This window comes from Pagrus major, chromosome 1, assembly GCF_040436345.1.
Source record: "Pagrus major chromosome 1, Pma_NU_1.0".
Lineage (NCBI taxonomy): Eukaryota > Metazoa > Chordata > Actinopteri > Spariformes > Sparidae > Pagrus > Pagrus major.
The window spans coordinates 23,221,013-23,324,170 of NC_133215.1; the positions used below are offsets into that span (position 1 = coordinate 23,221,013).

Here is a 103,158-nt window from a genome sequence, read left to right on the forward strand (position 1 = left end):
TACTTGAGCTCTGGTGTCTAAATTGAGCTCACTGCATTGCATAGTTAGTCATGGGCTTTTCTTCGTCTTCTTCTTCTTCTTCTTCTTCTTCTTCTTCTTCTTCTTCTTCTTCTTCTTCTTCTTCTTCTTCTTCTCCTTCCTCTTCTGCTTTTGTTGACTACATGCATCAAACAGTAACATCCCTACTGTGACGTCCATATCATGACAGTTTAGGACAAATACATGCATCATTACACTGCTAATAAATAATAATACACGGTGGATGAATGAATAAACTATAACTAATAGTGTGAATACTGTAACTACTACAGTACAACTGTATTAACATTAATGACACTATTTCTAATACTTTTTCTTGTGTATTTCAAGTGATCTATGTCTTCAGTGTTGTCAAGAAGAATTTACACTCTCTATCTCATACGAACAGGTATAGTGCGAGCATCGAGCCTGTTCCCCATTCTCAGCACCATTCTGTTGATGTTGGGTGGCCTGTGTGTCGGGATTGGACGCATCTATAGAAACAAGAACAACATCCTGCTCAGTGCTGGCATCCTGTTTGTGGCTGCAGGTAGGACGAGACTGACAGCGCACTGCAGATCAACGCACAAACTGGCAGGACAACAAATAGATTCTGTGCATACCCACACACAGCAACAGAAGACAGACTCCCTTTGGTGTCTGCTTTAAGTTGCCTCGTTCTTTTTTCTATAATTCAACAAAAGATACAATGTGTGTGCCTTTTCCCTTGTTGTTTTCACATAACAGCAAATGAAGTGCTGATGTCTTATACGCTTATGGCACTTTCTAACAGACCATAATCACACAGCAGCCATTTTCCTCGGACATTACGCTCAGGGTGGGAAGCTTAAATATCATACTACTGTGTTACTGGATTTGATCAAACTGTAATGTTAGCTATGAAGTGGTTGAATGCTAACGTTAGCTAATGAGTTGTCGTATAAACAAGGATATCTGACAAATCGTTATGATTTCACCTCTTCCTGTCTGATCAGCAACTGAAAAGATGATGGATAGTGAAAGTTTGGAGGGACATCCATATTTCAAGGTAAAACAACATATTTGATAACCCATTAGCTAAGGTTAGCATTCAACCACTTCATAGCTAACGCTGACTCGTACACCCACCAGTGTGTCTCACTTCCAGGCTTAAATAAATGTGTTCTATCCATCATCTTCTCAGTTGCTGATCAATTGGGAAGTGGTGAAATGACAACATTTTGTCAGATTACCTGCATTTGTACAACTTGAGATGATGCATGTTCACTGTGCGCACATGTAGTGCAATCTTTGGGCTTTATCATCCACTTATGGTCTTCATCTTTAGGCATTTTACACCCATATGCTTTCCTCTCATCTCTCTCTTCATCTCTCCTCTCTTCAGGCCTGAGCAACATCATCGGCATCATCGTCTACATCTCCAGCAACGCCGGTGATCCCAGTGACAAGAAGGACGAGGATAAGAAGAACCATTACAACTACGGCTGGTCCTTTTACTTTGGCGCGCTCTCCTTCATTGTGGCTGAATCGGTGGGTGTTCTGGTGGTCAACATATACATAGAGAAAAACAAAGAGACACGCTTCAGAGCCCGTCGCGACTTCATCAAAACCACCTCCTCTTCTTCACCATACTCTCGCATCCCAAGCTACCGCTACCGACGAAGGCGCTCACGCTCCAGCTCGAGGTCGACTGACCCGTCCCGCGAGCCCTCCCCAGTGAGGATGAAGATCGGTGGAGGAAGTGGAGGTGGAGGAGGAGGAGGAGGAGGAGGAGGAGGAGGGTTAGGGATGGGTTTGCCAATGGGAGATATATCCCTGTACGCCCTCAGTAGGGACCCTCTGAAGGGTGGAAGTGGGACTATAGGGCCCTACAGCCCAGACAGGGACTCTGGGTTTTTACAAGTCCACAACTGTTTTCAGAAAGAAATGAAAGACGGAGTGAACAGGAGGACGACGCCAGTATGAGGTCAGGAGTTTATTGCTGTGTGAAACAATAAGCCTGATGGAGCACATTAGATATTTTAGAGCTGATGAGAAAGGACAAATCCTCCCCAAGGCTGTTCAGACAGCAGTGGTGTTGAAAGGTCAGAGCTCAAAATTGTTTTCCTTGTGTCCCTCTGAGACAGACATTGTGCCAGTGTGTGTTTCAGTCGAAGGAAGAGGAAATGTGATGTCGAAACAACTTTTTGTGATATGACTCAGTATTTTCTTTTAAAAGTGGTTGTAGCAATATTTGAAGAGTTGAATTCTAAAATGTGACCCCCAGTATTTGTCAGTGACTTCTTCTCCTACAGAAAGGCTAAAAATGCTAAAAAAGACTTTGCCTGATAAAACAAATTAAGATTCAAGATTTATCCTTGATGCTCAGTATAATAAAGATTGTGAATAATGACCTTCAGGTGGGGGAGAACGGGGTTGGATGTCACTTTATTAGATCTTGCACCATAGGGGCGCTGTTAAAACTATTTTGCTTCTGAAATTTTGACAGTTGGGGTCAGAGGTCACCTGCTAAGTCACTTCAAGAGTAAAGGGCCATCCACACTAAGAACTAGTCCACACCAAAACTACACTTACATCAACAGTGGTCAACGATATCATTGGGATCACTTTAAGAGAAATTTGATGAACAATAGAAACACTGACAGCCAATGAAGTAAATAGGCCGTTCAAGTAGCCAGATTTTGGGGACATTATTCTACAAAATACTGTCGCAGGAGGAGTGTTTGTAATATTGATTTCTAACTGCAGCCTACCTGTCTAATGTTAGCTAATTGATGGCATTTAGGAAACACTTTTTAGATGGAGTAGAGGGACCATGTACAAAATTAAACATAAATGTTTCCATTTGATGCATTGTACCAGAGTTAGCTTAGAGCTAATTTACACTCTAATAACTCACTGTTGGTTAGTTATACAACTTCTTAAACACGTATATAATGTGATATTACATCGCAAATTATCAATAAAAACATTTTACCTGAGACATACTGCCAAACAGTCTCTGGCGTTGATGGGAAAGTGATTACCTCAGAGTTACCAAGTTAAGTAGACTATTACATTTAACTTGTACGAGCTAAATAGTTTTAACAACTCAAAATGATTGTGTCTACTTTACTTGGTCATTTTAAGGTAATCGTTTCCTGGAAGTAAAGTCACTCTGTCAGATTTTACAGTGTAAGCTGCGGACACAGCTGGAGCACGCAGAGTGTGCTCGGTGCCACTATTTACAAAACAGTATCGTTCATCACTGTGGATGCTGACATTATTATATTGCCCGTTATCATTATAGTTAGCGTTCTTGGTGTGGACTGCCTTGAAGACACTGGGATGCGAGGGCAAAGTCAAAATGTAAATATCAGGCTCTTCTGTACTTTTACACAATATGGGTTTGAAATTAAACTGTTATTACCATTAAAGTATGAAGGGAGAGCTAAAGATTAGTATTTTAACTGGACTATAAAATGTGATTGTTAGCTTAGTTGCTAGCAAATAATAATCCCACTCCCACATACATTCTCTTCGGGGTCGGCTGTCATGTGACGAAATGTGTCACAGACCCCAGTGAAGGGGTTGGTTGTCGCAAATGCCCAAGATGTATTTGAAAATCCGTGTCTTTTGAACAGAAAGCTCAAGGAGGGTAAAGTCACTTCAGACCTTTCTGACTGTAAGAAAATCTATTAATTATATCTATTTTTTAGGGATTCTAATGTAAGTAAAACGTGTGCCCCAGCCCCACCCTATACAGCTGTATAGTGTTTTGAAAATGGAAGTATTTCTTTTATTCTGAGACAGAAGGGTGATTGTCTCCAAAATTGTTTGCTAAAATGAAGTGATTTATGTGACTGAGTATTATTGTGTTGTATTTGTATGTAACATAACACAACTGGTGCTAACTTAATCTGTACAACTTTGATAGTCTTAAGCCTTCTCAACTGCCATTTAAATACTTTCACTGTATCTCAATAACCTCTCTCGAGCTTGTATGTGAGTCACGTGGTAAATATGTGTGTTACGGTGTGTGAAACGTGTGTTACGGCTCTGAAACACTGCCACACTGTATGACATGTTCATACAATGAATATGGATCTCTGTAGATAAATGTATATCAAAAACAGTGAAAGGGCACACAGTAATGTCAGATCATTCCAGTACAGTATGCTGTGCGATGTATCAGTGTAAACATTATTTGTACCGACTGTCTAGTTTACTCTCCATTTGCTCAGGGACGATGTGTGGAACAAGTGAATCTACTTTTAGAGATTTAGAGCATGAGAGAGAAAATCGTTTCAGTTGTGTTGGTTCTCCTTACTGAAGCCAGACAGATGACTGTTGCAGTTGCTGTGTGTAAAAACAGAGGTGAGAGCGTTTTGTATGTGTTGCTGTTAATTAACATGACTCCTATTCCTTCATTTATCACCTTTGCGTTCAGAGGGTTTGTGTCGGGTGCAGATTTCTCAACTCAACTTGAGTGATACTGTTGTTATCTTGAGTGGTTAATCCAAAACCCCTTAAACGGGGCTTTTTGTTTAGTATTCAAACAAGATACAATACAGTACACAGAACAACATCGTCGACAACGTGAAACTGAAAATGTACTGAGCCACATTACAAGAACTGCAACGATTAGTCAATTTGTTGATGGGAAGAAAATTAATTTCCAACTAGTCTGATAATTGATTAATTGTTTTTTAAACAAAAATGTCAAACATTTACAGGTTCCAGCTTTCTAAATGTAAGGATATGCTGCTTTTCTCTCGGATTCATGAGGCTAGATGAAGAGTCTTTGACGTTGGACTGATAATTGGACAAAATAAGACATTTGCTTTGGTCACTTTGTATTGTGAGAAATGTTTCAGAATTTAGTATTTTGTAGACTAAACTGTTAATCAATTAGTCCTGTAAATAATCAACAGATTGATCGACAATAAAAAATACCCTAAATATAACCCAATTAAACAGAAAGGGGAGAAACAAACAACAAGCACAGTGTGTTGTAGCGATGGACTGGCAAGTATGTCACATGAAGAGTTCAAAGCTGACATAACCAGCAGGAAAATAACTCAAGTCAAGTTTAGGCTTTGCTTAGAGACAAGTTAATTTCTACATCAAAGTAAAATTTTATAAATAATTTCTATTTAAGTTATATTTGAAGCTGTCGTTTGAGCTAACTTCCTTTCTGTTTAGCAGTTAGCAATCCCCTCCCTCCTCTCTACGTCACAACGCTTGCACAACTATTTTCTTCTCTGTCCTGATTGGATAAAGTGGGCAAGGATACCAGAAGATTTCTTTTCTCTTTTACTGCATGAGCAGGGGGAGGAGAGACATGGCTTACTGACCAAATACTCTATAACAGTGATTACTATTGGAATATAGAGCACTTATTTTAATAAGAAAATAAGTCATTAGATCAGATTAGATTAATACTCAGCTTACAGGTAACTCCACTTTGAGACTTTCTTGTGGTTTAATGTAAGATATGAAGAATACGAGAATGAGAATTAATCCATGGCATTTGCCTTTCTTCATAGAGGAAGTATTTAGCTGATGACACGGGGTTGATCATGCTCTGCTATGAAACTGTGGCAAACCGTCGGGCAACCACAGGGTGTTAAAGGAAATCGGCATCAGCCAACTTGATGCTTCACTGAACTAACAGGCTCCCAAATGCTCATCCAGACTTCTGAAAAAGCTTATCTCCATGTCTCCAAACAATAGTGGAGCAAAGTGGGTGTATGTTGTATGTGTGTGGAGGGAGGTCTAGCAGAAGTTCACATTACTCATTCTTGGTAAAGCGCCCGCTTGACTGGGTTCCATGTCAGCTTCATGGTTTGTTCCCCAGTGGAATATTTTTAGCAGCAGCTGGAATTGGTTTAATTTGGTTGTTGGTTTGTGAATCAGAGTCACAGCGGTTGCCATTATTAAACATACAGTGTCGTGAGAGGGCATGTAGTCTCTGCTATCCCAGCTGAAGTTGTCATTCAAGTCACTGAGGGGGAGAAGGGAAGACTTGAATTGGAATGGACTTATTTTCATTCTGTATGTGTGTGATGAATCCTTGTTATGCCAAACTGGTCTGATGACCTTGTTTCCTGTTCCAGCCCTGAATATGAGAGAGTCTTTTTCACCCCTCCCTTCTGTCCATTGCCCAGGCTGCTAAGCCCTGTGAATTTGAATGCCATGGACCCTCACTGGTATTTTCACCCACAATAAAGCCGCACCGCACCACACCATACCCCCTCCCTCCCTCCTGTTGTGTGCCAGTGAAATATCTCCTCCAGTAATTGAGAGGAAAATGGCAGGGTCACCTCTCCATGCAGTCACAGACCTGCCGACATCCTTGTTAGCATCGGTACCTCGCTGTGAAGGACGGATAAAATAACGCTAACGTGCCTCAACTCTGGTCCTGTTTTTGTAACCTGATTTGCAGGCACGACAAATGGTTCAGCAGCAGGTCACACTTCAGCTGTCTTTATACCAATACTGACACACACAATGCCATCACAAAATCATTAACAGCCAGCAAATGATTTATTGAAAAAACACAACTAATCCTCATGCTTAAACACCATGACCATTGCAGCTGATCAGCTACAGGCACACTGGACCTTCATTGTACGGCCACAGTTTGGTTAGGTTAAGGCAACAAAACTTCTTGGTTAAGTTCATGAAAAGATCATAGTTTGGGTGGGTTAAAATAAGTATATTACTTAAGTGACTTAAAGCAGAAATAGTTAGCATTTCAACCTGTTATTTAACTGTGTCATGTCCTGGTAGTAAGAGGAAACACATGTCAGTGGGCAAACAGACTTTAACACAACACTCGAGCTCTGCATTGAGTGAAAGCCCGTCCGTTCATTCTTGTTTTACCTCGGTGTCTATCACTCTCCCTTTTCACCTCCTTCAGTGGGGTTCTTTTGCAGTCTAGAGTTTCCACAGTTATTCCACCGTTTCCTTGGGATAGCAACCAAGGTAAACAATGCCTGTTCCTGCTTTGGTAGCACAATGGCACAAGGGTGGTCCTTGGTGTCGTAATTTTACCTTCATTTTTCTTGACAAAGTCCAGCCCAGTAGCAGACCGAATAGCACGGTGAAAGTGAGGTTTACAGTATTTACTTCAGAATGATAAGTAGAAGCAAAAAAGTTGTCTATTGACACTTTAACTTGCGTAATGTACGTCCACCCCAACCTCCTTCTTATTTGGACTTTAACACTTTTTATCCTATGTCACCCGACTTCTTTCTTTGCTATCATAACAATTACTACAGCCACTAGGGGTCTCCGCCTAGCGTCGTAATATACTATGGTCGTTGATAGCAGGCTGCCTCTTGTAACACTTGGAAGGATGAAGACAGCTCAGTGTTGGTTTAACTATAAACAATTACCTTTATAATTGGTAAATTATATTAAAAAAAATACAAATTGAGGATATATATTCTGTATAAATGGGGTAAAGTTGACACTAGATTCCATTTTCTTCCATCAAATAATGACGTAACCTGTTTAAGGAATCGTTTTCGGACCATTTGTGTCATCATAAACAAGGAAAAATACATCACATTTGAGGGTATTTTTCTTTTCTAAAACCAAAAGTTGCAAGTAAACACATTACCTAGCAAAAATGCATTTATTTGCAACGTTTCGCGTTGTACTAGACCTCCTTCAGGCAAATCCTTTCTTAACTAAAACCATCAACATCGTTCTGTCCAGTATAATGTCATGAATTGGTTTAAGTCACCAGTGAGAGTAACACCATTTACCACGTGGATGCTTGGAGATCATTCACTCGGGTAGGAATCACTGTTTCATCAGCAGTAAATGTTAGTTTAATATCATGTGAACCTCACACTGTTCATTAGCACAACATGTACTTAGAAGTTACAGGATGAATGAGATATCCCATCTCCACAGGCTTTCTCTCTCCTCCAGAGTTCTGTTTGAAAATGTAAAATGGCTGGGGTTTCTCCCAGTACGGGGCCTTGATTCCTCGCTCCCTGTTGATATCGGTGCCTGTTAATCCAGGAACCACAGGCATCCATTAGCACGACATCTGTCATTGCGCTAAGACTGGATTTAGTCAGCAGCAGTTGGAGCCAGACCTTTTTCATCTGCTATGACAAAATGAAATGAAAAACAACAGATCATGGTGTAGTTTAATATAAACCTGTGACTATAAAGTAATTAGTTTGATCAGATGGATACAATAAAAGATATAAAATGGTAAATTGGTTTAAAAAAGAGAGCGAGAGAATCAGGGCAGATTTTTTCGTTTTAAGTGAGAATCTCATAAAAGAAAGTCTGAATTTCATTATAATTAAATCATGAATGTGAGATTGGTGCAGACAAATTTATTTTGTGTTATTTTAAGTTTTTGTCCATGATTGTGCTCCATAAAATTCTTGTGCACAACCTTCAACCCTCTATGGTCATATTTCACATTGTTTCAGCTGAGGACTTGTATTTTGGGTGAAATAATAACATAGTTTATCAATAATGTAAAATATATGGTACTACCTGATAGGCCTGTAAATACAAAGTGTCTTTAATTATTTCCATGAAAAGTTTGTAATGTATCATTTTGCTGATAAATTACTCTGAAATAAAAAAAAGAGTGAATGGAAAATGAAGATATGTTTGATTTGCTTAAAGGGCACACAGTTTGCTCAACATGATAAATGAAGTTTTTAACATGATTCACTGACAACATTATACGCACATACACAAATGTGCACGGTGGAACTTTGTACCTTTCTTTACTGAGCTTACTAGCTGAGCTAAATACAAATGCATTGAAAATTTTCAAATTGGTCGAAATATTACAGGAACCTCTATTTCCCAAGTGTGCTTTTGTTTTTGTTTTCTTGAAAAATGATAAAAATGAGTAAGCCCATGTGGTTAAGGACTAAATATAGTATGGCACAGAAATAGCTGTATCTAAAAAACTACAAAAGCTTGGTGCCACTGAAGTAAGAACAACTTCAATTTCAATTACATATGCTTTGATCCAGTGTAAATCTGATATTTAGCCTGTAAAATGATTGTTAAACTTACTTTTGTGATTTTCTGCATTTTGAAAAAGAAATCTGTCAATGAAGACATGATAAACATTTGAAGTCCATGTTTTTGTCATGTGTAGCCACAGCAGTCATTAGTCATTAATGGGTTAATCAAGTGAGTCCTACTTTGATGATTGATGTGTTTGTCTTGACAGCTGGTCATGCAAGTCAAGTATATTTGCATTGCTCAATGTCACCTACAACAACTCAATGGACTTCATGGAGCCACAACAGCAATGAGTCTAAACCCAGCAACATGTCGCTAAGAAGAAAAAGGAAACACTTCATTGTTTGTCAAGAGGAAGAGGCAAACAGTTTCAACAGGATCCATGTGAAGAATGGCCATAGTGGTGGTTGACCACACAATGTTGGAGGACCTTGCTGTGCACATAATGTACATCACAAAATCTTGCAAAGAATGTTAATCATTTCAGGAACCACAGTTAAATCTAATTGTAATTCAATAAAAGTCAGTTCACCAATAAGCACAATAATCTTAATTGTCTTGTAGTGTTAAACGTTATATATTGATTATGCAAAGGTTGATTAATTAGCTTTTTCATTCGCACACAAATCATTGTACACATCTAACAATCTTGTGTTTTATGTGTAGATTATGTAATACACGTTTGTGACCATTTATCTCCATACTTTCAAACCTTTTAAAAAACAAAACAAAGCTGGTTTATGTCAACCAAGACCAAAGACTGAACCACTCAGTGATTTAAAATACACATTAACTTTTCCAGAAAACGATCGCTTACTCTTCTGACAGTAACATGAGGGTGTTATCCCAGTAATTGAGAAGCAGTCAGGATGAGCCATAACCAATGTAGCCTTGTGTCCTCTGTGGTTATAATCACTGGTACGGCTCCAGTGTGGCTGTCTCAATGCAACAAGGGTCAGAGGTCGAACCAGCCAATGTGTGTGAGGTCAGGGGTTGTTGCCTCTTTGGATGTCATTGTGTCAGTGCCATCAATCAAAAAGATGGTGAGTGTGTGTGAAGAACCAGATTGATTAAGAGTTCAATGGGGATTGTTTGTCTGGTAAATGATCCCGACCACCACACAGTGAGTCCCTCAACTGCCACTGTGGCAGCTCACTGAACATGTCTGCCAGACAATCAAATTTTTTTCTGCCACTTCTGAAATCTATGGAGAACAATTAAGAATTTGTAAACACTGAGTCAGTGATACCTGACAGTAGTAAAAAAATATGGCAGCCCAGTCGCCAGAATAAATTGGTGGCAGTCAATATTTCTGCAAACCACTGATCACCACTGCTTCCAAGTTCGTACGTGCCATAGCCTACGTACCATACTGACTACTGACTATAAAATGTGTCATATCACATTTGCATCAGAGTGTTTATGACCTGACTTTCAGATCAAGAGGTAGAGGGGATGGTTTTGGAGTTACTAGGCAAGAAGGCTGCCAAGCCAGACCACAGTTCAAGCCTGAGTGTCGACATTGGTATAAGTGAAATCACAGGATACTTTGCAGGAGACCAGGGACATCTCTGTCTGAGTGTGTGGCCACTAAAACAGGTATTTTAAACCAAAACATGATCTTTTCCCAAGCCGGACAATAAACACAGACATGTCACAACATGAAATTGAACGTTGAACCAAAGGAAGTTCCAACATATACATGGTTTGCAGAAATGTGAATTGCCAACATTTATAGTGGCGATTGAATTGAATACAGAATATATCACGTAACATTTATCCATGACTATTCTGAATTTTTTTTTTTTTGTAAATTATATTTTTTAATATAAGAAAAACCTGACATGGTGGCAGATGAGCTGAAAATTATATCTGTCACAGCCAACATTTACCCCATATTTGTCAGATGGGAGGTGCTAATTGCATTCCCTGTGTGTGATACATACAAGTATAAACACACAAAAACACACACACATGCACACACTGGGTCTGGCACACTGAAGGCCTGTTAAATCCAAACCTGTGATTTTCCTGCTGACTGGTCACAAACTCAACTCTCTGTAATGCAGGTTATCAAACAGCTACTAACAATAAAAGGCTGATCAATAAAATATGGATAAAAGTATTCTCATTATTGATTAATCTATAAATAACTTGGTCTAAACATATGAGAGAATAGTAAAAAACTATTTTGTCCAACTTATAACCCCAGACACAAAAGATTTTTCAGTTGAATACCTTTGAGCTGTCCCTGGTTGACCCTCACCTTACATGAGCTTGAACTCATCAAACTCTCTGGAATACGAAGCATGTAGGAGGCATGGGTCCTAACACCCAAAAAGATTAACATGGGTGTAGTAAATATATTTTGAAAGCACAGGTGCAAAGCCAAGACGTTGGTATTTCATAGTATACTACTACTTATATCCTAATAATAGTTCAGAAGAAGTGAGGAGTATTTTGAGTCTATCCCAGTTTACACAGGGTGACAGAGAGCGAGGATCCACCCTGGACTATAGATAGAGTTAATATTCCGATGGACTGTTTACACTCACTGGTCCAACAAACCTATATGGTTGGTGCAGATACACTGTAGTCTGATTATAAGCCTTCATAAATCAAATACATCAAAGATCCAGAGGCTAATACAGATGTGGAACTCTTTCTGTGAGGTGGCAATGCTAACCACTGCAACACTGTGCCACAATACATACAGTCATAGGTTCAGACTGTTCATAAAAGTACTTTTCAAAATAAGAGACATATTCTATGGTACTATTTGCAATTTTTCTATTACTACACACTGATATTCACATGGCAAAGCATCTGGAAAGTGATAAACTTTTGATGTAGATGTCTACTCGACGGCATCATAGTTTTCGACCTAACTCTAATATCTTATTAAGGATTCTCTGTGCATTAGCTAAATTGCTTTGTTATAATACAATCAGCTCAAGGCATCAAACAAACTGAACATTTTCACTTCCATCCAATTATCCGTTATTATCTAACTACCTGTTTGAAAGTGAAAAATTGCTGAGATTATTACACAAATATCCATTAGATTAGGAGCCTTTGTGCGAGGTGCCTGTTTGGATAGATGGATGATTATAATGGACACTTTGGATGCAAACACTTTCAATTTCACATCCAAATACTGTTGGTGCGTTCCATAATTCAGACAAACTGGACTTGTTTTAAACCTGATGGATCCTGTTTGCAATATGCTGTGAAATTTATTGTAAAGCTGCTGCAAGTGGAGTTCTCCTGTTGCCATATCTCAGCGTGTGAAATAGTGAGCGAAATGGTATAATTACCCAAGCTACATAAATCAGGGACAGGTTGTTGTCTTAAACAGTCTCTCTAAGGGTTACTACAGCAACAGTGCTGTCTGGGACATAAGTGGGTGGGTATAGTTGGTGGTAATGTCTGACAGATCCCTCAGCTGGAGACTACACTCAGACATATGTTAGCCTTTTATGTGTGCAGGTTTGCAGTGATTTCCTAAATTCTGCTTTGTTGTCGTGAGAACTTTTTGACTTTGAATGGTGCCTGTGCTCTCGCTGGGGGGGGAAGTGGGTCACAATTCTTCTAAAGAGACAGAGAAAGTGGGCCAAGGCTTAAAAAAGATAAACAGAGACTCACCACTACGATTTACTGTAGGGGAGGGATTAGCACACCTTTATGGTTGCTTAGAGTTTGAGGGATGTTTTCTGTCTCTATTTCCCCTCCACTTATTGTACAGCCCTTTTTAGTGAGATATACTGTATATTAAAGGGATTTATTTTTTCTAACTTTTACTGTATAATGACAGTCTACAGATTACATTTTCACGTATTACAGGAAAAATCCAAGTCCTTTAAATCTGTGTGTGTACAACTTTTGACCACGTTGCTTGGTGAACTTTGGTACGTTTTGCGCTTAACTGGCTACATTTTAGAGTAGAGGAGAGGTGTCCAGTACTCTACAATTTCGTAGCTAGATTTTAGAAACATTTTCACCTGTCCAACACATCTCGGGCAGTGTAAGTGCCCTTAAAATCAAGGGGCAAGGGCATTTTTCTTACTGTGGCATTGTGCTCTGCTCTGGCCATTGCAGTTCAGGTTGTTATCTGTTGTATAAAATAGAGCAGGAGCAGGCTCAAACACTTTCTCTTGGCAACTGCTGAAGCAGAGGTCGACGAGGTAGGCAGGCATTGAATCTTAAAGGAGACATATTATGCTTATTTTTAGGATTATCATTTTATTTTGGACTAGAATAGGTTCACATGCTTTAATGCTCAAAAAACACATCAGTTTTACTTTCCAGTACAGCAGCACTGTATTTCCCCTCTGTCTGAAACGCTCTGTTTTAGTTCCTGTCTCTTTCAGGGCCCCCCTCCTGAATACTCAATCTCCTCTGATTGGTCAGCTCACACAAGCCTGAGCCAGCACTGCTAACAACAAAATAGCAGCTGTGCTAAATCAATTCTTACCTGCCAAATTAGCCGCTAGTCTAATATATATCTGACCTTGCATGATGTCACATGTCACAGAATTAAAAGCGAGACTACTGACGAGGCATTTCAGGAGCAGTGTTTTCTGTGGGAGAGAGGAGCTTCTGTCTGTGCGGACTTTGACTTTTAAAACTTTCAGAAAAACCTTTATAACTCACTTCCTCCGTGCAGTGGTGATCTTTACATAGCATTATGAAAGCTTGTGGGTTTTTTTTATTGTTATTGAGGGATAGGTATTCTTACTTATTGGAACTTATCCACTCATATTACTACAAAATAAGCTGTTGCATAAAAATATTCTAAACAGGACAGTACTCAGGATGTGAATGCCCTTGCTGAAAACCCACTTTTGGGAAGTTCACACAAGCGACGAAAAATGTTTTTATCTTCACATCGTAGAGATCTTACAGTGAGCATTTCAATAAAGGAACAGTTCAGATCATTTTAAACTTCATCTGGACTATAAGACACAGTGTCAGATGGTCATTCTGGCAGGAATTACTAAAGTCAGTATTGTTCCATCAGGGAAACTCTACTGTTGTGTGACAGCTGGAGCCTGGCTGCTGCTCTTTATAAACACATCCACTTCTCCTTATAAATAGTTTACAGAAACAAATCCACACCAAGGCGGTCTTATGGTGAGGCAGATGCTGAAAACACAGCCACCGTAGATGGATGGAAACTAGAAACACCAGAAAACTATTCTCACAAGGCTGAAACTTTCAAAGTTTGCATGTAAATTAGGATGAGAGAGCCTGTTTGTGTCCACCTATTATGGCACGTTACACCATCTCCATCCACTGGTGCTGTAACCAGATAAGCCAACAGCCTGACAGCTTGACTCACTGGCCACATTTATAGCATCCGACCCCCTCCCCTCACACCCCAGCACCTACCAATACATGCAGCAGCCCCCACGCCCATTGCCGACCATGGCAGACAGTTGGTTTGGTCATCAACTTTCCTGATCTACCTCAACAGCTGTAAGTCTAAACTTGCAGCCCTTCAGTTGTACAGCAACTCATACTGAGTGGGGAAAAGGGGACTTGAAACTAGGACAGAGCAGTCTGGCCCCTTTCCCTTCGAACCACAGGCGCAGAGAGAAGACACTAGTCTTAGGCGGAGAGAGAATAAGAGAAGACACTTTGTGGGAAGCTTGCTGCAGTCACTGAGGAAAGAAGCCCCTGGGACACAGACCAGTCCAGCCTGCAGAACAACCAATTTTATAGATTTTTTTTTCATATTATATCAGGGGAAGAATATTTACTGAACAGAAATCTCATCACCTGGAAACATGCACAGGCGCACAAAGATAAAGATTGCCATCTTCGTGCTGCTGGTGGGTATGGCTTGCATGTTCACGGCGGTGGTAACGGACCACTGGGCAGTTCTCAGCCCGCCGGTTCATAAAGTCAATGAGACCTGCGAGGCGGCCCATTTCGGCCTGTGGAGGCTGTGCAAGAAGCAAATCTACATCAGCTCAGAACACTACATGGAGGGGCACGGCTGCGGACCCATCAGCCTGCCTGGAGGTAAGAGGAAATCTGAGCAAAGATGTTCTGTAGCAAGCTGAAAGGCAAATCTCACTTTATGTCTCATGCTTTAACATTTTGTCCAAAGGCGTAGTTCCATATTGTATGAATAGTGTTTATCTGTGACTGTGAGGTGCTTCTGTGCAATCCGGCCCAGAGCTCAGAGGTATGAAGCTTCTAAGAATAGAGGTCCTGATGCAGGATCAGTAGACATGTTATATCATGTTATAAACTTCCTTGTGAAATAGAAGAAAGGGTCTATTCTGAGTTGCACGCACATGGCCTTAAGCAACATAGTAAACTTTATTTGACTGTGACAACATAGTTTGTTTTTTTTTAAACATACGATTTTAATACGTATTACGTATTATACTTTTTTTCCCCATGTCAGTCATCAGTGATGTTGAAATTATTCACACATGCATTAGTCTATGAGCTTGGGCAATGTTTAGGCTATCTTGTGGTGCCCACAATAGAGCCAGAGCCAGCTGGGTGATAATCCCCACCCCCATACTTTGAATAAACCCGAGGTTTAGGGTGGGGACAGCATCCATGCAGACCAGACCAAATGACAAGGCCTTGAAAGGATGCTTGACCAGACCACAGACGATAACTGAAATTGTCCAGACATGACCAGGCATGAGCTTTCACAAAGCAAACAGCACAACAGCTGATTTCAGTGCTTGGTGCCTGCTTTCTGTTTAAAGATGTGCTTTTTACCAACAGGGTATTCCGTTTAAAATAGCCCTCAATCATTGATAGAAAGTAACTAAGAACATACTTGTACTTTATTCCCATTGGTAACACTGTATTTCAAAGATCCAAGAGTTTCCAGATTATTATTAAATACTGCTACTATTTATTAAATAAACCGAAATATCTGTATAGTTTATACAGAATATTCATTATCTGCAATGTAGTTGTAGTTAGTTAGTTAAGTAGTAAGTTAGTTGTAGTTAATTTCCAAAAGTTTCCCAAAAGTAACCATCTTAAACCATCTCAGTTCACCAAAGTTCAGCTGAATTCATATGTAAAATGTATCTTTCTTTCTGGCTGTAAATGAAAGGCAGCGCATAATTCAATAGATATGAAGAATAAAATGATTCAGTGTTTATTTTGGTGTAAATGAGTCACAGTTTCTCCAGTCACTCAACAACTGTTTATAAACTCTATCCAGCTATTACTCATAAAACGCTGATTAGTGAAAGGGTTCTGTCTCGGAATATTGTCTCTACTTCCTTCATAATTAGTCCCGAATTACATCAAGTAACTCTTTCCAGGACACTTTCAAGGAAATGGGTCCCAGGATCTATGAAATAAAGCATTACAATTTCATTTCCTGATGCTTTATCCCTGTACTCCACTTTAGAGGGAAACTTTTAGAAGTATATTCCTCCATTAACTTCACCACATATTAAAGGTACTTGATTTTTGCTCTATTTTTATTTAGATAGTTTAAAGTTACAGGGACTTTGCACATTAATAACATCTCTGTAAATGTGGCAGTTTAGCCATCATGGCACAAATAGACACTGAGGATATTTACTTGTTACTTTGCAGATTACGATTTTATATTTCAAGCACATCAGTAGTCAGAAGTCCAATAATATATTGTAGCATGCTGTACAGTCTAAACACCCAGTCTAAAAGGGACTGCTAATAATAGTCCGAATAAAGAATAAGACTAAGAATTGTACTCATAATGTGTTTACACTGTGGTCTTAATACTTGCACTTAAGCAAAGGATCTATTTACCTCTTCCACCACAGCCCTACTGCTGAGATAATGTGGTCAGCTGATCAGTTGTGTGTATCCAAATGTCCTCACAAGAACTTTGCGATGAATGTCTTAGAATAAACTTTCTTTGATACCAGACGCTCTTAAAGCTGCTTGAATAAAAAGCAGACTGTAAAAGAATAAAATGGATATAAACCGTGTTGTTAAGCAGTTGCAGTGACTCACGTCTCAATGACTTGGTGAGAGTCACTTATCTCTTAAATGCCAGCAACTCTGCTGGCCCATTGACTGCTATCTGAGAAACCATCATTTGACTGGTATATGTTAATTAGCCTGGAACTTCCCACCAAAATTATCCAGGTGAAAGAATCACCTGAAAATATGTCCTAACTGATGTTGGCTGTTAGACATTTGGGATTCCTAAACACTGCCTGCACTACAGGGCCATTCCAGGAGCAAATGAAATGCCTAAGCCCGGTTCATTGGTGCTGGCATGTGCTGAATATATTAAATCAGCTCAGCCCACCCAGACATGAAGGGAATTCATCAGACTGCAACGACAGGTGGCAAATGCTTCTGGAGGATTCATTTGCAAGTTTGAGTTAGCACAAACAGCAACAATGATGACCTATAAACATTTGTTTATAAAAGTGAGTTTGTATATTATATTACCGTATAATATTTTTGATGACCACCTTGGTAGACTTTATTCAAGTAAGCAAATCATGTAGATGTTCCATCAGTCTTCAGGGGTTTCTCCCAGCCCAGTAGCTGTATTTGGACAGGAACATTATTGTTTACATAGCCACGTGTCAGCGCGGTATCAACCTCTGATCCAAAGCAGGACTTAAACAGTGTGTGAGGTGAGACACTCATCTGGAAAATATGAGCTGAGCTGCTGTTTAGATCACTGCTGACAAAGTGTGGATTGTGAGATGATCGCAGAAGAACTTTATGTACGATATATGTTGCTTAAGCTCAAATGAGGAAAGTGTCATACAATTTCAAAATGTATCAGCGGTCTATTTTAGTTGTACGTGTTATAATCTAGTCTGAGTTGTCCTGCTTTTATATGGAATCTCTTTTTATACCGCCGTTCTCAGCAGCTGTGAGCTGTAAATCAGATACAAAGCTCCTTCTTGCTGCTCTTCCTCTTTAATTAATAAAGGAATTGCAAACACTTGGTATTTTGTTCTCTGATGACATGTTGGCAGTTTCAATCGACACTGCTTAAAAAGACACGCAATAACTATAACGTATTCGCTGTGGTTTCCAGGTACAGAAAAGGTGTGATTTTTAAAATAATATTGTGTAAACTGCTCAGCAAGCAGTTGTTGTGGTTATAAATATAAGCCACGTAAATACTCAGCTGTCTTTGGTGGAAGCCAATAGGGTCAAGTGTTCACTCTGAGTGACGGGGCCGCCTGGAAGAGTCAGGCATAGCTCTGTGGCTGTCCCACCAACCTGTTCCCACGAGACTTTCCTGCAGCTTCACGTTTCTTTGCAGCCCACACAGCAACTCAGATTACTTTTACATCCCTTGGGATGGGCTGCATGGTCTAAAAGGCGTGTGGAACCACTTTATTGGCACTCAAATGACATACCAACCCAAGGATAGGCACCATATATGTGGATGGGAAATTGCTAGTGATGTCTTTAACACCTAAATTGTCACAACAGCGAGGCAGAGTGGCAACAGAGGAGGGACCCAAGGGCATACTGTGGACACAGCTTACCAAGAAGCACAAAGACAGAGCAGGAGACCTCAGGTAGATGACCCAGAGGAAGGGCAAAGCGGGCCAGGGCGAAGCAGGAGTCTTCAGGCAGATGGCCTTAGGGCAGGGTAGAGACAATTTAGGACTCAGGGTAGCCTATGAAAAGCAAAGTGAGTCTCTTCAAAAGGTGACCACCTTGGTGGCTCAACTTCCTCAACCTCAACTTGTCCGTAGAATACCCATAGAGTTTAAGGGATAGAGGATGAGGACAGGCAGGTGTTGGCTAGCCAGCTCAGGACAGGCAGGCCTCAGGCTAATGAACCCAAGGCCAATTGACTGGACTGCAGGCTGGTAGCTAGCAGGGTTGATGGCTGGAGGCTAGCAGGCCGGATGCTAGCTAACTGGGAAAACAGAAATGACAGGATGTGCAGCAGAGGTAGAGTGGCAATGGGGGAAGGATGCAAGCAGATGGTCGAGGAGGCAGCAGAATGGCTTCAGTATATTATTGAGGTAATACAGTATCTTAAGTAGGAAGCCAAGTAGGAAGCAGGCAGGCATGTACTAGTCCAGATAAATATAAAGGTAACAGACACCAGAGCACAAAAGCACAGAGCCAGAAATCAACAAAACAACGAGGGTAAACTGGGCCGGTTACATGGCTGGAGAACTGACGAGGAAATTGTAGACAGGTGATCAGGTAAAATTTTAAGAACCTGACCGGCATCACAAGTAAAATGTAGAGTGAATATAAATGTAATCCCCTTGAATTAATAGATTTTGCCACAAGCATCAAAACCTACCGGGCTGTGCAGTAAAAGACACAAATTTACCTACGTGAATTAAATTTCCGTGGCACGTACACTTGTGTTAATAATTTAAGTTGTTGTCACCTGTAATAGCTGAAAATGTGGAAGGTTGGTACAGCCAAATAGAGCAGACACAATAAAATCACAGGTTTAGAGGTCTGGGCCAATCTCAGCTCCCGCTGTAACTAATCTGATGTCCTCACCTGATCTTTGAAACGTTGACTGTCTGCCCTATTAGGAACAACAGAGGCTTTACAGAGCTTGTCAGCAGAGCCTAGCAGGATGAGGACCAGCAAGTGGTGCAGCGATGTGTGTGTGAGTGTGTGTGTGTGTGTGTGTGTGTGTGTGTGTGTGTGTGTGTGTGTGTGTGTGTGTGTGTGTGTGTTTGCCTTTCTAAAGTTGAATACATATTAATGTAAGACCGTGAGTTTGCCCTCTCATCGTTGTTGAAGTTTGCACACTAAAGATGATACAAAAAGGTGTAATTAGGCAACACACACAGTCCCATGTGGAAATAAAGCTGCTTGATACAAATAATGAGCTCAAAACATCCACTTTAAGGCCTAATACATGCTGAGAGGCTCCACTTAGACATACAGAACAAACCAGATATGCATTTTAGTGAATGAGGAGTCAGTGCAGTTCTTAAGCTTAAAAATAAGAGATGAGACCATGTTTCCTGCTATTGAAAGAGTTGATGTTACAGTGAGAGGGTAAAAACATAAATATTCACAGTTTTGGAAAATGAGTGAAGTTCAAAAATAGTTTTTCAGCCTCCCTTTTAATTGCAAGGTTTGGCTCTGACGTACGACTAACTGACGAGCCTCTATCACACTGCTCATATGTGCCTTCTGCAGTGAAAACAGTGGAGCTTGTTGCTTAGTAACAACCTATGTTTTACTTTTTTTTTTTATGACCAGTCCCTGTCCTCATTCATAAAAACATCTTTTTTTGTGTGTGTGGGTAAACACAATATGACACACAGCAGTAAAAGCTTGCAATTAGAAAGGACATTTATGTAAACATCGCAATGTTGACTCGGAAAAAATATGATTCAGCGATGTTCAACATGTTATTTCCTTTTAGAGCCACCTGACATCCCCTTAAGCTTTTTGCATGGTTTCCAGGGTACATAGGAAAATGATCTACCATCCCAGCATGGGTCATCAAGCTCTACCCGTGATATGACACCATGCAGCACTACATGTTTTCACATGAAAGCACTTCACTGATGTCCCATGGTGAGACTGTATGGAAAAGGGGATTAGGAACATGCGTGTGTGGAGGCCGCGCAGCATAACCAAGATGGTTGATGTGCTCGACTTGACTTTGCATTACACAAAGTGACATAGTTGTCTGGTGTTACATACATTTACATTCTCACTCTCTCAGCAAACATTCCTCTGCTTTCAGAAACACATGTTTAGTATGAACAGCCTCGTCTGCACTTGATCAACTACTTTTAACCATGTATACATTTTTAAGCCCCATCTGGAAGTCTGTGATACGTGACAAGTCAACTTTAATGAAGATTAAACAGGAAATCCAGCCTGTTTCTAAACTCAATTCAACTCTTCTTGTTTCTTTGTTGTTGTTCTGTTTTTTTTTTTTACTTTTGGCATTACATCAGAGAATATTTACTCTGAAAAACCACCCTGTGATCACATAAAGCGTCCTGGCTTTATTTGTGCAAATCCCTAAGGTTTAACACCTCGTCTGCTCGTCTGAGAAAATTGAATGGGATGTCTGCTGTTCCATTTTTACTTTGACAGTCAAAGCACACAAAGCAGACCAGGGCCTGCACGGCATCATGCAAGCTTTTTAGTGGTAATATTATTCTGACGGTGTCAGTCTGTGAGATGCTTTTGTCAGATAGATCTGAGACAGAGTTAAGTGCTCAGTAGAAGTATCATATTCACATGATATATCACAGCTGTTGGGGTGCAGCCAATGGTGAAAAGTATGTGGGGCAAAGCTTTAATAGAACTGTGACAAAGTTCAGTGGACCTTGACATGACTTCATATTATTTGTGGGATGGAAAATTATATTATATTATAAAACAAAGGTTAAGTTTTCAGCAAAAAGATTTAAAAAAAAAAAAAAAAAAGAAAACCTCTAAAAACCCAGATCTTTCTGCTCAGCACCGAATTATAAAGCAGCCTAAGAGTTGGTGGAGACCAAAAACAGGAGCTAAAATAGGGTGAATGATAATCTTAAATTTACCAGGTGGCCGCAAATAAACCCAAAATGAATGCTAATGTTCCTCCTGTGTCTGCTGGATGGATGTGTAAATAAGCAGCTGTTTGCAAACACGTAACACCTTTTTAAGTTGATGTATAATATGTCAAGCGGTAAAAAAGTAAACAAATGCAAATTTAATTCTGAACTAAATCCCATTGTCTTTCTTTTCACAGAGGAAAACTGCACTTACTTCAGACACTTCACTCCAGGACAGGATGCTGAGATCTTTGAATATAAAACACAAAAAGGTAGGTTTCTATTATTGGTAATTGAATTCATCAAACTGGCTGGCTAACAGCTGACCTCTCCTGCTGCTCTGCTGTCTGCAGGTTTAGACTTTTTCAATTCCGACTGCAGTACTGTCATCAGTGTCACAGCAGGTGAAACTCTTAATAACAGGACATGAAGAGGTTCTGGGTAAAAGTGAAATAGATTTTCCTTTATATTTCCTCACCCTTTGTCCAACTGGCTAAATTCTATATGCCTACATAGGTTATAATTACCATGCCTTTGGAAAACTTTCTGCATGTGTTGGAAGCATAAATACACATTTTCAGCTCAAGTTACAGATGCTTTGTGGCTGTATTTGAATATTACAACCTTTTGTTCCTGCTAACATTCTGTTATAACTTTTATACATCAATATAGCTGATCTCACAGCACAGCTGGTGACAGCTGTTCAGCATTTTATGAGCCGTGATCAAATTTCATACTTGTTCAGTAATCTTACGTTACAAAACAGATGTTAAAATTTTTGTTTTTTTAAAAAACCCTGACCCCAAATCACTGTGATTTGAGACGAGTTAGGCAACATACGTTTAGTAATTTGCAGTGCAATTTCTACTTTACAAATTACGGTCAAGGCAAATATGCACAGAACTAAGACCACAGATGACCTCCAGGTCCACAGGTTATAACAGTCCCGTTGAAATTCGGCTTGCGACATTCTGGAAGATACATTTTAATGTAAATACTAATGCTTTTTTAAAATGCAACTGTTCATTTGAGTTTGCTTCCTCTATGATGGTTGCCAGCTGGGGGTCATAGTTCACTCACCAAGTCGCAGAACTAACAGTGCGTACTGATACAAGGCTGACAGTGTATTACATACGGTGAATTACAGTAGGAACAGTGCAACACATACAGTATACTGTACACACATTTAACTGCATTTGTCCCAGCCCCCATTCCCTCCATCTTCCATTCCTTACATCCTTTCTTCAGTGACCCTGTTACAGCTGTGACCATACCGAGCCCAGTCAGCACATGTTGTATGACAGCCCTCCCATGTAATGTGCGTTAGGGGGCCCGAGCACATGTGGAGCACTGTCAGAATCAATGTGGGGTGTAAATGTGAAGAGCCTTGTACATGAAGTCATACACACCCCCACACCCTAAACACGGCTAATGCAAGCATTCATGGGTACCCCTCCCCCAACCTCTACCACACACACACACACACACACACACACACACACACACACACACACACACATATAGCGTCCCACTGCTGATGGCTAGCCCTCGAGAGCAAGTTTGCTGGAATGATCACAATGTTGACCCCAGTTCCATATAGCATTATTCACTCTAGACTGAGCCATTTGGCTATACCATAATGGTGCATAAGGTTGAATGAACACAGTAGATGTTTGTCACCACAGGCGCCCCCATACATACAGTAAGTAGCTTTAACAAACATAAGTAAACTATGCAAAATGTTTTTTGGAGTAACCCATTCACTAGAATACATGTTGGCAATGTACATTTATGCAAACAGATATGACGAAACATTTCTTAATGTTGCAACTTCACCTTTCTTTATGTCCAATGTTTAATCTTATGTTGTGATAACACCGTGCTTATGATCTGGATAGGTTTAGGCACAAGAACCCCTCGGTAAAGGTTAGGAAAGGGTTATATTTTGGCCCAAAATACCGCAAACACGGCTGGAGATGTCACAAAGGTCTCTTTAAATATATCCACAGCTTTCACACTTTTAAATGTTGGAGAACGTCATTGGCTTGGCACGTTCTTGCCTGTTCACCACCATACCGTCCAACTCCTGATATGGAAGTCAGGCTATAAACATGTAATGTGAAATTTGATATGACACGAATTGTACGAATGTCAATACATACATAGCCTATGACACGTACAAATTAGAACTGCGGTTTGCAGAGACGTGAACTGCTGACATGGTGTTAGCAACCGGGGTGTAAGGAGTCATCTGACTTTGGAGAACTGTCTTTATCCACACTGTAAAATCTGACAAGGTGCTCTTACTTAAAAAAAATACTTAGATTAAATAGTGTGCTTTACTTGGTACTTCTGAGGTAATCAGTTTCCAAAGCTTTTTAGAGGTAAAGTCAACTTTTAAAATTTACAGTGCAATCATTCATCCTAGGGTGGCCCAATGAGAGCAGGCGCACTTTTTTTATGGGCCCTCTGTGTACATACTTGAATCTTTACAATATGAGCAGACCACACCACAAACAGACAATGAAAACACACACACTTTTTAAGGCCAAGAGGGCCCTAAAAGGTCTTAAAAGGACACGTAAAATATGCAACAGACCTGCACATGAACGCTACATACATACAAATAAAGAGCAAAGCTACAGTACATAATATTATAATATACTTTCTAACAGATACACTGATGTATCAGACAAAAACCAACAAAAATTCACTACTGACTTCATACTCATTTTTTATATGTCAATCTCATGTTTCTCAGAACTGAACAGATCCTTCATCAGTCCAATGAAGTAAGCCCTGTAACATTGGCATCTTTGATGTCTACTTTACTCTTGCTGTTGAGAAACTTCAGCCAGCGAGCTCCACACACACGCAGTATCTCAGAGAACACAGAGTTTTCAGGATGCAGTCCATCCTCCCCTGCCAGCAGGAGATGAAGGCTCTCTTTCCCCAAAGGAGTGCCTCTCCTCTGGGCACAGTTCACAGGCGAACAGGCGGCAGATCAAAGGCCCCTCGTCCCATCCACCTCTCTGCTCAGAAAAACAAGCCAGCTGCCGTTCCTGTTACAAAGACACAGTGTATCTGTCAACACAAGGACAAAATGACTTTCATACAGTATATTTGCATGTTGAATGTAAAGATTATAGCCTTTAGAGCACAGAGGGCGAAAGGGTAACTCTGGTGATATTCTGTATTATTCTTATTGTCTACAAAAGCACCGAAGCACATTCATGCCAACACTCATGTCTCTTTCTTTCCAGAGTACAACATTTCTGCGGCTGCCATCTCCATCTTCAGTCTGGCCTTCATGATCCTGGGCTCTCTGTGTTTGGTGGGATCATGTACTGGTAAAGGCAAAGGAAGAGACTACCTTCTCAAACCTGCTGGCATGTTTTTTGCATTTGCAGGTGGGTTCATTTAACAAAAAAATGTAAAATTCCCATATTGAAGAGAGGGAGATTTTCTGTCTTTTTAAAAAATATATATTTATTATAAAGCAAGCTTTAGTGCTCCATAAACACTGTGAAAGCATCAAAATCCACGGAGAAATGCACACAGCCATGTTCAGAAACTACCTTCAAATGAGCCGTCAGAACTTCTGTAAAGTTGTGATGTCAGTGGGCGGTGCCGGCTCAGGCCTGTGAGAACTGACTAATCAGAGCAGACTGGGCTTTTCAAAAGGGGGGGCTTAGAGGGACAGGCACTACAACTGAGCTTTCAGACAGAGGGTACAGTATATAGGGGTGCTGTAGTAAGGGGCAGTATGAGAAAAATACTTTTTTTTTTTTTGAACATTCAAGCATGTAAACACTCTCTAAATTTCCCTGAAGCTTTCAAATTATGGAATGCAAAAACCTCACTTTTACTTTATTGTCACATCCCGTTTACACATCTCTCCCAGGTCTCTGTGCCTTCATCTCACTGGAAGTGATGCGACAGTCAGTGAAACGCATGATCGAGAGCGAGGAAACAATCTGGATCGAATACTATTACGCCTGGTCCTTCGCTTGCGCCTGCACCGCCTTTGTCCTCCTCTTCCTCACCGGCATTGCCCTCCTGGTCCTCTCCATGCCCCAGATGCCGAGGAATCCGTGGGAGACTTGCATGGATGCCGAGCCTGATCAAGTGGAGTGAGAAGCTAGACAGATGGATGAATACAGGATGAGAGTTGACTACGTCTTTTGTTTTGAGTACAGATGTTAGATTCATTTCAAGAACAAGAGCTGGCCAGAAAAGGTTAAGGTCATGATGAAAGAAGCACATTTGGGTGTGGTTGGACCATAGCCATGATGGGAAATTAACCTAACTACAACTTGAAACTGGGCCTTTTTGTCAGAGTTTTGAATGTTCCCTTATCATGGAAGGCAAAATATAGCGGTCCCGTCCAACACCTGCTCAGACATGCTTCATGTTGGAGACCTCAGCTCAAATCTGACCTGAGGCCTAAAAACCACCACACTTCTCAGTAAGAGCCAACCTCGGCCAAACACAATTTGCAAATATCAGTAAGCACTTGTACACTAGTGTGATCAGCACAAATATAAAAAAATATTAAACATTACTTATTTCCCAAATGGCATCTTTAGCTTAACTTTAGCTTAACCTTAGCTAAACAGACAAAACATATTTAGATGAATTTAGATTTTGAGAATATATTGCATACAGTTATGGTCTGACATCTACTATAAGAGGTTTTATGTACTGCATTATGTATGATATCTTGTACATATCTAATGTTCGTCTGTTGATTTTTCTATGGCATCACTCAAGGAATCACTTACCTACAAGAAATATTAGTCAAGTAGGAGAAGTGTAAACATGTGTATTCTCACGTTAAGTTGTACATTTCCAAGATTTATAAAGAACCTTTACATGTGAAGAATGTCCCATTAAAGTAAGAACTTTTCTGAACAAATGCCTGACTTCAAGCAGCAGTACAGAGCAGGTTTGTGTGTCTGCGCGTGTGCGCGTGTGTGGCAGGCTGAATGCTAAACACCCACACAGTCTGCAGCACTGATCATGTTGGAAAAGGTTCAGTTCTAGCAGGTGCACATACAAGGCCTTTTACTTTTTGTTGACAGCTTCCAAAGCAAACCGATACAAACAATTCTCTGTTCATTTTCATGCGTCGCCACGACCCATCTGAAACAGCAGTGCGCATTTGGCATTTTCTCTGAGTAGAACAGAGATCATACAACCTCATGTGGGTTCATGATCTATACTTGTCAACCTTCAACACAATGTGCAGACATGTGAAGTAAAAAAGTATTAGCATCAAAATATACTATAAAGTACCTTAAGTAAAAGTACTCATTCTGTACGATTGTCTGGTATCAGACAGAATGAATGAATGCAGTTCATCAGATATTTCAGTTTTTTGTGCAAAACCTGCTGCTGTTCTGCAGCCCTTCTTATGTTCAAGGCAAAAGTCCACTGAGTTCATATTTCTTCTGACTTGACTTGTTTTTGATATGTTTGACTAAGAACCAAGTAAAATAAAAAAAATCAGACAGGAATACTACTAGTATTGTTAACTGCTGACATGAATTTATATATCCTTAGTCTTATGTTTTTGTCTTTTTCATTGAATATGGCATGCAATTAAACAACGTTTTGAATGCGGTAAATTGTGTGTGTGTATGTGTGTGTCTGTGTGTGTGTGTGTGTGTGTGTTATGTCCTATAACTTTGTAATGAAAATTAAACCCTGATAAGCATTGGAACAAACTTTGTCTGTGATCACTTTGTGTTTTTTGCCTGTTTTGTGGACAAATGGATGTAAATGAAAGGTCTGACGGACTTCTGGCTCTGCGTCTTGTGTTTTGCATTTCAGTTGGAGAATGTATTAATCCACCTGGGTGCACCTGGTCAGACCATCCAGAATGATCAGCTGTCCCCATTCCTTCTCACTCCCACCTGTTCCACGATTGCTTTTGTTGGTTTCATTTACCTGTATTTTACATTTCATACATTCACCCGCTCACATCATGTCACATCAACAGTATCATACGTACGTAAGAGCCGGCTCCTGACAAAGGAGAAGCTGCTGCTGACACTTTGACCATCTTCTAGGTAGATGGTGGAAAGTTTTTGGGGTTGAACAAAGCCTTTAACTGGCTCTACGAAGCTTTTTTCATTGTCCCTCTGTTATATGTGGTTAATTTAGAGGAGATTTATTATAGATTCTTGCTTTTTTCCTTTCCTTCAGTGTTTTTTATAGGTTCTTGTGCATGTAAAAGTTTTTGAAAGTCAAAAAGGTCATAATCCGCACCAACAGAAGCTCCTCTCTCCCACAGAAAACATACATTTACAAATAAAAGAGCAACATGTCACACATTTGCATGATTGATGCCTAGTGGCTAGTTTGACATATAAGAATTAATTTAGCAGAGCTGCTCTGCTGTTGCTAGTGTTGCTGAGTCAGGCATGTGTGAGCTGACCATCAGAGGAGACTGGGTATTCGGGAGGGAGGCCATAAAGAGACGGGAGCTAAATTCCCAGAGTATTGTTTGAAGGTTAGCCATATCATCAAGGAGAAGTCTGTTCTTTCACATGCACGGCGGTTTTCCATTTTTCCCTAGTCATATCATGAACCCCTTACAAATATCACATAACTCTGAAAAGACGTTTTACAGACAGGGTCAGGGAGCTCCAAAGTTAAGCTGCTAACATCATGGCCGCTCTCCTCTTGACCTTTTTAACACTCGTCCTTTACCACTTTTGATGCGTGTTTGGGATTGTTGTCCTGCTGCACCCATGACCCAATCTTCTGACTGATGATTTTAGGTTTTCCTGAAGAATTTGGAGATAATCCTCCTTTTTCATTATTCCATTTACTTTCTTTAGAGCATTATATCCACTTGCAGCAAAACAGCCCCACAGCACAATACTACTGCCACCATGCTTGACAGTAGGTATGGTGTTCTTGGAGTTCAAGGCCTCACCTTCTCTCCTCCAAACATTGCTGGTCATTGTGGCCAAACAACTCAATTTTAATTTCATCTGACCTCAGAGTTTTCCTCCAGTAGGCTCCAGTAGTAGCAGCAAACTTCCGTCGAGCTTTAAGGTGCCGTGTCTGGAGCAAGAGCTTGTTTCTTGCACAGCAGCCTCTCAGCCTATGTTGATGTAAAACAAACTTGACTGTGGACAGACACCTGTCTTCCAACAGCTTCTAATTCATCACAGACTTGCTTTTTGGTGCTTTTTGGTTGACTCTTGATCATTCTGACCAGTTTCTCTCAGCAGCAGGTGATAGTTTGTGTTTTCCTCCTCATCGTGGCAGTGACACAACTGTGCCGTGCACTTTATACTTACAGTTGTTTGCACAGTTGATCTTGGGACCTGTGACTGCTTTGAAATGGCTCCAAGTGACTTATCTGACTTGTTTAAATCAATAATGGGCTCTTTCAGATCAATGTAGACATCACCAAAATTGGTCAATTTCTTTTCAGAAGACCCATAATAAATTCAGATTTGAAGCAAACTTCATGAATTTTTTTTTGTGTTCCACTCATTCCATCACAGAAAAACGAGAGCTGTAGAAATAATTGGAACTGAAGACGGCCATGATATACTTTACATGTTCTTTACAAGTGTATGTAAACTTTTGACCGCGACTGTATGTGTCAACTCTGTGGACTCGTAAGCACTGTTGAAATGTTTCCCAAGATTCTGTTTTTACAACAGCAGGTAAGCTGCTTGTCGAGGAGGTTTGTTTTGTTTTTTGAGCATAATATGTCACCTTTAACATATTCTTCCCTGCTCAGATGTTGGCTCTCACAATTACCACTTAAAACTAAAGCCAAACCCTGCCCCTAATAATTCCTGTAGACGGAGACTCAGCTTGACCGAATGGCTTCTCCAGAGTACTTCTGGCAATGTAGAGGATGAAAAATAAAACCAAAAAAATAAAAATAAAAAACAGAACTCCAGCAGTTTCAATAAAAACACTTTAATAGAGAAACAAATAAAAAAAGAAAATAAACCTTTGAAACACAGTCTAAATCCTTTATTATAACCACCACCAATTGAAATGAAGAAGAGTAAAACAGATCTATTCATTATTTTTGTACCCACGAGGGAGGAACCAATGGGACTGGGAGGCTGGGAGAACAGGTGTGCCATTGATTCACTGCAGCGAGGGAAGAACAGAGGAGAGCAAACAGAGAACAGGAAGAGATGTGGCGTTTATAGAAGGCTGAACACAGTGCTCTCTACTGGCTGGGCAAAAGGTTGCTCCCTTTCCATGTGCCACACACACACACAAGATGGTTTCGCTTTGTTTTCCTTTAAAGGCAACACAGAATGTTCTCAAGAAAAGGATTCATGGGGGGATTTTATGGTGAAATATTGGGTCGAGAAAACTTGATCATGACCAAAGATCTTATTAAACTGATTTTGGAGGGAAAAAAAGCCTTAAAAACAAATTGGTAATGAAAATTTGTGAATAAAATCACTTTAAAATGTCTTTGGCTCAATCTCTTCTGCTTCAAAAATAAATAAAAGTGTAGGTGAAGAAGCGGTGAAATATTAGTATTGCACAGCTTCAGAGATTAGCCATTAGACTGCTTTGTGGAAGAATGATTCCCCAAAACAAAATATGTCCAAAGCTTCGTCAATACGTCGCACACCAGGGAGCAACCTCAGCTTTAGCCCTGCTAAGTAACTGCAGAAAAAAACAAAAAAAAAACAAAAAAAAACTTACATGACCATTACATATTTGATTGACATGTTAGTAAAGTATTATAATAGTTTTGTTGATAATGTCACAAGTTATTGTACACATCAAATAATATACCAAAATTTGACTCTGTAGGTTGAACAAAAGCTTTTTTTTTTCTCCTTTGTTTTGTTTTTTTTCTTCAACCACAAATCAATACAAACTGATAAAAACAGGGATAAAAACCAGCCAGGTCATCTCAACATGCATGAAAAGAAAACAGTCTTCACAGAAAAAAAAAAAAAAAAAAAAATCAAAGTTGATTGTTGTACAGCTGTGAGGTGGTGAGAAAACAGAACAGGACACATCCAGCAACATTTACTTAAAAATATGTATTGTACAGTGGGAGAAGTCATCTTATAACAGCTGCAACAGAAAATCTCCTCTTTGTCAAATCAGCCAGATACCATTTAAAAAAAAAAAAAAATCTAAAAAGTTACAACAAGGTGTTGTAACTACCAACAGGTGTGTTGTCGTCCATGTCTAGAATTATTATCATTATTATTATTATTATTATTAGTGAATTTGCATAATTAAAAAGGGCAAACCTCTTCTTTGAACAGCTTCTACAAAATTGAGGCGCTCCCAAAGTTCTTGTTTGTAAATACCTAGAAAATGCATATTTACAAGTATGTGTTGTTCTCCGCTAAGTCAAAAAATCTGGACCTTGGAAATAACAATGTGAAAACTTGAAAATAAAACCAAAGCTTCATAAAGCGCTCCGCTGACTGTTCAAAACACATCTAAGTTATTAGCAGTAGGGTAGTAACTTTCTGAGGAAGTGACGTTTTAAGAGACTTAACAGTGACTAAAAGCCATGAAACAGATGATTTCATTACAATTTTACCAATTTGCAAATGGGGCAGTGGTGATTTAACAATTAATGAATTACATATAACAGGACAGAGCACTGGATTGCTTTTATCATAAAAGAAAAAACCTCAGCAGAGTGTATCTAGTGTATCAGCATCTTTTTATATTTTACCTGCAATTGAATTTAATCATCAGGATATAAGCAGTGAAACCTGTGCATGTAGCTGTGTGGCCTCAGTGACTGAACCCGAATGTTCCTTTGTTATGTTCATCACCTGTTTTAGGTTGTAAGAGGGGAAAAAAAGTCATGTGGCTACAGCAAATGTTAAGCGTGGTCAGAGATGCTTCTATTAAATTAAAGGGATATTCATCTACTGCTTTAATGTTAATATGCCAGATCAGATCAGACTGAAAACGTTAATAATGTTACTCCTTAAAAGAGCAGGATCAACTTCCACGACATTACCCATTCATTCTTATTATGCACAGTCTACAAACAGATACATTAAGAGTCATGTCTTTGAACAGCTTATTGTGTAGTTACTTTTTTGGTTAAATCTCAAGCAGAGTGTTGAAAGATGTAGAGATAGGGAAATTCTGTTGACTTTTCTATGGTTAAAAATATCAGCTTACGAGAGATTTAAGTGATTATTGTTTATTATTTTCATATTACGCAGGGATTAAAAGATTGTCTTACAGAGAAAATGACAGAATCTTTAGGCAGTCTGGCTTACACTATGAAAATGTATCTAGAAACTGACTGACTGCAAAATATCTCTGAGACCAACAGAATATTAAAAGCAGTGATAATACACAGTGTGCTGTTTGCTACAGTGATCACCATTTCAGGCATTTCCGATAAAATAAAAAAAAGTCACAAATGTTAGTATATTATGTGTATTTTCAAAATTTCAGGGCATTTACTATAAATTGACAGTGTTAGCTAGTTCAGATTTAACCAAAAGAGGCTAACAAACATTTAGCTTGTTCAAAAACATCTGACTGGCAGTGTGGTTCACACCCTCAGCTTCAACCTACCCATCATGACACACCACTCTGACCTCACCACTCTCTCTTCACTTTCACAAACCCTCAGAGTACTGCAACCTTTTCAAAAAAAGCTCAAAGTCCATTAGTGACAAAAAAACAACACATTTCATATCCACCAGCAGTTACTGAAAAAATTTCCCTGGTGAAGATTCTGACGAGGAAAGAAATTAAAATAAAACGAGTGAGCATCTGCCACTAGAGAAGCAGTTTGGGAGAATCTTATCACAGAAAGTGATGTCTGGTGTTCTCTGATCCTTAACACAAACAAAGGAGGAAGGACATGGCTGCTCTGACATTTTCACACCGTAACGACCTGTTGCCGATGAGACATTGGTGGGAAAAAAAAAAGCGCACTCAATATCTGTATTGGTATTTTTCAGTAAATAATCACATGTACGACTAAATCACTGAGGATGATTTCCCAGTGTTAGGATGTCTAAGAATTAAGGATCAGAAGCCAACAAACAAAAAAATAAAAATAATTCATAATGCAAATGCTAGCATGATACAGGAATTTAAGGACATGTCTGTGGCATACAATTCAGTCTTTTATTTTCTTTATATGTACAGATTAGAGGAAAATTTTATCTACTTCTATACACTGTTCCATGTAGTTTCTGTGTCGGTTGACCACTTAGCTTTTGTCCGTTACCACGACTACAGTAGTATGAAAATCAAGACATAACGTCCACTCAAAACTGAGGAATACAAAATGATAAAAACTTCAACATACGTATTTAGTAAGCAACAAAATCAACTTCAATAAGGAAAAGTATGCAGGTAGCTAAGTGGTCAACCAAATCTCACCTTTTTTTATTTTATTTTTTTCTGACTTTTTTTTAGCATTACGTACATATACAAGTGTAGATAATATAAGTATATATTCATATATACATAATGAGTATGTATATATACCAGTAATGCATTCATTATATATACTTATTTTCTTCACAGATATGTGAAACAGGAGAAAAGAGGACTGTTACAAATAAAAAGTTAAAATGAAACAAAATGCAGAAAACAAACCTACTGATAGAAACAATTTGTAAATGCACTTTGCACTATTTTTTGTGTTTTTAGAAACCGTTTTGCTTTTTTTTTTTGTTTTGTTTTATATTTTATCACTTATTTGTTATGTGGGAGGGGTGACACTCATTTAAAATAGGAATAGTACCCATTGCTACCATTTGAACTTCCTATACTCAGCTCTTGTAGGAGTGAGAGAGGGTCGCTGTTCTTTTTGACCTGCTCCGGGCGAACAGCTCGGGGTTTGGGTGGAGCGCGGAGGGCGCTGGCATAGGACATGGTGGGTGGTTTGCTTAAATTTGGAGCCCCCTGGCTGGCCTCTGTGGGAGCCTGTGGCCGCGGCTGCTGCTTGTTTTTGGGCATGAGAGGAGGAAACTGTCCAAGGTGCTGAAGGGAGTTGAGGGCGTGTGGGTGCGTCTGCTGTGCCGCTGTGGCCTCGGCCTTCACCTGCTCCTCTGTCTGACGAAGGGCCTTGGAAGCTGCCAGAGGATCGAAAAAGTAGGAGAGGTAAATTAAACTTGGATAGAGCATTGTAAATAGTATTCCTTCAAACATCGTGGTTGGCGATACCTACCCATAAGGTCCCGATGCTGAGCGAGTGTGCCGGCTCCGTTACATGGAATGTTCTGGAACGGACCGGGACCCCCACCGTTACTGGGCCAGAGGTCATGCGGGGGATAACCGTAGGGGGCATGTGGGTGCTGATGATGCTGTATGTGTGGATGAGGGTGGTCCTGGGGGTCTGACGTACAGGGCTGGGGCTGCTGGGACAGGGCATTGTGGGCGTTGGCTGGAGACGATTCTTCTGGGTAGCTGGAGGAGATCCGGCGCTGATAGAGAGGCCGGCCCGGACCTCTGGGTTCATACTGTACAGGCAGTTAAGATGGATAAGAAGGTTGAGAATGAGATATTGAGCCAGACAGAATAAATGACCTTAAAAATAAAGCCTTGGAGCCCTCAAGTAGCTGCAGTGCTCAGAGCAGAGTCAAGTCTAAAGTCCTCCTAGAGCAGGTCTCACAAATAATCACATCATACTTGCCACTAGGACTGCAACCAACAATTAACTAATGGTTTTCATTATGGATTAATCTGCAGATTATTTTCAGGATTAATCGTTTGATCTTACTAAAGTTTTTGCACCTTCATCCTGGTGTGAGTTACAGGGACACCTTAAACTTGATTATAAGTATAGAAGATAATAAAAATAGGATTAAGGATAATTTGACTATTTAACACTGGTATATTCATTGTATTGATGTAATTTGCTGCTTGTTTCTTTCATGTAATTTTTTTGTTGTTGTTTGTTCTTTTATGGGAAACTTTTTTGCTGCTGTCTTGGCCAGGAATCCCTTGTGTAAGAGATTCTGATTCTCAATGGGAATATTCCTGGTAAAATAAAGGTTAAATAAAAATAAAATCATTTAGTCTATAAAATGTCAATATACAGTGAAAAATTGCTTCTTTTGTCCAACTGGCAGCCCAAAACCCCAAGACGCTTCATTTACAATCACAAATGACAAAGCATACATTTTAGAAGGTGGAACTATGTTTGACATTTTTGCTTGAAAATAACTAAAACAATTACACAGTTATCAAAATGGTAATTAATTTTCTTCTCAACTGACTTCTCAATTTATTGACTAATTGTTGCAGCCCTATTTGCACCTAATAAAGATAAGGTCTTTATAAAGATAAGGGTAAGAAGATAAAACCAGCTCACAAGTGTTTATCTCATAGTAAGCATTAAAAAAAAGGCATGCATGTAACCAATCTTCTGCTTGTAATACGTCATTTGAGTTATCTTAATATTCATTTTGCATCTCTGTCAAATTTGGGTAATTTAGGCCCCTAATTGTCCACATTTGCCTGCCAGCATAGATCATGTAAATGGAGCTTGGAAATCTTTACACCATGCAACATTTACAGCTGAATATGTAAGAAAAGCCTCACAAGTCTCGTCACAATATAATGCTTAAGACTGTACTGGTTGTAGAGACAAGTTAAACCATTTGCGTTGTTTAAAATCAGGTGATGGTCAATTTCCCCCGTATATAGAAATCAATAGCCAGGTAGAAAGTGAGGAAGAGTGATAAAATAAGATCTTTTTCTCTGATGAGTTCTGTAGCAGACGTGTGCATATGAACACACTGTGAAATAGAACAATTCACACTCAATTTTACAGCAAATTTAAAAGAGGCTACTGGATTAGAGGCTCACAGCTAATTGAATGATTAAATCACTGATAATATTCAAAGAAATAAATAACCCTTACCTCATCTACATTGTGAAGGGCTGTGGCTGCTGATGTTCTGGGGGACAGTGGGTGGTAGGACTCCTGGTCTGGACCTTGACTTTGTTGTTGGTGTTGTTGTTGTTGTTGTTGCTGCTGTTGCTGTTGTTGTTGTTGTTGTTGTTGTTGTTGCTGCTGCTGCTGCTGCTGCTGCTGTTGCTGCTGCTGCTGCTGCTGCTGCTGCTGGTGCTGATGGTGAAGTTGCATCAGATGGACTTGCTCCTGCCTGCTGGGGTGAGCCATGATGGGCAGTCCATAAGGAAGGCTGTGGCCCTGGTTCCCCATCAGGTGGTTCTGCTGTGGTGGGCTCACTGAGGCAGCTCCACCATGAGACCACTGGGCAGCCTCTTGCAGAAGGTATTTGACCTGGGAGGGAGGTGGGCTGGCGGAGTGGGCTGGTGGCTGATGTGGGAAGCTACCAGTATTATACATCGGGTTCCCCGGGTGCTGCTGCTGCTGCTGCAGAGCTGGGTTGTTGAGAAGGTTGTCATTAAGGAGATCGCGGCCGGTGTCGTGGGAGTAAGGTCCTGATGGGAAGGGGCCAGCATGATTGGAGGAGGCGGCTAAAGAGGATGAAGGGTCGCCGGAGGCACGGGGCTGGGACTGGCGGTATTGGAGCAGGCGAGATTGAGGTGGAGGCTGCATCTCCGCAGCTTCCCTGGGCTCAGGCTGCTCCTGTGGGGGCATCTCTCTCAAGAGGCCCGGGTACCTGGGTATTAAAACATTTATTATTTTACATTTGAAGGTGTATCATGTTGGAAGCAGCAGCAAGGAAAAGAAAACTATTTGGGAAGGACAATAGTTGCTCTACTTTACACAAAAATGTTTTAAACGTACAATATTTTCATGTTCAGTAGTAAATCTTTACCATTTCTTCAGCATGACAAAGAATACATACTAACCTGGTAAAAGGTGGCCCAGAGGAGGCAGAATTGACTGCCTCATCTTCCATATTGGCACTAAGGCCCCAACTAGCTGCCCGGAGCAGCTGGTGGGGGAAGCGAGCCATGCCGGGCTGAGCAAGGTGGGCGAGCTGTTGGGGCAGAGGGAAGGCGACGCTGCCCTGGAGGAAAGGGCCTGCTGCTTCCCCCCACTGGCCCAGCCTGGCTGCCTGCTGCTGCTGCTGCTGCTGCTGACTCAGGGCCTCAAGAGCCAAGGGACCCTGGAGGTCTGAAAGGGCAACCATGTGGTTAGCTGGTGTTGTCCTTATCACTCTGCAGGCTAAGGTACTGTACACTGTCACACTTTGCCATTGTAATTGGTGCAGATTGCAGTTCGTCAAGACCCCTCTTTCAATGATAAAGCTTCAAACAGATTTGGAACGAAAGAGGATGCAGAGCAGGCTCTTTTCTGAGTTGAGCCTAAGGTGCCAGCAAGTGGCAATGCAGAGGTGTCGAGGGTCACTGAGTCAGACTCAATGAGTAACAGTAACTCTCCTGGTGGGACCAAACCACACAGCATCAAATTCCCCATCCTGCTGAGCTTGCCAAACCTTGATATTTAGAGAAGGACAGTTGTCCCTGAATGAATGCAAGCATGTTCATGAATGTTGAAGCACATCGAAAACAGCTGCACAGAGCCACTCTGGAAAGGTGTGGGGCGCTATGGCCCTCAGTTTAGCCAACTGCTCTCATTAGCGCAGGAAAACAACCCAGGCATCAAAAATGGACAATCTAAAGCAATACATAACAACAATGATAAGAAAATAAACCTCTGCTGTTTGGTAATTTGTCTTATGAAATCTGACAAATATGCATACTTCAAACTACTATAAATTAGTCACCTGTGTTAATTTTAGGTTTTAGTTATATGTTGTTTGTTTGTGTTCTCAAGGCTGCCCAATATTGTTCAATGCTCAGTCAATCAGAACTCGAGATGCACAAAAAGATTTTTTTCAATATGATGATGACACACACCTTCTCATTAATTTGATTCAGTTTTCAGGTAAACAGCATTTATTTGTAAATGTATTTAATTATGACCAGCATGTCTCCTTTTCTGAGATCATTAAAAACAAATCAAAGAAAAATTTTAAAATGCAATCATAAGAAGGGTGAAGGCAGCTTCCTGTGGCACAGGATCTTGCAAAATAAGTCTTTAATTTTGTTTTAATCATTGACCAAAGGGTATGTCATTACTTTGGCTGACTAAACATCAATGAGCGAGTCTAGAAAAAGTTGGTATAAATAGCTTCTGCATTTCCTCCACTTTGATTTTCTTTGGTAAAACTAAATTGATTTGATAAATTTCAATTAATTAGAAGAGACTTTGTAAAAGTAGCAAAAAAAACACAAACAAAAACAAAAACACTTGTCCATTTACTGTTTTAAGGATGTTTTGACTACTTCCGTTTCCCTTAAAAAGGAAAAAAAAAATATGCTCCACTCACCCATGCTGTCTCCCAGACTTCCATCCTGTCCGTCCTCCCCAAAGCTGTTGACCCTGTTATGCTGTGACAGGCCTGGGTGGTGGCCGCCTGGGTGGCCCATTGGAGTCCTAATAGAGCTACTCATATCCTCCACCCCTCCAGACTCTGGCCCATCCAAAGTGGGAGACTGGACAGCCCTGTGAGGGGGTATGGGGCCACTGAAGAAGGAAGCGCTGTGGCTACCACCAGTGTAGGCAGGGCTGAGCTGTTGCTGCTGCTGTTGACTCTGTTGGGCCATCCCTGGGTGTTGAGGCTGGTTGACCCGGTAAGGAAGCCTGGAGACTGGATACTGTGGGGGGAAGGCTCTTCCACTGGCAGGATGTGGAGGGAAAGCCGGGTTGGGTGGTGCCAGGTGGTAGTTGAGGGGTCTTTGGGTGGCCGAGGGATCTTTTCGATGGAGCAGTGCATTAGGAAATCCAACAAGCCCATCTGACTGCGAGTCTAGACTTCGACTTTGGCCTGTGTCTAAATCTCCCTGGATCAAAAAATTAAAACCAATCCAAACACAGTAAGTAAAGGCTTACCAGACTCAGTAATGTGCCTCTAGATTAGATGAATGAGTTACATCTTCTCAAAAACTGAAACACATTAAAAGTCAACAACTTGCCTGTTTTTCCTTCATGTCTGAGGTTTTCCTCTCTGGTGTCTGAAGACGGCTCTGTTCTGACTTTGGACATCCTTCTAATTTACCTAAGAAGGAAAATAAAAACAAAACCGTTCAAAAACATGAGCTGGCTTTTCTTTTTACCATGAGCTAGCTTTTCCATCTTTCTATTTAATGCCATAAAATGACAGTGAAATTATGATTTTTGCCTGATATGATAACTAAAACCAAGGCACACCGTTTCTGATGGGGTCAGCCTGTAGCTCCTTGTCAGGGCTGGGCTGGCCCATTCCTAGTGGAGAGGGGTGGGCTACCCCACTGTAAGGGATGGGGGAGCCTCGATTCTGGGCCTGAAGCAGATTAAAGTTGTAGGCCATGGCTGCTGGGTGGCTCATGATGCGAGGGTCCACAGCAAAGCGATTCTGGTAACCTGGCCAAGGCAACTGAGGAAAATAAAAACACAGATTGATAGATCAATACACCATGCCGAAGGACAGGGAGGTACACACATACTGTGGATTATGGATATGCACATAATCAATAACAGTGATTAACACCAGTGAAATATGAAAACAAATGACTTATTTCCTAAGAAGCAATATTATAAATCAGTTCTGTGAGAGCAAATCAAAGAGATGTTATTTTGTGTACTGCCACTCGTCTTAGAAGTAGGGAGTGTTACGATTCTGAAACTGATACCAAAGCCAGAATACAAACATCCTCAGTCAGCTGACCCTAAAAGGATAAAAACTGTGAAAAAAGGGACATTTTCTCCTCAAACAGAACTCCCATCTCATCTCTAAAACTTGTTATGCAGTAAACATCTACCTGCTTTTTTTTATACATGGTGCGTTTTGGCGCTGCTCTTAACTTACAAGCATTTTGTTGGACTTACTTAATATGTAGACTGGACTAGAAGTATTTTATTCATCTTTGTTTAATATGTTATTTTATGTGAAATCAATTTCTAAAATTATTAAAATATCATAGTGTTCTTTAATGTTCCCAGTATTCCAAATTATAGTTAATTTATTAAAAAACAGATTTCTTTTTTGTCTTTTTCTCCCCCAAACTCCCATCTCCCCAAAAAAAACCCCCAAAAAACAAAATAAACAAACAAGCAAAAAAAGGAAGAAAAGAAAAGGTATGAATAGAACTGTAGATTTGGTGAATCATTACACCCCTACTTACAGTACACAGTACACTAGCTGGCTTTTGTTCCCAAAGATAATAGTGCAGTACATCAACCAACAATAAATTCGAAGGAAGTACAGTACAAGCCTGATCTGATGTTAATTAACCTGGGCTGGCAACTTTGTATAAAAAACAACTGATACAATCACATTATGAAATAACTGTGATTCTTGACTTAATACGCATATTGTTTTTACACATTCCTGCGACATATTTTCTGAGTAGATGAAGTATGTCACACATTGGCTGACATTACCTAAGTACAGAGACTTACATATGTCAGTTTATTACCAGAGGCAGAGAACTTACAGGCAGGGGCATGGACATGACCATGTTTCCACCGTACACGGCTGGAACATAGAGGATACTGGCGCCTGTGTGCGGATCTATCCTCTGAACAGGACTGGGTGACTTGCCCATGCCAGCTGGTGTTCCACCCAAGGGTGGTGTGAAGGCCCGAATAGGGTTTCCCATCAGCATGGCTGGGTTGGGTTGAACTGCAATGAGAGAATGTGGCAAAGTAATTCAAGTGGATCTTAATCCTAATGCGATGACAACTGATATCTGCCAACAGCGATCTAAGGCATATCTAATTATCCATAGCTTTAGAAATGTTAGATCATACAGTGTATGATTCTATAAGATACAGGGGGGCAACATATAAATAGCTGGAGGCCAACTTGTTTTAATCTTACGTTAATTAGCTCTGTGTGGGCTCCTGCTAACATAACATACCTGAGGAATATGGGGACATGGAAGAGGAACTACGAGCTAGGCTGTCGAAAACTGTGCATTTCCCTGTCTGTATGTGATGTACTTTCACTAGATGTTTTGAAAGATTGCTCATGTCCCCACCCTTACATGTAAAAGACTTGTTACACTACGGCAAAGAGCATTGTCTGCATGGATCCTCCTGAAATATAACCACATGTTTGAACATTTGGCTCTCTCCGTCACTGCCACTCAGAGCAGGGTGTCTGTGTGTCTGTCTGTGCATCATGCATTTTAAATGTCCGACAGCCCATCACTAACATTTTAGTCCGGTCCTTTCTCGTCATTGAAAGCAAATAATGCATTTCTTCTTATTATTTCTTTATTATGAAAGATCTATTTTTAGCCCGTCATCGTCATGGAAATAAGGTTGTTGACGAACATTTTTCGTTATAGTTTTAGTGATCAAAATTATCACTGAGGGGCAGAGAGGATCGATCTGTACAGATTTCATTTGATTCTTATAAGTTTAGACTCATGTAGTTGGCTGACAATCTGTAAGCGGCTGAACCAACTGATTGTCTTGTCCCAGAAGACGGCGTATTAACAACTCCTTGCTGTGTTGTTCAAGGCCGCATCGTTCTGATGGCTTCAATAGCCTCAGGCCTTCATGCATCCATCTGGGTTGCTGTATAAGACTGGCTCATATCAAGCTGTCAATATGTATGCTTGCTTGTGTGAAGGCAGAAACAATGTAAACTCCTCCACTGTTGCCTTGTTGTAAAGCCTTACCATAACACACAGTGACAAGGCTAGGAACGCTGCGTGGAAGTGGATGGATTTTATTTTCAATATACTGTATATCTTTATCTTCATAGATTTCAACTGTGTTAGAATACAAGGACATTGACTTTTATAAGCAGAGTTTATCAATGGTGGATTAAACCTTAGAAATATATACCTTTCTGGTCTTAAAAAAGTCTGAACATCCTAGAGTTGGGATACTGTATACGGTTTCTGATTTTCTTCAAGACATCCGTGAAAATTGAATGCGCTTTAAGGTATAAACCTAAATACTCAAGAAATTACTATAGATTATAATTTTCTAGGTTTATGCCCCAGAGTGGAGAATGGTAGCAAAAACAGGCATTTTTCATTACACCATGCACAGGGGTAAACACAGGCAGTAGGGTACACTCACCATATCCTTCAGGTGGAAGGTGCTCTGTGTGGTTTGCATGTTTCCCCTGCGAGACAAAAGCACATTACAAACTTTAGTCAGTGGTCAAGTTTGGTTAAATATGGGGTAAATACAAATGTCTTTCAACTGTAAAGCAACATAGGAACAGTTGCAGCATGGTTCTGACTGTCCTACATCTGTCACAACAGCTATAGGAGCAACACTTGACCAATGATGGGGGGAGGTAGGAATTCATCTGGCCAGCAGAGCACAGCTAAATGAATCCATAACATTAATATGTGATGCAAACATCTTCTGCTCTTATAGAAGAAGCTACAGTAACGCTTATGGTTTGGTTGCAGAGAAGAAAAAATCTAAAATATCAATTTTATGAGAATCAAACTTCTTTAACTGGCTGATGTTTTCAATGTATGACGTGGTAACTGTGTTTCGTCAGCAATCAATGGTCTTGATAGTTGCCTGTTTGTGGGAAAACGTGAAAAAAAAAATGTAAAAAAATGGCTGAGTTCTACACTGTTAGCGACATTAACATGTCTTACAATCCCTTTAATGTCAGCCATGGGAGTTCACAGAGAATGCAGATCCAGCCAACAATCTGACTAATCAAAAGTGCTTTAAACCCCAAGTCATGCCAACTCTGGTGCAAAAAGAGATAGATTTAGAAATCCCCCGTCTCATCATGTCTGAAACCTACTTATTTAACACTCACAAAGACATGCTGACACCTAATATAGTATAACAAGTTAATGTGTATCCACTACACTCCTTTTCACACAGTGATAGTTTCACTCATAAACCGCAGATATTTTTAATAACATTAATAACAACACTTAAATTGAAGAGCCACTATTCGTTATCAATGAATCACCTTTAGGGACCAAACTATGGATCAATTTTCGCTATCAGTCTGATAGAATTGCCTGTTTTCATATGCACTAATCTTATGTTGTTTAGAAAAAAAAATGTACATGTTCAAAATAAAGATTTCAATCAATCAATACAGCTTACAGGGAACCTCTGTACTAGAGAAAATCTATAAAAACACATTAGAGCCATACCACTGCATGAGGAGACATTCCTTCATAACAAACACGGTCAGTGTAGTTTATTCTAGATGAGCCCATTTTTGTTTTATCATTCTGTACTGAGTCCAGGGCTGTGTCTGAAATCACTCACAACCCACTATACAGTGGACTATATAGTGAGTTTGCCATTTTGTAGAGCTGTCCGCAGGTATAGTGAGATTTAATATACCCTATATAGTTGACTAAAAGTATCCCACAATGCATCGTGAAAAGTAGTGTCCAACCAATGGTCACTAACCATTTACTGGATAAGCTAACTATATAGTCCACTACATAAAACTCCCTATGTCATGAGTAGGGTGTAGTGAATGTTTGAATGATTGATTTCAGACACAACCCAGGTGTCTGCCAAGAAAAATCTTTTCTTTCTACTGTGAGATGACATTAACTGAACTCCTTCACTAATCTCTCTCCATCAGACAGAATCTTTATCTCCAGGTTGCTTCTCCATCTACTGTTCTGAGTGCACAGAGAGTTTGAACTTAATCCTGATCAATGTTGACACACATGAATTAATATAGGTACACGAGCACAACTACTCATGTAGTTGTTGCTGTGTGTGCACATGTGAACCTATACATATATGCGTACGCAAACACAGATACACAAAACACACTGGGCTCACGAGATCTCCCTGTACCTGAGGTTAGATGGACTGTATCTGGTGCATTATTAATCATTAGAGGCAAACATACACAACAATCTACTTTGAGCTCTCTCAGTGGCTGGTTTTGAAGCACGCAGTCTCTCCCAAGTGTATGTGGTGTTAACAGATAGTCTTTGACAGTGGGTAAGCTTTACGTGGAGGAGGCGGAAATTAACGACATCCTCTCTTCCATATGATCCACTATGTTGCTATGAAAATAAAGCTGGTATTTTTTTTTATCTTTCAGGTATGAAGACACATATTTCATATCACTAGGAAAACAATTATTTTAATTTAATTATATAAAGTTCACAAACTACACCTGTTTTTTCATTATATAGGTTACAAAGGTCATTTGTTGAGTAAAATGAGACTAATTCTGCTAATGAGACACTAAGAGATAGGGCTCAGGATTGAGTAATATCATTAAATAACTGCAAATTCTGAAAGACAGCCTGACTATGTTGATATAACTTTGCGAGACCGAGCCCAGGCACCAACTACAAGGTTAGTCTGGCAGGGCCTTCTTTCCTGATAGCCTCTCACACAGCAAAGCCAATGTTTGCTGCTCTTTAAAATATGGTTGTGCTTGTGTGGCAGCGTGTCCTCCAGCCTGAGCTGAAGAGCAGCCAAACTACAATGTCATAAACAACAAGAGAGATGTTGAGTATATTGTTTCCATGTGTTAAAAGGTTACGGCACCTGTAGCATTGACGTGACATCGCAACCAAGCACAAAACTGCCTGATGAGATTGTATTATTATATTGTATTAAATAAACGTGCAATTATGTAACAGTTAGTATGAACAGGATCCCCTTCTTGGAACTGACTGACATCTGAGATATTGTCGTCGCAGAGGCAGCTTCGCCTTGCTGCTATTTTAAGGTGTAACATTAACTGAGTGAGGCCAGACACACCAGATTGAAAATGGTGCCCATGGTCTAGTGCTATGGTTATTTGATCTAGTCATAGATGAGCTGCTGCAAAATTTCCTCTGAAAAGTATGAGTTGAATAGTGGCGAACACTGACAAGCATGTTCCTTTTAGTCTCTTATGATCAATTTTTGCAAACAGCAGGGGTGTGCTGAGAATGAAAAGCACCACTAACTGGATCTTAAAAATACAAGCTGACTGTATAGTGACTGTCAATAGGGGCATTGGTTTCTTGTAATGTTATACTTTTTTGACCCTAACAGTTATACTCCTCACCAATCTGTGCTAGACATGGTCTGACCCACTGCAAAATCCTGCATCGTACACATGCACTAAGGACAGGCTCTCTAAAATTTATACTGATGTTGACCCCACGTGTGAAAGATGTCACCAGGCCCCAGCCACTCATATTCATATGATTTGGTCATGCCCTTCGTTACCCATTGGGTGCAGATATTTAATTAAATCTCAAAATTCTTTTCCTGCTACATGAATTTTATATTTGATCTTAACCAGCATAAGGTAACCAATGTGTGTTTTTTGTTTACTTTTGTTTAGCTTTTTTCTTCTTTTGATGTTGTGCATTTTCTTTTATTAATGCTCAATAAACAAATATGAGAGATAAAAGAGAGTGTGCCAAGTGCATGTGCTTAGAGAAAGTCTGACTTAATACCAAGTAGATACCACCTCAAATATAATTTCTGATTTACACATAATTACACAATAAGAAAAGAAGTAATAACTGTTTTTTGAAAAAAGAACTTCCCTCTTTCCTCAATTAAAAATGATAGTAATTGTTTTCAGCTAAAACTACAAAAAGCTTTTTAATGTGAGACATATTTTACCACATTGTGTGTCACAGCCTTGCATACTAAGCCAAAACACCATCTGTGTCAGTGGAAAGCACTTAACAATATGAAGTCAACTGAAGCGCACTGTGTAGTTCTTATAAATGGCAGCCGAACAATGAACATGTTGCATGCTTTGTGTTGATAAACACATTTTTTGCTTGAACATATCATCATGAAGTGAATGTTAATTGCACAACAGTTATAGAATAATCGCACCATCACCATTTGAATTGGTTCCCTATGAACCTCCCTTTCACTATGCAGTTTTGTCTGCCACCAGGCATGAAACTTCCTTGGAAAATGAGGCTGATCCAGTCAGGCTGGCATCCTGGCACAGCTTTCACGTCTCCATTATAGACTAAAAGAATAAATAAACTCATGTTTTGTCCTGTGTTGTTGGTAGTTGTTATACTTAAGAAAATGGAAACAATCCAGTTGCCTGAAGCAGCGGCACCAAAAATACCACTTGAAAACGGAAAGTTGGTTTAAATGTTTTACAAGAAATTACAACTACAAATTGTGTTTAGTGTTTTCTGCCTTAAGACGCATTCATGTTTTAGTTGTTCATCACTGAATCATTGAGGATTTAATAAGGATTTTTAAACCAACAGTCAACTGGGGAAAAACATCTCCAATTGATTCTTCTGTGCTCATAGTAATGCAAGGAAACACTACAATAACATGGCCCATCAGCGGCAGATGTCAAAAAAGTTACACTTAAACAACCACATGCAACCGAACAACAATGTTTTTTGTATCAGAAGCTATAGTGAAAAACTTTTTAAAGTTCAGGAAATAATCTTTTATCAAATGACATTTGTGTGGATTATTTTGGCTTTATACCACAACAACCATGTACAGCGAAACCATGAATGGTCTGACCTTTAAATTAACAACATGTTGTATATGCTGAGGGAAACAATAAAATACATAGTGTACATTGGTCGCACTGTCTCTGTGTGTGCTGTGTACGCTAAATAGTGTCACTATGGAGAGAGAGATAGGGGAAGTGTGTGTGTGCGTCTCTAAAGCCTGCTGCTGCTGCGGAGCTGTGGCTCATTAGGCCCAGTGGGTGATGGCAGCAGGTTGGCAGCTGTGGTGATTTCGTTAACCTTTACCTCAGGGCAGGCAGGCAGGCAGGGAGGACAGACACACAAACACATTTCAACCCAAGCTGAAAAATTAAACAACGTATCCTTCCGCCAAACCTGTAATAAATTTTTTTTAAAAATGACCGACCATAAACTAATTTCCTGTTGTGAAAATTGAACTGAGTCATTTTAATAGATATGTGCTTTGTGGCCGCATGTGTAAAGCTTTTATCACTGTTCCTGCTATAAAAACAGGAAGCACTCAATTTATTCCTGATTATTTGTTACTATTCCCACAAACTAGTAAGTGGTTATCTAACGTGTTACCATTGGAAACCCTACAACATTTGAGCTTTTCAAAGCATCCTCTACTCTACTGCTTCTATTTTCTATTTTCTTTGTCTTCTCTCTCTTCTCTAGAAGGAAAAAAAGTGTACACATATCCAGTGATGTCATTCTTTGACAGAATCTATTTATATCAGCCTTTCTTGCATCTTTTTTTCCCTAATTTTTACAGTATAGTGTCAGGTTTTTGTTAATGCCCATATTGAAAATGCCACTGTGCCCTCCCTTATCAAGAACACCTTACTTTAGGGGGTGACTGCTGCTGCTGTTGCTGCTGCTGTGGACCCTGCTTGTTGGAGGCGGGCTGTGCATGCTGAGGGTGTGGATGATGGTGGGGATGGAGGGCCTGCGAAGAAGAGTGGTGGCCTTGCATGGGTCGGAGGGCACGGGGGATGAACTCTGGGGCCAGAGGATTGAGAACGTAGGTCTTCTTGAGCTCCAGAGCCTCCAGCTGAGCCTTGATCTGCTCAAAGGTGATGCCGTGTAGGCTCGAGTTTTCGTGGCAGATGGAAACAAAGTGCTCCCAGAATTTTCTGCAAAGGGGCAAAAAGAGGAAAACAACAAATGGTGAGAAGGTTTACTTCTGTTCCCCATTATCTCTCCGTGTTTAGATTGACTGTTTCATCTTGCTGATTTTGTCTCGCTGGCAGGGTAAAAAATTACGCATTGGGGGTCATTTGAGAAGTCTGTTAAAAAAAATGCGGAAAAAAATAGGCATAAAGGAGGTGTTAAGGGGGAGGGAAAATGAGGAAATCGAAAATCAGCAAAAAGATGAAGCACACTGAAGGGAAAGAAAATTACAGCTAGGAGACAAAATAGGAGTAGCAGGAATGTAAGAATGAAAAGAGGAAAGAGCGTAATAATAGAAGAATAATCTCTCATCAGACAGTCTACAAACGAGCCGTCAAACAATTATGACAACAGCCAAGTAATTCACAAACACGGAGGTTTTAAACTATGGAAACTCATACATGAAAAGTTATACAAGAGTGGGCGGAGAAGTATTGTACCTTATCATCAGCATTATAAATAACTGCATGTTAATCATTCAAATGTGGAGTAGTAACCACAGCTCATCACAAAACCAGTTCACTTTGTAAAACTGATCCACAACATAGAAATAGGCAGAAACAGACTTTGCCATTAGCCTTTTATACAACATAACTCATCCAAGCTACACTCTATTGACTGTCTCCTAACACTTCCTGCAGCTGCTTCACTGACCAAGATCTTTCATTCCAGGGAGGAGGCACAGCACTGGCCAAACATTGCATCCATTTTTGACACATCCATTTAATTGCTCTGTCTCTACAGGCTTACATTGGCAAACAACCACAACAGGAAACAAGCTGACATGATACAGCAACTTGTGGAGACAAAACAGACAGTTGCTATGGAGATGGGAGGTGGTATAAGAGTGAATGAGTTAAAGAGATTCATATAGAGCCAGTAGCGTTTGAAGGTTTATGTTTGGTATTCCTTTTGGGTGATCCTGTACGATTGACCGCTTCAGAAGAAGAGTCAGTCACAATAACTGAACTATCACTTTACAGCTACGGCTTTATTTACCTGCAGCGCCCAACAGAGCACAGTGCTATGGGGTCTCCCACAACTGCAACCAGGGACTGGGCTCTGGTGATGGCCGTGTTGAGTAGCTTGTAGTTAGAGAGGAATCCATAGTCAAGGTCCTCTGTCGAGTCCTCGACCAGCTGCTCTTTTCTTTTGATGGCCGTCTGCTTGTGCTTGCAGGTGTGCCGCGTCCGCACTGTGCTGAGGAACAGCACCCGGAACTGTTTGCCTGCAAACATTTTTTTTTATTATGAGATTTTATAAGCACTCTATGGAGAGACATGCAAGTAAAACATATCATACAAAGATGGTCTTCAAAACTTTCTGTGTCACCCTTTTATTTTACTAAAACACATGGAGGATAAAGGTTGCTTATGGTTTGAAGAACTTGGCTCCCTTACTAGAAATAAGCAACAAGTAAACAGTAATATCTTAACTATTGGACAAATGTATTTTTCCATTAGCTTCCATGACATTTGACACCAGTGGAAACTGAAAGCATTTACATGCTGTTTTTTAAGACTAATTTGTGTTGCTACAAATAAAGAGGGGGAGCTAAATCACCAGAACCTTCTTATAGAGAAGAATAAGTCCAGTAATAATTGAATCTTCTTATGACTCAAGAGGCTGTTGATAGGACACATAAACAAACATAATCTACATGTTTGTTAAATTCTAAGCACTAAACTGAGTCCATTTCCCTGTGTGTCCACATGTCTAATGTGTGATTAATGAGGAAGTTAATGACTTGTGGAAAGCAGCTGGTTGCAATACAAGTGGGAACTGCATGAGACTGAAGCAGAGGAGAAATTGGAAGAAGAAACTCTCTTAATATTGGAACTGGAGCTGATCTGAACGCTGATAACTACAGTGGAAGATAGTAGAAATTTGTCTTTAGGGTAATGTAGTTCTCATTTTAAGCATCACTTGGACTGGAAGTAGACACTAATTATAATTTCACACACAGAAATGGATGAGACAGGCTTTATGGAGAAATGCTGCTGCAACACTTGGGGATTGAATGTTTCTGATTTGTTTGTCTGCAACTACTGCTTTTGATTTCTTGACGATAACTTTTCAATTTCCCATTATTACCCACGTTGTTAAATATTAAATTATGAAAATACTGGTAGATTAATGTAGCAATTCTGTCAGCGTTTCAGCCAGTAACTTTATATATGGAATTCCTATTCCTATTCCTATTCCATTGATACAACAAATGAGCATGTTGGTGAATACTTTTTCTCACCTTGGACATTGAGCACCCTCTCCACGCTGACCTCATGCATTCTCTTCTTTCGGAGCTCAGCACGAATGCGGAACACCTGGTCGGCGTACGGTGACACCACTCCAATGCTGCCCTCATCCAGCTTGCCCCAGGCCACTGGCCACTTCTTTCGCAACTCTTCCACCCGCTCCACAATCTCAAATACCTGAGGAGGAGAAAGGTGAGAAAAGGAGGTGACAAAGTGGCCCAAATCCATAATTCATTACACCATCTCACACACAGAAAGACTTGAAAAGAACCGTGGGACATTGAGGACTAAGGGACACTTTCCTTCCAGGTAAAAGGCAACAGTGGAGGACAAAACATTTGAAGAACAAAGGGGGATTTATGTGCTTCATTTACTTGAACACATCACAAGGAATACAGCCACATGTCGCAAAAACTTGGACCACACTGACTGACGGCTCCGACATTGACCGACAGCAGATTGTCGGCCTGGTGTGTAGGGGCCCTATGGCACTGAATCATCAACTTCAACACATAAAATAGGAATCTATGGCCTGATGAAATGGATGTGTTGTGAAACCTCTGACAAAAGCAAAGTATTCCACACCAGCACTTTACCATCAGGCAATGCTAAATGAAAACTAACAGATTTTTTGGTTTGGTGACCAACAGACTTAATATCACACCGGAGTCTCATGTTAGCACTTTAAAGTATTTAACAGATTAGAGATATTAGTTATCACAGCAAGAGTTGGTATTTTTAATCCTTTTGTGTAAATGAGCAGTCTTCCAGCATACTGCCAGAGGCTTTGAACTGTCAGGTTAATACTGTCTTCTACTTGAAGCTAAGTCTATCAAAGACACATGCATGAGACAAACAAATGGACACGCTTTTTCTTTTCCACATATTTTGATTCGGGAAGATTATGATAATGGTGTTCATGGTTTGACATGGGGGCTGTGTCAAAGAGACGGGGGGTAATTCATTTGGCATTGCTGACAGTTTGGGAGCAAAATCAAGAAACATCCGTGGTTTAATTGGCTGGAACATGTCAGCAAAAGGTCAGTGGTCAGACTCGGCCAATGGCCACAACCAAGTGAGTCTACAGAGGAACCAATCAAATGCTGGGACTGTCAGTTAATCATACATCATGGGTGTCAACTGTAGCTCCTGAGGGTCTCCTAATTAAGTTTATGGGTCTCATCTTCAATTAGCGTAATTAAAACACTGAGTGTTCCAATTTATAGTGACGAGGCAAAATAAACTGTGCAGATCAGTTTCGGATAATAATTGTGCTTCTGACATTAGTCAACCAATTTCAACTAAATCATCAAAAATATCAGAAACAAATCCCTGAAATATTAATCTGGGGTCTGCAACCATGCATAACTTTAAAGTTGAAATGCTCAGGAAAATAATCTATTCTGGAGTATTTTTAGATTTAAACATCAAATTGATCGGCCAAGGTATAATTGTTGAATGAGTCCTTGAGTGTTCACTTGTGTGCTCTGAACATTTCTAATTGCATTAAAATGTAACAGGCAAGAGCAATGGAGAACGACTTAAATGCAGTGCGAAGATGACAGTGTGTCTTCAGGTGGATTAAACTGAAGAAAATCCAACATGAACTTCTCAATGTGTGAGAAACATGAGGTGTAACTGGGGTATGTGGCAGAGCTGACAGGCCCAGTCTGATGATGAAGTGTGAGTTTTAATATTTTATTATCAGGATTTAAGCATGTTTATAAAGTTCATTTCCCTCACCATCCAAGAATGGGGCTTTTGTTCATTTAAGTTTTCATATTGTGCACGTGTCACCATCAATTAATTAAACCAAACTGTATCAACATGCGGGCGTAGCTCATGCTGATTAACTTCACATTAATCATGTCTTCAAGTTTTGATAAGCGTCCCCTTCCCAGAGGGAGGGAGCATTTTGTAGTTCAGTTAAGTCCTAAATGTCAAAGATGTATTTAGGAAAATAGTAGTAAATGATCACAGTGGACTGATTGGAATTTTCTTTTTACATATAAAATTCATAAATACATGAATGGAAAATGCTGTATTAAAACAGAGCAGGTGCTTAACTAATTTAAGATATTGGCATTATCGAGTCACAGCAATTTTACACGATGTTTGATACTTGTTATTGTATTTCTTATATTTCTTATTTAATATGAATTTGCTACTCATGTATTCATTGATTTAAAAATGGGGCCGAGGGGGCCAAGGTCAGGCGACTGTGGGGGGCCCCCCTCTGTCCCCCAAGCACCTACCACAAAGCTCCTTTCCCTTTTTATTTTAGATTTAAAAAATATTATTTGTTCTCACAAGATATGCATGTTTGTTTAACTGAGGAGAGGAGGGTAAACATCTTAACTCCTCTTTGTACAAATTTGTAATGTTCTTCTAACCCATACCTCAGCGTTGTTGTAGTAGGCAGTGCTATTCTTCTCCTGCACGTCTTCTCCTCTGGCTGTGAAGAAGGTCAGAGGGTAGAAGTCCTTATGGGAGGGCTGCTTCCCACTTGCCATTAACTTCCCATCATAAAATAATTCTGATGTGTAGCTGTAGGAAGAGGAGGAAGAAGAAGGGGTAAGAGAAAGAGAAGTAGAAAAAGAAAATCAAAAATAAGAATGGAGTGTGTTTGTGCAAGATGTTTATCATAAACTACTGATAATTTTGAAAAAACTTGGCATCATTGAGATTTTGGGAAAATTTTGAATATTGACCTAAAGTTCAAGTTCACAAAGCATGAGTTTGTATGACAGAGCTCTCAAAAGATTTGTGGGTTAGAAGAGATTATGCTGTGTCTAATGAAAACACAAAGGCATGATTACATAAAACCCAAATACAAATGGATCTTCCTCAAATATAAAACCCGAAAACTTTTGCCTGTGTGTGTTTTCTTTTGCGCTACTACAGTGCAATTAGGCCCATTAACCTTCTGCATTGACTAATCAAACACAGTGGGTGCAACACCCACTTGAAAAGGTAAAATAAATTGAAGCGTGCACCATGGTGATTCGTGCTCAAGTAAGCTCACAAGTATCAAGAGGAAGGAGAAAGTTTTTGCTGCTGTGAAAAGTATAAAGAGTACAGTCCTTCCTTTGTGTCTGCTAAGCATTCATAGCGGAGTTCCTCGCTCATACTTAACCTTCTCACCTGTACATGCAGGATCACACCTAAACCCACGCAGCCCCTCGTGCTGTTTTGTCACAGAGCTATTGTCTGCCCGAACATTGCTTTAATGACCCCACTTTCCTCTATGGACAAGCCAAGTCTGGCAGTTTACCACCTCTTCCCCTTTTCCTCCTGACCCCGTCCTCCCACCCCATCTTATCTCATCTCATCTTTCCTCCACCTTTTCAGCCTCTCCTCCTACAGGTTCGACTCGAGGCAGTGTTGAGGGCTCACACCTACTTGATGATAGCTTCGTGGGAGCGGTAGTTCTCGCACAGGAGGATGCGACACGGGTATTCAGGGGGGTAGTGCTCATACAGCCGGTCCAGCAGTGACACGTGCAGGTTACGCTCCCGCGCAAACTCGCTGTACACAAACGGACTGAGCTGCAAATCGAGAGACAAGGAATCGAAAGAGAGAAAGAGGCAGGGAGGAGGGAGAGATGGAACGTTAGTTTAAAATCATAGCAAAGGCTTCATCTTACTTTCTATTCAACTATGAATTTCAATTTGGTGTACTCAATCTGTTCAGAATCTGACAAAACAATGTCTAATCATGGGCCACAAATGCTTTAGGCACATGAGAATGAAGGGCACATTTTCTACCAATCACCACACCAGGTGATTTCCTTTGTTTATGTTTTTCACCTCTAGTCGGAGCTACGTTAAATCACATGTAGTGCTTGGCAAGTCAGGTCCACAAGAATGTGTTTGCAATCTCATAAACTCCTCCAAAATAATTCGAACAAAATTTCTCGGGAATGTCAGCTGCTTTGACAGGACGGTAAAAAAATGCTTCTTTGACATTCAATTTGGCTAATCATTACAGTTCTTCAGATGAAGTGGACAGGCTAACAGGAAAGCACAGAAGGGACTTTCTAGTTTCCAGTTAGTTTCAGAGTTTGGTTTCCCTGGTACATTAGCTGGACTTTTCTGATTTTGAAAAGGTTTATTAGTTAGATAAGATAGTCTGGTTGCATTTTTTCTGTATCTGCTTTGAGAACTTTTCTTGTTCTGAAGAATTTCAGATGAGAGTTGTTTCTCCCATTGTGACTTGCAAGCTCTTCCATCTGGTATGTATGGCATTAAACAAACAGATCTAGAGCCACAGTGATTAAAGCGGAATTTACTCATAGTTATCCAACAGCAATTTCAGAATATGACAAATTCAATTCTGAGTAGTCTGCTCTAATATTGGACTACCTGTAGCCAAGGGAAAGTAACATTTGATACCAAACCATTTCATAACTTTTATATTGTAAGCAATAATATCAGTAACTCTTTCAAGACCTGAGAGTCTAAACAATTTAAATTTGTATTATTCTCTGGTCCTGCAGTCATGAGCAAGATCATCACAAGGTGCTTTGACTAAAAAAGGGGGCTACAAATTTGCAAAACTGCACAAAGCCGCATACACTCATTTATTTTTTCCCTTTTGGCCACTGCCATGTACAAGACAGCAATTTATCTTCAGTTTGTATCTTAATTTAAGTCTGACAGTGACAGAGGGTCAACCAGCTTTAATGAGGAACCACACAGTCAATAAGAGAGCAAACAATCAATAGAGGCCTTAGCCTTCATTGACTATCTGGCTCTTCCTGGTGGGAGAAAGAGAGGAGTAATATGAAAGGGCAACATCCTTTCTTGTACCGCTTTCTGTACTTGCAGTGACTAAGTTGTTGTAAAGGATAGAAGGGTGGAAGGAGAAAAGCGTGAGACAAAGTGATTGAGAAAGAGACAGATGGATACACGGGTGGACACCAGAGTTTTAAATCCGTTTTTTCTTTGCTCCAAGAAATAGCAAAGAGAGTGATCAAATAATAAAAGCAACTATAGCATGGCAGACTCCAGCCACGTCTTCATCCGCTGCCTACTGGTAATCCTGTGCCTGGGTCTAAAACCAGGAGGGGTTGAAATAAGATTTGAATTCCTTGTCGTGGCTTAGAAAGCTTGGCTGATTTGAGTTTATATTTGTGTTATCTGTGACTGAAGTGGTCTCTAGTACCACAGCTCCAACGTGGCTGCTGTCTGTTCTTTTGTATTTGAAGTAGGGAAGAGTAGAGTGTAATCCATAGCAAAGTGCAAATGGAGTTATAATTTCTACTTGATGCCAAAGTGTTGCATCCAAATTATTCTTTTGACTCATTTTAGAATACAAGGAAAAGTCTGAGAGCAAATCCTTGACGCTATCTAAAGAAGCATTTACATTATCAAGTAAAAAACTTGCAGCTTCAAAATAAGTCTAAATTGAGTCTAAACTACACATCTTATGACTGCCCTTGTTGACTCTTTGTACTTACCTGCATATGGTCTCCAGCCAGCACGATGCGGGTGGTCTTGCTAGCTAGAGCAAAAGGCATGATGGTTTCACACTCCATGGCCTGGGCTGCTTCATCCAACAGGATATGAGTGAACAACCCTGACAAAGCAGATAGGAAACCAACATCAGTTTATTAAATAGTTTTAAGCTCAGTATAAGCTCAATTTATACAGTTGTACTACCCCAAAAATGCGCTCACACTTGAGTAGAGATGGGACAAAATATCAATATGGGAATACAATGTATTTGATTTACCAGTCACTACTTCATGACTCTTCATGGTAGAGGTTATCAAATGAATGAGGGAAAGTAAACAGAAGTTTATGTGTGAGGCTCTAAGCGAAGACGCCATGCACTTTTTTGTACATTGTTTCATTCATCTCAGTTGTCTGATTCTGTGAAACAGACACCACAATGCTGTCAATTAATACATCATTCTTTTCGCTTTAAAAGGGGTATTATTATCTTCTTCACTGTCTTGAAATGTATCACTGCAGAATCGTTGCATCATGATACCATCTTTATCTTGAGTTATTCTGTGATTCCCACCTACACTGGAGTATCCTATTGATAACAACAAAATAGGAACTCTTATTGTTTCTTATCAAATTTTTTTGAAGAATATTCCAAAATATACCAAAAATCAGCCAAATAGTCCAAAAACCTATGTGAACCAGCACACACAGCTGGAACATATAGCTCTCCTCAGATCATCTCAATTAGAATACAGAGCGCAACACTTGACTACATAAAAAGGGAAAATATTGGCACTCTGAAGGGTCTATAAAGATCCTTCAGTTTTGATATTGACGCTTGAGACCAGTGTCTCTGTTTGACTACATTAGCTATTAATCATTGACCCATTTGGTAAGTATCTCACTTCATCATAGCTTTTAGTGTCAGATACTCCAGAGCCTCCCATTTGTCTAAACTATACCTTCTCAGCAACATTAGTGCTTCTGTGTTCTTTATGGGGAAATGTTAAGGGCATTTTGGCTTCAAAGCAGGGCAAAGTGCCTGAATACAGCCTGTAACCTGTGTCACTCCATGTGAAAATACTGTAGTAGCACAACCCCTAGAAATCATTTGACAAAACTGCTTTGATGTAACCTATGCAGTGCATATTATGGTTGTGATTTAGAAAGAAATGGAAAATCATAAATCACTATGTTCAGTATTTGTGTCAAAATAAATCAAAATCAAATCAAAGCCCAGTCAGTCTAGATGATTCTTACCAATACCCAGAGCTAGTCACTATTTTTTTTTATTTTTTTCCATTGTTACTTTGTCACATTCATGAACACAAATTGTATTCACCAGGAGCATTTAAACCCTGTAACTGTCATTAGTCTACCATCCTCTCAGTCACTTTTTCCTTTCCTTCTTTCAACCAGCCCTGCAAACCAAAGGCAGGGTTTTGTGGACGTTTTGAAAGGGATTGAACAGTAGCCTAACCCTTATTTAAAAAGCTCAAACGGTGCTCAGCAGTATGAGGGGAGGGGATGAAACGGCATGGCAAATGAGTGCTGGAGCAGCGAGCGGGGAGCGAGAGAGAGAGAGGCTGAATAACAACCAGCAAACAGCCTCTGAAGCCCCAACACCATTTCCACGGGAAAGCGTATGCAGATATGAAATGTGACGGTTGAGAAATAACAAAATAAACTTGGGGACTGTCAAAAAGTAAACAAACAGAAACATGGGCTGGCAAGAAAAGAGGAGGAGTGCTTTGAATTGAGGCAAAATCCACTCCTTCGTATCTGACTTTGAACAAATGCCTGCAGAACATATTGATCCCCCCCTCCAACTATAAAGCCTCAAACCAGTTCTTTCTGAACCGTGTGTGCACCTCAGCTCTGTTCCCCCACTGTGGTGCTGATAAAAGGGCATGCACTTTGTTACAATGGCCCTCGTTTCTGCATACATCGTTGCAGGATGTGTATAATTGGGTTCATCTATTAGAGCTTACTGAGTGAGAAATGTCCCTACAGAGTGCCGTATCAAACAAAAACATACTCAAAGGACACATTAACAGGTGAAAGAAAAATGTCTTTTGAAACTCCCATACTAAAATTTGTGCAGTTTTTGTCGTCCTCATTCTAAGCTCTATGTCTATTTCTGTGTAGTCAACTTCCTTTTATGTGTACATATACTTGACCAGTTATGCAGTTCTGATTCTAAAACCAGACTAAATGCAGAATAAAACATAGTCAGATTTCCTTTCTATAGTTTACCCTCTAATAACCATTTGATTTGTTCGACTGTAAAGAAAGATTGCTGGATGCCACAGGGGTCATGTTAACTCCAAAGACAGTCTCAGACAATCACTGAATAGTTTATATACAGGATGAATGAACATCCAAGCTGTAAAGCTGCTTAACACCTTCTTTTTTTCCCGTTTTATCACCACTGCATGCACTATGTCTTGCTTAACAATGTGGCCGAAGGGACTTGAATCATGCAGATGGGCTACCCCGTATATCACATAGTTAATTATTGAGGCCAAGCACTTTTGTTGACCCCTCCCATCAAATGCAGTCAACAGGAGGCCCTCTGCATCCCGTCTCCCTGCTCTTTTACATCGATCTGCATGAATATGTAACGGCAAAATAATGCTCACAAATGATATACACGGGTCATTACAAATGGGAATGTCTCCCCAGGCAGGAAAGTAGAGATAAGGTGGGGGGCAGGAGGCAGGCAGAGATGGTCTTTATGAGCACAGAGTAGACAGAGTGGCAGACATGGAGGAACACGGTGCTTAATGGTTCACCTGGGACATAGCCGCCCGCCTTGGGGAACCGATCTCTAAACCAGAAGTCCAAATTACATTTCTGTAGCGGCTATCCGTCACTGGGCCAATAATGGTGTTTGAATTTGGACATAACATTGGTAAAAGAAAGCAGGAGGGAGGGATAATAAGCAGAGGTGAAAGAGATCAGGGGCACGTTGTTGCACAGTGATTTGGGGGAAAGATGACTGTGTGTGAGGAGAAGGAGCTGCCATTTATTATTTAACAGTCTCTCACATTCTTCCTTTCACCGTCTCTTTCTACCCCTTTCACACTGTAAGAATGACTTTTAAAATCTGTAATCTGAGTGCAAAATGGTCAGTGTAGATAAATCTACAACACAAAACAAGCTATGTAAAATCAGGTTTGAAAGCTTTGCCTGTCAAATTCTCACAAAATCATCTCTCAACCCTGCTCTGAGCACTATCAGAATTTTGACCTTGTTGTTAGACGTGTTCTGTCCCCTGCCACACAATGTGGTCAACGTAATTACAGATAACACTGTTCTCTTATTGACAAGATAAATCAATATTCACCTGAGCCTCAGCACATATCTGCTAAAAAGGGAAAATAGGGCATCATTTTTAAAGTGCACACGTCTCTCACATACCTTCAAACTGGCTCATTTACAGTATTTCTTTTACAGTTTAGTTTATTTAACAAATGTCCTTCTGGTCAAGAAATAATAATTAAATGTGACATTTATTACAGGTAACAATATTACAGTCCTATGACTGCCTAATTACAGGGATGTAGTTGATCCTGACAAGCAGCTGGCAGTATGTCAGACAAACACAAAGCGCTACACTGCCTGTCAGCTCAGGGAAACTTCATCTTTAAGACTCGTGTCTCGCCGACAGCTCAAGTTCATTCAAGAATATAGAGTTTGCCTCACATGTGCTCTCGCCAGATCAGAAAAAAGGCTGAGAATCAAGACTACGCCCAGAAAAAACATTGAATTTATGACATTTTTGGGGTTGATGTGTAAACAACATGGACTGAATGTGAGGCTATATTTCTTTCTAAATTGTGACATTTTTCAGAAGAAATGGCTGATGTGGTGTGGGTGCAAACTCTCTATTAGATGGACTAAATTCACAAGCAAACAATTTTCTACATGAATGGATGTAGATCGAAGTTAATGCTTGAAGTTATTCTTTTACTCTTAATCAAAACAAAACAGACATGTCTTCATTAATAAACAACCGCTATCGCTGATGAAAATCAATGACATGGCATGTCATGTACAGCACAAGGTTGTTTATACACTTTTTTTCATGTTATGTTTAGTCACGATCACAGACTTCCTTCCTTACTCTCTGAGCCATCATCTGATCAAATGAATTTGAGACATTTCAATGCAGGAATGTTACATATCATAACTTTAAATATAGGAGGACACAACTCCAAACACATACATGAGCAGACCATAACATTTGTGGATCCTGCCTCTCGAGATGGTGTTAAGTTTGTTTTTGTGTAAATCACAAATGTACAGCTACAACATGCCAGATCCCATATGGAAGGAAAAAAAAAGGAAGAGAAAAATCAAAGAACCCAACATATCATATATAACAAGTTAACTATGTTTTTTGGGGGAATGTATGCGTTTTGAGTGGGAGATTAGTTATTGCCACTTAGTTGACTTGCTGGCTCCCAATTGCCTCATTTCCTGGCGATTTTCATCACCGTCGAAACACCGGGAGAGCAGGAGAGATGAAACGTGGGGAGAAGGGCTAATGAAGTAAAGTATATTAGAAACAGGCAGATGGTGTTCCCAAGCAACAGACAAAGCCCCCTCCGCTGACACATTAGAGTCGGTTATTAACCCGCAGTGACATACTGGTTTGTCTTCGATGTCTTTTACACAACGTAAATGAGTTCCATCGCTCTCTGAACAGTGGGCTCCTGCCAACAACGGGCATTGAATGCACATATTCAATCTTTTAAAAAACATGTATGAATGTACATATTTATATCAAGAGGAGATATAAAATCGACCTATCAAAAAATACTACCCCACTTAAATTTTGTCAACATTTCCAGAACCCTCTTCTGTAAAATGTTAACTCCATCTGCACCTGGTAAACCCTGCCATACCTAAACAATTCTAAAGAACTCAGGACTCTCATGACTTACCAGGCTCCAAGTCAAGCTGGCAGAGGTACTGGGAGGTGCTGAGGGTGACCACCACCACGCGGTGCCTGAGGATGTCCTCCCTTGTGGGCATTTGGAAAGTGACCTGTGTGCTGGAGATGAGACAGTACTGCTGGACCACCGGGTGAACCGTCTTCACCCAGCGGTTCCTGAAGTATACCCTGAAGAGAGAGATGAAGAAAGAGACATCAGGAGAGGTGTTTGTTTGGGTGAAGACATCTCCAGTCCATCAGGTTATTGTGTGACTTATTTAATGTGCCCAGCCTCTGTGAACTTGCGTTATCTACTTTTAGTATACCTAACCATTTCCAACATTTTCCAGAATGACTTTCAATTATTAAAAGCAAGCTTGAACGGCATTATTGTCAATCAACTCAGATTAGCATGAATTCTATGCTCCAAGTCTGAGAATAAACTTTTAAATCGGTTTAATTTTTTCATGAATGACATAACGTGGCATAAACATCTTTTATGCCTTTCTGTTTTACTTTATACATGGCAAACTATCAGACAGTGAATGGCAAACATAAAAGGGCTTAGGGAGTATCACAAAAAAATTAGTGAATAATTCTAACATTTTTCTGAGGTGGGCTCTTAGTCGTTTAAGGAGTGAAGAGAAACAATATTTATGGCTTTTCATTTTGTATACACCTGAAGTAGCCTACAGCCAGCCAGGATGCCCCTACAGATTGCTTCCTTGGGGCGTCGGTCAGCCCCACACTAAATATTCATACAGGGTCTGTTATTCTTGACAGAGTCGCTCATCCCAAAGGAAGTAAGTGCGGCCAAGAGAGGAGGTCGCTTGCTGCAGTGATTTTGTAGAATTTCAATGCCTAGTGCCCACTCATGTGAAACATGTCATCTGATTTTCCCATATTGTCCCCCAATTTGTGTGTGTAGATACAAACACACAGCCTTCCCATTATGCCCTGGCTGGTCAAGGCAGACATTGCCTTCCTGTCCTGTGTGACCTCTGGGGTTGCTAAAGTGTGATTAGAAGTCACTGATGCAGTGTAAACAACTTGTGTGTATGCGTTTGTTGCCTCCAGCTGAAATTTTAAAAGCAGGAGAGTTCTTGAATTCAGCAAATGTCTACCTGTCACTCCCGTGGGGCAAAAACAACCCAGACACTCAACATGCCCTTTATAATATGGATGTATTATTCTGACTGCAGGCTTTCTAATAATGGTAATCTAGTTGATGTATAGATGAGTAAGTGCCATACAGATGCTCTCCGGCTCGGATGGTCTCAATGGACACACAGGCCATAGCCACTGAATACAAAAGACTCAATTCAGGTGCACAGGAGTTAATGTTTCTATTACCAGCAATTTTGGAAGCAGAATATATTCTCCTCATTCACAGTGTGAGCCACAATCAGACATGAAACATGTTCTCATTCAAGAAATAACTCAACAGACCAGATCGGGAGGTTTATGAAGCTCACAAAGGATGAACTACGGCCGTTATACAGGATGGTGCTATAATTTTCTGCAAGTGTAATGTGTTTTTTCACAGGATGTGTCAACTTTTCCTTCCAGGCAAGCAGAGGTCAGTTGGGGTCTTAATGCCATTACAGTATAAACACTATTGGAATAGGGCTCCTTGTGGTTTATAAAGACAAAATTGTAGTCACAAGATGAACCTGAGGGCACAAAGTACTGCACAAAATTTGAATGAACTGCAGTCTGCAAGGAGGACATACATGAGCAAAATGTATAAATCTTAAAATATACATCTATAAGAGAACTTGATGCTGATGCATATTTCAACTGTTACATACACAAAGAACATAACGTAAGGTTCTGCCCTTAGCATCACATTTTATTCAAGAAGTGTGCTCCCATACCTGAGAGGTCTGGCATGTGGATTGCCTGCTTCAACATAAGGATGAAGGTAGTCCTTAATGTAAAGGTCAGCCGCACTGTTGGAGTGGGTGCAGATCAGGACCCTGTAGAGACAACAAACAAATAATGTTAGACACAAAGCATTGTACAGAGATATCTAAACCATGGCAACAAAGCCAACACTATCTGCTTGATACCACTAGAGGCAAGTGTGGACATTTTTTGTTGTTATTTGGGGTGAATTGACCTTTTAACATCCCTCTATGAGCTGATTGGCTTTAATTTGTGTGGCTGAATTTCAAAAGGTGTATTCAAATGTCAAGCTGTTGATTTTTTTAATCAAAAAGGACAAAGCAAAGCATGTGTGAGCTGAAGTCTATCATCTCATCAAAGTATTTCATTGAGCAAAAAGCTTGACCAGACTGTTTAAAATGCATTTACAAAAAAATGCTCCATTGTTTAACATGCTATAAAATAATTCATACATATATGCATATGCAAATTTAAGCTGTAAAGGAAATTATATTTACACCTAATACACATCATATAGATCTACGGCAGCCAAACAACTCCTCTTACAATGATAGAGGGACAGAAAAGCCTGTTTTGTACACTTTAATATCAAAAGCTGTGTAAAACTGTCTGTGAAAGTTTCCATTTAAACGTTAGAGCAACATCACAGTGACAGATATGCGCTGAACATATACAATAACACATATTGCGTCCACCTGACCACGATCTATATGAAGTCTTTGTCACTTCTACAGTATGATGAGCAGACAGCGCTAGTCCAGAGGGGTCCCCTCCCCTTGTCTTGGCTTTTAAAATATCTATAATTCATCCTACAGATAGAATATTAAATGTATTGAGTGAAATGAGGAATGAATATTACATTGCTACACATTTTTCAAAAGCTGTTTTTTCTTTTACTTTACGTATATACAACCTCCTCACCACTATTAAAAACACAAAATGTTCGCTTCAGTTCAGGGGACGCTGTCCATGGTATTGCATTCATTTTTCATAAAGACTAAGGAACAATTTATGTGCTTGCGCTACACCGCTTTGCTTCAACACAAGAATGTGCAGGATTTCCTGTGGGTATCTGCGCACAGTGAGGGAGCTACCTAATGATGAAAAATGCCAATGGAAGAAGATCTCGCAATGCTTTATTGTTACACAACTCTGTAGCTGAAGTGACATAACGATCAGATTATGGTTTGCATGAACATCCTTTAGGTCACAAGAAATGTACTGAGAATCAAACTAACCAGCACTCCATACCCAGAAGTGATGGGCACATGCACACTCCTATGTATAAATGATGACACAATACAAACACACAAACAGATCCACAGTAGCTTGACACTTTGCACCTCAGTGTTTTCTTAAACTTTTAATGTCAAACCCAAGGCTGCCACTGCCCTGGAGCTAAAACCACAGGCACAGCACAGCACAGCTTTCCCCAGCCACCTCCATCACGCCCTCTGACTGACCTCCGTTGCCATCTGAAGCTTTTATGACAACTTTATGCACACACACCTGCTCAAATCTACATTTTCCTTCTCACCCCCCCCCCCCAAAACACTTCATCAATTACACCCAATAAGACCTGTTATTCACAGGAACTGTCAGTACAGCATTATACTGAGAGGTGTTTCTTATATTTTGTCAACTCCATTTTTAGCAATGAGGGCACACTCAATACAACAAACGCCTCCCATAATAACGTAACACTGTTTAACAGCATCACAAAATATAGCCATCAAAATGACAAAAAAGTTGAATCAACATCTCTATAAATCCGTTTTAACAAGAACTTAATAGAGTAACCTTCATGAAGATGGGGTTTATTGCAGGGCTGTTGTAGTAGACTGCATTATTTTTAGATATAAACTGGAAATTAAGTGTAGATTGATGATTAATATTTTTACTAATATATAGCACAAAATTAATACCATCTGTGCAGGATTTGACAGGTTTGTTGATTAATACCAAAGATTAAACTTTTATTTCACAGGTACTGAGCTTCCCAGTACTTACTTACACCCATTATAAGATGTCACACTACTGAAAGTTTCTTTCCATCTTTACACCCAACACCTTTCAGGTGCTGTAAGGAAAGAGGTCTCATTTCCAAAGAATGATACACTCTTCAACACAGAAGCAAATCACAAAGTGGCATTATTGTGATAGTACTTTGCTTTAACCAAGAAAGACGGATGGGAGACATTAGAGAGAAGGAAGAATAAGGATTTTAAAAGGAGGTTAAAAAACAAATCATAAACAGACCTGCTGTGGTCCTGGCGGAGGATGTGCTTGACAGCCTGTGCCAGGGTGAAGGTCTTGCCGGTGCCGTAGGGCCCGATGATGAGGATTGGGGGAAGGGAAATAGTGACGGGTGTGGTGATGGCCAGGATGGCCTCTTTCTGCTTGGCATTCAGACGGGGATCCAGCTGCTCATCCCATTGCCTGAGGGCCAAAGGGGGGGCGTGGAAATTAATAGAGAAATCATTATATCAACTTTTAATTAACTTTGATTATTTACATGAAATATTACAATATAAACAAGGAATAGCTTTGAACATGACACAGAGAACCAATCTGTTAATCTAATTAACTTCAGTGGGACGGAGATAAAGTGAAGAAGAACATTTCTTGCACAGAATGGCAGGATATGTACGCACACAAATACAGACTCAAAATTACAATTGACTGTGTTACCAGGGAGAAGGTGTGGTGGGTGGGAAGTCTGGGAACAAGATGTGGGTGGATGGAACATCATATTACTCAGTCAGTTCTTGAGTGTATACATTCTGCTCTATAGCCTGATAAGTCAAACACTTAAATCTAGGTAACGTACACATTTGATAAGAACCAGTTTTCTTACATGGGAAATTGGTCGAAGTCCTGCATATTTAAATATATCTGGTGAAAATAATTCTATTGCTTTCACACAAAACATTCAGTGAATCTGTTGCGCAGCACAACTACAGACAAAGTCGACGCAATTCCACTCCACCCCTGTTGTGTCATCACATATGGGTTGGTGATACATAGCATCTCCAGTCTTGAAGAATTGTTTTAAAGCTCAATAAAGACAGATAATATTTGACTGGAATTTCTTCCATTTCTCCTGGACATTGAAATCTTTCAGGACACATGGACCGACACCATTTTTTTCTGACAGAAATCCTGCTCTATGGACAACCAATCTGTGATTACCCATAGCTGCTCATACTTTGAGGGTCTGTCTTTCATTTGTATTTCAACACTTTGTTTTACTATCATATATTGTTTTGTCATTGTGTCATGCAATTGACTAAATTGTAATTTCATGTATTTTCTAAGTAAGGGAGCCTCGCTGCTATGCCATTAGATGAACTCAATGTTAAAAAATGTCATTTAATGGCAATTGAGATTCATGTAACTGTCTTTACACGTAACAAACTCACACTTTTGTTTTCATCAACAAACATTTAATGCAGAGAAGATGAAAAAAGGATGCCAACGCATTTCCATACTGATATGCAACAGGCATGTTTACCTTCCCACTTTCAAAATAAGAAGTGGCAGCACAGAGCAGCTGAAAAAAATACTGTGAAGAGAAGCAGTCCATATGAAGTAACACACAGCAGTGGGTGTATGCTTCTTCAAACCATGCAGATGGGTATGAGAAAGAGATGCACACATGTGATTTCATACACATACTCATTAAAGTGTGAGTTATTGTGCATGTGGCATTTGTGTGCGTCTGTGTTTGTCTCCTAGCATCAATGTCCTCATTATGAAGACTGCTCCCTTGAAAGCTGTGAATCCAACACCAACTGATTGAGCTCCAACTGAGATATCTCAATGTTCGTGTGTACGTGTGTGTGTGTGCAACAGAGGTGGATGGATGAGATCAAGGATTGTGGTTAAGAGAGATGCAGAATGGGATAACTCAAGGTTTATATACTGCACTTTTTCCATCCAAACCAAGGCATAAAGACTTTAGGCAGAGCCATGGGTCAACACTACAGGCAGAATGTTCTGGTGGAGAATCAGCACCACCACTTGGGCTGCATCTTCCTGTACACTGATGTTAAAACCTCAAACACTGCCATAAAAAAAAAAAAGTGCAATCAAACTTTAGCTAAATTCATTCCCTAGCCCTCATTTAATGAAACACCCCCACTTTTCCAAATTCCAATTAAAACAAAAGTCTACATCAGTCACATTCTGGAGCCTAGATAAAGCCGCAGAGAAAATCTCAGGGATTATATTTGGCTCCAGTCAATAGAGATTACTGCCTCACTCCCCTCCCCTGTCCAACTTCAGAGAGATATCTAAAGCTGCAAGGAGCTGCCAGCATTTCAGAATGGCTGTCAAGTCAGCAAGGCGAGGGATAGTCGGTCAACTCTTGAATTGATGTGGTGTCCCCTCTGTCAGGGTATTTGTCAAGCTAATATGATGTTGCAGGTAGTATTACAGGAATTTCTGCATAATAACTGTATCAAGCCTTAGCAGTATTTACTATGCATGGATTTGTTTACATTCTGTGTGCAAACATCTTTCATTGCTTGTAAAACAATATAAATTGAAGAAGCCAGTCAACACTGTTTATCTGCAATATGAAAAAAGGATCCCTCTTCCACAAGAATGTGCAAAGGGAAATTTCATTTCATTTCCTTGACTTGATTTTTTAATTTGCATTTGACTTTTTCCATCGTTTAAAGGAACTTGAGGCAGGATCAAGAAATAAGACTCAATAGTGACACGACGGCCGTTACTGCAGCCATCAGCCAAGCCGGCGAGGGAGCGCGCATGAACTCTTCACAGCAGTGCAGCTGATGCCTTATCCCCTACACACACGAAGCAGCCGCATCGCTGTGTGTAGCGACACACAAGCGCGGCAATTTACCGTTACGGTTGATGCAGTCTGAAAGGCACAGGCGAAAGCAAAGACGGCATATTGGGGGACAGAAATATCATCTCTGATACGGGATTGCTGTGTGTAAGCAGCTAATGTTGCTACATAGACACAATCAAACCGTTGGCCTGTGGCTACAGCCAGCTGCTAACGTCACCTCCCGGATAACAGGTTGGGCTTTCGGTCCCATATATAAAAGGGACATATTTCTAACTATTCGGTTTCAGACTAAAGGACCGTGGAAAATGCGCAGTCTGTAACTATTCAGTGTTACACAGCGGTGGACTAAGTTACATGTTTACAGCTAACGCTACTTTGCACGTTAGGTCACTCTGAGTCCTCGTGATCTCATATGATTTTCAAATCAAGCTCTAAACATGACCTGTAATGTTTTCTTACCTGGTTACTAGGAAATGAGCCATGTCAGCATCTGTTTTCAGTCCCAATTCAGGCTTTGGTCGTAATTTCGTTTCGACTCACGACATGCCGCTGATAAAACCTTCGTTTTCTTCGTAGTATGACTTTATATTGGACTTTGTGTGGTGGTGGGTCGTTTGCTGGCCGTAGCAGACTCCATTACTACCCAAACACTAGTTTGGGTCCACCGCACTTGTCTTCTTCCCGTATCCAAGGACGCGCATTCAGCGTCATCGGATGTCACATCCGTAAGACTGCGCGGGAAATTCGGACCACGAATTGCAGTACATTATGCAGCACACAGCCTGTTCAAGGCAATGGAGAGATACGTGGGTGGGCTCATTCTTTTTGGTTTTGAACGCTTGATCACCCATTAGCATTAAAAAACTTAAAATGCATGTTTATTTTTTCACAAATCCTGCCCCAAGTTCCTTTAAAGGCAGCAAGGTAACCCAGGGTTCCCATTGAATCAATGGAGTGAGACACCACAGCTGAAGGATTTGAAAACCACAAATTATAGAATAAAATATTGATGTCTCCTTTCAAATGTTAAATACATTTCTAAAACCTGCCAGTGAAATGTGTGCGTGATTGTGTATATGGCTGAATACACACCTGTTGGGGCTCCATGGGATGGTGGGGACAAGGCCAACATCAGGGAAAAGGATGGTATTATCTTTGATGCGATCCAGGGCATAGTGCATCTCACAGAGTGGCAGTCTGTTCAGCTGGAACTGGAGCTCCACCTGATGAGACAATACAGAAAGGTTATAAATTTTACAATCCAATGCACTCGCCTAGAAAGAAAAAGGTTTTTTTTTTTTGTTAGGGTTGCATAATTCTGGATCAAATGTGAATTATTCATCTGTTGAAAAAATACATGTAGCACATTGCATCAGACGCAATTGTGTGCATTATATCTGTATACAGATGATTGGTGAGGATTCTTCCCAGTTAGAGGGACTGGGAGACTGGGTAGGACAGTAATAACTGGCAACATCGGCAATGCTAGTTAAAAGTTAAACAATGTGGTGCCATGTTAAGTTAGCAGTGGCCTTGTCGCAGCTGATCAGGTTGAAAAGTTGTCTATTTTCACCTGATGTCTTGGGGAACCTTGGATCATTTCTATTCAATCTCTTCGCTTAAACCAGTTGTATGTAATCACAAAGAGTTTGTTTCCACTGCTGGAGGGTGTCGTCATCATACAGACAGAAACAGCCTCCAAACAGGTAAACTGTAAAATATTCAATGCCTTTAAGGACAGGTAGTGTGAAAATCAGAAGGAGACAAAGAAAAGAAAAATAAACCAGAGATAAAAAGAAGTGTGAACACAGTAAGGAGGAAAGTGGAGAAGAAAGACAAAGCAAGAAAATTGAAATAAACAATGAATACAAGAGCAAGAGAGTCCGAGATATGCGACAGAGAGAAGAGGATGAAACTTCAAGGCTGTGTGGAATATTGTAAGAACTCACAGAGAAGATAGGGAAATGAAATTGTAGCAAGTACGTCTGCACGAGCAGTGTTTGGAGAAGAATAAGAAGATTATGCTCCCACAGTGATAGGATGAGGGCTGTTTTGATAACTGTTAACACAGCACCTTGCTTCATCTGTCGACGTTCAGGCTGGGAGGGGGGGAATATAAAGCTGAGGCTGATGAAGGTAGAGTCATTCAATAAAGACAGTTTTCTCAAAACCAGAGAAACCTGAGACAAAACACTGCAGTCAATGCTCACATAGACTGCAGAAGGTGATGCAAGTTTTCCTGGAAAGATCGTCTTCTCCCGTCCTGTAACTTTTTGATAACATGCCTATCACTGCGTGAACCTCTAATCCTCAAAGATTTTTCAAGGCCAAAATGTCAGGGTGGAAATAACCATGAGTTAGATGGATGCTAACTAACTACTTGTCCCTTGGTGCGGCCCGTACCTGTATTTCTCTGTCAGGCAGTAGCCCGAGCTCATCACAGCAGTCCCTGCAGATCCGTAGGAAGATGTAGTCCTTGGTCTTTTCCTCGATCACAGCCTCATAAACCCGCTCTTTGACCCCAGGAGGTGGCTGGCTGATGAACCCCTCACGGCCCAATGGCAGCACTAAGACTGAATTCACCTTTGTCATGACTAGCCGCCCGGCCAATGTGTCCTGAGGTAAGAAAATTTAAGAAAGAAAGAAAGAAAAACTGTTCAGGCAAGCTAGCTATCTCCTAGTTACAGTATTTAAAAGTGAAAAGGAAGAAAACAATCTTGCAACAGTCCATGCTACCAATCTGGTTACCTCAGAAAGTGTTTCAGTGAGTTTGAAGCGTGCAAAGAGTTGTCCATTCTGGGCATACTTGGCTCCAACAGAAATGCCAGTCAGCATGAAGCTGGTGACTAGCTGGAGGTTCACTTTGATGTTAAACCTGGTGGGAGATAAACGTGCACATTCAGTTAAGCTGTTGCAGACCTCTGGCATGAGCTTTAAATCAAAGTAAAATTGATATTAATCACGATAATGTTCTGTGATATCAAGGAGCTAGTGTCGATATGACAATATGTTCTGAGGCACAGGTGTATCTGTCCTTTACTGCAGACATTTTTATCCTAAAACCTTTAGTTCTTTTTTCCCCCCCGACAGCTGAGCCTTTTGTCACACATTCAAACTTGTTGTATATTCACATTCCATGTAATATTATACATTTTCTTCTAAGAGAAGCTGGTCTGGACTCTCAGTGTGACAACTGTCCATGCATAAAGGTGCTAGTTTTAACTGGATAAGAGGAGTCAATGCGATTGGCTAAAAGCAAACCCCAGACACACCCACTGAAAAATGTATGGTAGGTTTTTCTTATTCCTGCCACATGCATGCCTTAGGCTTGCTTCACCATAGTGGCCTCATAATGCTTTGCATGCCATTCAGTGATATTAGCAGCACATTAAAAATCAGCTGTACATTGTTATGGTGAGCATTGATTGGACAAATTATATGTTATATGTTGGTCCTTCGAAGAAAAACAACCATTGGAACAAAGCTGCTTCATGAACGCATTTAGTGGAAAACTGAAGCACTTTTGGGAAAATATCCACTTTAGTTTCAGATTGTCTAAGATTGTCTCACTGGCCTTTGATGAATCTGAAGTGATGAAATAGGAAGAAACCATGGTGATGAACTCAGATGGATGAGTGTCAAACACAAATAAGTTCACACACATTTTGTATTTACTCGCAAACCAGTGGCATTAGACAACAACAATTACTCAGAGAGATATTTTAATAACGTATTTAAGTTATACATTGAATTTAAATGACTGAAGTGAGTTTCTAACAACTGTACTGTGTGACTTGGGATCTGCAAATTCAGGGAATCCACACTTAACTGGATATCTCCTGCTGAAACTCAATCAGCCATGAAAAGCATTAGAAACTGCCAGAGCATGGATGGTTTAACAGGCAGAGAGATTATTCATATGCACATTGGCAATGCAGCAGATTGAAAGAACATTTCATACTGTGGGTAATAAAATAAATCCATAATCCAATACCTTACCAAGTCAAATGACACTGTGAGTCACGAGACAAGATCAAACTAAGAGCAAAGAGGAAAGCTGAGACTTTTAAAGTGGGGGTGAGTCCAAAGTACTACTATCACTGACTGTGGGATTAAGCGTTTCCTGTGATGTCACCTGTATTCAGCATCCCACTTAGTTAAACCAGAATTTTTTTAAAAAAAGGCAAAGATTATATATTCATATATTCAAGAGGCACAAAGCATAATTTTCCTCACCCACCTCTAAAAAAAAAAAATCAATTTAGACACATGTTCTTAACTGGCACTGACACTGTCAGTCAAGATGTGTGTGAGATGCACACGCCCTCTCTTTCACACTCTCACTTGCAGCAAAAACAAAATGAAGGTCGAGCCTGACACCTTGTGGTGGGTTGACTTCTCAGAACACAAATGGTCCATATTGGTTATGTATTGTAGCAATGACTTTTTTATTCTAAGCACTCAGACTAAAAAAAGAATCACCAAATAAATCACATTTATATATCATAAATATATTAAAAAATAAAAGTGCATCAAAACCACTAACATCTGTTTAGTAACTGTTGTGTCACATAAGGAAATACAAATCTAACAAGCAGCTGTTAAAATTGTATTTTAAGGGAAATGTTTGTTATTTAGAGCTTAATCCCATTGTGTCAACTGGTCCGACCAATCACTGAAGTGTTTTTTTGACTGTTCAGATGTTAAAGATGCACAAATGCATTCCAAGGTTAAAGGCTCTGGTTGAAAGTTCAAGGACAGGCTAGTAAGTGGACCTTGAGCTAAGATTATTTTGTCAACTTACGATAAAGAAATTTCTTCTAAATATTTAGACTGACATTTTCTTCATTATGTTCTCACTTTTACTGATGTACTTGAAATTTTGTTTTCCTATTTTTCAGTGCAAATTGTCTTGCAATATTCCAACTTCAAGTTCCAAATGGTCAGTAGCTTGCGGGAGGATACTTTCTGTGCCGGTTCATCAACACTGCCACGAGGTTTGTATCTAACATTAGTTCTTGCTGTCAACGCTTCAGAATGGCAAGACAGCAAGGCTATGGTTTTAAATTAGCCTCATGTGTAGGACATATGCAGATAAACACATATCAGATGTGACTGTATATTTAGATTTCTGCTTCATGTACAGCACAATAAAATTTGCAACATTATATTTCATTTCCAAAAATACAAACATATTGACATACTTTGTCAGGGTTGGAACAATAAAGTTCTGAAAATGTTTCCGTTAGTTTCCATCTGGATACTTGACAACATCACCATCATTTATTCTTCATGCCATATACGGCATCATTTTAGGCCTGAACAGATTTATACTGTAAGCTCAGTGTATATGGCCAAAAAGATTGCAGCACTTAAAAGCTGCATAATATGTATGTAATCAGTGAAGTACTGTACTTAAGTAAAATTTTGAGGTCCTTGTTCTTGAGTATTTGTATTTTCTGCTACTTTATACTTCTCCACTACATTTTGGAGGCAAATATTTTACTTTTTACTTCTGTTTATTTGAAAACATTAGTTACCAGTTATTCTGCAGACTGCATGCTTCACCAGTGCCAAAGAGGCCATTTATAAATGTATCTTTCTTTATCGGAAATCAATAAATCAATAAAAAAAGCACTGATTCCGATAATCAGAAAAATGTTTAAAAATCAGATCCGATAATAAGCTGCGCAGGAGGGTCAACATATAATAACAGTGTATGCATATAATTAAATACATGTATAATTCTCTTGTACTTTTGATACCTAAATACATTTAATATCAGATAGTTTTACTTTTCTTATGGATGACTTTAATCACTTTTATCAAGTAATATCTTAATACAATATCTTTACTTTCACTTAAGTATGACTTTTGGGGAGTTTTTACAACACTGAGTATAATTTTGTTGCATTTGTGTTTTTATTTATATAGACAAGTTAGTTTATATAATTAAGTAGTTACAGTTAATTTTCAAATTTAGCTGATACATAGATTTTAAACACTCAAATATTAACCAGTGTTGTTCAGACTTTACTGTAAAGCTCAGAATTTATGCACAGATATGGAAAACCTACTTTACCTTCCCAGTAAGAAGAAACTCATTATGGTTCAAATAGTAAATACTCACTTGCTAACTTCCTTATATTGTGCAATCTCCTCTATGTAGAGCAGGTCATGCAGGCGGGCCTGGTAGTTGTCTTTGGTCAGAGTCTTGTCCAGGACTGACTGGGTGAAGAGCTGGTCGGCTGACAGAGGGATCTGATAGCGAGCGAGGAGGCTGCGCTCCAGTTCGGCCATCGTTTCATTAGGAGTGAATTCTACGATGGTCTTGCAGGAGGAGTCCCAGCGCTTTGCAGTCAACAAGAGCTGCTGCCTGGCTGCCATCAGGTGTTCTAGGTCTGAGAACAAAGGACAACAGGGTGGTTGGAAGTATTTATAACTGCAAGTGCTTATTGTGAACTATACATAAAATAAGCATCTTTCTAAATGTTTTAAGGCTTATAACCCTACAAAATACATCATGAAAAAAGCATCTACTTCCAAACATGATTGAAAAACAATCAACAATCAAGACATTGATGTTAAAAAATACATACATTTTAATTGAAAAATCTTTTTTTTTTTGCTTTTTGCATACCTTCAATGGAGGCAGCATCCACCATGACCCGCTGCATCAACACAGGCTCTGAGCCAAAGTCGAAAACAACGGTCTGTCGGAAGGTTCCAAAGATTTCCGTGCTGAAGCCCACTCCTACCTTGTAGACACAGTGGTCCAGACCATTGTCTGCTGCCACTGTCAGAACAGCAAAGTCTAGTGTAAATGCATTTAAACTTGCAATCTGTTGTAGATTAAATAAAAAAGAGATGTAACTTTAACATTCATTGAGATGAAAGGAAACAAAAGATAGCAATTTTCCGATTGCCTACAAATTATAAAGAAAGGTTTATCCAAAAATACCATGTGGTATGACAAAATGTAAAGCTTCAAACATCATTTATTTAATTAAAATAATACGTTTGATTACCTTAAACTTACACAAAACATCACAAATTTTACAGCCTAAAACAAATCTGTCCAGAAGAGCTCAAAGAATCAGAAAAGTTGCGCAGTCACAAAAAGTTAAATTTAAACTTTAAACACTCAGGGTGGCACAGTCACATGATTCAGTACTAGCTTAATTATGTGTGACAACAGAATTGTGAAAAATGGAAATAATAAATGAAGGAAGAGCACACCTTTAAAAATGCTAGGGCAATGTTGAACCATAACTGTAAGAATTATAATCCAATCCCTGCTCACCAAATAGGGATATACAATTTACCTGCTGTCTCCTCCCCTGGGGTCCACTCTTGGCAGCCTTTAGGGAGTGCCTGTAGCCTCTCCCCAGCTGACACACCTGTGATGAAGAAGTGTGGTCGGTGGGCATCATAGAGCAGCGCGATGCGGTACAGCTTTCTAGCCGGCTGGTCAAGGAGACAGAGATAGGAAGATAATTAGAAATTTAACATTACGCTTCATCAAAAGATGATTAGGACCAACCAGCAAGCACAGGTGTGCAGTTAAGGATACTGCTTTATAAGATGTGTGTCAAACTGTAAAAATAATCTGGTTAGACAAAGAAAACATCTGAATAGTACACATGCTCAATATTCAACATTTCATCCTACCTTGCACAACAAGGAGAAGGTCCATGAGTGGGCAGACTTTTTGGAGGAGACGGTGACAGAGAGGCTGGAGTTGGTTTCAACATTCACTCCATCTAAGTAGTCACTTAGCTAGAAAAGAAGAACACACATGCTTAAACACTTAAACACATCTTTGCTGCAAATATTTTCAAAAATCTTCTACGAGAAGAAGTCTGGCTACAGCGTATTGCAACTGGACTCAACTTCAAAGTCTCAGCTATGGCTGCACAATTAATCGCAAAATAATAGAAATCGCAATATGACTAACTGCAATATCCAAATTGCAAGGTAAAATGTGCCACAAAACGGTGTTTTAATGCAATTTTGTGGTGCTGCAGAGATGCTCTGGCCTACAAAGCTTGTTCTCCAGATATGATGATGTTTATTTGGCAGAGACCAGGAGAAATGCCACATCATCATGATTTTACTAGTTTTTCAATGACAATGAAAATTGTGAAAAATTGAATCAGCCATAATAATCGAATGAATTATAGCGCAATCGTAATATGGGTCAAAAATAATCGTAATATCACTTTTTGACCATATGGTGCAGCCCTACTCTCAACTATACATTATGCAATGGACTTTTTAGCGTATTATTAGACTATATTTAAGGATGTTGAAACAAAAAAATCAAAACAAAGGAGATGTCATGTGATTTGTCATGCCTACACAGTCTTGAGAAATGATCTAAACAGCTACAGTCAAAGAGCTGTAGTTTTCAATAGGTTTTCTAATACTGAAACACATTCATTTTCATGGAGAATTCTGTGGATGCTTAATGAGAAACTCAACTTTCTATTACTACAAGCATTTTTAATATTTCAAGCCAAATTGTAGCCACAGTACCCATCTACAAGTTTGTGTATGGGCAGCCCTTCTAGGAAGTGACCCCTTACCTTGGCATGGGAATGGAAGGGGCTGTTTTCTATCTGTTGAACTACTTTTAAGCTTGTGTGCACTCACCACTTTCTCTGGGGAGAGGGAGTTCATCCACTTCTCTATCAGAGTCTCCATGTAGTTCTCGGTGAAATGTTTGCTCTCCTGCTGCTGTTTGAGGCGGATGAGGCGTGACGCGTAGCGCTTCTGCCACTCCATCAGCTCCTCCTGCGAGTGGGCTGACGTACACTGGGCCCCGTACCGACACAGACCCTGCTCCAAGAACCTGAAGTGAAGACAAGATGTGTACTGAAGTAACGCTCAAACGACTAGTTAATGAATCAAATATTCACAATCTGAGATGATGCCAACTAATTGTTTTTCATCATGAAATCACAAGAACTGCAAGAACTTGGCTAGTAGCAGTTTCCTCAGCATGAGAATGAGAATTTGCTGCATTCCTTTATTTCACATTTCAGTAAATCTCAAATATTTCTATTGTTTGTCAGACAAAATAAAGTTTTTTACTTTTATGGAATAAACAACCAATACCAGAAATTTGATTTACAAGAAGGGTAAAATGATGTGTTATTTATGTTTTTGATAGCAACTTGTGTATTTGAGTACAGCATCTGTGCATAATCAATAAACAATCATTTGTGCCAATATTAAATATATAAGTATATTTAAAAGTGTTCATTTATACCAAAACTATAATCATACATTTTTGGTCACTTAACATGTCAGAAAATCCTTATAACAGCATTTGACACAATCAGGAAGTGGATAGACAGCAAATTTGTGGATAAACAGTATACAATCAATAAAAAGGCAGAGACAAGGTTGTAATACCTATAGACCAATATTTCTGTCTAACCCAGGTAGCATTAAATAGTCCGGTGGACATACTTCAGGCCATGAGAAACTCAAAATCAGAGAAAGTTAACAGGACCAAATCTAAGGCTCAACAGATGTATACTTATGTTTGTAAATGGACTCCTTTAATGTGAAGAGAGAGAACATTAACTACTGTAAATCATAATAATTTTATGGCTTTCAGTGTGCATATCATCATTACTTCCCGACAGTTATGTTAGTCATCGATAATAAACCATATTAATTTTCCTCTGCAACACCCTGGATGAGAGATGAATCCCTCATTACTCAAACCTCCCCAAACAGTTTGCATTACCTTTTACAGAGGGTGTACTCCTCACTGCTGGTGACTCCTCTGGGAGGAGGCCGGAACTGCCAGCCATCTTGGACCTCTGTCAATACACACAGCCAAGTGGTCAATAGGACACTGAGCCAAAGCCTTCAAAAACATTATAAGATGGGCTTCAGCCAGCTTCTAACCTGTTTCCAATGTGCTCAAGGTGCCAGCTGGCAAAGTAAAGACTTTCTTAACATAAATAATTAGTACTGTAGTTAATACAAGTGAATTCAGGGTACCAGACACATTGTCTTTCCTTTTATTTAAGTTAAGGGATGTACTGAAAACAAGTCATGCTACAGATTTGCTCACCTTCCTCCTGGTCATCTGTGTATTCTGGTGCCATCTCCCTATTTATAGCCTGGCAGAGACAAAGATGGGGCAGGGGTGGGTGGAGGTGGGCAGAAAGATTATTACCATTACCTGCTACACAACTACTAACATAGCCATACATGCAATTGGACCACAAGAGTTCTTGGAGACAAATGAGTAATAAATCCACAACAGATACCAGCTAGGCAGAGGAGCACATAATAATTAAGTTAGTGTTGGAATCAGGCCATTAGTCATCTTTATGACTCTTGCCTGCAAGCGCTACACCATCATCCATAAAATCAAAAAGCACCAAGGGGCATGGACAAAGGAGGACAGTAAGAGTTGCATCCCTGCAGCCGGAGACACGTACCTCAATTTCTGAGAAGAGCATTTTTAATCTGCTGAGGTCTTTCGCGACAATGCCATTCTGTGAAAGAAGGAAAAACAAAGCTCTTTATTAAAACAACAAAAACTAATTAGTGCTTTCAATAAATGTCTGTGATACAATTCGCCTGCCACTTCAGGATAAACTACATAATTTTGCTTGGTGTAATTAAATTTATCATGTAAATTCCACATGCACTACACACGTTTGAATTTTTTTTCCAGCAGAGATGTCAATTAAAAAGTGGTAGACAGTGTGCCATCATGGATTATCTAGATAAAGCGCACATGGTTTATATGTTGTTTTTTCAACTTGTCTTTTCAGTGGGTGGATATCATGCCAGTAACTGTCTCTGATACCACAAATTAATCTAGCAGAATACAATTAATCTTCAGGGTCTCAAGTGGTGATCACCAAGACATTTTCTGGCACATTTTATGATTCAAAATCGATATGGGTGTATTTTTCCATAAAAGATCAAGACTTTCATTAACAAAAGGCCATATTGAACATGTGTCCTCTGACCCTGCTGATGATACTCCGCTAAAGCTTTCAAATGAGAAGCATCAGCATGTGAAATCCTAGCAGAGCTTCTCTAGTTTCCAGTTTTTAAATCCAAAAACAGGTACAGTGCCTGATCTGTGTCATTTGACAGCTGTGAGGTATGTTTAGCACAAGCTCAAAACATTTTTAAAACAATTTTAAGATTGAGGAGGAAAGATAATCAGCTCAAGCTGTGTCAGAATAATGTTTGTGAGTTTTTTGAAAAGAGAGAGGGACAAAGACCTGCCTAGCAAACAGCTATGTCCCACTTGCATAAAATGTTGGATCACCTTGGGGCCAAGTTCAACCTTTGAATACGTGCTTGGTTCTGTGTTTGAGTCAGTGTATGTGTCTGTGTGTGTGTTACAGTGGCCAGGATGTGGTTGCAAAAAGGAGAAGACCGGAGTTGGAGGAGGCACCTTGGCAGCAAAAGGCATGCTGATGTATGAAGACAGCGGTTAGGATTAGCAAAGGGAGGGAGAAGTGAGACAGGAGAAAAAGTGGAAAAAGATCTACAGAGTGACCCTCTGTCTGCCTGGAATTATCAGTAGAGCAGTACACTTTATTTCATCTTTGGCATTATTTTAATGTGACACTTTGTTAATTCAGAAGTTAGCCTTGTAGACCTTCACTCCAGCATTAGGTTGGAGCTGTTTATCAATACTAAATTAGTCCATTCGTTTTCAATTGTGTTACATAAACTAAGTGGATGAGCCTGAAAACAGCTTTAATTAGTTTTTGACAGGCCACATGTTTCTTCCACCCATGTGCCGATTTCACCAAACTACCGTTACTTTGAAAAGGATCTTCCAAATTTGATGGCCATTCATGTACAACGGTGAGCAGCATGACTACTTTAATCACTAAGTACACACTACCTAATATTACTGGGGCATCAAAGAGATCATTTTGCAAGTCAGTCATGTTCATTAACTAGGACTGAGAATCTCTAAACACCTCATTATTCAATTCCGATTCAGAGGGTTACGATGCATCTCGATGCAGCAACATTTTTTATTTCTATACATGCTTTGTTTTTTTCCTCACTGTGTGACTACTTCCTACAACATAGCATATTTGTAATGATCCATAATTAAAATAAACAGACACATTTAGTAGCCTAGCTTAGAGCGTAAAGATGATGCATGTTTTTTTTGTCTGCTTCGTAAAGTTGGTGATCTTTCTGTCGAGAATTGGGCTACGAATTTCAGGTTATTGAATTTTCTGCATTCAAGAGGGAATCAGATGCAGCTAAGAATCGATTTTCTTCAACCAACCCCATCATTACCATTCAATATTTAACCCCGTCCCATTCAATATTTAAATGTCCAGGAAGGTTTTCTTGCCTTCCTTCTTTCTGGAAAGGAAATTCTTAATATAATAATAATAATAATATCCAAGAATAACATTCTAACTACAGTCAATATGAAGGCTGATGGTTTGTATGCATATATTGTATACATTGTTCATTAACCATACCATTGGCTCTCCATACAAGGCTTTAGAGAGGATGCTGACCACCTCCTGTAGGCTGCCATCCACCAGCATGGAGCGCAAGCTGGCCTGTAGCGAACCATCTCCTCTGGCAATCTCTTCTGCCAGGACTAAGACAGGATAAAAGTAGGGAGAGAAATAAGTAAGTGCAGTACATTCTGTTAGGTTTCTTCCAATATGTCCAATAAGTTGTTTCCAAGGCTGCTCACGAGAACACTGTACTTTCAAATTCTGTAAACAATTCAAGGAAAATGTGAGTTCTTACATATTTTATTCAAGTTGAAAGTCTGTATATTGTAAGTAATCCAAATTAGTACTAGTATAGCACCTTTCACAGAGCAAGGCCAAAGTGGATCACAAGAGTAAAAAATGTAAAAAAAAACAAAACATAGAAACAGGGGAAAGTCAACAAACAATAAAACATAAGGAGCATAAGATTTCAAAAGAACAAACTAGACACTCAACAGCATGTTGTAACACAAACCATTCTTCATCAAGCTTACCACAGTTGGCTAATCACTTATCTTCACTGGGGTATAAACTTGACCCTAGACATTACCTCCCTTTTGTCCAATGACTGACACAAATATTTATTTTCTTTCAATTCTAACTTGAAGCGATGGTTTAACCACATTGATACTAAATAAACTGCTTGGCTTCTGCAAAGAAATTAGCCCAAATTTAAGGTTTCCTCTGCTACACTGAGACTAAGACATGTTACAACTTAGTACTTCCGTGACCCTGGCAGCTCACTTTGTCTGCCACTTGATTAAAACAAACAAGACGGCCGTATACAGTATCAGCAGATGGTTCAAATATGAATCGCTACTCACCATGTTTGCAGTCTTCATCTGCTTCATCATAGTTTTTCTGTTGGCAAAAGAGGAAAAAAGTAGAAAAGTGGCAGCCATAACAAATGGGAGTTCTTCACATGCGCTCCAAGAATGGCTATCTTTGCCTCACAGCGGAGTGCCTAACACTATCATTATAGGACTTAAGTAGTTTCCATAATCTTAGGGCTTAAGTAACTGGTGTAATTTTAGTGCTCTGGGAAGATAACATAACAGCACGATGGAGGAAGAAAGTGGGGTTTATTGTTCTCATTTCTAACCTTCTGTTCAAGGTAATTTAGATTAGAAGTATAACTAAAGGATAGGAGAAATAATGTTCAGACAGAGTTATGTCTAAAAATTACGATTTTTATAATTCTCAAAGAAATGTATCCCTCCCTCCCCCTGGCAAAACTGTGATATAATAAAAAAGTGAAAGAATTTAAGAGAGAGAAAAGAGTGATGATCCTCCTAGACTATGTATTGCAGGCCTACTAGAGTAGCAACAATGCATTAATGGCCATTGTCCTTACCAGCTGCAAGAAGGCAGCGATCCGGTAGAGCAGGACACGGCTGCGGAGGGGCCCGGTGGCGGCAACAAGGGATGGAGGGCTCGGCGGGACAGGGACACCGGAAGATTGGGGTTGGGGCGCAAGGACCACCAGGGCGTCCGTGCTGTGGCTGACTGCCGCCTCGTACTCCCGCCTGGTTAACGATCTGCTGGCTTCTTCACATGACTTCTCCGCTCTCCTGTCCGCCATGACTTAGGGACAAAACGTCTGGAAGGCAAGAGGAAAGACATCATGTGATCTCTTGAAGCAGGGTAGGACAATAGGAGAAAACTGTTCTTGTCTCTTGTACACTGCTGCCATGATTAAAGTGCAAAAGCTGGCCCTGGACATGTATTGGGTTAAGGAGGGGGGTACTCACAAATTTGCAGAATAGCACTGGATTGGCATCCCTTTTAATGAAAGATATATCCATGATGCCCTTTCATAACAATGATTGCTGTTACAGATTGAAAACTGAAAGGATTATTATGATTATAATGTAGATAGTATTTTATTTGGCTGTGTTGAACACTATTTAAAATGCAACTACACCATAGCATCTCAAAATAAACTGTGAAGTGCATTGTAGACACTAGGGATGTCCCTTACTACTAATTTCTCTGATGTTTAAATAGCAGTTTAAACTTGGACAAGTCAACCTGTCCAAAAAAGAAAGTACAAAAGATTAGCTAATTTTAAAAAATCACAAACTATGGAGTACTATAACATCTTTGATTTTTTTATATATATGCAATGACTACCAACACTTTCAAATACTAAAGTTTCAAGGAAATTAAAATAATCCCACTTGAGAAAATCTATGGTCTAAATAACCCACAAAGCGGGTTTTTCAGCTGCAAAGCTATATTTAGCAAGTTCTGTGGCACTCAATTTTTTATGCAGGACCAAATAACTCCACTACATTAATACTGCACAGAAACAAAATTTGGTTGCAAGAAAGTGAAAACTAGTGGAGATGTGAATTGTTGAAAATGACAGATTCTTCATTCTGGTAAGAAATTACTTCCTTTTATTAAATTGATTACTGTAACCATTCAGCAGCAACTATTTAAATGAATAGATGCTGCCAAGTTCCCTTAGGGTCTCTTGGATTTTTCAGTACAAATTTCCGGCCCAAAACAATGAGAAAATAAGTGATTGGTGAGGCTGAAAATACACATACAAAGAATTATAAAAATGCTGAAATTTAGCTCTGAGGGCCAAACGCCAAATATTCATAACTTAAAAAGTATTTGGAGTACAGCTATAGGATCTTGCGTGGTCCCATGAATTTAATAGAAGTTTCAACATTTTTCAAGAAAATCCATGACATGAACTGGGAAAAGTTCTGGATTTTGGGTGATCAAAAATCAGGTGTCGTTAATAGTAGCGATGGATGCTTGGTTTTTAGAAAACAACCTTTGATGAGAAAGACACTTCAGTACAGCTTATGCAATTATGTTATTTAAATGTACTGTTAATTAACGAATAATAACTTTAACCAACTAGTATTTCTGGTGCCGACTAGCGAGGGTAGCAACATATAACCAACTAGTAATTGTTCCCTAGAAGACACCAACAATGTTCTGAAAGCACAAATTAAAAGTTCAAGGAAATGAAACTACTTGGTTACACGGTTAAGAACGCAGTACATATTGCAACCCTGTCCTACATATAACTTATAACTTGCAGTGTTAAAAGAAAATGGACACACAAAGCACTTGCAGGCAGTGGATTAAATAGATAAAAGCTAACACAGAGCTGCTCTATGTTGAAAATCTGTTTTGCCTCCACTTCAGCAACATTTTGCAGGTGCCCCATGCCTCTTAAATGCAACCATTAGTTAAAAATAGGGGTGTGCGATATGACGATATTAGATCGTGAAGGATTAGAGTGTGTAGACGATCTGCCAAAGTGCAGAGAACGTGGGATCGTCTAGGGCACAGTCTATACATTGCAGTTCTATGCTGATGCACCGACGCACCAAACGTATTACGTCATCAACCTGACCGACCCATCATAGCGAATTACGGGCAGTGACGCGCCTTCTTACCCGCCTCCTTGTTTATGTGTGTGGCGGTAGCCGCATGCAGAGCCATGGCTGAAAGCCAAACGGAGGAGTTGGTCACTTTTAAAAAAACAAAAAAAAAACAGCGTTTCACCATCTCTCATCTCTGCCAGTTAGCCCCTCCACCTGTCGCCTCTCTCTGGTGCGCACGCACGCACGCACGCACGCACACATGGATAGGTCGCGCTTGGCCGCTAATAAACCGTAAATGCACTAATTGTACAGTGTTCAAATTACCGCGACCCCCCCACCCCCCATCGGATAGTCCGACCACTGACGGACCCTTTTCAATAAGCTATTTAGTGTTTTGATATACTTAAATCCTGTTAAAATGACTGTGTTGAATAAAACAAACAGTAATGTCTTCATTGATATTTTACTTTCATGTTTATTGAAAGCTACCTTTTATGTTGCAAGAGTGCACTTTATCAGTGTTGTTTACCTTTTAGTATGTTTACCTTGTTTGCACATGTTGGCAAAACTGCAACTATTTAAATTAAAATCTGTTCAGAAAGGTTCTTTGGCCTAAATTGTCTGTTTTTCTTTTTTTGATTTAAGATCGTGATAAAATCGAAATCGTGATTTTATTTTTAATAAATCGTGATATGATATTTTTGCCATATCGCCCACCCCTAGTTAAAAACTAAAAACTCTTTCTTCGAAATAAGGACAAGCTTGCCAAACACCCTGCAACAGTTCAAGGTTGACAATGCTCTCACCGTGGATTACAAAAAAAAACTTCAGGACACTCTAGGACTCTGCACTACAGAAAATATAACACTAGCTTACATGAAGATTCTTCTTCTACGGGAACTCAATTATTGTGTCAATAAACAGTCAACATTGGCACAGAAATGTATCTATGTGCAATAATTAAATCTAAAACTAGGACATTCACGTGATTTTACATTTTAACAATCTGTTTTTTCTATCCGTGGCATTGGGCAGTGTCTTTCAAGACCGTTTGTTTCTTGTTACCTCAAGCATGCTCACTGGCATCACTGGCTGTATGTCAGGCTGTAGTGAGTGGACATGAAAATAGGTCAAACTAAGTGACCATCACACTGACTATTTGTAAGTACATCAGGTTACACAATCAGAGAAGATAAAACCTACATAACTCCCACACACATCTATTGGTGAAAAACATCCCTACTTGTTTGCTTCATTTTCAAACTCAACCTTGAAGTTTAATCAACAGGTTTTTGGCATCATTTGTGCACGTTGCTGGAACTTGTGAAATATATTGTGTCATCTCTGTGGACTTTAATGACAGTATAACAGACATATAAATAACTTAGCTCTGACCTCTTAGCACAAGAGCACTCTGTAGAAAATCTTTCATAAATGCTTCAAGGTGGAATTTACAGGAAATTAACTTATAATAACTTATAATTTTCACATTCTCCCTCAGCGGAGCATGAGAATGAAATGCTGAGAGAAGGGGAGATTAGAGAGAAGGTTCGACTCTATTTCTATCCTGGGAGTAGTGGATCACTTGCTGACACTTACTCACCTAGTTTTAAACATCACAAAGTTGTATAGCTCACAGCCAAACTACATTCATTCACTCCAGAAAATAATCCAAATTTACAGATGTACATAAGTGCATCATATATGGAATATATCAGGGCCAGGGAGGTACAGTAAGACAACTTTCCTTCCATAGTGGGCCAGGAAATTACAAAATGGAATGGTATGTGTTATATATAGTACATGCAAAGGTTTTAATGTCATACACAAACCTAAATGTCACCAGTCACTTCAGTGTAAACGTCACTCCAGGACATTAAAATGAAAGTCTCTATATGAGTCAGCTGGAACAAAGTCAGATCTGCGTCAAATGTAATTTTTTGATACTTCATCGGAGTCCTTAAGAACAATAGGAGCAGAACCCGCCACATGAATGTTGACTGTCTTAAACACAATCAGTTTCTAACTACTGAAGTCTTAATTTGAAAAGGGATTTTCCTCACTATTGGACTCTTGGGCAGCAATGTACTAGTTATTACATGTGACACTCTGAGACATCTTTTAAAGAATAAATCTGATATTCATATGTACAGTTTGAATAGCGATGCACCCACACCATTTTTTCCTACCCTATTCCAATAGCTGAACTTATATCAACTGTATCAGCCAATAACCAGGACTGATCAGATACCAGCACATATTTTCTGTATACTACTCACCCTGGATGAATGTTATGTTATGGATGTGCTTGAAATTACACAAGTCGCTTGCTGTTAATGGATGTTGGAGTGAGAGAGAGAGTAGCACCCAAGCCTACTCTCTTCATATACCTTACATTCTGGGCCTCTGCTTAGACAGTGTACATTAAAATACATGTGTAACTAGCTTGGAAATTAGTGTTCATATGAAAAGCCTCGAGCTGTATGTGAGACACAATCTGTTTTTATCATCTCAGTTTCCAAAACTCGTCATGTCAACTGTCACCTGTCACCTGTCATCTGACTGCTTAGACTAATGTCATCATCAGAATTGATAATGCAGTATGTAAGTGTTTTATTGAGACTAGACCAGGGCATCCAAAAGTGAGGCCCGTGGGCAAAAATTGGCCCACTATAAGGTTTGATTTGGCCCGCCAAATCTTTCTAATGGAAAATATAATGCATCATCCTTGGATGTATTGATGATACTGGTATATCAGGCTTATTATATGTCTTATACAAACAGGTCAATATATTCTGTGTCTCCTGATGAATTACACTAGAAATTCGTATTTGCGATGTGGATCCACACAAAGGTGTGTATACTTCCATTATCTGTGGTATGACTTCTAATTGCTTTCCTCTTAAAAATTCTATAAAGTTGTAATGCAAGCAATCTTAAGAGTATAAATGTGGGTAAACTCAGTGACATATACAGTCAACTGTTGTCAAAGTTGATCAAAACAGGACTTAAGATTTGGCTAAAGGCATCAGACACATATCACTCTCAGCTTAGCGAGTAGTCAGTCACATGTTTTGACAATCACTGTTTGCAGAGCCAACAACAGATCATGTTGGACCAGCAGCATCCTCTGGGCAGCACCTGCTGTCAACTTCTTTTAATTACAGCTATGTGAGTGTTTTTGTTTTGTTTTTTATCTCAAACACACACACACACACACACACACACACACACACACACACATATACACAAGAGGAAGAAGAAATAGTCTTGTGTTCTATGTGGATGAGGAGGCTGTGTGTGGTTGTAGGTGGTGGTGGGAGGATACAACATCCAGCTACTTTACTGCACATTAGGGTGTAAGGGACTAAATTTAATTCTGAGAAAACCATGTGATTGTCTTTGGTTTTTAACCAGTCAAAATACTTCTACAGTACACTTTTAAATCAACACACTCAGTGAACTGAGAAAAACCTCCACTGAAAATCTACTCTAAGGAAAGCCAATAATGCAATATGTCTGGGAATTAGCATCCAATAACCACTTCTAAAAAGGCACCACAAATTATTCTGAAGCTTATTGTGATTCTAATTAGCCACACCACAGTAATCAAATCACATGGAAAAAAAGAAGTGAAAGTATGCCCTGAAGTGTTAAATGAGTAGCATCTTTATCTGGTCAAATCCTGAAGCAGCCCTCATTAGGTGCGCAGAGGAATCAGGCCTAGAAAGCATTACACTTTATGATCTCTGGTTCAATAGTTACTACAGAAACCTGTGTTTACTCAGACTGTCCCAAATACAATTTCTTGGGCTACGGAGCTTCGGTAGTACTCAACAGCAAATATTCAAAGCTTCTGTCTGGGTGGGTATGACTAATTGAGGAATCAGCCATACATTTCTTCGTTGTCGGCTGAAACGGACAGCATAGTGGACGTGTCTTTTAATTTTATTAAAGGCAAACATTTTTTAGGATTTGTTTGTTTGTATTTTTTTTGTATTGAATAAAAATACATTTTCCAAAAGGTTTTTGACTTTTTTTGTATCCCCCTGCATTTGGTTAATTAGGTCCTATCTCCTGGTATGTACTTTTTATGACATAATAACCGCAATTTTGCAGTTATATTTTATTGAATTCCCAAAAGTGAAAACCCAATACCTACCCTACAAACTAGGGACGCACAATAAATATTGAACCAATAAATGATAAAAAACCGATATTGGGAAATTTCTATTTGTAGCAGTTAATCGTTCTAGCCAACAAATTGAGCTGATAAGATGAAGCCAAACAAGCGCATCATCTTCACACTCACATACAGAAGGTGGTGGTATACAACTCCAGTAAACATTGATACATTGACATAGATTTTTTTTGTTTTTTGTTTTTTTTTTACAATTTCAGGGGAAGACAACACGATTGTAATCTGTAATACATGTTCCATAAAGGTTCTGAGGAGGTTAGGAACTCCTTTTAAAATACAAAATGTGAAATTATTGGTTATCTTGTTAGTATCTGGCATGAGAAGCAGGTAATTATCTGTTATTGGTATTTGGCTGGAAAAATCGTGCATCTTTACAACAACCACGGCCAGGTATCATTTGCTAACCAAAAGGCAGGTCTATCAAACACCACCGGTTTGGTCCTAAATACTAAGCTTGAAAATATGTTAACCTATAAGCTATTTGTAGCAGAATAACTGTTATGGCTTTATACTACTGTATTATAAAGCACACCTCGAGTCTCTGTGGCACCAGTAACATTTCATTTAAGTCTAGCCAAGCAACAAAAAGCAGCAGGGCTACAACATGACAATCGTAACCTCAGTCTGAGATTACAAGAAGCAGCATGCCTTCCTTCACACCAAGCAGATCAGGATAGGGATGGTACATCATGACCTGCTGGGGAACACCAGGGCAACAAATGCTCGACCTTGGCTGGCAGCCCAGTAACTTTTAGCCCTATTTTCACCGAACTGCATTCATCACTGGCACTGCAGCTCATTTCAGGCTGGCAGGAAAACTCATTCTCACAAAAATGCTGCCCAAAACGCCCCATTATACTTATTATGTGCAAAGATGGCTGTCAAAACAAACTTTAGGTTGCTAATTAAAATTCCACAACAATTAGCTGACGCTGTATTTCCATCCTAGCCATCACCACAGCCTGGAATTCAGCTTTTGATTATGACTGGCTCAAAGGGAAAAGTGACATTGCATTATGGCCTGTGGCCCAGTCGTTTTGGATATGGATTTGTGACAGAGGGTACTTGAAATTGAGACGTCAAACAACTACTGTATGTTAACACTGCATTAATAGTACAAAGCAAACGTCAAACAACAGATAATATCACATCCTGGTAGAACTGTAGCTTCTCATGAAAGAGCATTCACTGGGGAACTTATGTATCACAACTGACTATGCAAGATGAGGGGAAAAAACTACAGTGCATCTGCCATTTTGGCTTAATTTTGCAATAAAGAGCATATTAACCCTGTAGTTACCGTTTCATTTGGTTACTTCTTGAATACCAACAGACAGGCAACTATGCTTGTGAGAGCTGCTCTAGCCCAACTGGTAGTGCCTGAGTCAGCCTGTAATTGTCTCTTAGGACCATAACATGCAGACAAATGTACAGTAAAACAGTGCACACACGACATGGACTAAACTTGAGTTTTGACTGCTTTGATTCCAAACAGAGTTAACACTGGGCCCAAGAAAAAATAAAATATAATACTTGCATAATATGCATTGTGTTTATTCCCTCAACTCTAATGTTGCCAAATACAGCACACCCAACCCCTAAAACGGAGACTACGTGAGATGATACAAACCAAGCATGAATAAACTTGAGCAGTTAACACTTTCATGTACAGTATCTGATGAAATACTGCAGCCGCGTTGCTCTCCATAATCTCATATTTTCCCTCCTAAGAAAAAAGTGAACTGCTGCCGAGTTCACTTCCTCTAAAATTGTGAACTCTCAGATGAGGAACAATACTATACTTTATGAGTGGGCTGCATGAGCGCATATACTTTGCGCATATGGCAAGTGGCCAAGTATGACATGTAATGTTTTAGGACCTGTCATGCCATAGCATCACATGGAGCTTTTCTAGAGCATCTTAAACAAGAAACAAGACATGGTGAATTAAGCAGTGTATTTACACTGTATTTGATCAGTGTCAAAAACCACAGCTGAAACATTTGCACTACATAAAGATGTCAATAATGTCACAAGGTTACTGCACCTTGTGACATTATTATGTATTACTACTATTACTGTCATAGTGGCAGTGAGACATGCTTTATATTTTACGATCAGGCAATCATCTTAATCTATTTTGCAAATGTTGTGCGGTATGTTTGGCATGCAAAATCTTGGTTGAAAGTTGCATGCGTTAGAGGACGAGGTCTGTTGATGGGAAATGGAAAAAAGGGTCAAAGATGAAACTAAACATAGGACTGAACTTTATGCAGAACAATTCAGATAGGGAACTTTAAACCTATGCAGCGTTTTACACTCAGCAGGAATAGCTTCTACCTAATGTTAGAGCATGCAAGCCAGCCACTATGTAGGGGCAACAACAACTAGTTTGGCGGGATCCAGTGGGTGGACACCTGCCCTGTTTTTTTAGTGTCCAGTGGTGGGATCGTACTACACAGGCAGCAGCAGCACAGTGGAGCAGAAAGCTAATTTTATAGCTGGGGATTGGCTGTAAAAGAACATCGACTGCTTTCATTCTGACATAACGTTATTTGGCTTGACAGTATCGTTAGCAGCAACGTGTGGGGAAAACACGGCTATAAAACTTGCAAATCCCTCTCAGCCTAAATAGCGAACATCGAGACAGCACACACTAATAAATACAAAGGTTGGGAATGAGTTGTTTCGTCTTTCAGCAGGTAGTTACAGCTGTTGTTTGTCTGGTAAACTTGTCATGACTGTTGCAAGTCAGAGCGATGACGGCAGCGCTACAAAGCCCTGAAAAATGTCCACACACTGTTGGTTAACTTACGGTTCAGGTTTGCACAGAGTAAACTGTGTTGCCGCTAACCAGAGTATTCGTAGCTAACCATTAGCTTGCTAGCCAAAACACGGCCTTTCTTGGCACCAAACTGGCAACCTCACAACAAGAATAGCTGGCTGGTTTGTTAATGTTAGCAAGCTAGCTAGCTAGGTTCGCCGAAACAAAACGGGCTCGGGCCTGTAATTTTGCCACGGTGTTTAGGCGCATATAATTGATGTGACATTGTGTTGTTCTCCGTGCATGAACTCAAAGCATTCGCCATTACCCTAATGATTTATGGAGGGGATTCGTGTCAGTGGCTTTGCGATTAAAAAGACAACTGAAAGGGCTGAAAATGGGAAGTCAACACTTACCTAGCTTTACTTTCTACGCCATCTTGGATCCACTTGTCAGACCATCGCAAAGCATAGTGGGATGTACTGATCTGAAGGTTGAGAGGACTGGTGTGTGTGTGTGTGTGTGTGTGTGTGTGTGTGTGTGTGTGTGTGTGTGTGTGTGTGTGTGTGTGTGTGTGTGTGTGTGTGTGTGTGATCTTTCTTGTCAAATTACTCTTGATTTCATACATTTTACTCATGTAATTTAGGGATTACTGCTAAATATTCACATAAAAATACTCTTGAATTAATGTTTTTAATTAAAAAATAGTTGTTATAATGTCATATTTTACAATTAAGTATGCTCTCTAAAACTGGGACAATAAAAAGCCACTTAGTTTGTACTTATTTCATTTTTCATTTGTATAAAAGGCATAAAAAACACAAATGTGACATTTTGCTCTGAACACACCCTTACGGTAGTTACTTTACTTCTTTTTATGTTGGAATGAGAACTGAAAAAGAAAAATCTGCAATGTATCCTGTGGCAAAAACATTTTTTTTTTGTTTCCACTTCAAAACGGAAACGTTCAAAAGTTTCATATTTGCTCGAGTCAGACAACTTTTTGTCACGTTGAAACATGCTCTGTCAGACAAAGATATAGGTCAAAGGGATGGGGATGTAATTACCTGCCTGACCCCTGTCGATCCATCACCTCCTCGTGCATGTAATAATCAAGTGAATGGCCCTGTGTATACTGTATTTTCTTTTACAAGTGTGTCCTACTGCCACATCTGCACATGCTGCTTCTGCCGGAGTTGAACTCAAAAGAGTTTGTGGTGGAGAGGCGACATCAGTGAAGCGATAGTGACTCTCCTACTGATGGTATCTAGACAGACCTTTGTGATGATAGCCAGTTCTGGCTGATACTGTGCAACCATTTGTATCAGAGTGGAAAAAAACACAGCTCTGATTAAACTTTATCACTCTTTTGCATGTAAATCACCTAATCTGACACCATTATGCTATCAAAACTTACTATGGATCCATCATAATTTGTTCTTTTGATCATGGTGGTGATGACACAGTGGGTTGATTCACATCATTCTCATACTGAAGACAAGATGACAGGAAGTAACACATCAGGCCCTGGAAGCGTCTGCATTTCCTTCCTTTAGTTTGTGACCTGCCTGTAGGTGGTATTCAAAGTGTCCTGCATAGTGCAAGCTTAATTTCCACTAACCCGTACACTGTAAAAAGGTCACAGACACTTGTCAATACCGCTTGACTTTGCTTAACCTTTGTTAAAACTTTAACCATCCATTTTTAAAGCAGGAGCATTCTAAGGTGAATGGAGGAAAATGTTAAAATCAGAGGTACACTCAATGAATGTGAGCCATGTTCTTAGTTCTTTCACCAATATCAAGTGAAACCCTTCATTAAGCTGACCAAAATAAATGTTTGGTTTTTTCTTCTTCAAAGAAATGGGAGTTTATTTTCCATATGAACAATACTGTACTGACATAACTGGACAGGTAACATTGGTCAGCATCACTAACAGCATACAAGTAGAAGTGTCAATTTAGGTCTGTGAAGTCAAATTCGCTGTCTTGTGTCTCATACTTTTACGTGAATTTAACTTAATGGGACTTTTTTTTTTTTTAACTAGGTCTTAATGAATGTGACTGACGTGACTCCACGGCTTTTCTGTTCTAAAACGTTTCTTCTTCTGCAACAAGAATCTTAACACATCTTAGAATGTACACCCACTCTGTATAAAACCTCCATACAACTGTTAACCAAATGTGAGGAATTTATTGTTTACATAACATTTGACAGAGTTTTCAGCCATGTTTTCATACAGCAACAAACTCTAAAACTACTGTATATAATTCTTAAGACAGGGATGGAAACATATTTGGAGATCCAGTCTTTCATGACAGAGGGATGCAAAGAGGAGAGGTGCTCATGTTTTTATTGTCAATGTTCTACTGGATAGTAAAAAATAAACAAAGTTGGGGTGCTGTTTATGTGCTGCAGATTTTTCTCCAATTATATGACATTGGAATAACGCTGCCGTCACAGTCCACCAGTACTGTATATTCAAAAACATTCCCATAGAAGGAAAAAAAAACGATACATATGAACCAAAAGACAAAATAATGCACGATGTTCTTGTTTCACTGCAGGTTGTGGATCATCTCCTCCTTGGCAATGAGATGTGTGGTCTTGTTGACCAGAGACATGAGAGAGTTGAGTTTGTGCGACCAGTCGTTGAGCAGGTCGTTGGGGTCTTTAGGCCTCTGAAAGTTGATGATGCCGGCCAGCCGGTCGACCTTGGCGTAGATAGTCTTGTTTACAACTAGGCTGGAGAGGAACTCCTCGGATTCCTGATGGAATATTTGAGCAGAGACATTATGTTAGCGTATTGGAAATGTTTCTTCAGTCACACTAAATTCCTGATCATTAGCTTCCCTACTATCCAAAAGCAACACTGCAAGTCATATTGGCTGAACTGAGATATTTTCAGAGGAAATCTGGAAAATGAGTTGTCTTTAGGGCTGTTGATCATTTTCACTATTAATCATGTAGTCTATAAAATGTCAAAAAGCTGTAAAATGCACAATTTCAAAGAGCCCAAAGTGATGACTTCAGATTGATTCTTTTGTCTGACCAACGGATTTAAACCCATACACTCTTTATTTACTATCATAAATGACAAAGAAAAAGCAGCAATCATTACATTCAAGAAGCTGGAACCAGCAAATGTTTGACATTTTTGGAAAACTGAAACAATCAATTATCAAAAAAGTTGAATTTTATTTAGATCAATTCATCTATTAACTGACTAATCGTTGCAGCTCTAGTCATGTTAAATGCATTTCCAGAATTCACTTTTAGTCGTACTGTGCTCTCCTCTAGTCTACATGCTTCATCTATTACTACATGTCTACACATAGAGGGTGCAATAGCTAAGAGGACAATTCAGAATTATAAAAGAATACATTCAGGGACTGAAACATGTCATTTGTCAATGACCCATTATTCCCCAACCAGTACTAACCTCTCAATGTAAACTTAACCAAAAAAATACTAGCATTGCTAAAAAAACAAACACATTGACAAATCTTTTGATCTAATGGTGAATGTTTTTTTTTACTGTTAATGCGAGCTTCATGAATGAGCTAATTAGTAATAGTGTTGCTTACGTCAATAGAGAGGTCGAGGAGTCCGGCCATCCTCTTCATTGTGATTCTGGTGTAATATTTGGCCATTATTCTGATGTTCTGGGGAATTGAGAGAACGTCATTAGTATACATATCTGCAGCAGAACATTTACAAGGGAGCTGAAAAAAAATATTCATGAGTGAAATCCAACTAATACAATTTGAGTGTACTTTAATACTGCACATAGCCGTCTGCCAGTTTAGCCACTGAATTTGAACACAGAGCTTCAATATCACCTCGGCCATGTCCACAGTGCTCTCTTGTCATTTTGCTTAATTTTCTCCAATTTGATTAAAATCTATTTAAATGGATATGAATCAATCTTTTGAGTCTTTAAATAGCATTATTAGCTTGTATGGTCACTGCACGGTCTTTGCAACGCCTACGAACAATGTTAGATATCAAAAATGCAGCGGTAAAGTTTTTTAATTTTACAACTTGTACTCGAGCAAGGAATGTTCAAATAAGAGCCTCATAATCAAATTGAAACAGTTCTACTTTGGCTGTCAGTGTGAATGCAGTTTCAACATTTCTGATCAATGCCCATCACTCAAATTCATAATGTCCCCACATTTTCCCCAACCAAATTAACAAAATTGCTGTTTGATTTGAGATGCTCTTAGGCAATGTAATTGATTATATGTCTCCTGCCGCCTAGCATCATCTAATTCTCATTAAATCCACCTACACTCCGACTGTGGGACTTACATGCTCCACCACTCTGTTCTTTAGGTCCTTCCACCTTTTCTCTGCCTCCTCTGAGTAAGAGAAGACATCTGTGGCGGGGCTGTCAGGCGAGCCCTCTCGCAGCTCCTTCCCATAATCCTCCACCAGGGAAGCCCAGCGCATCAGCTCCATAGTGGTGAACTGTTTCAGAAGGTCCCTAGGAATGGAAAAGGAAGATGAAGAAAATTCCCATGTTGCAGTAGAGTGTATACAAATGATGTCAGCATCCGTGAAAGTTGCTATGATCAATCCCTCCTGAGCGGCAAACGCACAACAGTCTCCGCCATATTGTCTTCACATGGGAAGAAAATGTTAGAAAACAGATTCCCACACAATTAAGGCACATGATGTCTTGCTGCATAAACTGTGTGTGTCAGGAAATGTATTTGCTGGTCGGTCATAGTTCAACTTCCGCAGACATGTATGTCTTAATGCCTGTATGTTTATACATGTCTGTCTGCTATATAAATTAAATGATTGTGAAACTGGTAAGTTGTACAGCTGATTGTAAATTCAGATGGCCCTTACTTTTTAGAGATATACGCTTGTCTCTGCCCCTGTATTACACCAATGTTGATTCATAGCTGCAAAATGCTTTGATTTAGTGCTGTAATCACATATACTAACATCACATCAAGTCTGAGGACTGTATACAGTTAACTATGTCTTACTTGTACTTAGGGATTTCTTCCAGTTTCTTGTCCGCACTGATTCTGTGCACAAGGTCTGACTGCTCGTTGTCATAAGGGGCAAGAATCACGTACAGCACCACACTCTTCAGGGCCTGAAATATAAAATGCATTCATGGCTCAAATGAAAACAAGCAAAGAAAAGTTTGGGAACAGATGTGTAGTGTTTTTATTATTATTATTGTTATTGCAAACTATGCTGTAATCATCATTATTCACAGAAATTGATCAAAAGGGTGTACACATCAAACACCAGTAAAGAAATCTTCCATTTACACATTCTCTTTGAATACAGGAAAAAACATAACATTGCTGTGTCCAAAGTTTGGATGCAAAATAAACCTAAATGTACAGCAGCGCATTTAAGAGAAAACATTTATGTGTCCAAATTGCTTAAACATTTTACCGTATTCTGCATTTGTAATATGTTAAAAATACACCGTGGCCTTGAGAGAAAGCCCATGTACCTGTTGCCACTTGCTGCTGTCCTCCAAGATGCAGGGTGTGTCATAGATGGCCCGGTAGTGTTTGCAGATAGACAGATAGGAGCCCTCATGCTGGTCCACCTGGATCATTAGGTTGTAGTACTTCAGCTTCGATTCCTGAGCAGTCGTCACACAAAAAAGAAAAAGTAAGCGATCCACCAACACAGAGGTTAAAGCTTTCCAAACCATGTTGTAAAAGTGAACATACAGGCCAGTCACCAAATGTTTTTTTCATTGCAGAACTTTGTTTTGTATTTTGTTGTTACCTCGGTGCCCTCCTCTTGGAAGAATTTGGTGTTTATCTTCTTGCTAATGATCTGGGTGCGGATGTAATCTTTGACAGCAATGCAAAGCCTCATCTGTTCCAAGATAAATTCCACCTTCTCCTTTTTCTCCATTGAGCCATATGTTTCCACCTGAACAGGAAGAATGAAAATATTCCAAATACTTTCCAGACTGCAGGCCATGACACTTTTCCACTCACACAGTTTGCATATTTTTTCTCTGTATATATACAGTGACAAAAAACCTCCTCAAACAAGGATGTAACCCCAATTGTCCCCACAACAACTGGACAGATTTTCCTAAAGGAGGAAAATAACGGTGATTAGCGTCTTACCTGCAGCTCCTGTAGAATGGAAGCTGCCTCTTTGACCTCACCATTCTGTTCCTTGATGTTGGCCAAGGTCTTCGTGAGCCTGGCACGCTCGATCTCTACGTAGATCTGTGGGAAAGACACGTTTATTGTATTAGTGAGGAGGAATGGTAATCAATTATTCAACGCGACCTACTGTTCAGATACCTGACCACCATGGAAATCAGACCCTTTCAAGCTGCATTAAGCCTGAGAAAAATGCCAGTTTCCTTTAATGCATATGCACCTGAGAAGACACAAATCTCTGGATGCCTTCATCACTGTTAACCTGTGATATTCACACTCCCTCCATCTGGCACAGATTGGCGTGCAGTATTTAATTGATACGTATTAAAACAAATGCACCCATTTTTTGTCTCTCTTATACATTTAAGACATTAAAAACAATACATAACAACATTGCATACCTTTCCAGCAGTCACAGTGCGGAGTGTGTCGATGAGTCTCAGCTTGATAGTCAGATCAGTCATAGAATCCACATACTTATAACATTCTTGCACCATCTTGGCAACAGCCTGATAAATACAGAGAGCAAAACAAAAAAAAATGTAAGTATAAGTTTATTTGCTTGTCTACACTCTGCTCATTGGTATTTAACAAAAAAAGCTTTATTTGCCATTCAGAGGAAATCATTTTTAAAGTGGAATCCAAGTCTGGAGATGTTGGAATACTGTTGAGCGTATACAGTTTTCACTTTGTCTTCATTAATCAATTTGCCCAATAATTAACACTGTTTAACAGTTTAAGTCAGTTGTAGTACTGGGAGGCCTAGAAAATATATTTTCAGACTGTGGGGCCCTGATAGCTCACCTGTTTCAGCTGACTCCTCCTTTTGGTGAGCAACATGATGTTTTCATTCAGTGCATCCCAGTCCTTGGCTTCATAACACATCTGAACCACAGCAACAAGGATTCTAGAGGTGGACACCATGTCTGACGCCTGCACAGGGGTTGGAGGCAAGTAAACAAGGTCAAAAACATGCAGATGCATACACATATCACAGTGAATCCATCTCCTATTTTATTAACAGAGGTACTCTGTAAAATTTTCCCTACTTGTAAATTCACCAACGCACTTAAATCTCGATGCCATACTTCTGGGTTTCAAAAAAAACCCTGGACATTTCATTTAATTACAGAATTCCAGGTTTTCCAGGATGAGTTTTCCCTGTCTAGCCTGCCTGAATAGCCTGTCTAGCTTTGCCCTTGTTTTCCTAATTGAATCATTGGTTTTTACTTATATCATTTTCAGTTAACACCACAATGACATGCTCTGAATTTGACATTTTTCACATTTGGGAATCAACTTCCCAGATGTAAGACCTTCCACGGCCAAATGACAGGATCATAAACAAGCAGTACCTCTACAACAGAGACACTTACCGTTCTGGTTTGCTTCTCCAGGGACAGTAAGCTTTCAACAGCCTCTTGCAGCTTGCCCTCCTGCAGCAGAAACAAACACAAATTAAGTATTAGATAACTGCATTTATAACTTAATTAAACCACAAATGTCAACTGCTGTATTTGGACATAAAAGTCATTCTGCCCAGCGACCCAGTTAGCGTTAGCTAAGGATGTTGCCAATGACTATGCTGCTAAAACTGCTAGCATGCTAGCGAGTTTAAAAACTCACACAATAGTGTTTGCGAGAATAAAAGAGTAACATAAATGATTTAAAATTACAGAACACGTCAACATTTAAGAGTCATTCACGCTCAATATATTGTTTATGGCAGGTTTCCGGGTGGTGCTAAAGCAAGTGGATGTTAGCTTGTATGCTAACACACCGATCCTGATGCACCATGACTCAGCCGGCGCTGGCCTCTTTCAGACTCTGCTTACTTTAGCCATTTTTTCGCATTCCGGGAGACGCTGATCTACAGTTGAACTGTAGTCGACCTCCATCTTCACAATCTTCCCATCGGATCTTTCAGATCGCTCCTCGGACATCTTTGCGGTGTAGGTGAAGGTAATTGACGGTGCTTTTCTTTTCTGGCGACCAAAGCACTATTTTGCTTGTCAAATGAACGAGACGGGTAGGTGGCCAATCAGAGGAGATGGGCAGATAGCTGTCCGAGGTGCCTGAAGGGCCCAGTGAGGACCCCTCAGAATATTTTAGGCAGGCGTTATTAATGCCATTTTTATGCTGTGACCAAAGGTTTCTTTGCTGTGACTACTGGATAGTCTATTTAAACATTATGTTTATTTTAATAATCAAATGCCCATCAGTTTAGGTACGCAAACAAAACTATATGACTAATGTTGTTCCTCGAATGCTGTACTCTCTAAATAAATCAATAAAATCACATTCTGACATAAATGGCATAATGGGAATAATATATTTACAACATGCATTGCTTTTTGGTACCCTATTCAATGGAATCAAAATAAGCGAACTGATTATACAAAGGTTATGTAGGCTGTATTACATGTATTTAATGAATCCCCTATAATGATGACAGATGTTTTAATAATGACTGGTTGAAGACACTGTACAGCTTGATTTCTTTGAACTAGGTAGACTTACATTTTTAGACACCCGATTTCTGACATCAAGACTTATCTCTACGTTGTGGAAACTGGAGTTAATAATAATTGGCACCCCTTTCTGCGGAGCTACTTTAATTTGTTCAGGAAATCTTTTTTAATTTGGAGGAGGCACTTTCTTAAAATTAGGCTTTTTTTTATTATTATTACAGTGCCAAGTGAGTCTATATTTAGCTTAAAATTAAAGGGGTATCTTTTTATTCTTCAATGGGGACCAACTATTCTCTGTGGTGTAACTGTTATATTTGAAAGCATATGAAATGGCAAAGACAGAAGGTTTGGATGAAAATACAAAAGAATACAAAAAACTCTGACATGGTACCAGAGCCGGAATTCAGTGGATTTCAAGAGACTGTCCTGAATGACTTCTCCTGCCTCAGCCTACAACAAAGATTAAAAGACAAACACAACCACGAGAGGGAAAATGTTTATAACAATTTGGAGGATGATGTCTTTTGCCAAATTGCGTTTAGAGCTTATGACTCATAAGAAATCACAGTCCAAATTTTAGAGTCATCTGGGCAATGATGATAGTTGTAATAATTAAGGAGAATGAAAATAAAAAATAAATAAATTAATGTGTAAGAAAAAACCTACTCTTCACTTATCAATCGTATGGTCAGAGTGAATGAAGAACTTTGTGAATGGACACAATCATGTGAATGAACACCGAGTGCACTGACCACAGTTCACCAGTAGGTGTCCCTTTAATGTCTGCATTTTGCATCCCTGTCTTCACACAGTTCACTGCTTTGAAAGGCTCCAATGCCCCCATAAATAAAGCTAATGTGGGTCAGTGATTTTCCTGCTCGTGGCAGCGAACGCTCCTAAGCCCTGGGCAAAATCAGTTTGATCCCAGTGCCGGCTCAGCACAGACCTTGGAGGCCTGATAAACGGAAAACGACTCTGATCCATGGAGAGCAAGATCCAATGTGGTACAAGAAGTCTGACTGCAGAGGAATAAAGATATTCTCAGTGCTTTGAGCACACTTTTCAGACCTCAAAAACGTAAGAAAGGGCTCAGCTGAAGAGGAGTAATCGAAGCCTCAAAATGGCCATCATCGCCATCCTGATCATCAATATTATCTTTCTCAATTCCACTGATGACAGTAGCAGGCTGTGCAGTGACAGGGCCAACGTCAAGCATGTATGTGAGATTATGATTAAGCCTAGTTGTTGTAGACAGACCATCATTCTTAACACAGCTCACAGTGAAGAAAATTAAAAGGGGGATGTTTCCGCTGCTGATGTTAAAAAGTGGGACAGAGGCAGTTTTGTTTGGCTGTTATGGAGGTCACAGATTTGTTTGGCATTATTGACGCGGCGCAGCAGTTCAGATGACATCAGACTCTAATCTCCTTTCTAATCAACACAGACCTTATTGAAATAGTTAGGTCACTATTGGGTTTTGATTCTGAGCTACCACTCACATGAAAGCTGTCCCGTGGCATTTAAGCTTCAGGGGTTTTAGGTTAAGATAACCACAGACGATCAGAAATGAAATACAGGTCTGGTGTTTGTTTTGTTTTTTAGAAAAAGCTAGTCTTTGGGTCATGAGTCAGAGAAAAATAAATGGAACTTTGTTTGATCACCCGCAAATATTCATGTCTTGAGATATCTTTAGACGTGTCTGAAGATATCTTTTATTCATCTTATTCATAATGTCTTAATCATCTAAGACGTTTCTAATAAAACTTAAGGACAGTTGTAAGCTATACATAGGACACAGGATGTCTTTGTAATACTGATGAGGTCTATATTGCTCACAGCTACTGAGGTTTTCCTCATTTTATCAATTTGTTAAAGTCATCTCCTTGCCAGTTTAAAACTCTGCAGTGTAGTTCAGCCTGGTGTTGTAGTACTTGAGATTGGTCTTGGTCTCGAGACTCGAGTCCATGCTTTACTGATAAGAGCGAAAAAGGACCCTTTCAAAAACAGCTAATAACTTCAAATCACTGGTAGTGTAAAGATTTCCCCAAGCAAAAAAAAAAAGAAAACTCACATTTTGATGTTTTGTTATGAGTTTGCTTTGATATATATGGTCTTGGTCTTGTCTCAGTCTCGACCTCTAAATGTCTTGGCGTTGTCTCGGTCTCGGTACTCTCTGGTCTCGGTTGGTGCGGTCTTGACTACAACACTAGTTCAGCCTTTATAATGAAAACATGTCAGAGTACTGAAAGAAACAACACATACATCTGCCATACAAGCGTCACTGAGATGTGCAGTGAGCAGCGTTCAGATACTTCTTAGTGTGTAAGAACAGAAGTCATTTGATGTGTCTAAAGCATGTGTTAGCCTATCCATAGTGCTTTATCGACAACATAATATGACAAGATTTGATCTTTGATACATTATATTGCACCTACTGGCCCATATTCTACCATACATTTGTGACTAGATGGCTCTATGGGTCACCAGGTTTATTGTTTCCATGTTGCATTAATGGTGGAATATGTATTATTTGATACCATGTCATGGCACCGCTACCTGCCAACATTCCCTGCTGCCTTCCCTCATCCCAGGTCTGAAAACCTCCTCCTCCCAGTGGTCCCAAGCTTCTGTGCTAGCGGAGTTACAAGACCATCACTCCCCTGGTGCGCCGAGCTTCCAATCAGGACCACTAGCTTCATGGCTAATCGCGCTAACTAGCTAATGGCAGCTACAGTCAGCAGCAGTTAGTGGTTACTCTGGTGACAGAGTACCTCTGTTAATAAAATAGGAGATGGATTCACTGTGATATGTGTATGCATGTGCATGTTTTTGACCTTGTTTTACTTGCCTCCAACCCCTGTGCAGGCATCAGACATGGTGTCCACCTCTAGAATCCTTGTTACTGTGGTCCAGATGTGTTATGAAGCCAAATGAGTGAATACGTTTAAAGCAGCGTTATGTAGAAATTGGCATTATGTGTTACTTACTCTGGTTAACTTTGCACTTTCCATTATTTCTTGAGGTTGACACTATGTGGCTATATTACTGTGGCAATGTGAAGAGATTTCTGGAAGGCTATTATGTAAATGATTTCATGGTGAATTTAATTCATAATGTCCATTTAGTGTGCTGCAACACAACGTTAGAGCGTTTACAAGAGCACAAATGGGAAATCTTTAATACAGGACTGATGTGCTGTTAACGAGACTAATCAATCAGGGCTTTAAACAGATAGCCTGAGGAAATACATGAAGGAAATGTTAGATACAGCAATAACAGCTGCTTTAACTGTTGGAATTAGTTGATACATTTATTGTCTCTTCCTTTATAAGCTACATAAAAGTGTGAGATAGTTCATGTGTTATATATTCTCCTCACTTAACTACTCTGTAAATTGTTTCTACATGCTTCTCTGTGAGCTGCTCACACATTAGTATGAGGATCAAGTGGAAAGCTTACACTCCAGTTGCTGTTTCAGAGGGTTTTCTACCCTGCATGAATATATTTCTGTGGGAAACGCTGAATGCTTGCTGACAGCGCCCGATGCTGTTAAGTCAGCATCTTTAAAACAGAATTATGAGTGAGACTTTTTGCTGAGCAGACCAAAACAAATCACAGGTGTCAATGAAGCCAGCCGGACAACTGCTACCTTAATTAAAAATGGCTGTTTATTAATGTGTGTCATCTCTATTTTTGTCAAGACGCGCAGGAGTCAAAAGGATTGAGTGTGACTAATTTTATTCATAAGACTACCGTCATCACAGATACAGGCTTATCTCAGGAGTCACTCAGCTGTACTTTGAAGTACGTATTTGCCGCAGCAGGCAGGTTTTATCTACGCTTGGACGGTAAAATCATTGTCACCGACTTAAGCCCTTGTTTTAAAGAGGAAATCGCAAAACTACAGAAAACTCCAAAATGCTGAAAAGCATCTCACTTCAAACCGGACAACACCAGATAGTCATTAAAGTATAAAAGATCCCTTCATTTGGTATGAAGGCAAAAAAAAATCTTTACTGTGTGGCTGACATGATATTGCGGAAACAATAGATAAATACAGCATTAAAATCCTTAAAATGGCACCTATTCCTTCTCCCTCATTAATAATTCCAGCATATATGAGTACGCAAATATCCATTTTTTTTAACTGCTGGACACAAGATGTCTCGTCCTTCAGTCTATTCTCAGTGTATGTGCACTGGATGCTTCAATATTCCACATCACACTTGTGTAGGCTGAGTATCAGACCAGGATTGGCTTGCCAAACTGTTTGTGATGTCACAAACTATGCTGTTAAGTCAGGTTTTTAAATGAGCACAGAGAAAATGTACACTTTGAACAATGAATGTGAGAAAATCTTTTGAGCGTCAATCTCTGCACATACATCGTTCTACACAGCAAGAAGAAAAACACATTTCTGACTGAAGGGGGACTTTCAGTCACAAGCTAAAGGCTACAAACTGCACATCAGCAGACACAATTTCTATCTTCTCCAGGCTTGTACTGAATTCTTACTAACTTCCTGTTTAGTATGAGGCCATTTTGCGGTCTGACTGATCTTCAGAGAAGCTTAGGTGGTGTGACGCAAGGTGACTGACTTGGCAGGCCACAAACATTTCACCGTTTGCCCATTAAAAAAATACTCTGCTTATTTATCCTCATGTCTACGTGTATGTTTGGGACGCTGCATTGTCACAAGGGTAGGAATACCATATCGTAGGGCGCTGTTATGCGTGATCGCCCTCCTACACCCTTAAAGGACAAGTTCACCCAAAAAATGAAAATTCAGTCTATTTAGTCACTCGAGCGGATGAAAGACGGGGGAAGTTTCGTAACGCTACAAAACATTTCTGGAGCTTCACAGCAAAACAGCGGTTAATGAAATAGATGGGGACTTGTTTTCAAAATGTGAAAAAAACAAAAGCAAAATAAAATATAGCTTGTCCAGCGCAATTTAAGTCTCTGGAAGCCCCGGGATGCAAAATGGATTTGAAAAGACATTTTTTTTACAACCTCGATGTGTGGACGAGCTCATGCACCCACTTCAGATGGGGGGTTGCGCTCAAGTGAAGATTTCGGCTTATAAGTGGGTGTGAATGTGGGAGCCGGGTGTCTTTTAAATCAATTTTAGGATTTCTTGGTTGTTTTGTGTAAACTTCCCTCCACTTTCCATCGTCTTGAGGGTGAGTGGATAATGACTGAATTCTCATTTTC

General features: G+C 39.7%; 4 protein-coding genes across 6 annotated transcripts in view; 2 read left to right on the forward strand and 2 right to left on the reverse strand.

Moving 5' to 3' along the window:
- The window catches only part of LOC141002562 (voltage-dependent calcium channel gamma-4 subunit-like), an 8,035-nt gene extending 6,052 nt beyond the window's left edge, over positions 1-1,983 (forward strand). The window contains exons 3-5 of one of the 3 annotated variants that reach the window (XM_073473922.1): positions 428-568; positions 1,403-1,750; positions 1,799-1,983. In XM_073473922.1, coding sequence (XP_073330023.1) covers positions 428-568; positions 1,403-1,750; positions 1,799-1,983 — 674 coding nt within the window. Of the gene's footprint in view, positions 1-427; positions 569-1,402 lie in introns of all 3 variants that reach the window. The other 2 variants (XM_073473930.1, XM_073473917.1) reach the window with 2 other exon arrangements.
- A 12,542-nt stretch (positions 1,984-14,525) lies between these two features.
- On the forward strand, positions 14,526-27,319 carry LOC141005241 (voltage-dependent calcium channel gamma-1 subunit-like). The gene is made up of 4 exons (XM_073477045.1): positions 14,526-15,045; positions 21,719-21,793; positions 24,785-24,931; positions 25,426-27,319. The coding sequence occupies exons 1-4, from the start codon at positions 14,808-14,810 to the stop codon at positions 25,656-25,658; spliced, it is 693 nt and encodes a 230-aa protein (XP_073333146.1). The 5' UTR covers positions 14,526-14,807; the 3' UTR covers positions 25,659-27,319.
- Positions 27,320-29,458: 2,139 nt separating this feature from the next.
- On the reverse strand, positions 29,459-89,755 carry helz (helicase with zinc finger). Its single transcript, XM_073470387.1, has 33 exons — positions 89,723-89,755; positions 80,343-80,588; positions 79,813-79,849; positions 78,965-79,089; positions 76,928-76,984; positions 76,555-76,603; positions 76,222-76,297; positions 75,117-75,315; positions 74,133-74,240; positions 73,787-73,928; positions 73,102-73,257; positions 72,592-72,862; positions 69,210-69,336; positions 68,865-69,077; positions 67,554-67,684; positions 63,902-64,081; positions 61,612-61,713; positions 59,745-59,923; positions 54,798-54,916; positions 52,739-52,884; positions 51,736-51,883; positions 49,330-49,513; positions 48,081-48,309; positions 46,756-47,044; positions 41,560-41,605; positions 39,957-40,144; positions 38,692-38,896; positions 38,457-38,539; positions 37,811-38,324; positions 36,324-36,591; positions 35,404-36,130; positions 33,706-33,997; positions 29,459-33,610 (listed from the first exon to the last, which is right to left on the reverse strand). Exons 2-33 carry the CDS (start codon positions 80,568-80,570, stop codon positions 33,258-33,260), a joined length of 6,171 nt encoding a protein of 2,056 aa, XP_073326488.1. The 5' UTR covers positions 80,571-80,588; positions 89,723-89,755; the 3' UTR covers positions 29,459-33,257.
- A 1,724-nt stretch (positions 89,756-91,479) lies between these two features.
- psmd12 (proteasome 26S subunit, non-ATPase 12) lies at positions 91,480-97,501 on the reverse strand. Its single transcript, XM_073476465.1, has 11 exons — positions 97,309-97,501; positions 96,850-96,909; positions 96,278-96,406; positions 95,875-95,982; positions 95,432-95,536; positions 95,079-95,228; positions 94,795-94,929; positions 94,310-94,422; positions 93,621-93,795; positions 92,894-92,971; positions 91,480-92,074 (listed from the first exon to the last, which is right to left on the reverse strand). The coding sequence occupies exons 1-11, from the start codon at positions 97,414-97,416 to the stop codon at positions 91,865-91,867; spliced, it is 1,371 nt and encodes a 456-aa protein (XP_073332566.1). The 5' UTR covers positions 97,417-97,501; the 3' UTR covers positions 91,480-91,864.
- Positions 97,502-103,158: the final 5,657 nt, after the last annotated feature.

What these genes read in the sequence shown, in the direction of transcription:
- LOC141005241 (XM_073477045.1), top strand. Translation starts at nt 14,808, where the DNA reads ATGCACAGGCGCACAAAGATAAAGATTGCCATCTTCGTGCTGCTGGTG. An exon ending in ACCCATCAGCCTGCCTGGAG is followed by an intron (nt 15,046 to 21,718) that starts GTAAGAGGAAAT and finishes TTCTTTTCACAG; the next exon opens with AGGAAAACTGCACTTACTTC. An exon ending in TGAATATAAAACACAAAAAG is followed by an intron (nt 21,794 to 24,784) that starts GTAGGTTTCTAT and finishes CTTTCTTTCCAG; the next exon opens with AGTACAACATTTCTGCGGCT.
- helz (XM_073470387.1), bottom strand. Translation starts at nt 80,570, where the DNA reads ATGGCGGACAGGAGAGCGGAGAAGTCATGTGAAGAAGCCAGCAGATCG. An exon ending in TCCCACGAAGCTATCATCAA is followed by an intron (nt 51,884 to 52,738) that starts GTAGGTGTGAGC and finishes CTCTTCCTACAG; the next exon opens with CTACACATCAGAATTATTTT. An exon ending in AGCAGCAGTCACCCCCTAAA is followed by an intron (nt 41,606 to 46,755) that starts GTAAGGTGTTCT and finishes TTTGTCTCGCAG; the next exon opens with GGGAAACATGCAAACCACAC.
- psmd12 (XM_073476465.1), bottom strand. Translation starts at nt 97,416, where the DNA reads ATGTCCGAGGAGCGATCTGAAAGATCCGATGGGAAGATTGTGAAGATG. An exon ending in TGGAGAAGCAAACCAGAACG is followed by an intron (nt 96,407 to 96,849) that starts GTAAGTGTCTCT and finishes ACCCCTGTGCAG; the next exon opens with GCGTCAGACATGGTGTCCAC. An exon ending in GAAGAAATCCCTAAGTACAA is followed by an intron (nt 93,796 to 94,309) that starts GTAAGACATAGT and finishes TTCCATTCCTAG; the next exon opens with GGACCTTCTGAAACAGTTCA.